This window comes from Corvus cornix, chromosome 2, assembly GCF_000738735.6.
Source record: "Corvus cornix cornix isolate S_Up_H32 chromosome 2, ASM73873v5, whole genome shotgun sequence".
Classification (NCBI taxonomy): domain Eukaryota; kingdom Metazoa; phylum Chordata; class Aves; order Passeriformes; family Corvidae; genus Corvus; species Corvus cornix.
Window position 1 is genome coordinate 37,261,252 of NC_046333.1, and position 115,051 is coordinate 37,376,302.

A 115,051-nucleotide genomic window follows, 5' to 3' on the forward strand; every position below is an offset into this window, starting at 1 on the left:
TCAGATAACTGCATTTTTTCTAAAGAGGGTGCTTCATTTTTGCTCAGACTGTGTGGTTTCAGAGTCAAACAGACATTATGGAACTTTTTTCACTAGGGAAAAAAGCACGTTTCAATCAAACCCTACAGAAACAGGTGCCTTTGGAGTAGCTAACTTAAATCTGAGGCTTCAACTCAAGATCCCCAAATTTCAGTCCTAAAGGAGCAGATGTGTAAATATACCCTACTACCTCATTGTGGAGCATCAGCAGTGGCTCTCAGCAGCCCAGGATGGGCCTGGTCACCTGAAGAAATGCTGCTGCTTGTGGCAAAGCTCTTGTGGGAGGCCCAGGGAGCCAGGAGCATGGCTGGCATCCTGGCCAGGAGATGCCCTGCATGGTACCTGTGTTACTGGGCATCACTGGCAGCAGGGCTGAGCACATCGGTAGCTGTCACACCAATGCTTGTCTCCTGAGACATCCTCCCGGAAACATCACTGATGCCCCACAGCACCCTGTCATCTCTCATTTGGCATCTACATGATGCAAAACCCTGTCCAGTAGCAGAGGCATGACGTGTGTCCACATGCTATCCAGGTATCACAGGAGGCATTTCTCCAGGCAGTGGATGCCTCCTTCTTGGGTGTGCTGTTTCCCACCAGCTCCCGGCATTCCCTTTCCTTGTCTGAGCTCAGGCAGGTGCAGTGCTATTGCAGCACAGTTCTGGGGCACCTCATTGCTTGTTTTGAAGGCCTGAAACTAAATTTTTCAGATAAACACAACATTATTGTCATTAGCAACAAATACAACAGACAATATTTCATTCTTTGAAATGGAAAAGACATCGTCTTTTACCAGGGTGATTTTCTTCCCCTCTCAATCTCTTACATGTCTAAATACAAACCTCTCAAAATCAGCTCTACCTGTTATGTAAATCACTTTAATAGAAGGGTTAAAAATGCTTCACACCATCATGATCTGTGGGCTAGGGTGCATTTCTCTCACACACCAATGTTCAGCTTTTGCCTGCTCTCTGAGGTTCAGAGGTTGATAGCAGATGTAGACAACATTTTAAAGAAAAATATAAGTTAATAGAAAGAGTGGGGGTTTTACCAGTTTCCGCCCTACTTGCTCTGCTGTAATTACTGTTATTAAAGATTTTTTAATTGTATGTTGTACGATTCTTCTTTCTTGTCCAGTGCAGATCTGGCACCCTGAAGGAGCCTGAGCCACCCATGGCTGTTCCTCCTGCAGCAGTGGGATTGTTATTCCCTGCAGGTCTGAACCGGTTGCCTGAACTGACACCATGCTCTTGCTGGTAACTTGAGGCACACTTTCTGTTTAAAAATTTGGATTAAAACTATCAGGTGTTATTATCCAGCCCCTTTGCTGGCATCAGGGTGTGTGCATGGGGAAGAGAGGACAGGGCACACTGCAGGAGCATGGGGAGCTGCTCAGACCACCCACTAGAGCAGTCTCCAGCCTCCAAGTCCCCCTTGTCCTAGACCTCCTTCCAAAATCATAGGTAATGGAAAACCCACAGCTCAAGTCTGCTTTATGGCTGATGTGTTGCTGCTCTCTTTTTGTACAAAAAAAATTAGTGGAGTAATAACTTATGAGAAAATAGGATGATGAAATCTGGAGTGAAATCCCAGTTTAACTGAAGCCAGTGGGGTTTTTCTTCCTGCATAGCAGGAGTCCACATGTCAGCAGGGAAACAAAATAGAAGATGAGGAAGCAGTTAATTATTCTTGTGTTTTTCACTGTGATCAGTGGGCCAGGGACTCCCCTCCCAGCTTTCCCTTTGCAGCCACATTCCTCCCTTGCTGCTGGAGGCCTGTCATGCTTACAGACATGCAGACAAACCCCTAAGACGGGACCCTGCTGCCAGATGCTGCAGCCCAGCAAGGAATTTGTTTGTGAAGCAGATTGCTCAAACACCAGAGGAATTTTTACCTTCAGAGGCTGCTTTTCCATTTCTGGTCACCTGACGTAAGATAACAGGAGAACAAGGGAAGGAAGAACTGCAAGGTAGATGTGCCTGGCACTAGGCACCGCTTGGTGCTCCGAGTGTTGGTGTAGCAGGAGATACCCACAGAGAATTCGTTCCCCCATCTGTTCGTCTGAAGATCACTTTAAAAATTAACTTACTCTATTAAAAAGAAAATGTGATTGTTACAGTTAAGTGGCTGCAGTGCTAGAGATAGTTTGTCCTACCCCCCTCAAATTATATCCAAAAATGCACAATTAATAACACATTAACTTAGACAGAAATGAGTGAGAATAAGTTAAGATTTTGTTAAAAATACATTATATTTTGTGTAATAAACTGATTTTTTTCCTGGCCTATAATGTTGCAGAAGAGATAATTCCTCCCTACAGCCCATTTCACACTTACCCAGTTTCAGACAGATTAGCAGAAATGACATGTCTTGCTCAACTCATCTGATTTTAGAAAGCACTCCTCCATCAAGTTACACTACATTCAGATAATTATTCTATAAATATATTCTTAAACTAATCGTATGAATGGAGCAAAAATACAGCTACATCAGCTAGACACTCTCTGAGCTCAGCAGAGGATGCAGAGCACATGGAGCTGCCAGGATCCTTCCACTGGTGGAGGGAGCGGACATCTGACAAGGTCAGTATTTATGCACAGTTCACATATAAGAGAATAATCATTAAAATCAAGGTATTACAAATAAAAATAGGTATTAATGTTTCAAAAAGCTCAAGGGAGACTTATAAACCCATTAATTTTTCATCAAGACTGAATCCATTGGAGCCCAGATCCTTCTTTCTAATAAATTCAGTTGTCAGACTCTGAGTCCTTTACTGCAAATGCTGACAGTGCTCTATCAGTACCCAGGTTAGGGTCTGCAACAGCAGGATTTTCTTTCCTTGTATTTAAATTGATCATGTAATAAAACCTGCTGCTTGAGCAGTGGGTCTTGCATCAATTAAACTATTTAGTTTATCTTTTTTTTTATTCCACAGAGAAAAAAAAAATGGTACCAGTAGCATTTTTATTGTCTTCAGAGCTAATCTGGGATCAGTTCTCTTATGAGAAAAACACTGCCTGAAATGAGATGTGAGTTCTGCCTTGTTACACTCCAGAGCACAGAGCAGCATAGTAGCACTCCAGAGAGCCATTTTCCAAAACAGTTTCCTTGCAAGTATTACACTGATATCTTGGGCAAAGCAAAATGTAGAAACATCTTTGTGAAGTTATCAGTAAATTTGACCTTGGAACACTGAGTTCTGTCTCTGTTTCACAGGATGTTTTCACCACCTTTGGGTAAATCCTATATGAAGGTTGCCAGTAATGCTTGTCCTGGCTGATGTGTTTAATCCTTCTCTAAAAGCTTCTTTGCAAGACATCACTGCAGTTCTGAGTTTTTAACTTCTCTGATAGCATTGCTGAGATATTGGTGGAAAAGCCACAAAGATACTAGGCCTGTTGGCATCGATCCTCGTCCTTCATTAGGTTTCCAACCTAACTTTCCACAAGTTAAAAGAGGTCATAAAATCATAGAATGATTTGGGTTGGAAGGGACCTTAAATACCATGTAGCTCCAGCTCCCTTGCCGTGGTCAGGGGCATCTCCCAATAGACCAGGTTGCTCAGAGCCCCATCCAACCTGGCCTTGAACACTTCCAGGGATGGGGTATCCACAGCTTCTCTGGGCCACCTATGCCAGTGCTTCACCAACCTTGTAGAGGAGAACTTCTTCCTAATAATCTAACCCTACCCTCTCTTCGTTGAAGCTATTCCCTCTTGTCCTGTTGCTACATGCCCTCATAAGAAATTCCTTTACAGCTCTCCTGAAGCCCCTTTAGGTATGGAAAGGTGCTCTAAGGTCTCCCTGGAGCCTTCTCTTCTCCAGGCTGAACAACAGCAGCTCTCTCAGCCTGTCTTTGTAGAAGAGGTGCTTCAGCTCTGCTCAGCAGCCATTAGCAATCAGAACAACACTTCATTCTCCAAGCTGTAAACAGTCAGGAGTTTGTGACCATTCCTTTTCTGTTTCATGATTGTACCTCTGTGCCTGTGCATGGATTGCTATGCTTCACTGGCTGGTTCATCTTAAATCCAGTTAGCTGGTTAAGATGGTGCAGGACTTGGTGGTAATGCCCTTTGCTTCAAGCAGTGTCTGTACTACAGAAAGGTGCAGTGGCTCACTGGTGGCTTCTGGGTGGCTTCTGTGGTGAGAAACTTAACTTCAGGATCGCCTCACCAGTGATTCAGCTTGGGTAGCACCTGGAAGTTCAGCCAGGGAAGACATTTGGGAGCGAGTCTTCAACCCACCCAGTGCAAAAGCAAAGCTCAGTTAACTGCCCCAAAGGCACACAGGAGATCTGTGGTGAGACAGGCTTGGAGCCCACCTTCTTATACATTATAATACATTTGAAAAACATAGTACAGGTATTCTAAAGTGTATGTGAAAATTATTAGTACTCAGCTGATTCAGAAAATGTGCAGAGAATAACTCTAATAAAATCTATGACAAATAAAGATGCAAGGGATGAAAAATCCCTGTGAATTTTTAATCCAAGAAATAAAGAACATAGTGTTAATACAGCATAATTGTTTCATTAAATATTTAAAATATACCTTCCATATTTTCATATTTTAAATCCACTAAATTCGTATTTTAACAAATATCTATTCAGTTTATAAACTTTTAGCACATTTTATAAATACTGCATACAGGCAGGAGAAACTTCCTCAATAAAAAGAATTTAATCCTTACGTATTCAGCCTCTTGATCAAACATTTCCCTTTTATGTCAGGATACATTTGTATAATTCATTATAATTTATAAATTTTCTACTTAGAGATAATGCACTTACAAATGTTTCTTGCAAATCTTTCTTACTGGCCTTACATACCATTTCATTTAAATATCATTCTATTATTTACAATTGCTTCATTTTAATAAGAAAAGATGCTCACAACCAATTATTTAATTGCATGGTGCTTTGCAACACACTATTCATCTCTTTCAAAACAATTTGCATTTTGTGTATTTGGAGCAGATATCAGAAAACATTATTGTAATTTTCTCAAATAACATTTTTGCAATGTGCCACTACTTGGGGCAAGAGCTGATACAACAATGGAAATCAGCAGTCTCAGCAGCCTTACCAGGCTTGTATCCTTCTTTACTAGATGGAATAAACATCCCACTGTAAGCAGAATGTTATCCAGCAACCACTTTATGCCCCTGAAAACTGAGCTGAAAATGTTAATTTCGATGGGGCTTGTAAATGTGCCTTATTTTTTCTTGTTCCCAAAAGAGCAGGCAAATCCACCAGAAACTCTTGCTGTGAAGAAAAGCTTCTCAGCCCCACCCTATCTCAGTAAAGACATCCATACACTGCTCCTTTATATTATTTTTCTCTTTATTTTTTCCATTTTCTTCCTTTTTCTCATTTACACTTAATGAAAGTCCAGATTGTTCGAGGAGAAGAAAAGGAGCTGAACAATGAAATCATCCATAGGTAAACAGCATCTCTATGGTACAGCAACACCCTTCCAGAGAATTTTGGTGAGGGTTTTTTAATGCTGTGGTTTTGGGTTTTCCCCATTTCCACATCATTAAACTTCATATGAAATAGCAGTTGTAGGAGGCCATCTAACATTGGCAACAGAGGTGGTATTTCTGCCTTGGTGCTCTTTGAAACATGAGTGTCAGGTTTTCATCTGATATAAAAATATCAGTATGGATGCAAGCATACTTTCTTAGACCAAGGGGATGTGCTCACTCCTGCAAATACCAAAGCAACTGGTCAACAGTATTACACAAGATCTCCTAACTGAGTGTTTAATTTTGCATGGTTGTCTGAGCAATTGTTACCACTTCCTATGGGCACGTGGACTATGAAACATCTTTAATTATTTCACTATACGACTGAGGTTTTTTTCTACTTGACCCCTCCCTCACTAATTGCTCCTCAAAATCCTTCTTGTCCTCATCATCAATGCATGACTGTCTTATTTATTGCACACTTTTCACACCCTGCTCTGAAAGCAGAATTATTCATGCCATCCTGGGCTTTGCTGCAGCACGTGGCATCAGCATTTCACAAACATTTAACTGACTCTCATGGTGCTTCTGGTGAGATGAATTATCAGTGGAGATGGTTATGCACAGAGAACCAAGACACACTGAGCAAACACTCCAAACTACCCACTAAGTCAGGGTGGAGGGTTTGAAATGCCTAAGGCATTTCATAGTACATCATATTTTCTACAGCACTTTACGGGCTCAGAAAATAGCTTCTATTGATTTCAGATGCAACTGTGCATGCCAAGTACTCCTCCAACACCAATCCTGAGATTTCAAGCTGGGTACCACAACATGCAAATTGCTGTCTCTGAATAGCTTGGTTCATGTGCCTTTCCACCAGCACGAAGGGATTCTGTGGCAGAAAACAAGGCTAGGGTGAGATTCTGGGTGGGGATTTGGCTGTGCCATAGAACAGGCCTTTGTCTGCCCACAGCACATTGCCATGTGCAACCCATGTTCTGCTGATGTAAGAAATGAGATGCAGAGAACCACTCGTTTCACAGCTCTGGTCAATTCCAGAAGCAAACTCCCGGTGTGCACAGTGACGATCTGTTGCTTTCCACAACCCAGCTGTCCTTTAGAAAACACAGGTTGGCCCCAAGATACTGTAGATGTACCACAGTAAAATGAGAGTTGTCCAGGCTGTCTTGGTTTTGGCAGCTTTCAATGTTTGAGACATTTACTTTATTAGCTTTAAGACAGTTACTTTTTCATGCAGTCTTCTGCATCTTTTTTCTGAGAAAGATATTAAAAAAATTAATGCCATCATTTAGCATCAGATAACATCCATGTGGTCAGTAGGACAAGTAGTTAATAAGATGCATCCCACAATGGAGGGTTTTTTTCATATTCTTGTACTTGAAACAAGTTTGGGTTGGGGATGGTAAAAAGCATGTCCTTGACACAAGTTCCTGGCTGCAAAAAAATTGTCAGCCCTCATCCTGAAGCTTTCAAATTTCAGCTGAGAGATATATGTTTTTCCCCAGCTTCATTCTGAGAAAAAAATAGTGAGCAGTCAATATCCAGCACAGAAAACAATCATGCACATAGGTAACACTTTTCTATGTACAGAAAGAAATGTTTTATCACATAAAATACCGGCAAAAGGTAATGGCCCCAATGTGGTCTGTAATTAGAATAGCTTCTACAGTCCTAAATAATAATTTTAAATAATAATATTTTCCAAGTTATTTTGACTGATTAAATTAAGAGCAACAAGCGGGACTCTAGAAGGATCATTGAAATAGTTGTAAGCTATTTGATATGCAATCCTGAGCCTGTAAGCAGGTGAGTGTGGCTCTGTTTGGTAGGGGAAGGCCAATGCCTTCCAGGAGCATCACCTCCAAGTGATCATTGAAATCCTTTTAATCTAATATTTCATGTTGCACCTTTCTTTATGCCTGTGGCTCTCTGGCCAACAGCATTAAGATAGATTTCCTGTAGATGCATGGCACAGACAGATACCAGCTTCATTGATGTGATCTGTCTTGCCTTCCTGGTCCCCTACTTCCATGCAGATTTGTGGAATCTACCTGCAAAACCTCTGGCAGATTTTGCTGGGAAAGGTTCAAAAGTTAAGCAGAGAGGACAAGTTGACATGATAAGGTCACATACACTTTTATTAAGGAGCTGGAGCTAGGAAGGTGTGTGCATATATGATCCCAATGTACAGAAGGGCACTGTATACAGAGCACAGCTGGAACAGCTGGAGCCACGCCAGTTGACATGAGCAGAAGATTTGGCATGTAATTTGTGTGGTGTGCACAGAGCCTGACTGGTTTCCTTTTCTTAAAGCAGTGCAACACTTGAAGTAGATTTCTAGGGCATAATTGCTGTAGCTACTGCATGTATTTATTATCTTTGCACAATAACTGAATCCAAAGCTTAATAGAATGGGATATCATTTCTTGCACAATAGTGATGTCTTGTTAAATTATTCACATTATTTATTTGACAGATACTAATAACCATTATTTGGTATTCAAGAGGGAGGCAAAAATGGCTATTTGTTACATCCCTCCATTATCTAATATTCATAAAACCTATGTGATGCAAAATGCCTTTCTGATGGATGGCCATCTAGAATGTGTTTACATGTTTTGTTTTATTAACAAAGAAAACAGCTACTGAAACTTATTTATAACTGTCCCCTGGTGCTCAGGACAGAAAACTTGATTTCTGATCACCGATCCTCCTTCTTCTACATTCAGAAAATATCCTGATTTGGACCATATCCCACTCTTGCAGCATTCCTCGGCCTTTCCCTGTGTGACTGCCAGCCTGATCTCATGTCTGCTAAAACGTGGGCGTGGGATTCATGCTCTGACCCCTCCACACAGGGCTGAGATCCCTCAGGAGGTCTCACTGATCCCAGAGGTAAATTGATGTTGACATTTGCCTTCAGAGATGAAAACCTATTATATGAACATTGGCTGTGCTTTCCACCCCAGCCAATTGCCCACCAAGAAACCAAGCCACTCATAGGCTCGATTCATATGACAGAATGGGCTGCAGGCAGGATTTATATTCCCATTGTCAGTTCCCATTGAGGCAAAGGGTATTTAAGTGTTTTAATAGACATTAGTCATGTAAATCCCCAGTTCATCAGTGGGAAAAAAGGATTCTGAAAATTGTTAAATCTGATTTTCCACGCTTAATCTGCTGCTTCTATTACTATTCTTTTTTTTTTTTTTTTTTTTTTTTTTGCTTTTAAGAATGTTATTTTGTTTATTCAGATATAATGACCCAAATATATTCAGTTATGCAGAACAATGAAGGGAAATCAAGAGTCCTTGATTCCCTGACATGCTCCTATGGAAATAACTGATTAAATTGTTCAAAGCAACATATTTCCTCATCCTCCATTTTAATCATCACATTATATACCACTACTGTTCAAAGGCAAAACCAGAAATTTGTTTTTAAATGCACATCCAGCAGCTTCCTTGTTTGATTTAGTCTTTTAAACCCCAAAAACAAGTTTATCAGCTGATTCTATAACCTTGAGCAATGGTCTTTAATTAGAAAAGAGGACCAAACAAATCCCAAAAAAGAAGAATCGTTCCAGGTTTCCTTTCCAGCACACCCCAGTCAAGGCACAGGAGTCAGGCTGTCAGCTCACAAATGAGAATTCCTCATATTTCCTTGAATATCTTAGATATTTATTTTACTTGAAGATAAGCCCAAACTAAATGGGTTTGCAAGTAGGCTGCAGGTTGAGATTAGAGTTCAAAACCAATTTGGAAGACCCGGGATCTCTCCTCCAGCAGCAGACACAATCCAGTAAATACAAGAACAGCATAGGAATACTGCACTGTACAAGTAAAAGGTTGGTCAGGCAGCAGTGCTGCAGGGAAGGACGTGGGCCTGAAAGGGTTTTTTGACCCAGACATTAGCCCTGGCGATGTGCTCTGGAACAGCCAAGACATGAAACCATCCCTCACAGAAGAGTCAAATCCAGTCTTGGATACTGCTTCTAAGCATCTACGGTATGTATTGTAGCTAAATATTTATTGGCAAGAACACACTTTTTTCTTTATTATTGCTTCTGTATAGTACATAGCACTACGGGGTTTGTGTTAAGCCAAGGCAGTCTGTCAGTGATGATATTTATTGACTCCACATCCCCAGTAGGAGCTCCAAGAGATAGTGAGGTTTGCCCAGGTGGGGCATGAGCCACAGGGCAGGTGACTCTCCTCAGCCCCTGCAGAGCTCAATCCAGCTCACACACAAGGGTGAGAGCAAAACTTGGCTCATGTCATCAAAACTATGGCTACAGAGACACATATGTGTGCTTTCCTAAACGATAAGCAGACACTTGGGTGAAAGACCTGTCATCACCTTTGGGGAAGCCAAATAAACGGTGTCCAGAGGGTCATCCTCATCCACAGACCTACCAGCTCCTCTGAAGGGCTCTAACAGACCTCTGGTATCAATTCAACTTGTCTGTCTGGTCTTTTTTCATCACACTGCCTGACACTTTGCTTGGAATGGAAGGCAGACAGACAAGACTGTGGTTTCCCAAAGCTCTTTTTTTATTTAGAGTATCCTATTTACCACCTCCATTTCCTGGCACATGACTGATGGAAGGCAGGGTTACACATGGTAGTCAGTAGTTTGGCAGTCCTGTAATTGAGTCTCCTTGGGAGCCCAGCCTGAACCACTGCTGGACCCAGTGATTTGTTGCTATTTGTTTCATCAACTTGTTCTAAAGCCTCCTCTTCTGACAGTTCAGTCTGAGGCTGTTTCGTGCTCATCTCCAGCTGGAAAAAGCTGTGGCATGGGAGGTCTCCTGAGGCTCCTCTCCAGCAAACACCAGCACAGAGATCTTGTCTGCCTCTGCTCTTATGGTCCTGTTAGCTCTAAGTGCTCCCATTACCCCACAGTCATCTCTTGGCCCTATGTGTCTGCTGGCAAGTGGCCTCTGCCTCATGTAGTTGAAAATGGTTTTATCGTTGGGTTTTATGCCCAACAATGAAATTATTCCACAAAAATCCATTTAGGCTGCTTTTACTATGGGTTTCCACCTGTTTGCTCTTCTGCTTTCCCTGGTGTGGACACTACCTACGCTTAAAGGCATCTTTCATAGTCTATCCAGCTGCTTACTTTCTGCCTGGTTTTATTTCTTTTTAAAACATCTTTTGATAACTGGAAAAACCTTTACTGTGACCAGGTAGTAAGCTGCCTTTTGAGATAACCTCCTCACCACCTGCAAGCACTTTACCCTCTTGGCTGTTGCTTCTGATTCCCTCCTAACAAGCTGCACATCACCAGTTTCTTTTGAGCACCCAGGTGCTCTACAGGCTGCATTGTCGCTGCACCTGGTGGACACCTCGACCAGACATGATACCCCACCTATCTGCTAAACAGTCTGAGGATGGGCACCACCACTTCCCACTGGCCTTCCTCCTTCGCTCTGCTGTAGTCCTTGGCAGGGGGTTTGGGGAAGAAGGGAGAATACTCTGTTTCTTGTTTACCTCCCCTACTTTAATCCATCTGGTACAGACTCTGGGGAGTGAAGGACTCTTTTTTTTCTGAAGGTGGGGGTGAAGACTCCTCTGGCCCTCTTCTCCATCACCTTGTCTCACTCAGCCAAAGCAAGGGAAGTGACCAAGGCTGCCCTACAGCGCTGTCCTGCTCCTCCACAGCTCCACAACACCATGGCCCAACAATGAATGAGACAACAAACTGCACTGCCTGTGGAATCAACTCCACTGTGAAGTCTGTGGTCACAGCAAGCAATTACATCTTCACAGCCTCTAATTTTGACTCCCATAATGTCTTCTTTTATGATGCCTGCTCACTAAATATTAATCTTCAAAATGCAATGGCTCATCTCTTAATATGCATGTGACTGGACTCATGCCTGTGTGCAGGAGGGTTCAGCGGCTTCCTGTGCATTTCACAATGCAATAAAAAATCTGCTCCCTGCTCTTAATGACTTTGTGATTTATTGACCTGCCCATCTTTCCTCACTTCAGCTCACCAGGCTTTATTTATTCCTTTTGTACATCAATTGCGGGAAATAAACAGCACACATACAACCTTTGCAAGCAAACAAATGCATGATGGTGATAAAACAAAATCATCATTAAGAAAAGTCCTTCCTTGGAGGTATTCACATTCACTACTTTTTTGGCAGCTTGCATAACCAGGCCTACTAAACACTGCGTAATTATCCCTGCTTGGAATTTCTCCCTAATGCCATTATCTCTAACAACACTGGCAAAGATTTTGCTTCATGTACAGCCTTCACTGATCATGTAATCACAAATATATTCACAAAAGTTGTCTCCTGGATGCTGGAAGAAATGTCTTGGTGTAAATTACTGAAATTCAAAAAAATTTCAGCACAAAATTTCTCAAAACTTGTTCCCTCATTATCTCTTGTGGTCATCCACAAAGGAAACTATCCCTCTTTCCTTGACAAGAGCTGTGCTTCCCAGGTCTGATCCCAAACCACACTACCAATTTTTTTCCCCGAGACCCAGATGTCTCTGATTTCACAAGTCCTGCAAAATCCCTCTCGATTTCTGGGAAACCATGTTTGTTCAAAGAGATCCTTCCCTGGGTGATGTGGACGTGGTGCAATGCTCTCTGTGCTCAGTTTCTCTCTGGCTATTCCTGCTCTTCATATATGCTTTTTAGTCTTGTGTGTAGGAGAAAGGGAATCAATAAAAGCTGTTCATCTATGCCCCTAGAATCCCTTTGCTTTCATAATGTAACAGACACTAAAAAAAAAAGACGAAGATTAAGCAAGTGGCAGGACAACTGACTGAATGGGACCCTCAGCAAAGAATGGTCAAGCCAACTCCAAAATTGGAGGAGGAGGGATCTGCATCCTGAAAAAGACGTGGTGGCTTTGGGGACAAGCAGTGCAGGGTGAGGTGCAGTGAGATCGCGTGGGTGACAGGGCTGACACCGCCTCTGGTAAGTATGGGACAGCTGAGCAGAGGCTCCCAGTGAGGCCTACACACCCTTATCCTGGTTTCAGAGAGCCATCACCTGAGCAGAAGGGTTATTCCTATTAAGTGTTCTTTTATCCAAACTGTTCAGCCTCCTAGCTGATCAGGGCAGAGTATGGATGCAGGCAGATCAAAACCAGACAGCAAGCCAAAAGTAACCTGCAATCCCATCTTTCTTTCACAAAGTGCCTCAGGCTATTTGACAGATTTTGGCTGCAGAGGCACTGACCACAACTAAACTGAACACAAGCCTCTTGGGATACTTGGGATCTCTTGATTGTGGGATCAGCCAGAGGCGCTCTTAATCCTTGTGACTCTCTTTTGTTGAAGTCCTGCGCTGAGTGTACCACCCCAGCCACCTTCCCCCATCTGCCCTTGTGTACACCACACTTCACCAATGATTCTAAAATGGTCAGAGGGACAAATAACATGTGGGTACACATGGGACAGTTCAGATGGCTTGCACTGGAGGGTCCTTTTTTGTAACGTACAATGCACCAGAAGCAGCAAATGCTTGTTGCATCTAGAAAAAATATCTGCAGCCTGGGATGGGTCCTTCAGAGAAACCCAGGGACCCCAATGGCCAAGGATGAAACAGCTATTTATTAAGAAAAACGAACAACAAAACAACTAAGCACATCTGTATGCAGCACTGATGAGACTAGATTGGGAATAGCAAGTGTAATTCTGACATCCGTGTTCCCAGAAGTATTTGGAAAAAGTCAGCAAACATATAAAGAAGAGAGCTCCAAACCAACTGGACAACCTGAGAGCGATTCTCTGGTGGAAGGCTGGGAGCTCAATCTGTCTACCTCACCAGAAAGATGACTGAGGAATGATTTGACAGGCAGTAGCTTCTTCCTCTTTCAGGGAGGAAAACTATTGGGCATAAAAGAGCTCTTTTAACCTCATGGAGGAAAAGGACAGCAAATATGAAAGACTGGATGGTGAGATCAGACCCGTTTAATTGGAAATATGGCACACATTTTTAGCACTAGGGTTGATGGGCAGTGGGAGCAAACTGCCACAGAAAGTTATGGATTTCCTCACCCTTAATTATTTCAATGAATTATTAAAGTCTTTCTGAAACATGTGCTTCAGGCAAACATGAACATCCTGTGCTTCATACAGAGATTAAATGTGCTACACCGAGGGGCAGAGGAAGCAAGAAGAAATGAAAGTAGCCTTCTGGCTTTGGACACAACCACCAAGACTAACCTATTTCATGCTCTTAGGGGCCCTGATTGCCCCCTCAGAGGAGGAAGACAGATTTTTCTGGATGGCAGGTCAGATCTGGGGGCCTGCTTATTTCTTTTACAGGGGAGCTCTGATGACTCTACTCCGGGACTTACTTCTGTGCCTGAAGACCTTTGGCAGTACTGCAGAAGGTGGGAGATTCTTGCTTTTGTTTAAATTTCGGGTATTTGCAGAAATGTCTCTTCAATTAGCCTCCCCTTTTGACATGCATCCAGTCAGCTGTCACTGTTTGAATTATTGCCTTCTGGATTTTATTTCCTTTCTTTTTCTACTAAATAATCCACCCTGCATATCTGCTTCTGTAAAACTAGCATTATTTCATAGGATTTTGCTGGCATTTGCTTTGTCTCCTAACCACCAACATGTGTTAAAACTGGTGTCCACAGGCTGCTGGCTGCTGTTGGATACACTCAACCAACACTAGCTGGCAGCACCACATTTCCTGTGTGCATTGGCATGTTAGCCTATAAAGTTATTCATACCAAAGTGCATTTCTGCTGCTTAGTTGAAATCCTATCATCTTTACCCTTGCAGGGCTTTTCTTGGCTGAAGATGCAGTTGTTTTTGTCGTTTCCTTGCCAGGCACAACACAAAGGCCTTATTGATTATTCTAGCTGGAGCAAGAGAAGACACCAAGCAGAGTTTTGACTACCTGGTAGGTTTCAGCTCATAAAAGACTTAGACTGATACCATTTTCAGCACAGTGGGAGCCGGGCTGCTGAGAGCCTGGTTTAGTCATACTAGGTTTTAATTTTTTATTATTGCACCTACTACAACTCATCCATTGATAAAAATAGTTCTTTGTACACACACTTCCTATCCTGTTATTTCCAGCTTTGGGAAATCAGTGTCCACAACTCTGTGAACTGGCAATTGCCCCTGGGAACACAACTTCCTTCTTTTGAAAGGCTGAGAAAGATGAAGCTGTTCTTCACCATGCAGATGAGGAACCTGGCAAAAGGTGTGCCACAGTGGGGGGCACAAGGCAGCAGACAACACATGGATGCTCTCTGGGCTGAAACCCCAGAAAAAGCATCTCTCTTGCGCAGGAAAAGATGCTTTGCTCATCCTGCAAGCTCGCTTGGGGATCCTTGCACTGCCTGGGCAGCTGGCACGTGCTGGGGACGACCTCAGCTGCAGAGCTCTGCTGCCTCTCGGGTGTTGTCCTGTACAACCTCCTGATCTATACACAAAATCCCCTGGCTGAAGCTGGGTGGCATTTCTGAGCCAGGCAAACTGCTCTGGGCAGGACATCCACTTCCAGCTGAGCTGGTGAGGATGCAGGTCATAAGCATTTGCATTGTGCTGGTCCCTCAACACCTGCACAAGGATGGGTACAAGTCCTCTCCCACTGGAGGCAGGAGGGAAGAGGGAAGCTTCATGTAGGGCAGTTGGGGCAATATATGCCATGACCTGACCATTCCTCGCCATTTGCTTTCTGGGATGTAGCCAAGTGAAAACACTGTAACGTGGAGCTGGGAATCACTGATGTTAGCTCCAAACACAAGGACAGACACAACAGGTCAGGAGGAGATCCCCATGGCTAATGGCAGAAGAGCAATGTCAGGAAGTGCCTCCCCTTTAGACACACATCCTCCAGACACTGACAGCTCAGAGGGTACCTGAGGCTCAGCTGCTGCCTTCATATTTAACAGCCTTTGTGGGGACTTCTTCCCATCAATCTACTTTGCAATCTATGTCATTTTGGAGGCACCATTAAAAATTTCTCCTGCTGGAAAAGCGTCCACAGACATAATTCTTGCTTTGGAGACAAACCATGCCACCAAGACTTTAAGCCATGGTATAAATTACAGCAACCTTTGGTCCTTCCAACGCAGCAGGTGGCAGAGGAAGAGGAAATTGAGACTCGTCTTTGACAACCACCTTTATCCCCTTTGCTGAGCCGCCTCCAGCTTTGGCTGACAGTCAAGCTCTGCAGCACAAAAATTCTGAGACCTTGTACGTGTAGCTCACGCGAGCAGCTCTTCCTCCAGAAAAAGCCCCTTGTAAGCCAGGGAGCTGGCCCACAAGCAGGTTTTCTTTTCATCAGAAAAGGTTGCAGGTTCAGGCTCTAATTTGTTTGATAATTTTTTTATTGTGCTGGCCAACATACTAAAAAGAGATTTATTCATTAAAAGGACAACATCAGCATCTATTCCCTGTGCAGATGAGGAAAAAAAAAATCTGTAAACAGCAGAAGTAAGACAGAAAGCATAAAGAGCAGCATACTAAATTACCCCTGTCATGTGGGTCACTTTGGAGCATGTTTTTATTTTATTAAACAGCTCCTGCACAAAGTGTGTTTTGCCCAACTAAGGCATCATACATTGAATATTAAAATGATGCTGAGGCTTGTAAGTGCTGGGGGCAGGGGGAGAGTGGATACGCCCCTTTTATTCCTGGAGTTATTGTTTTATAAATGAAAGGTGCTGATGACACTGTGTGTACAACACAGATAGGGCATAAAAAAAATCACTGCAGTGGCTTGATAGGGATGATCTGTAGCTGAAAACCCAGTAATGCAGACAGTAGGTGAGGCAAATGTGCTGAAATGTCAGGATGTGGAATGCCAGGAGAACAACCCTTAAAATAGTTGCACCAAAAATAGCCTCTGTGGACAATAGGAGGGGGGTTTGCCTTCATTTATTTCTATTACCAGCTTCTTGACATGTTGTCCCTTGAGCACTCCTGGTCCCAGACAGAGCAGGAGGCACCCTTTTGTCCCATGCATATGTGCCACTGCTGCAGTTCCCGGAGGGATGGGAGCACCCACCAAAAAGCAAAGCGTGCTGGGGCTGCCACAGTCGCCTCGAGTGGCTGGCAAATACACCAGCGAAGACTACACCTCCCCAGAAGCTTCAGAGCAGCTCTCTGCAAATAGCAGCAAATCCTCTGACAGGGCCCAGAGGAAATAAATTGAATGGTGCCTTGTGAGCTGGCAGGGTCTGCACAAGAGCAGGGGACAAGCAGTGATGGTGCAGCTCTGGTGGGGAAGCAGACTCCTACCCTCCACCATGCAGAGCACACCCCTATTCAATAACCTGAAAAAATCACCTCTTCTCAATACATCTTCTCTGCGAAGCTGGGCCAGTCATCAGGAACTGCAGGCGGTGCCCACACAGTCTTCATTTCTCTGGGCAAGAACTTAGATGGCTCTGGAGGAAAAGCCATCACTCAAGGCTAAATCAGCACACAGCTTCTGGGTGACTTCAGACACGCTGAACAGTACCAGCGTGACCCAGCAAGGCTTAAAGGGAAGGACCTTTGGTTTCTTCAGGTAAAAAAGTTGAAAAACCAGGTGTGTAGGCAAGAACCAAGTCACCACGTGTCTGAGCGCGATGGTCTGAGGACTAGTTATGCCGGTCTTAGCTCTTGGTAAGAGGCACAACCCAAGGCAGGGAGGGGAAACCTCCAAAGGAAACAAAAACATAGGAGAAACTCATATTTTGGCATGCAGTGAAGTACAGCTATGTCGGCAAAATTTCTTTTCCATACATGCAGTGAACATAGGTGGGAATTCAGTGCTGGATTTGCAGCTGGCAGCTTACAATTCAGTGTGATGACTCAGGACTTTCAGCTGCTCTGCAGGCAAAGGCTGCTCAGACCTTACTCAGACAGAATTTCCATTTTCCATGACAAGAGGCCATGTCTTGCTCTCCTAGTTCTTTTCCTGATAAAGCTAATATTGCTAACTCACAGCATTTCAGAGATTTTGTGTGCAGTCATCATGGCCCTGAAGAGTTGCAACCAGTGTTTGGTGGCATTATAGTCACCATTTCTGTTCTTAGAAGTGATGTTATCACACTTTTTCTGAAACCTATTATCTGATGCTGTATCTGCCAGATCTCCCTGGAATCAGAAGGTGAAACAGTCATTTACTCCTTCGTTCCTCTCCCTCAGGATGAGATGTTAAAGGCGGCTCTTACTCCTGATTTTGGTTTTGTAACAGGGTCGTGGTGTATTTCTATGTACCCCCTGTGCAGCATCACGCTGTGCAACTCCCAAGGGCCCAACCTCTCCTTGAAGCAGAGGGCTCCCAACACCTCCAGTGCTTTGCCTGCCTCCAGGTGACAGCAAAGATGGGAGTAAGATTTACATCTAGGTCAGGGGTAATTAGGTAACATGGGGTTTGGAATAAATGAAGCATAAAAAAATCAGGTGTTGGAAAGTATGACACGGAAGTAAATCTGAGTGAAGCTTTGACTCTTTCTAGAGCTGAGTGAACACAGACTTTGAAGCACTTGGGAAGGTATAGGAAGGAGGCAGACTGTAGCCTTCAGAAGCATAAATCATAGACTGTATCTATCTTCTCCAGTCATTAGGAAAAAAGAATGAATGACAGAAAAAGAGAAAGGAGAGGAGGTCAACAGAGAAGGGTTAAAGGTTAATTTCCTGATTGCTGGGATATGAAAGGTAATGGCCCCAGATGCCTGTGAATTTCCTTTCAAAAGAGGCATCATCATTTAATGCACTCTTTTATTGCCCCTTTCACATCAGCTTCCTCGTGTTCCTAAACAGTCTTTTCTTCTGCTATTAAACATAACATTTCACATACTGTGGACCTTGACAGTTTTGACATGCTAGGTGAGGGCACTAAATCTCCTGGAAACATAACCCACTCCTGCTGAAGGCAGCAGGAACTCTGCCACTGGTGGCAATGCGGAAGGTCCACTTCTGATGACTAATGGCATTAGTCACATTTTTACTGGAACCCCTTGTTTATGAACAATTCCAAAGCATTTGTTCAGACAGCTCAATTTAAATGCAAACATTGCAGCTTGTGTTCCATTTTATGACATCATGAGCTCTTGAGCTCCGGTTTATGTCACCTGTAGTCTGCAGGCTGCCCACTGCTCTCATTTTAAGTGGGGGATTTGCATTTTGGAGGGCAGGTGGCATACAAAGGACTCTTTCCTACAAACATTGTAATGTATGGGAAAGCAACAGAAGCAGTCTATGTGTTAAACCAAAGTTTTACAAGGTTGAAAGGTTACAAGGTGATGGTGGCTGTTGTGGTCCCTCCCTGGTCATTTTCTACTGTTAAATGAACGGGCAGACCCCTTGGAAATGATGAGCATCAACTCCTTAGATTCAGTCAATTCAACTCAGACACCCTACAGTAATAATAAATTAATTTTTTGCAGGCCCTTTGCTATGGACAATGGCCCAGCTCCATCATTCCCTGATGGAGGACTAACGACATGACAAGGGATGTCCCCTGGGCCACTCTGCAGCTTTGTAGCCATATGTAGAAATCTCTCCCAGGGTTTCCTAGGTCCTGTTCCATCAAGGGTTGCCAGACCCACATCTGCTGCAAGAGGGTCCAAAAAAACTCCTTTCTGGAGTAGAGGGAGGGAAGGAGAGGGCTATCTCTTCCCCAAGCCCCATGGGAAACTGGCAAGCCTCTGAAGGTCTGAGCTGCAGTCTGCTGCTTTTAGCACTGCTATTACTCCAAGAACTACCCAATGTAGGTACTAGATGGGCAAATCATTTTTGCTATGCCTTGATCTCTCAGCTAAGTTCAGGGCCCCATTTTGTGTATGATTATTTTGTGGTCACCAGTGTCTAAGTCCTAAATAGACGTGGCAGAGCAAGTAAATATATCCCTATTGTGGGGAAAAGGGCTGGTGGCTGACAGGAGAGCAAGGCAATGGTACCTGCAGCTCAGGGGAAGAATGTCGCGGCGGTTTTGGATGGTACAGTGCTTCGACCTTCCCAAAAGGCATCTCCAGGAGGAAGCCTCTCGGTGCAGCCACCACACTTGCACACACACACTGGATAGCTGGCAAAAACAGTCCGACGATGAATGAGCAGGAAGGGTCTTCCCATGGGGTTCTACGGGAGAGATTTAATGCATCCACACTCATGCATGGTTCCAGAGAAGCAGGGGCAGAACAATGGGGGGTCTAGGGTTACGTAGGGGAGTGGACAGAGCACCAGAACAATGATCTGAGGGCAAGGGGCGGTATAAAGGCGGGGCCAAGGTAAGGGAACCAATAGAGGAACTCTGAGGGTGTACGAGGTAACAAGGGGTGGAGCGGCCAACGGAGCCTACCAGGGGAGCAGAGCTGGGGTACATTAACAGGCCAGAACAGTCACCATAAGCTGGAAGGGAACCTAGGATTTGTCCCACCATAGGACTCCTTTTGTTCCTTGTCCAGCAGGCCCACCAGCCTCCACACAAGAACAAAACTGAATCTACAAAGTGTGCCTCCAACACAGCGACAAGCTCACCGCTCATCTTTGTAAGGCTTTTCGAGTCAAGCTCTGCTACGCAGACACAAGAGTCCACAGGACTATAATGGGTAAATGGGGTTTGCCAGCTTCTGACTGGGGTAATACAGCACTTATCCTGTTCTCGTGTACTGCAAATAAATCAGAGTTCACCTGCTGCTTTTAGGAGAGGAGCTTGAAGTGTCTGGGTAATCAGAAGGCAGCTCTGAACATGTTGTGAGGGTTGCCTGATGGCTGAGCTGCCACATCTGCCTGCCCCCAAAAGGATGTTAAATGCTGATGTACCGATCCAGTGCATGCAACTTACTTTTGTATACTCCAGCTATGCCGAAACAGTATTTTCACTTCAGCAGAGAGCTAGGCTCTACGTAAATGGGCCACTAAATGGAATTATGTGGTACTGGCATTTCTCAGAACATCAGACACGGATATTGCCATTTTTTGAGATGTGGGACGTAAGATGAATAGATTTCATACCATGACTTCCAAGCCTCCATACTAGGACTTCTGATCAACTGCCCTATTCAGCATAGTTATGGAAGTTATTTATGTTAAATAGATTAAAGGCTGAGCAACTTAGATTTTCTCTGGGTGATTTGTTGTTTCAGCTTCTTTTCTGTTAACATCTGTTTGCATTAGTGCGGAAATACCATACTTGCCTTCCCTTGAGATAAAAATTTGCTTGTGGACTCAAGTTTATCTATTTCTTGTTAGAGTAGCAATGTCTTCTGGGGAGGGGCCAAAAAGGTTGGTTCTTTGTGGCCATTACTTAACAAAGCACTTAATTCTTTACACACCTGTTGAGGAAAAGTCTTTGGCAGAAGCAGTGAGAAAGACTCCAACTTCTCCCACAAAAATAATTTTAACACTTTTTAAGCCCAACTCTTTTCCCACTTAAGTCACCAGCCTAATTCCTAGAAATGTACCTTAAAAGCAATTTTATGTACTGTAAGTTGCAAGACTCAAAAGTAATCAACTCCTTCTGCTATTTGCAGCTTTGCTATTCATTGGCAATAGAGTTGGACTCATTGGAAACACTTCATAGCACTGTTTAAAGACTCAATTTTCTGTCTTATGTAATGTAACCTAACGTATTCAAAAGTAACTCTGAAAGTATTTTTCTATCATAAGTATAATGGAAAGATTACCACAGAAATTTGGGAAATCTATACAAATGTGATGACAAATTCTCTGTTTGACTCAAGCTACTTAAGCATGCCTTCCCCCTCTCTCTCTGCCCACCCCGCCTCTTTATCTGTGCTAGTGATGTATTAGTAGATTGGATCTTATTTTGAAACAATTACCAAAACTTCTGTAGTCCCTCTTGTAATCTCTTGTAATCTTGTAATCTTACCTAAGAATCTCTTAGGTAAGGAAGGAGAAGCTACAGGTGTATTGCACTCAAGCAGGGATGCAGCCCTTGCTCTTCAGTGCGTTTGCCAGGCTCTGAAGTCCCATGTCCCCACCACGGGCAAATGTTTAATTCTACTGGCTGTGCAACCTGGCTGGGAACACCTGGGCATGGGAAGGGGCAAAGAGCTGTCAAAGGGGTGTCTCAGTTGACGGTGAGCCAGAGGCTTTACCTGAGTACTGCCAGGAGCAGAAGAGAGCAGAGGTTTATATTATACTTCTTTTGTAACCTGCTCCTCCTGAGCTTTGCTGCTTCTTAGTAGTGCTAAGGGTTTAGAGCATCTGTGCACCAGAAAGCTTTCCTAAATCAATAGTCTCCTGCAGCTACATAAATAGCTAACTGGAGCAAAGATGTTTATTTTTGAAGTGGGAGATGTTGCTCCTGCGACAATGTTTTATTATAATGATTTTGATCCTCAACCTGCAATCTTTACACCAAGACAAGACTCCCCTTGATTTCAGTGCAAGCTTTGTCTGACTAAGGATTTCAGAATTAGCTCTTAGCTTTTATTTTTATTGAAAAACAAGCCTGCACTTGACAAGGAAAAAACAGTAAGTAGATCATGTCAGAGAGACAAATTCCTATGAGAAATTTCTAGCAGGAAAAACACAGCTTTATGATTACATGGCAGTAAGCTGCAAGGTTAAAGCTTTAAGAGTTTTCTGGGAGAAAAAGATGCTAATGCACTAATGTGAGGGTACCTATTCCATGAGGGAAAAAAGGTGCAACCCAGCACACACCTCTGCTTCCTCTCTGTCAGAGACTACACAAATGAGTAGAGACTGCAACAAAGGTTGCAGTAATGAAATGAATAATAATAAAATACAAATACTAAGAAAATATTTCTGTGAAAACTTAAAACATCCATGGAAATAAACACATTTTGATTTAAGGATTTGACCTGAAAAATACACATCAGTCTAGACATATGCCACCAAAAGGGCCCTGATCCCAAGGAGTATATATGCCTACAGAGGAGCGGCAGCTCTGCACCAGTGCACTTCCCTCCACGAGAACTACCTAAAAAGGTGCCATTTGCAGGGAGGAGCCACATGACAACCAAACCCTGCAAAGATGGGGAGCACATAAATCTCTACAGCTAATAGTAATTGCAGAGACGTGGAAATGGCAGCAGAGGGGCTGGGGTGTGCCTGCCCAGGGTGGGGGGTTGCCCACCAGCCCTGCTGTGCGGTGCAGACAGGCAAGAGGAACCAGCACAGCAGGTTGGGTACAGGTCAGGGGCACTGGGAATGGAACAGGCAAATGCAGCCCTGGGGTTTCACTCGGGATTTGTCCCCTGCCCCCAGCATCGGTGGACCCAAAAAAAACTAGGACAAAATGTTAGCAGGGTAGGGGCATCTGCTGGATGGTCTGGCAAACAGGATCAAATGGGGCGTTTGGATGAGTTTGGTGTTTGGGGGGGGTTTTGGAGGGGGGAGTGAAGTTAGGAAGTCATGGGTTTTTTTATGTTTTAAACACAAAATTTCCTCTGGAAGCAGAGGGTTGTGAACGTATCGCTCAGCCCACAGCTGCTGACTGAGCCCTGTATGTGCCTCAGTGCCCTGCTGATGCAGGTGGGTGCTCCCAGAAGTTCGTCACAGCTCTCGTTTGTCCAAAAGTCTCATCTGACAGAAAACCAGGATGCAGGCACAGACACAGCAAGGTGGAATGTGGAGGTGTATTCTCCAGTGGGGTGGGTGGTGAGATGCTACATTAAAGAGCAGCAGCCCCGTTGCCCAGAAGAGGGGTCAGGAGCCTGAATTAAGCAGCTCAGTGTTCTCAGGCACCAGATTTCAGAGGTGGGGAGCAGTAGGGGTCACGTGTCAGCCAAGCCTGCTGCTTCTCCAGCACTCCGCGTGGGCAGCAGGCAGGAGACAAGGACCCTGGCAGGGCGGGTGTTCCCCCGCAGGAAGCTGCACCAAATACTAATCTTCAGAAGCGGAGGTTCACCAGCATCACGCTGTAAAAGCGAGCTGTCAGCTCACCCTTACTGCAGGCTGACAGTCCCTTTCAATGAGAACGTGCAGCCCTCTTGATCCTTTTTCAATAGAGAAAACCCCGGGGTCAGTGTGTTTAATGAAACTCATCCCACCATAGGCGTGGACCGCAGCCACTGTCCTCACGCCAGCAGAGCGCGCGGTGCGGGGGCACAGGCGGCTCCTCCCGCCGTGCCCCCCCGCACAACCCCTCTGCCCACTTCAGAACGGCCTGGGCACGCTGGTTTCTATTCTCACCGCTCGCCCGAGCTGCGGGTACCTCCGGCCACCGGAGAACTCACTGCGGAGGCGCTACCCAGCGATCGGTACCGACCCCGGGGGGAGGCGGGGCAGGGTAGGGCCCCCGCGGGAGCGGCACCTCCGACGGTGCGGGCCGGCGGATGCTGCACGGAGTCCCCCGCCGGCCGGGCGTGCGTCGGGATGGACGGGGATGGGGAAGGGGGTGTCAGGGACCCGGCGCTCCAGGACGGAGCCGCTCCCGATCCGCCCCGGGCCCCTTCCCGCGGCATTCCAGAGCTCCGCACGTCCCGCTCGCGGTGTGGCGTGGCGTGGCGCGGTGCTCCCCCCGCCGCCCCCCGCGGCCGCCGCCCGGCGGGTCCCGCCCGGCTCCGCAGTGTCGGGGGCTGCCCCGTCACCTGATCGTCGCCGCGCGCGCGCGCTCACCGCACCGCCCCCCGCACCGTCCGTCCCCCCTCCCCGCGAACGGGGGCGGGGGTGCCCGGTATATACGGCCCCGCCGCCCCCGCCCCTGCCTGCCTCCTGCAGTACGGGAGGCTGCGAGCCGCCGCCGCCGCCGCGCCGGGCCGGGCCCCGGCAGGTGGGCGAGCCGTGCCGAGCCGGGGCTGCTGCGGGGTGAGTGCGCGGGCGGTGGGAGCGGGGCTCCGGCCCCCCCATCCCATCCCCTCCCCTCCCCGTGGGGGGCGGGGAACCGGCGCCGCCGCCGCCGTGGGAAGATGCCGGGGGGCGGCGGCCGCGGGGGACTCGCCCGGGTCGTACCTGTTGCGGGGCTCGGGGGGCCGGGGGCGTGGGTGGCAGCGGGGGTGCGGGCTTCGGGAGGCCGGCGGTAGCTGCTCGCGGCTCCGCCGCACCCGGGGGTGCAGCCCCGCGGACCTCCGGCGGTCCGGTCGGCCGGGATGAGGAGGGGAGCGTCTCGTCTCGTCCTGCCCGCCCGGGGGTCGCGGTGCCGGTGCGGGCGGATGCTCGGCCGGGGCCGGGCACCTGCACTACGGCAGCCCTGGGGCAGAGCCCCTGCACGCCCCGGGCGCTTCCCGGAAAGTTTCTAGAACTCCTTAGGATGGGAAGTGGTATGGACAAAGCCCCGATCCCGGGGGCCGGGCTGCCGCGCCGCCGCCGCCCGGTGAGGATGTTCGCGTGGGGGGCTCGCCTTGGCCACCTGCCCTTCCCGCACCGCTGCGCGGGCTGGCGCGGAGGAGCCGCGCGTGGCCCTGCCTCGGGCAGCTGCCGTGCGGTGCGGGGCGATGCGGAGGCTGCTCCGGGCACGGCGCAGTCGGGGCTGTACGGAGAGGGGTGGCAGGACCTGCGTCCCTGAGAGCAGCTGCAGGGAAAAGGGCACTGCTGCACCTCCGTTGTTGGGGTGTGTGTTTCTGGTCTCACTTGGGTTTTGGGTTTTGTGGGTTTTTTTAGTTAAAATCCCTCCAAACTTAGCGGCCATCACATTCTAGCCACTACGTAGCTCACGAGGAGCAAGCAAAAGCACAATTAATTACTTTAAGGTTTCGTTGGGAAATACAGTATGTGAAAAAGCCCTCTTCTGATTGCTGGTGTGTCGGGAGGAGCAGCCGCTCTCCAGGAGCGCGCTTTTGCCAGGCAGATTTTGGGATGCAGGCACTGGGCTAGCATGCGCAGGAAGGTTCCAGAACAGCGGTGCCGCCTGTTCCCCGGGCAAGGGAGCGCCCCAGAGCACCCACCTCTTCTAGGGACTGCGCGAGGGGAATGAGCAATCAGGCTTCCGCACCGTCACAGCACATCTTGCTGTCACCAGGGAGGGGGGATGCCAAGGTAAAGCTTGAGCGCTGCGTGTTTGGGATGAGGAGAGCTCGGCTGCCCTCGTGCAGTCGTGGTTTGGTGACCAGGCTGTAGCTCGGTGCAGTTATTAGCAGGGAGCCACCAGGAAACGCCTTTGCTGTGCTGCTTCTACTGAAGAGGTTTTGAGAAATCCAGGTTGCTACATCCTGAAAGAAGTCTAAAACGGCCACAGCTGGTGATGCTCCCTTTTAGCAAGCCCTCTCCCTCTGCAGCAGGGCACTATCTCTCCTGGTAGCATATGCTGCAGGACGGGTTCTTTTCTCTTTTTAACAAACTAGACCAATTACACAAAATCAGCTGAGAGGGGTGACCTACTTGGACGGAGAAAAGGGAAAAAAGTGTTTGAGAAGGAGACCTTGATTTCAAACATCACCTTGCATGTCCTACCATTTGTCCTAACCAAGCAGGGTCGCTACCTCTGAAGGTGTGAACTACATGGCTTAAGGACTTGCCTTTTTTCCCCCCCCTTTCTTCTTCAGCGGGAGAGAAATAGTTACCCATGAAGGAGCATTCCAGGTGTTTCTTAAACATTCTTGCATTACAGCTGCAGCATTAAGAGGTTAAAATACCTAGAACATTTCTCCTTACCCTGTCTCTCACACACAACGTTTAAAATTAGAACATCATTAGCAAAATTGTAGGTGGCTCTGGGGAAGCGGGGGTTGTTTTTCAGTTGAAAGTCACAAAGCCAACAAATAACATCTTCACAAATACCTGGGTCTTGCAGGTCTTCAACATGGCTGGCACTGACACAGCTACCTTCCTGCATGCGGCTCAGTGCAACACGTAAGTACAAGAGGTCTTTCCATGAATTTTGTGTCTCTGTGTGTGTGTATTTTGGTAGATTAGTGGTTTCTTCCCCCTGCTTTAAATAGGTGGGTTGATTGCGACAAACAGTGAATGTAGCATATTGCAGATGTTTTTGGTTCTGGGGCATCATGGGTAATATCTGAAAGGCTCTGCTTTTGATACCAAAAAAAAAAAAAAAAAAGTAACTAGGAAAGAATTCACCTGTGTTTCCAGTGCTTGCATTATCAGCACCTATCCCCTGTTAAAGAATGACATATATTTCAAATAATTTGTGAAAATATTATGGCCTTGCTTGAGCCATTAAAATGTTGGAAGGTAGGTACCTCAAGGATTCCATTAATACCACTCAACAGTAAAGGAACAGATGAAAACTACAAAGGAAAATTAAGGTATGGTAACGAATTCAACTTATTTAATGTGGAAATGATGTTTTTAATGTAATAAGAGCAAAAACTGTCTTAGATACGTGTTCAGAAGGGAAGAGTTTGCCACATTTCACCACAGGTTAAGTAATTGTGTGTTAATAGGATTTTGTTGAATATGTTCTGGGAAATACTAGGGCAAGTAAGGTTGCTTCTCAATATGCCTGCATTTTACCTTGAAAAGAAGTCCACATTTCTGAAAACTCTTGTCACTGCATATAGGCATGATGGCTGTCTGGAGATGTAAGAGGAGTTTTAAAAAGATGCTGTGGAGAGGAGAAATAGTGGGTGCTCGTAAGATCAGTTTTAGAAACAGAAGGAAGGGAAGAATTGGGCCTTCTCACGAAAACTGTGTCCTACCTATTTTCCCTTTAATCCATCAAGCTAAGAGATGCCCCATTTTGACTTTTATTAGCATAATATTGCTGTTGGCCAGCCTTAGTCAGGCTTGCATTTTAAAAGATAGGTGAGGGGTTTAGTTGAACCGAGTGTATATAGAGAGACCTGGGAGAATGTTGTATTACTTTAAATTGTTTTGAAAACAGAAAATGTTTTCTGTACTCTAGCAGTGTCGTCAATATTCTCTCACAGTGTGCACTTGGTATTTCATGATAAGTATGGCTGCCTCAAATCACGTAAATAGGGGTTAAGTAAATATGACATTCTTTCATGATAAACTTGTCATTTACTGTTCTTATGAATGGTCAAATTCATGTGTTTATTGAAAACCTTGTAACTTGGATTTCATAAGTATAAAGTTTTAGCATTCTTTTCACATCCTTGCATTTGCATGTTGTCAATACATATGTGTGGTGAAAGGAGAGAAAAGAGTACTACTTACTTCATCGTATTTTACCCATTACATTTTATATGTCCTATGCAGATAGAGTGAGGTTGATGCAGGATGTGTGCGTGGAAAAATCCTCGTTCTGGAAATATATTTAGAATAAAAATTGACCAATATAGGCTTGCCTGGTTTTGGGGAGGAGTGGGTGCTCTGAAGAAGGGTTGGGTTTTTTCCTTCTGGTAATTAATTTTTAAAGAACTGGTTTCCTAGTTTAAGAAACCAGTAAGGGAGGGAGAGATGCAAGACATTATTACAAGAAAAGGTCAGTACTATCCTGTTCCTTCATTGTTTCATTCCTGGGTTTGTTTTTTTTTTCTCCTCGTGTCTGACCTGCCAAAAGATTATTTAGGAGGGGAGGGAAAGAACAGTGTGTTTATAAGGTAGACACATGTATCGGAGGGAATGCTTAATTAGGAAATTGTGATACAGCCCTACAGCCTAATGGAGTGAGAAGATGACAATTCTCAGCCAGCTGGGTGGGGCACAATGCAGTGCTAACTGTAAGCCTTTTGTCTAATAAAAATGCCCGAAACAAAGTGGTTGACTGGCAATCAGCATCCCACTTGACCTTTTCAAAGCCAGGAAAACAAAGTTAATGAATGTATCTCTCAGTTGCCACTCTGTATATCGGGATTTTTGTGCATTACTGGAGAGCCATGACTCTTGCAGCTTTGGTTCTTATCGCAGCATGGCTATTCAGAGTTTGAAAGATGATTTGTGAAATTGTGCCTGTTGAAATTATTAAAGCCTTGAGCGAAAGAAAAGCCCTGTATACAGCTGCTGAACTACTTTGCCTGACTGTTTTTGAGGTTTCTTTTCTTGTCAGTGCAATGAATTAACTTCACCAGAGTTTCACAAGGTTGCTGGAAAACGCAAATCTTCCTGTTCCTAAGCTGTGCTTTAAGTCTCCTGTATTACTGAATAGTTGGAATTACTAGATAATTACAGCAAACCCAGTGCATTATGTAAGTTAAATGTAGACATTGTTTAAAACTTTATTTTAATGAGGTAAGGCATTCCTAAATGCTCTTGCTAGAAAAATGATTTTGAGCTTTTTTCTTAAATGCTGAAAATACTGCATGACTATTAAAGAATTTGTAGCATTTCATAAGCAGGATACTGGCAATACGCTGTTGTTTTTTAATGCTCTAGAATGTAAAATCAAGTCTAATAGTCCCAGATATGTGTAAGCAGCTATTTATGTGTTGCTAAATTTGAAACAGTATGAATTGTATAGCTTGTGCAAGACTCTGGTAAGCATCTATTGAAAATGGTGTACAAGAGTCTGTTCTGATGCAGATCATTAGCGTGAGGGGAATTTTATATGGTTGTGAGATACCTTGGAAACAGATCTAATATTTGTGCTGGTTTGTTAGTATATTAAATGCTTAATTACTTCCTTTGAACACGATTGAGGAGATTCATTTACAAATTAATACTTGTTTTTAATGCTAGGTGACAGTATCGCCACTGAAATGCAGAATTCTCTGTGGTTTACACTTTCTGTAGAGACAAACCATTTAATTTGCATGTATCAAAAAGAAAATGGTGGCTTCTCATCTCTCGGTGAAGACTGAATAGAAAACTGATGTGGCGATGTCTTAACACTGGGGCACTGTTTCGCAGAGAATAATGTATGCGCTGAACTGTCATCATAAAATTAGACAAACTTTTTAATGAGCAGTGAACGTTTTAAGATGCAGTTCCTTTCTGCTGCACTTAATGTCTGAATGTTATAACGGGTGTCTGCGTTAATAGAAAACGCTCAGGCTTATGTATCGTGTCATAGATAAAACAGGGAATAGGCTAAAGCGGGGAAATATAAGTGCTATCCAGGAACTGATGTTTCTTAGGCTTGCTGTAGGACATTCAGTAAGATGAAAAAGTATAAATGGTAAATGGTACATATTTATCATCTGAGCATTATTGATCTAGATGAATAGAAAACAAGTAAAAATCAGCATTTTAAATAGAACTTAAAAATGAATCTCTAAGACTTTGAAACCTGTAATCAATGTAAATTGGAGGGGAGGAGAAGGAAGGGATTGGGGGAACAGTTGCAGGCATAGAGCACATGTTCTACTTCTTCATCTTTGTCTAAGGAAATAGGTATCATGATGAAGAAAATAAAGCAACCACCTAAATTTACTGGATTTCAAATCAACTAGTAGCACTTCTGAATTTTACGGGGTATTTCTGCAAATCAGTGTGTTGTGTCTGTGCTTTGTTGGAGCAGCAGACCTATTTTCAAAGCTGTTTGTCACACTGTCGTTTTTATTATAATAAGGCTTATATGGAAATACTCCTGCAATGCATCTAAAGAAAAGACAAATGGCAGCATTTATAGGAGGTGGCAGATCATACCACAGCGTGCGCGTAGGGAGGAGGGGGTTGGTGTCGTTTGTCCCAGCCCCCTTACTAAAGAGGGACTCACATTACTTTGTTTAATTATGAGGCAGGTTGCACTGGACTAATGTAAAGATTAACACAATAGGGCCCTTAACCTGGTTAAAGAGTCGGGGTCCTGCCCCAAGGTAAACAATGAATACGAGTTTGTTTGCCCAGCGGTTCTTACTGGGTGGAAAAATAGCTAGGAGACTGTTCTTTTTTTCTTCTTAAACGTTTGTCTTGCGTATGAACAAATTAAAATTAGGAGTGTTTTGAAAGAAGTTTGGCCTTTCTAACAAATCAAGAGACTTGAATTTTGTTGTTTTATTTCCACTGAAGGGCCTGATCCCATTTTAATATTTTTAAACTTTAAAAGCAAACTCATCAATTTCAAGATTAAAAAAATAAATGGTGACTGCTTTAGCTGATATAAAGCCACAGTTGCTCTTGTAGACTCATGCTGTTCATCCTCTGTAGTAATTGTGGCCCTCTGTAGTGCAGCTATTAATTCTTGCAAATTTGAAATTTAATTTTTCTTTATGCATAAAAGGGATAAACCTGAACAAGGAAGGTAGAGATGAGGAAAAACCGTGGTTTTTCTCTTTGTGAAAGCCTGCTTTCCCTGCTGAATAGATTTAATTTCTGTCTTCCTTACATGAAGGATTTAAGTCCTGAAGGAAGATGCAGGCTTTATGTGCCAGAAGTTGCAAAGCTGGGCTCCAGTTCCTTGGCATGCTGACGGGTCACACTTCCCCCTGTGGACCTCACCTGGGGATGAATAGGTTTGGCTGAGTTTTTGCCTGCTCTTAGTTCTTCTGAAAATCTGTGTTTGTCTTGGAGGCTGACAGATAAGAAATTGTTAATTTTAAGGATTTACTAAAGTGTGAGCTCAAATTAGAATGCTTCTGAAAACAGATCTAGTTTAGATTTAGACTACAACTGGAAAAAAAAAAAAGGTTGTAAATTATCATTTTGGTTAACTATCAAGGCAACAACACCATGGACAGTTTTGAAGCCCACTGCAGGAAAATGGCTGCCTTCATTTTTCTTGGCTGGGCTTACAGCAGAGAGCTCTGCCCCAAGTCATCGCTGCTGGCTCGTGGTCCCATTAGCTCAGCTGAGGTGCACCTTGCACTCCCGGCATCCTCTGTTAGTACAGGCTCCGTGCTCTCACTCACACTGCCAGCAGGCTGTGGACTTTCATCCTGAGCAGCTTGACTCATCAAGACCTCTTAAAGCAAATATTAGCAAGGCAGAGACCAAAAGCACTGCCGGGGGAATGGTGCTATTGACCGCAGTTGAGCCGAGGCGTTCCCCGCTGGCAGCCACGTTGTGGCTGTGCATCCCCTTCCCCTGGCACTGTGTCTTCCCGAGAGAGGAGGATCTGCACCAGAAAAGACTCTCTTACCACCTGCTTTCCAATTCAGAGTTAGCCAGCTTACCAGAACACAGTTAGTCTAGCCTAAAGAAAGAAAAATCTAGTACTCAGTGACTGATGCCACACATGTCATGCAGCCGCTCAAAGGCGATCATCAGCCTCATTTGCCAGAGCAGGTACCAGTGCTTCGGCACTAGCTCTGCTTCCAGTCACCATTGAGGGCTTGCAGGTTCACTGGAAGCCAGCGGAACACTTTTGGCATGCTGTGATAGCTATGGTATTGGTGAAGATGCTGGTGGCTGTACCTTTAAATCTCTGCTCTTGGCTGATGCACAGGTCCAAGGGAGCCAAGGAAGGACCAGACAGAAGACTGGACAAACCCCTGGCACTCCTAGTGCGAGTTATGCCCTGCTTTGCCCCCACCCCAGTCTGGTATGTTACTGGTTCTGAGAGCCATTGAGGATGGGCACAGCCTGAGGAACTTGGAACTGGTACTGGCAGGGCAAAGCTTGCTCCCAAAGGGGAGGATGGTGTTGCAGCTGATTTCAGAAGTAGACACTCATCAGGTCTTCCAGTGGGTTTTCAGCTAGGCTGTAAAAGTTTTTTCTTTTCTTTCAATGCTTCCTCTTTAAAAGTTAGAGGCACTGTGTGGTGTCTGATTCTAGGATTGAAGGCTGGATGTACAGGGACTTAAAACAGCTCAATCTGTCACAGATGCCAAGCCTGACCTTGGACACATAGATAAGCTTCCCTCTAGCATTGCTTTTTCAGCAAAACTTGGGTAAGGTGGTAGAAATGATGTTTATTGACTTCTTCCAAGCGAGCTGTGAGGTCTAATATTTGTAAAGTTGTTTGTGATTCTTTGGGAAGAAGTGCAATCTGCTTCTGGCTGGCACTCCTGCTTCCTAACCCACTTTGGTTAGGAGTGAGGTGGGAAGCATGGTTTGAATCTCCACTCCTCAAAACCTGTTCACCAGGGGCTCCTTCAGCAAACAGAGACAGATTTCCTGGATAAAGGGTTTGATCCCCAGTGTGCTTGAATGCATTATCCAGCTGGCTGTCAATATCAGAGCTACTGAAATGGGGAGTGTACAGGGCTGCATGCAGCCTTCTTTTGGAGAATGGAAGATGCCTTTTTCCTCATTTAGTGTTTTAAGTGAAAATGAAGTCTGCTGGCAAGAGAAGACTCAAAAGCACTGTGTGCTCTGTAGCCTGCAAAGGGGGCTTTGATACTGCTTGGAGCTGAGCAGCTGGAGCATGGATGGGATTTACTGCTGTGAGTGATGTGCCCTCTTCCCTCTGCAGTGTTCTCAGTGGGCAGGCTCCACATCTGCCTGTGACTTTTGCCCCTGGACAGCAGCACTTGCTGGATTATGGAGGCTGTCATTTATCATCACTGTCTCTGACTGTAAAAGACAGTCCAGCGCTCCTGACAAAGTGATGGGAGGATTGGGTATGGTCGAGAAACAGCTTGCAGGCTTTTTTAAGTAGGAAAGTGATTTCAGAGGAAGTAAAGGAGGTTGGGAGAGAGGTAGACTCCCAAAGACCTACAGCAACAACTTTACACTCACACAGAGGGTTGAAATTTGCGGGAAGAATGGAAAGTGGAAAAAATAAGTGTGCCTGACCACAACCAGAGATAGGGATTATTTAAGAAAATAAAGAACGGAAGGAGTTGTATTCAGAAAGGTCAGAAGGATTAAGATTCCTTCCAGGGAAAGCCTGTGGGAGGTGAGTTTTCTGGGAGGGAAGATGCAGCATATGTCAGAAAAGGGAACTGGTGGATCACCCAGGCGCTGCAGGGGACTCACCAGGACTTCTAGGTGCACCAGGTACAGGGAACCTGGGAGCATCTTCTTGCTGTCCATGTGCCAGGAGGCTGGTGTCCAGCTGGGCAACAAATAGCGTGTTTGAGGGGTGCAAAGGTTGAATGGTAATGGGATTATCAGCACACTTGTACTCTAAAAACTAACAAGTCCTGGTGCTTGCTAGTTCAGTTCTATTCCCACTAAAATCTGCTGGTTTTCTTCTTTTGGTTTCAGCAGGTACAGCTACTTTGCTGAAAAGTGGATAAACTGCCCAGGTTCAACATCAGCATCTCTAAGAAAGGTGCTGAGTATTCACATACCTGTTTATACTGAGAGCTGTGCTGCTCTGTACTGCTTTTTATTTTAGGGCTTTTTATCTATTCATGCAGTGTCAGTACTCTGGAGACCTCCTGCCTTTCCTTCAGATATGTTTTCAGCGACATAAAAGTGACTGTGTAAAGCCCATTTGCCTAAGTCTTGAGCAGGGTTGATGAGTTTAAAAGACAATCCAACAGTGTCAGGAAAACAAGTTGAAGGCTCCACAAAAATTCAGCAAACACTTCCATCTGAGTGCAAATGGGCATCTAGCAGGGTGCAGTGTGCTGCACAGACAAGTGCATCGGGAAAGGTCTGCTGCTGTCTGGTAGCTGTACTGCCCCAGAGATACAGGCAGGACCTCTGGTCACTGCCACCAGTTGGGGGAGAGAAGCTGCTGAGTTTGTGCCACGTGTGTCCAGTGCGTATAAATCCTTGTGAGGCTCAACTGAAAAGTGTGGCAACTCACAGCGGAGTAAGCCTGTGGAGTTGGGGGTGTGAGTCCCTCCTCCCATACTCCCATACTGTGATGCCTTCACCAGCAAGGTGCTTTAAAAGCCACTAATCTGCTATCTCGTGGAAAGTGTGGGGTTTTTCATGGCAACTGTCAGATCCTGCCCAGTCATATCAGTGTCACATACTCTGCTGCCTGCCTGTTTCTCAGTGGCCATCCCAGTCTTGGTGACTTCCCTTCATGGCTCACCTTGTTCTTCCCTGGCTGCTGCTGTGCCTGCAGCAGGTCTGGGTGCTGTCACAGGCTGGCATCCCCATGCAGCGGTGATGCAAATAACAGATGGTGCAAGAAAATCCTGTCTTCAATGTGCCCCAGCAGAGGCGCAGATGCAAGTTCAGGCTTCTCCTTAGGAGCAGGGATTTCTGGAAACACCTACCCCATTAGCAGCAATGGTGGCAGCAGCAGTAGAAAGCTTTAGTAGGTACCTCCACCCACACCCTATTTCAAAATAGTAACAAGAACCTTCAGCAGTTGGCAGTCTAAAGTGTCCAGGGATATACAGATTTTTTTTTTTAATTTTTTTTTTTTAAAGCTGGCTTTGCTGGTTATTCAAGAATCATGTGATCAGAAGTTAAAAGGGTTTTATTTTTCTGCATCTCGAATGTTAAAGTGGCAACAGTTTCTTTGATTCTGCGTCAAACGGTTTTCTGTTTGACGCAGAATTCAGCCACAGCCCAAGAGCACCGCAGCTTCCCTTCAGTGGTGCATGCCTGGTGGATGATAACATATCAAATACCAAGGAACAGCTGAACAAAAGCTCTTTTTAAAACAAACAAAAAAAAGTCCTAGACCAAACCTCACAGAGGCCATAGCATTGCTCGTTCTTAAGCTGTCTTGGCCAGCTGGGCTAGGATTGGGAAGCACATTGGATGCATGTGCTCTGTCAGGGAAACAGAAAAAAAAAGTAATCCCTCTACTCCTGCTTGCAAAGATAATCCAGGCTAAATAGTACCATTCCTTAACTCCACCTGCCCTGAAACTTGGTGAAAGCTACCATTCCTGCTACTTTTATTAGGTCAGAAAGTGTAACTTCGATGCATCAGGAAATTCAGAGGGACAAGGCTGCCTTGTTGACTCTAAAGATGCTTAGGACTTACCCACTGGTATGGAGCCACCAAAACCACAGCCAAGTTATTGCTACACCTCATGAAATGGTTGGTGGGGGCAATGTTAGAAGCTGTGGTGTTTGACTGCCTCCAGACTTTTTGGAATAGATAATTTAGCTGATGGAGGAGATTTTTTCTGACAGGCAGGAAAAGGGATGTTAGTTGCTTTGCAGGTACCAGTTTATGCATTGTCTGCATCTAGCTTTACATTTCTTGGGCATTTTATAAATAGATCCAGTCAGGAACGTGCCTGTTTATACAAATCTGCAAAAAACATGGCAGGTTTCTATGTATTGTGTAGCCAGCCTGCAAGGGGTTTTGTTCTTGTATCTGGTTCTGGAGAGACCAGTGTGTGTGTGATTTGTAGTGCTGATGGGAATATAGGCAAAAAAAAGGAAAGGCAGAAGGGTCTTTGTGCAGAGCAGGAGGAGTTCAACCTTGCAAACTGCCAGCTGTTGGAGGATTTGAGGGGGTGTGATAGGGAGCACATGGTTTGGCAAATAGCTATTAGGGGTTAGTGCCACCCAGAGCGTTTTGACCCCACAGGCAGGTGCCTGGGGCTGGTGGGTAGGGGGGCCAGGCAAGGGGTTTCCCTCTTGTTTTAGCATTGGGTTTTGGGGTTTTTTGTTGGGTTGTTTGGGGTTTTTTTAATTATTCTGCCCTCAAATGCTCTGGAGGCTGTGCCCTCCTGCTCCTGTGACTGGGTGAGCAGGGTGAGGCCCCTCATCCACCAGCGTCATCCCAAGCAGGGCTAGGGGAGCCAGGTTGTGGGATGCTGAGGCATCCAGCTGAGGCATCCCAGCTCAGGGACTCCCTACACTGTGGAAAAGGCAGCAGCACCCACAGTCCCCCTCGGTCCCTTAAAAGTCAACCCGCAGGGGATTCAAAAAATGGTGAAACCCAATGTAGTAATTCTAGAGAATGGCTATTATTTTATTATTGGGAAGAAATCGTCTCTCTGCGTGGGTAGGAAAAAGGAAAATGTGAGAAAGAGCGTGTTCTGTAAGGACACAGGGTGTGGCTCAAGCATCAGTAACAAATGCTGGAAGAAAAAATGCTCTTTGTTCTGCAGTCAGGTGGGTTGACAACTATTCTCACCCTTCCCTGGCATGCATAACACCCAATGCAATTAAAAGATCGAGGAAGGCTTGACATGCTGAAACTGCTGCAAGTGCAGCAAGCAGAGGGATTCAGCCTGGAATCTGCTTCTTTTTTTGCTTTTCAAACAATTAACTTCCGAAGGTTGTAGGTATCAAAATCAGCATATTTGTTTCATACTGCTGCATTGTTTTAATGTCAATGTTCTGTGTGTTTAATGCTTCAAGTGGTAAGTTAAATCTGTCTAGCACTAAAATTTATACTGGCCTACATGTGACTAGAATTGGACCAAAGAGTGCATTAAAGTGTATTAAAAATATGTACATCCATATACATGTGCAGTACAGCAAATTGACTTGTAATGACAGTCTCGCTAATTGGAAAATAATTTCAAAGCTATTCCTTTTAAACCACCCTTGTTTGTCTCACAGGTTTAACACTTTTTATTTTCCATTTATTTAACTAAAAAAAAATTACCTTCACGGTTGCTTTTAGATTGCTACAGGCTAAAACAGTATCTTGAGCTTAAAAAAATTCTATTATCCTGGTTTTTTATGCTTTATTCATTCTGCTGTGCATTGGTTTGATCCAGTGACTAAAATGCTGCTGTCTTTTCTTCCCCTAAGCATCAGAACTAAAACTTGGTCTCATTGCAGTTGCTGGCAAGAAGTGAAAATCTTGTGCAAGTGAAATACTATGAACTTGTTCATAGACAGGCAAGCAGGACTGACTGTGCGAAGCGATGAAAAGAAGATGTGACCAATATACATCTCTCTTTCCATTTTAAATAAATTCTTCTAAGGAATTCAGGGTCAGGAATTTGGGCAGTTACTTATTTTGTGTGCCTGTAGAAATTTTATATATATATATATATATCTATATATCTTCTAAAAATGTCTTATTTCTTTTTCTGGGAGGATGAGAAATCTACTTGCAAATTTACATCTTGTGACATTTCCTTACAACTGCACACTGGCATATGTACTGCTAGAGGCCAGCCCATCATTTCTTGGTAAAAAGAACCTTTCAGCTCGGTTACCTCCTGTAGAGAGCTAATTTTCCAGCAGTCAGGCTTGATCTGGATAAATAATTAGAGAGCGCGAGAGAGAGATGAAGATGATCACATCAGCGCTGTCTGTAATTCAGTTAATACAGCCAGACCCTGTGATTTTGCGTCTGCAGCGTACTTGCGTGGTCTCAAAAGCCACAGAGGCAAGCAGTCAACAAAGCCAATCGGTTACATTTGTCTTGGAAGAATTAGCGGCACTTTTCATTCATTTGTGGAAAGCCAGCAAACAGCTGCAGCATGCATCTGCAGCACAAGAAGGTGATTCTTGACACGTTCGCTCTCCCCAGCCTACCCCCACACATGCAAAAATTTCATCGTGCAATTAATGCTGGGGTATTTCCATCCTTAAGGATGGCTTTTTCTTTTCCTCTGCAGTTTGAGGCGTTGAGGTGTTTTTATATTTGAGTTTAAATTGGTATTTTGTGTAGCAGAGTAAAAGCTGACTTGGGTAAGTCAGCTACCGTTTTGGCATTTCTGGATTTTTATTTTCTTTTTTTTTTTTTTAAAGCTGGTCAAAATTATTGGATAGCGATGCTAAAGTGCAGAGATGTGCCTGGCTGTCTGCAAAGCGGTAGCATTTCACATGACTCTTAACATCAGTGGAAGAGATCCAGTTAAAGCAAACTGCATTCTCCTACAGTCTTTGAGGGTATGTTTGTTACTGACGTGCATTTGCTCCTCTTGCGAACTATGCTATAAAGGGGTTAAAAATACATCTTTGGTTCACTTTATTCCCAGTGGTAGCTCCATTGCATTTATACATGGATCAGATTAAAATAGGTCAATATCTTTTGTGGAAGGTCTTTTGACACTTTGGTGCATGACTGCAGTACACCTACCTTGAGGATGAATGGACCCGAAGGAAATCCAGGCATTAACAAAAACACAGCCTAGGGATACTTTAGGATCACATTCCTTTATTCATCAACTAAATCAAAGGCTTGACAGAAGATGCTTTATCATCGAGTCAGTCTAAATAACACTTTTTCAGGTGACAGATAACTCCTGCTGAAGAAATAAACTATGTATTTGGGTAAGAAAAATAGGAACTTTGTGGGATTATGCTGCTCTTCATACTGCATCATTTTCATTGGAATACATGTATGTGCTTTAGCTGAAAAATTTCAGAACCTTATTAAAAAGAAAATTGTGTATTCCGGAGTTGCCTTATGGCAGGAAGTCTTTGTCTGCCTGTTCGCTTTATTGCAGTTGTTTGCTGCTTTGTATCGATTTTGTCTACCAAATCAGTATATTGAGGATGACTGGGGAAGGCAGGGTGAAGGGAGAGGGTGCAGCTCTGCAGTTTGCAGGACCAAGAAGCTGTTTGCTGCCTCATGGTATGCAGGGTTTTTTGCTTCCTTTTTTTTTTAATTACAAAACCACAAACAAACCTAACTTGGAATTTTGGAATTTCCATATTATGAAGAGGAAGAGGCTTCTTTTCGATATAATGGCACCATTAACATCTATTAATAATGCAGACAGGGTAAGTAGCTGGAGTAGGAGCTCCCTGGGGGCCTCGTAAAACAGATGTGCACTATATCTTCCCGGATTTGATAGCTGCTGGGGTCGAGGGGGTCGCTGTGGTTCCCGTTTATTTCCTCTGGCAGCGGTTTTCTAATTTAAGCACCTCTGTCTCCTGGCTACAGTTGCCTGCTGTGCCGTGGAGGGGGTGTTCGCGCATTGTCATGCCTGCTGCCGGGAAAGGGGGCACGGCCACAGTTGCCCCTGCCTCGGTGCTGCCTCACGGCTCCGCTCGCTGTCGCCGGCATCTCCTCAGATGCATTTGCTGTTCGAGGTGCTGGAGACGGGCTCTTTTGTTGATTTCCCCCCCCCCCCCCCCAAAAGAAATTAAGGTAAGTGTTTCCTCCTCTGCAAGATTTTTTTCTTTTATTTTCTGTCATGGGAAGGAAGAAATATTCCACCTTGCAAGAGCATGTAGTGTATCACTTGAGGTGCGGTCTGGCTCCTGGTGGGAAATGTAGTTGCTGTATCCCCTTTTTCAAGATTATGCTTCGCAGTTTTAATTGAATGTATTCACGGTGCTGCCTCTGAATAGATAGCGCTGCATGTTCTTTCTGTAGCTGTCAGCATTTAACTCAGGGGGTGGGTTATACCAGAAGGACTTAAAAATATTTCTTTCTTTATGCTACCTCTTTAATTGCAGATTACTCTGCAAAAGCAGTGATAAAATATTAGTGGTCACAGTGTATGGCAAAAGGTCTTTATGAATGGTTCTGTATCAGATGTATTCCTATCATGCAGGATTAGGGTTGCCTCCAGTCCAGTACAAGATGTGAACATCTGTCCTTGTGTGCACCTCCTTTGCAATGTAGTCTTCCTATTTGTATTTAAATGTAGAGGTATGCGCTCTGCTAGCTTGTCAAAGACATGCAGGGGAAAAAATCCTGGTATGAGGTCCAGATCCTTTTCAGCTGCTTCCACCCTCTGCATTATTCCAGTTAAAAGTTTAGAAATGTGCAGAAAGGTAGTGTAACTCCTTGGAAAGAAAGAGACAGAGCAGTTACTTCTCTGCTGTTTTTATTCTGCCATTACTATATATGCAAATGACCAACAGTATCTGACGGCCAGGAACACCACATTATATAGGGAAGCATGATGTCTGCTGTATACACTACCGTAAACCCTTCAGCTGAGAATCAGGTTGCATCTGTTTTTGCAGCAAGATGAGGGTACATCAGGTAGAAGGAAACAACAGAGGTGTGAGCAGGTTGGTTTTGGAAGTGCTGCATAAGCCAGTTTATGGGATTTCAGCAGACAGCCTTCTGAGTAGGATGGATGGACCTTACTCTTCCCCCACATTCATTGAAAACTTGAAGTACAGCTTGCCTCTGACTTATCCCTTGCTGTACTGCATTCTTCTCTTTTCTATACCGAGACACTGTCCTTGTGTATGTGCACTGACAGAGCAGGTGCCTCACTTAAAATGGTACCGTGTGGTTTCGACTAGACCTGTGTTAAACTGGTATGTTAATAACTTGACTATCTGGCATAATTTAAAAGCATAAATATTTATAACATTTATTCCTCAAATGTTTTCTTTCTCTAATAGCATCCAAAGCTAAGAGGTAGAAATTAAACTTTTTAAAAAATGTATGTGAAACTTGAAGGGGGGGGAAAAAAGATTTATAAGCGAAACTGCACTTTTTGTAACACTTCAGGTTTTTTCCCTTTTATTAGTCCAGGCTATACTTGCAGACAGTTGTCTTTTTTTAATATATTGTTTGTTCTTCTTATCTTTCTCATAGAATTGCAGTGTAATGCTAATATCATTTAGTCTTCAAATAGAAATGTGCAGATTTTACTAGTTAAATGTGTTTAATTTTAAAATGTGGACACTTTTGCAAATAACTTTTAAAAACAGAGCCATTTTTCTTGGGGAAATTTGCTGTCTGTTACTTCTGGTAATTTTGTTTGCGGAATAACACAGAACATTTGCCCCCTCATTACAGAAAAGGTCAATAAGGCTCATAACTGACAGGTTCAAAAGAACAATAAAATGCTCTGTGTTTTTAATCAGATACTTGAGTCAATGGTTTTTATTGATATTTTGCTAACTTATAGTCTGTTCAGTAAATTCTGTTATGAATGTATACATTATTTATATCATTGAGACCTTTCTTTGTGAAATTGGTGTGTGAAGCTATGACTGCTGTTAGTGCTCAATGAATCCTTTTCTCCAGGCTCTGTAAAACAACCCCTTCAGAATTAACTGAAGACCCAAACATTAACTAGCATAAGGAGAGATGGTAGGGCCAAGCTTTGTGTTTTATAGTTTATACAGAAAACCAACAAACCTGAAACCATTTTTTTTTTTCTGTTTGTGGCATGAGCGGTTTATTTGGGCCCCTTTTGGACAATCAGTGGAAAATTTAACATCTGAAATGCTGTTCGTATGTGTGTTTGGTGGCTTAATATTTAATGACTGATTATGATTGAGATTATATATAACTCTCCTTCATGAAATGAAGTCAGACTATATGGATTTTGAGGTGTTGGTGTATTTTTTAGTGTACATTTTCCCCTTATTTTTCTACAAGGGGAAAATACACATACAGATACAATCAGTGATAGGAAATAAAAATTTTAATTACTTTTATAGTATGATTACTGTCTGGATAATCAAAGCATAATGTTTTCAAGGTAGAATAATAAACAAAGCTAGAAGCAAAATTGCCCGCTTAGGGAACTTTGCTGAATATAAAAATACATTGCCAGAATTCAGGCTTCCGCATTCTTTGGGAAACAAAGGAAAGATCCTCTTTCCTTTGTTAATGGTATTTATCATCTTTAACTCATTAGTTGCTGACGGCAGAGACGCAATGTTGGAGGGACTGGAAATGATCCACTGATAAAATTCACACAAGTTCCTTGAGGAATGCCTGTGTGCTGGTATTTTGCAGTTAAAATACACGCAAAAGTACGTAAGCTGCAGGCGTTGCTCCTCTTTAATTCTCCTTAAAGAACATCGAATTTTTTATCTTGTGTTGATGTGTTTCATGCCTTCTAAATAAAGAAGAACAATTGCAGGATTCCTCTTTATCTGAACTTTGGGTGCGCCCTTGTGTAAAATGGAAATGCTTTTTGAGGCATCCACAAGAAGGGAACAAAGTAGAAGGTAATATGGGGCTGCTTTATATGACAAGCTGTGATTTGGCCTCTGATGAAAAAAAATCACTGTATTTTTGTCTGAGCCCTCTTAATTTCTTGAGAAGTTAACCTTTTGTAAGTGATTGTCTACAAAGCAAGGTCAATTATGGGTTGATATAGACCAGTCTATAAAAATATATATAAATATATAGATCTCGTTCTTTTTAAATTATCTTGGTTTTCCTTTTTGTCTACATGTTGAGGGAAAGGATGTATCCAAAATGTGAGGAATATTTTTTTCCTTTACTTTAGGTGGGTATAGCACTTCTGCATAACACACATTCATTGCTTTTACCAAGTCCATTGAGTTCTCCTCTAAATTAATTTTTAAGAATTGTGTTTCAGTGGATGCTTCACTACATTGTCTTGCTTACATAAGGCTTATAAACCCACAAAGAATTTGCACCTTTTCTTTGTTCTGTTTATTTATTCACATTAAATCATATGTACATGTTCCTTAAACTTTCTGTTTAAGTGAAAAATAATTCTCCCTTCTAGTGACTCTTACGTTTTTGTGTGAGATCTTGCAAATCTCTAACCAGGATCTGTACTCTAGCTGCTTATGATAACTGCCAGCATATTGATGTGAGGGGAGGAGCAGAAATCTTAACAGCTCACACTCCAGACACCCACACTGATTGCAATAGAGGAAACTCTGCAGCAGCAAAACAGAATAGTAAATACAGAGTAAGAAATCGTGACAATGTGGCAAGTTATAATTACAAAAGGGCACTTACAACACGCTGAATGCTTTTTTTCTGTATATGATACATGTGAGATTTTTTGCATGGGGAAAATCCCCAAATCTGTCTGTTTTACTTTTTGTAATTGTATGTTTTGTGTCTCCTGACTTCTGATTGAGTGACCTCAAAAGCAGGGCTGTTGGTTCTCTGGACTGTGACTGGCTTCATACTCCTAAGAGTCAGGATCAGGTACAAAAAGAGGCAGCATTGGTGGTGAGAGCTGAAGAGCAGCAGTGATTCTCTGAGGATGCAATTTCCCCCTTCTTCTTTCTCTTTTGCTCAACTCAGATATACACAGTCTTACATCTATTTCTGTATGTACATGTGGCAGAGTGGCTGTGGTACCAAGGATGCGCAAGGACGGCGCTTCCAACGCCACTTTTGAGTTTTCACGCGTGGGAATTTGAATTACGTCACCCAGATTGTTCCATAGGGATAAGATTATTTGGATTGCAGAAGGAGATAAATTAGTTATCAAATGTGCCTGGGAAGATGGGAGGCTGCATTGGTGTACAGAATAGGAGACAACTACCGATTAATTATGCTATAGAGCACGCATAGCTTATAAATGTACGCATGATAAATGTTCGTATCATACACCCTTGTCCACTTTATCCATGGACAACCCATTTGTCTCCCTGAGGACTGCTGCAAATATTCAAAACACCCATCCCTTTTGAAATAAAACCAGCCAATGTAGTGGGTTTTTTCTTTCTCCGCAGTGAAATAGTGAATTCATCCCTGTTTGTTGGTCATAAAAAGTTTGAAAGTGATTGGCATGTTGTAAGCAGCCTGTCCTGAAGGAGAGGGAGGAGGGACATCCAGGCTGGCTGTGGGGCACAGCCTTTGCCTCTGCAGGAGAAATGAGCGCTGGGCTGTGTGTGAGAAAGGGTTGGGGAGAGTTCTTTTGGTAGAGCCTCTGGTGTCCATTCCTTCCAAGGCCTCTGTTCCTCATGCTCTAATGGGAAGGGGAGCACTGCCTTTTGGGGTTGAAGGAATTAAGAAAGTGTGACTTTGTACCAACTTGCCTTTCATGTCTGCACTTACTAAATTGCATTTGATTAAAAGGCAAAGTCACTTTCCTGACACTAGCTGTGTTTGCTCTGACCTTCCCCCACGGACACCTGTTATCCCAAAGGTATGGTTTTCTTCCTTGAGGAAATAACGTTGCTGTCCCCCCTCCTGCTTGTTTTATGCCCCAACAATTAATTTTCGTGAGAATCAAGGGATCTTCTTTTTGTGTTTAGACCACGAACACCGCGTGGGGAGATTAAACTGCTGTGCATGACAATTATGTGTACATGAAACTCTTCATTAGCCTCCATACTAAAGAAAGGAGAAAATAGATGTCAAAGAAAAATTTCTGCCCAGTTCTGCTTCCTCAGCAGGTGAGTGGGAGTGTTGAAGTACCTCTTCTGACTCCAGAGCGGCAGCATGCAGGTATTCAGGCAAACCTCATCCCCAGGGGCAGATGAACGGCAGCATGGGAATATAGACAGGGACTGCAGCGTGCAACCAGGTGGTCCTGTGGCTGAACAAGTAGCTGGGGTACCTATTGAGTGAAGGAGGTGTCTCTGTGCCTGAGCATTTCCATGCATCTGCATCGCTTTGTCCGTGAGCCTTTGCTACCTCTGAAATGAAGTAGCAGAGCCTGATCCTTCATGAGACCATGGCCCCCAGCAGAGGGGCTGGAAGGGCTCAGTGCGTGGTGAGAGAGCTGTTCATGTTGAGTCACTGCTAAGAGTCCACTGTGGCTGGCAAAGTGACGCATCATTTTCTGCTTGAACAGTAGAGGTTTTTCTCAACACCTTGTGTGCTCCTTGCTCTGTCAGAGTTGAGCTTTGAACTGGTTTAAATTCATAAAACATCAAGGAATATGCAGATTTTTGTATCAAAAGTTGAATCCAAGAGGCTATTAAATACTATAAGTACTCTATAATAGGCTTGATTAGTCTAATATTAACTCCAAGTGACACTTAAGTGACATCAACTGTGACAACAGAAGTGACATTTTTGAATTGCCTTATTTTTAGGGAGAGTGTTGATCATGGCTTTTTCAATTGTCACTGTGGCATAATGCTCATAGACCAATATATTTCTGGCAAGCGTGACGTGTCCCTTCTCTCCGGTGTTAGGGATGTGGACAGTGAGCCTTGCTGCTGCTCAGTAGGGTTCCTGCACTGACAATATGCATTTGTGTCAACAGAAAACCATGGATTTCTGCTAACCTATTCAGAATTAAAGGATTTCTCGAGAAATATTTTTTGATTAGTTACCAGTAATGTTTACTGAGGCAAGGAAGAAGAAAAAGACCACCTTTGTTACTGGCAAGGCCTATGAGGCAAATGGGTACAGCAATCTGAGTGTGTGGTAAAAGAGCATCAAGACTGTGGTATCCTTTCTTTTTCCTCCTGGTCAGCAGACTCCATGTTGTTGATTCTGTTGTAGCTTTCTGAGGATAACAATTCCAAGTACTTGGCATCTAGAGAGAGGCAGTTTTCACCACTGTCTGTATATCCTTGGTTCCGGTGCTCTGGCTCCCAGGCTGATACCAGATATAGAGAATGACCTTCTCTGCCTTTGCTAAGCCCTGCTTTAGATCTTGAAGGTTGTGTTGGCCTCAATCATACAGGCCAACAATATTCTTCGAGCTTACGTCCTGGCAGGCTTAAATCCCAACAGTCTAAGAAAGCAATCTCTAAAAGTGCGTGTCGCCTAATCAAGACCCAGTGACTGTAGGCAATTTTTTATTGAGGGAAAAATCACAACAGTTCCAGAAATTTGGCTTTTTTGTAACGATTGTTTCATCTACATTTATAATCATGTGGAAGATGATAGACGCAGAATAATTCTAATAATGAAAGAAATGGTTTAACTAACTTCCAGTCTTGGTAGATTTCTGTGATTTTGGTGACCACTTCCCAAAAGATTCAATGCAGAATTTCTGGCTACTTTGTCCTGTAGCAAGTGCAACATGGATTGTAGATAAGCAGACTGAGGACTGTCATTGTCTCTGCTGATTGACTAGAAATAACCACATCCACTGTTTTATTACTCTGTTCTTTTCACCTAATAACTCTTAACTTTAAAGGCCTTTGAGATACAGGATTGCACTTTTTCAGTCCATTTCCTGGACAATGGAGCCTTGGTCAGTTTGGCCGATAAATTCTACTGTAATATATGTCATAAGCCTGGGTAGGAACCTAATTAAATTTGCCTGTGCTTCCCTTTTGCTTCTTCCCTCCTTACAGTCATTGACTGGACTTTTATCCAATATCTCCCATACAGCTTGAAGGAGTGCAGCTGTCTGTGCAGAACCTGCGCTGCAATACAGCACATATCCAGCTTTTCCCCGTGTACCCAGACATGCATGCAATAACTTAGGTTCATATCCCGATCTTAAATACACTTTCTTGCTTGATGTATTTTCCACAAAGACCATTTTCAAACTAATAGTTTTTTTCTATACGTTCCTCCTCTATTTATTTTCCAGTGGGCTCATTGAAATTGGGCCTGTGATAAGTCTGTCACTTCAAAAAATCAGAGATTCTTGTCTGTCGTTCTCATGATTACATGAGATAAAATCTATTAAAGACATATTTACTACATATTTGGTTTAATCCAATTATTTGGTTTATGAAAATGAGGCTTTTTTTCACTTCTTGGGTTTTGCGGTCTTAAATTCTGACATATAACATTGCCTCCTTCACTGCCGTTGCTGATGGCAAAGTGTTTTATTCATAATTTAGTATTTTCCATATAAGCATTCCAAAGGCTCCTTATCCTCAGTGCTTTGGATACAACAGGGTGGAATCTCCTGTGATTAACAAGGGCAGCATGTGCTGTTGCATGTTTCTCCAGTGACATTCCCTATGTTCATCTCACATGTTAGAGCTCTGAGGCTGATTATCCAAGAGTCACGGTCACAGTCAGTCTGCTTGAGTGTGACATAAAGCCTGTTTGTTTCTGCTGTGGGATATTCCAGAGGACCACTTACTGTGATAACTTTGTCATTTAGAAGTTGTTCCATGGCTACATACAGGTGAAAAATCACCTGTGCTGTGTGTCCTACTTTATTTGTAATGTTTTTCTTGCCTAATCAGTGAATTTATTCCATATGCTGATGTAAGACTCTTCTCTCCAGTTTCCACCACAGAACTCTGAAGCTTGGAACATCATTACAACTGGAAGAATTGTTGTTATCTGCTGATTCCTGAAAATCTGTCTGCTATCCTGAAGTCAAGGGAATGTAGTTCATGCAAGATGAATCAAGAACAGGGAGTTTTTCATGTGGTATAACAGTGCAGTCAGTCTGGAGTCTTTGGTTTAGCTGGGTGTTGTTAGGTGGACACGGTGTGCTCATCATTTGAGATCTTAAAGGATTTTTCATGCCGCTCTGCTTGTGTTCCCAGCAAAGATCACTAGGTAATAGCAAAGTTCACGTGTTGGCTTGTTGGAGAGATAAGAGCACCTAGAGGTGACTACCAACCCAGAAGAAGACTCTTGTGAATTCTGAATAATATTGAAGTTCCTATTTTCAGGACTGATCTGTGTTAGGATAACGAAAGGCTGCTGTTGGCTGGGTGACCAACAGGTGTAAGCTCTGTACTGTGTGTCCCTTTTACCCAATTTAAAAACCTCTTTTAAGCATTACCACCAAGGATCCTGCTTAATTGTTTTTGGGGGTTTTTTTAACTACATATAAAAGGAAGAAAGATAGGTCTGTCTATCTTTGAAATGGCACAAAGAAAGAGAGAGAGAAGCACATGGATTAATGGTTACCTGGACTGGAACATATGCTAGGTGTTCAAATGAAGTGCTTGTCTGGTTATTTCTATTGATCAGGGCTCACAAAGGGTTTTCTGTTGCAGAAGTAGGTCTGAAAGACCTCTGATTGTGCAGATAATCTTCTTAATGTATCTGGTCAGTTTTCCTGGTTTTGCTTATACCTGAGAAAAGCCTGGAGGAGATGGCAGCAGACCTAGGATCCATGGTCACGCCCTAATACCTCACTTGCCAAACAAAGCAAACCCTTAATTACAAACTCAACCACATTAAAAAATTTGTTGAGGGCTGACATTTGTGCATGAATTAAATGTGTGATGGGTTTGTTGTGGAGGCATGAGGTTGTAATTAGGGTTTTATATGATACTGTAAAAGGAGATTAATGTATAGTGTGTTTCCTTATCAGCGGGAAGCAGGAACCAGTTCCCTGTGACAGCACGGAGCCGGTCCCTGTCCCCAGATGTGTGCCATGCAGGCACAGGCTGTAGGAGCCTGTCTAAAGGGTTTCCATTAAGTAGAGTTTAAAAACACTGGGGAGGCAGAGGTTGGTAAGATGGGAGTTGGGAGTGCTTTTTGAGGTTAGTTCTAGGATTTCCTAATTAGCCAAAGTGGCAAAATGCCTTCTGTCTGACCATCATATGGTGCCTGGCAATGGCAAGGAGCTCCAGCTGGCTCTTGGGCCAGGTGGGAGCTCCATGAGGAAGCTGCACAGGGACATAACTGGGCAACTTCTGGTAAAGTCCACCTGTCTTTTTTTTCTTCAGGGATCTGCTGTGGTTTCCAGATTTTGCTGCACTGCAGAGCTCACAGAAATTCCTGCTTCAACCCTAACCCATCACCAGCCGATTTTTCAAAGCAATTTGCTTGTACAGCCGTCTCCCCCTTCCCACACCTACGCAAAAGTTTTTAAAATTGTTTTCTTCTTGCTGCCTTCTCCCAGCTTCTCCCTGTATGAACTGAGCCGCACAGCAAAGGTGGTTATGAAATCCTCTGCATATGGGCAGGATTGATGTTTTCGACATCTGTCCTCCACTGAGTTAAAATGCTGTTTTTAACTGCATCTGCAAGTCTTGCTTTTTAGGTCCAGCGCAATGGATAGGACAGGCCCAGCCCTCTGCATGCACTCTCTGCTATTCTTTCTCCCCTTCTTTGGGAAGCCCCCCGTTTCCCCATGGCGCTGACATAATTTCAGGATTCTTTAAAGCCACCCACATGCGTACGCAAGCAGTTTGCTGAGCCGTGCATAATGTGGTCACTTGAATGCTTCTGGAATGCCTAGGTATCATGTGAAGATAATGATCCATATAAATGCATTTCATAGCAAGGGCCTCATCTATAGATGGTGTGCGTGTAGGTTGCCTTAAGCGTTGGAGCTGCTTTTGCGTTTTGTTCCTCTCTCCACTCACTCAGCCTTAGATCCCTTTTTTCAGCTCTATATCTTTAAAAAGCTTTGCTTTTGTTAGCTGCATTAGAGATATTAATTGTGCTCACAGAAAGCCACAGTTAGGTGCATATGTATCAAAAGCCACTGTGCTCTTCATCTGGAGGAAAATTGTAGATTGTTTTTTTTAGAGGTTTGAGTGGTTGGTTGCTGCTCAGTGGGAGAAGAAAGTACATTCTTTCTTTTTTATGTGTTTGAGGAAAAATGTCATGTTTTCCACACAAGGTTCATCCTGGGTCTGCAGCCCTCCAGAAAAGTTCTGTTCTTAAGGACTGAAGAAAAAAAACCTGTGGATTTACAAAACTACTATTAAAATCAGCTCCAAAATACATTTTTCTCTTTTTTTCTCAGTGAGGCAGCTAAGATACTTGACAGTTTTAGGTGTTGGCTAGTGAGGGGTGGAACTTCCTGTTCCTGTCTGTATGTATAAAAGCATGGCTTGTCTTTGATGTGCCAGAGCTTCATGGTCGAGTCATCCCCATGGCTCTCAGTCTTCTCACTCCAAGACTTTGCATCATCTTTCCTCCTGCTGCACAGCCCCGTCATTTCCTGCTGACACAGTGAATCATGCCCTTCAGATGCCTGAAGCTGGAGAGCAAATTTCTGCAATTAGTGAGCATAGAAAGTAATCCTGCCCTTGCCATGGCCTTACGAAGACTGCAGTCTGATGTCACGATTCAGTTCTTGGGCTGGAAAGAAATCAGATCTTTGCTTAACAGGGGCTGTGGATACTACCAGTGTGGTCTTGTTAGGACTTCTTTGATGCTTAATGTGAGATAGGACCAGCTCAAACACATTTTCAGTGTTTTCTTATTTTAGTCTCCATATTGAACTCCTGTCTTGACTTGTGCCTTTAACCCTGTTTGTTCCTGAAGGCTGAGAGTTACTGTCTTCAAATCCCACATCTTTGGCATTCAATGAGAGCATGTTGCCTACAAGGCATGCAGATGGGTCATTAGGTGTCATTAGTCTGGAAGTGCTTCATTTGAAGCATATTGCAAAAAAACCACCGGATTCCGGTTGGGGAATCCATGTGTCCTCTGACCTCATGTCAACAGGAGAGTTCAGTGACTACTTACTTGTATGTTCTAAGAAAAATCTCACTACGGACTTGTGAACTGGAGAATAGGATAAGATTTAAAATAATCTCCAAAAGATATTTTCTCAGTGAAAGAGGAAAGAAAGTAATTCTTGATCCAAATAATCTTGCCTTCATTTTGAAAGAAAATAGCCTCTGAAAGTAAACCTACTGGTCACAAACTAATGCTTTCATAAAAGTTTAATTTAAAAAGAAAAAAAACCCCCGCTATTAGCATAAATATGATCAGAAATGTGAACAGTAACTCAATTTAGAACACCATGTTAACATTATTAATCAAAATTCTGAAGACAGACTGCTGACAACACTGTGTGCAGCATATTAGGGAAACAAGGAATAAGGCTTGTATTCTGAGATCATCTCTATACTGCAAAGCCAGGATGTATCCATCATGCCACTAAATGTCATTTATTATCCATTGTAGAATAAACTCCTGAGTCTATCCTACAATACTTTTGCACTGCAGGCTGCCAGGAAAAGCAAGAAAGCTTCTTAATGCTGTTCTTATTTGAAAACATTCATAATTTGGGATGGAAAGTACTGAGAGAGCACCCCTATCAGAGTCTGTGAATGAAGAGGATGCACCTGAGAGAGTCCCTGCTACACAGCCGATTATTGGGTTTTCAGCAGAGTAAATGGATAAGCTTTTCTCATAGCCAAATAACCACCAAGGCATTCTTCCTGGGCCTGTAGTTGCAGTGGCATGAAATCAGTTTGTAAATCACATCACATACCACAACGCTACCTCTAATGGTTATATGTATTCTAACTTCCAAATAATCTCTTCTCCAGAGTCGTCAAATATTGCCTTACCTAATCAAGCAAGACCTTTTTTAAGTGTTTCACTCTGTGAAGGAAAAGCTGTGACAGAGTTTTGTGGCTCCTAAGCCGGTGGTTTTCCCTCTACCAGCTGACCCAGGAACACCAAGTTGCTGAAACACCCAACCTTTCCTGCCTGGCAAACCCATCCAGAACAAACTGTTTGTTCTAGTACTGCAATATCAAATTTATAGCTTCTCCTTGGAAATAAATGTAGCACTGGAAAAAGGTACCTGCCAGAGAGCAGTAACAGGACTTTGGTATCTTTCCCTGCCGAGGAGACAGGGAAATCATGCCAGCTTCTGCTAGCTTGTCATGCTCTAAAGAGACTGACGGGACAAGGATTTCATCTTCAAACAAGCAGGTTTTGGCTTCTCTGCCAAGGTTGCCACTGGTTTTAGGGGCAGGGCACCCATCCCCTGCAAGTGCAGTAATCATCCTGCCGCATATGATGAGCCACCGAAGAGCTGGTCTGTACTAGTGACTTCTGGGTTCAAGAATTGTGCAAGAATTGTGCCTTGCTAGGTAAAAGATGCTAAGTTGTCATCATGGGTTTTTTCCTTTACCAGTTCTGTATGACACATTTTAACATAATCTGTGTGAAAAACAATAGCTTTTGTCCTTCTTCTGTCTTGTGCCAGTATATTTATTATATCATTATTGATGTCACCAAACATGCTCCTCGTTTTCATTTTGGTCTGTGGATTCAGAACAGGTTTCTGTGTCTTTTTGGATTTACTGCTAATTCCTTTAATGTGCGAGTAAGACCACAAAATTCAGAGTAAATGTTGTTATCAAAGAGCACTTGAAGGAAAGCTTAAGAGACTTCCTTTCAGACCACCTTCAGGATCCCCGTAAGAGACATAGTATTTTGTACAGATATACAAAGATGTTATTCAAATTGCTGATAAAGTAAATTAGTGAAGGATTCCTACCTGTTTTGTCACATCCCCTGCAGTTTCCACATGTCACCTGCAAAAGGACAGGGCTTGAAGTTCAGCAAAGCGTACTCAAGTAGGTGTGTTCGCAGGTTCTGTCACCAGTGTAGATGGTGGCACTCGATACCTTTGTTTGACTGTCTGGTTTAGCACTTGCAGTGGCAACGGACTTCCAAAAACCAGAGATGGGAAACAAATGGCACAAAAAGCCTTGTGCACTGGTCAGTGTTTGATTGCAGCGAGAATATCTTTACAAGTTCAATTTTTATACACTTAATTAAGCAAATGGATCTTTCCCGTGAAGCAGATTCCGAGTCTGTATTCGCTCCTGTTGAAGTCGGTTGGCCTTGGGGGCTGTGTCAGAAGAGATGAATGTGATGCAAAAGAGAGTGCTTGGGTTTACAGGGCAAAAACCTTGACATTAGCATTATCCCTACAGTTAAACCATAAGCAGTAATTTCTGTCAATTTTTGTCACTGCTGAAGAAATCCCCAACAATGAAAAGGTTGCCTAAAAGTATGATATCTGGCTTCTTTGTAGTACGTGTTGAGGTCCAAAATTCTTTAGATGGTTTTAAATTTGGGCTGAAATACTACTTGGCACTAGGACAAATATTTGAAATCTTGTTTTCACTTTACTTACATGTCACTGAGCAAGGATTCAATGTCCCTTTTTACAGCCGACCTCATCAATGTCACTTAGGTCAGAGCCCAGACATGTGGCCCCAATATTACCTAGCTGGGACATCATTTTCAGTTGCTAAAGAAATGCAGAATCTGAAATGAAGGAGGAGGTGGAAGGGACTGCAGGCTCTAGTCTATAATTGGGAATCTTTACTTTTATTAAAAAATATCTTAGCAGAAGCTTTGTTGTTCATCTTTCCATATAAGTGGATATATTCTCATTGTCTGCTGTTAAGAGGAATATTTTTAACAGCTATTGAAAGGTCCTTGGGGTACATGTGTGTAATAATAATTTTTTACTTTTAAAGGAAATCATCTGTAAATCCCATTAGTTATCATTTTTCAATTTTCATCTTTCTAAGCGTGATTTAACTTCAAGTGTTGCCGTTCTTAAATCTAATTAAAGAATCGCCTTTAGTTCCCATCAGAAAGTCGACCTACTGTAGATTGTTCGATTGAACGGCGGAGATGAACAAATTAAAGCCTGTACCCAGTTCTGGTATGAAAGAACCATGGGGACATTCCTTGGGTGTGGAACGGGACTGAATGGGGCTGTTCTACCACAGGAAGTGTAGATCTGATCTCACGCCAATGGGGCTACAGGAGGACCCAGTGGGACTAGCAGTGAGTAGACGGAGGAGGCACCATTCTCCTGATGCCTTCCTGGGAGGTGATCCCTGCCAAGGGGAGAGGGCCACAGAACCAGTCTCTACTCTGCCCCTTCAGCCAGGGTCCTGCTGGGCAGCCGTGATCCCTTTCCCCATCAGCACAGTGTGTGGCCTCCCCCTGCTGCTGCAGCCCCACTTTGTGCTCTGCAATATCCGATAGCAGCAACCATGGAAACCACTGCTGATGGTGGCTTACAAAAGAATTTGTTAATTAAAACATGTTTAAAATTATAATAAACTCACTATCTTAAATCCACCAGGGATATTGCAAACGGTATCCCACTCTGCCATCACTCTCCAAAGCTGGAATGCAGCTGGAGATGAAATGCCCTTTTGCATCCAGTTCTCATCTCCTGTTATCTTAGCACACAGTCAGAAGGCATATATTAGTATTAATATATTAGTATTCTATAGCTGCAGCAGTGAGGGCTTGACCCAACCCTGTGGCCACCCATAAACTCTGTGCCCCAGTTGAGCAGTGCAGGGTTTGTCCCAGCCCTTGTTGGAGGAGGCTCTGCAGTGGAGAATTTCTCAAGAGAACAGGGAAGATAAAGAGGAGCAAGCAAGGAGACAATGAAGCTCAATAACGTGGAAAACAGGGCAGAACCACTGCAAAGAGAATGGGAGACTGAAGGTCAGACTAACTTCACACTGACTGAAGGGAAATAAAAAGCTAAAATCTCATTGAAATTTGTGGGCAATTGAGCTGAGGAAATGCTACATGTTCTGAGTCTAGTGGGGTCTCACAGGGAGTAACCAAGCTGTCTTTGTGGACGGGATTCGTGCTATGTGTCAATCCAAACATGGTTTGTTGCCTTGGCTTGCAGGAATCACATGGTGCAGGAGGGCTGTGAACCTGAGAATTCAGCAGTCTTTGCCAAAAACAGCTCTAAGCATCACTGAACCGGCACCTAGATGTTGTTCTTTAAGAAAAGATTATGTTTTTTTGCCATGTGGAACAAAAGCAGGGAAAAGTAGAAGCCAATAAGGAACAGTCTTGGAGGCAGAAGAGTTAATGGAGTTGAAGTGTGAGTCTCTTGACTGACCTCTTCCCTAGGGCAATTAAAGGTGAGGCTGTGAGTAGAGGGGCAAAAGCACCAGCACTTCTGCAGGAGATCTCTTCCAGCAGGGTTTGTGGCATGCAAGACTCTATGTAAACTGAGGAAAGGGTATTTGGCATTCTTATGTACACATGGGCAAATGAGTTCAATCCCTCCTTTGTTTTAAGGCATCCAGAATAGAGAGTATTAATTTATTAGTGGGTTTTTTTCAGCAAGACAATGAAAATCACTTTTTTAAAAATTATTATTAGTTTCCCTTATAAAAGACTATAAAAAAAAGGCTGTATTTAAACTTTTCCAAGGAAAATATTAACTTAGTCTAAGGTCAAGATTTCTCAAATTCTTATCCCTGTTACTTCATTATAATTCTTATCACAAATTGATTTTTTCTCCCAGCAGAAATAATTGGTTCCGGCCAATAACAAACCCTCATCATCATTTCATTGGCTTGTATCTCAGGCAACACAAGAGACATTCTGTAATGGCTCAAAATATCCCTACTGGATAATGTAAGTAGACCACCAAATTAATCCAATTAAACTTTTTAACCTTTCAAAGTTAAAACCCAGGAATTTGAACACTGCCCACAAACAGAACTAAACATGTTCAAATCTTTTTGCTGTATGTCATTTTCCCATGTTATCATACACTTAAACAGAAATGCAGTGATCTCTATGGGTGATTTCTGTTTACTACTGTCACCAATAATTAATTTTACGGTTAAAATAAATGTATTAAAATAGTCATCTGCATCCCAGCAACATACCTACAGTTAAACAGTGTTACACCTCTGTGTGTTGAGGATTCAAACCAGTCAATTTGTAATTCACTTCCTAACCTCCAGGAGGAACAAAAATGAACTGTACAGAGAAAGAAAAAGGACAGAAATTTTATTGGCCTGTCTTGCTGAGTAAAGTGATGGATAAAAAGTAATTCTGTGAACAGCATAACTTGTTCTATTGGGGAATGAAACAACATGCTTGGAAAATGATTGCTCCCTCTCTGACATGGTTTTTCCACATCTGACACCTACCAGTGCCCCTCACAAAAGTGCTAACAGCAGCTAAAAGTTGCATTTCAAGCAACTCATTTCAGTTTCAAGCTGACTCATTTCAATAGGTGAACAAAATCCCTGGATCATCTGACAATGGCATGTAAAAAGTATGTGGTTTTGTTTTTCCTTTGCTAGCAATGGGAAGTAGAGGTACAAGGGGGTTTTTTCAGACCTTTCCCCTCCTCTTATATATGGGGTTGGTGAGTGATAGAAGAGAGCAGGGAGTTCCGTAGCAATGCCCCGTGTCATTCAGACTGCTGAAGTCTGGTCCTGTCTTCTTCCCTGTAGAAATGAGGCTCTCCATCACTAGTATAACGTTCCCCAAAAGTGGAAAAAGTGTGTTTGTATCAGGTACAGGTGTGTGTTGGTCTCACCTGATTTTATGAAACTTAACAGAGTTTTTGATTACTTTTTCTAGCTTTTTGTGTTACTCAAGTCCTGTTCAGCAGTGCTGCTTCAGATAGGAGATACAGCAGAGAACTGTGTTGCTGCAGGCTCCAGGTAGAGGAGACTCCCTCAGCTCTGTGGCCTGAAGAAGAGTTTGCATTTTAAATTCACTGTAAAAGTCAAAAGGGGGGAGGGAAGAAAAAACCAACAACCCAGAAAAATGAAAAACTCTTTTTGCTAGCCATCAAGATGGTGTTTTGGGAAGAGCCATCCCTAAGCCCCCCACAGAGCTTCTGCCTCAAGCAGAGGTCTCATTTTCAGGTTCCTGGGGAGCTGCTGAGCAGTTTGGTGGGAAAAAGTAGCTTTGTTGTGGACGTTTGCTGGGTTGTTTCATATCAGTGGTTGGGGTCAGGTGCTGTGGTTTGCCTTCCAGCTGTGCTTGGCAATGGGCATCAAGGATGGTGTGAGGGGCTGATGGGGAAAGATGGAGTTCAGTACTTTCAGAGCAGTCCCTGTGGGTGAGGTGGCCCTACCAGTCTTTCCATGGCCATCAGTACTTGGCTCTCACTGGGAGACCATTCTTTTGCGGAGGGTGAAGTTCCATGAGGCAAGCGAAGAGGGTAGTTCTTAGGCTGCCCGACTCACTGCCCAAGCAGGGGATGACTCCTGAGGGGTGTCTTTCTGTAGTCTGAAAACTAGGTGGTAGCTGACAGTGACATACTTTTGCAAGATGACAACTTGCTGGATGTGAACAGTGTTGCATGTATGATGCATGGATCAATCTTTTAAGGTAGCTGGTCCTGATAAGGGCATTTGTGTGTCTGCTTTGGGGTACAGCCCTTCAAGGAAAATATAAAGAAGCACAAAGGTTAAACAAGAATGACAAGGTATTTAGGAAATAGGATGTGGGACAGCAAGCTGAAATAATGGAAGCTGTCATCAGGTGACCCTGTGTCATGTGTGACCCTGGAAGGTGTAAATACCTGCTGGAGAGAAGGAATAGCCTGTGAGTCGGATAAAGAGCAGTAAGTTGCAGCAAGAAAAATGTAGGTTAGATTTTAGTAAAAAACTTTGCACCAGAGAAGGGAGAGAAGCACCAGAGAGTCTGCTTGCAGCAGTCCTGCACCAGGGGAGTTTGAGGAGAGCTGGATAAATGCTGGTCAGGAAGGGTTTAGATCACTGGTGTTGCTGACACGGGATGGGAGGAGGATCCCTATGGTTTCTTTGAGCCGCATGTTACCCTCATTCTCATTTTATGATAGTTAACATCGGAAAATTATCACTGCAGATGTGAAAAGTGGGAACACGCCTTGTGTCTGGCAACTGATCGGCACTACGTGCACATGTGAGGACGGAGGTGGGCGATGCGGGAAGGCAGCTCTCCCAACCTGCTCATCCCATTGCAGCAATTACAGAGTGCTGCATTAGTGGGTAGCTCTGCTCCTCTCACAGATATCCCCTTCTTTGCATATAAATAATTTCTTAAACCTTTCCAACATTTTGATTATGGGATTTTTACTGATGGCTAAGTAGTGGCTTTGTATCTGATGTATGCTGCATAGAAATAATATCAGTGCATCTTCCAGCCTGGATTCTGTGTTGCCTCAACGGGGTTTTTTGTCATGTGTCAGGTCACTAACATCACTTCAGTAGGGTTTTATAATTGCATTTAATATGTCACTTACTATGCACGCCTCATCTGATTTCTATGGCACTAATGAGATAATTTATCTTTGCTGGATAGCAGTCAGTTGTGTGTTGATAATGCATTTAATTTTACCAAGTTATAAAATCTTGGCTGATTTTAGAGAAGGGTCAGAGCCAAGATAATTTTGTATTTTAAAATACTTATCAACTTCAAGCCCTTAATGTTAGCTTTCTTTTTCAGCTAGGGTGGCTTCATCCTGAATTTTATTCAGAGAATGCATACTTTTGTCATTTGAGCGATAAAGGAAACCATGAGAAATTCTGTGCTAATATTTATTAGCTGTTTAGGGCTCATTTGGGGAGGGGGAAGGTGGCAGGGAGACAGAGCCAGTTTTCCAACTACCAAAACAGCAAGACTTCCAATCTTGCAGCAAAGAAATCCCAGCAAACAAATTACTGTATGAGAGGAATATCTTCCACTATTTTCTTTTTTTTTTTAATTTTGTTTTAATTTGTCAGGAATATCTGAAGCTGTGTTCTGTGAATTTAGCCTGATTAAGGGATACCATTTGTAGGAAGAGTTTTAGGTTTTAGCCACTTTTTCAAATACTGTATTTCACTCCTGTACAGCAGTTTTCTTGCAAAGTTAATTGCTCTTTTATTTTACAGCGACCCTGACTGTGTTTCATATGTGAAGAAAAGCGACATTTGGTTTTTCTAATTTAGAAGCACAAAAGGGGTTGAAAGAGACAGCATTAGTACCTGATCTGCATGCTGAAAAAAGGTGCTTGTGTTAAATCACAGGCTGCTGAAGCTGGGGCCAAAGATAACGTTACGAGACTTTTAGAATAAATACGATTAATGGGACAACAGGGCTATCATTTGGGCCACCTCTTAAGTAGATACCATATTAATTTTCATGAGTAGGATTTCAGCATTTAAATCAAGTATGGTGCATGTGTGTGGTTTTTTTAAGCTTTCTTGTTTTTCCCTCATTTGGAGATGTTAAATGTCTAAAAATGTTCATGGTTTCCAAAGTCCACCCTGGCAGAGTTTTTGGAAAAGGAGGAGCCTCCGCTTGTGTGTTGTCTCTTTCCTTAGGTAAGATCTGTGAGATTTAGAATACAAGTTACATTTTGTAATGGAAAAAACCCTCTCCTGAGATGTGAAAAGAGTAGTCAATTAGAGAATGCTACCGTGTTTTTTAAGGCTATGAAAAGGTAGGATAAAATGAGCACTCTGGCTCGTGCCGAGCTCCTTGGGAACAGCTGCCATGCAGGATTCTTCCTGAAAACCTTGTCCAAACAAATCATCATTTAAATACAGAGTTGTCACTTTACCAAAGCCTCACTCTTGCAAGATCTTTCACGTCTGTGTTTGAGATGGATGTATTGTACTATGGGAGCCTACAATACTTATTTCTGTAGTCTCTTTAGCTCTGTTTGGTACAAGGTGAATCAAAGCGTAGGGCAGCACTCCCGATCAGCTCCTGATCACTCCTGTTTCACAATGGCTCAGGGTTTGCCAAACCTGTGAAGAAATCTGGGGTACAGCAATGATGCTTCCCCTTGCATTGCCTTTCCAAGAATGGATACAGATTGTATAATTTTCCCACTATTTTTAAGATGGAGATAAAGGAAAAAATATCACAAAACCTAGAGGGTTCTTTTTAACGTTTTAAAAGCACAGACATGGTAGATACTGGGTGGACTGTGGTACCAGTGTGATGGATTGGCACAGTTCCTGTGTCTCCCATGGGGCCAGCAGAAGCATGTATTATTCTGATATGCTATTTTGAGAGGGAAAAAAAATCATTCAGATCCTTAAATCATCTTTTGTGAGCAAAGATCAGAAAAAAATTACTCCAGCGGCAGACACGGACATATCAGGTTTTTGTACCCCTTAAAACGTTGCAGTGTGCTTTGTTCCCCACTTCATTGCCTCGACTGCAGTCTGCAGGACAGAGCACTGTGGATTCCTTGGGTATGTCTGATTTTGCACCAGCCTCCATCACATTTGTGTTTTGAAAATCAGTGTGTCTGTCATGTCTCTCCTGGGAAACAGCTGATTTCTTTGTTTTGGCAAACCAAAATAAAAGCTGAGAACAGTATAAGCACTTTCTTCAAACAGTGGTATGACCTGATATGCTGAGAGCTTTTGTTTATTCTGATGTCTCTGACCGAGATGTTAATCGCCATCTCTGAAGTGTAAATCAGTTAAAATGGCAAAAAAAAGAGACATTTGGCCTATCTAAAGAATGAAATACTGATTTTTATTTCTTTTCATAAGGGTCTGGAAAACCCTTAACTGTTAGCAAGATAAAATAGTTTGAAAAGCTTCCTAATATTTAACAAATGACCAAAGGCATAGAGAGTGTACTTTTTCACTTTCAATGGGAAACAATGCCTTTTAAGCCTGTGGATTTGAAATAGTTTCTGCTTGTACCTACCTGCCGGTGGTAATCAATTGTGGGCTCAGTTCTAGCAACAGTTTGAGATGAAAGGAGATGAACATCTGTCCTGCTTGGGGTCCCTTTCCAGACTGCTATCACGGGTGAGTTTGGGAGTCAGGTTTCACAGGGAGCAGGGACAAAGGCTGTTGTTCTTGGGTAATGTGCAAAGCGTTCTTTGTGTTTTCAAAACTCACTGGGGTTTTACTAAAATTTCTTTATTCTGGTATTGAGATTGCTGCCCAGTGCCATTTCACCAACCAGTCAGCAGAGCTGTGTTTGTTCACCAGACAGGTTTTTGCTGAGGTAGTACATCAGTTCTAAACCCCTAAATGTTGGTCCCTTTCTCAGCCCTCCTTGTGCAGAGAATAAAATAGGAAGTGCAGCTCCCCAATGCAACATCTTATCTCTGTCATCCAAGGGTGGATAAAGTGTGTTTGAAAGCATGGGCTCCCTCCTAGTCCGCCTATTTCAAGCTGGTTTCCCTGCTGCAAAGCTGGCTGCCTTCCCCTCGGCTAAAATACGGTGCCTATTCAGGAACTGAGTTTGTAAAACCAGTCTTAATCTCTGCATGGGGTGTTAAACTGCTGTTAGCTTCACAAAGGGTCTGTCCCAAGAAGCACAGCAGATTGTAGTCCATTCTGTAGCACATGCTGTCTTCTAGGCTCTCTTTTTAAGGCAACGAAACTGAACTTAAACACAAAGCAGGAACAGCTTGGCTTTTTGATTCCTATGCTGAAAGACTTCCTCATTTCAGGATCAAGGCAACTCTGGAAATTCCTACATCTTGAGCCGTTAAATGATGTAAAACCTCCAAAATGAATATACATGTGTGCAAAAGAATTACCGAAGTGCTGAAAGCAGCATAATTGTGTCAGTCAATGCCAGAGCCCAAGTGAATAAATCCAGCCCCTGGATTCTTCCTGGCGGTTCTGAGCTGGCTGATGAGCGGATCTCGCTGTGACCATGCCGCTCACCCTCACGGGTCTGGCAGGGCTGGGGCTTGGGCATTTGCACTACAGGCCTTGCTCAGTTGAGATGGGGGCTCTAATTTACATCTGATGTTTGAAGGGACTGTCTGCAGGGAAGCCCTTTGGAGAAACACCAGGGTTGGGTCACATCTATTTCCACTCTCTGCTATCTAGGGTAAAGTGGCTTTCGACTGATGGATGTGATGCTTAATGGCAGTGGCAAATGCATACATATTTCCCAGGATCTCACTAGAGCGGGGGAAAAAAGCTAAAATGTAGTACTATGTCTCCAAAAGAATGTGGCCTCTGTCCTTTTTACTGACACAGATGTGGGCTTAGAAGGGAAACCTGCCGGGTATTTCTCATCCCAGATACTGAGGTAGTCCTGTACAAGTAACAGAAAAAGGCTCAGATAACTGTTCACAGAGAGTCTCTCTGTACTTGGGATTAGACTCTTTTCTTCCTTCCTTCTTTTTTTTTTTTTTAAACAAAACAGGCAAATGAATATTTTTATTAAACATCTTGATATTCCCTTATATTAGCTGAGTGAGTAGGTATTTTCATCTGGCTGGTCTGTGGCCAGTTTAAGAAGTGTCATCACATAAAGAATTTATCTGGGAACCACATTTAGCTCTTGAGTTGATAAATATAGAAGAATGTATGAATTTCCTGAAAACTGGTGCATGAAAAACTTAAGGGAGAATAGGAGGAAGTTCAGTTTTAATTTCTGGCAGGACAAGGCATAGAATTACTACTTACTTGTATGTGTCTTGTTTTGTAGCATCAAAGACACATGAATATTTTTCCTTATCTAGCATGCCAGTCAAATTATCAGTTTGGGAATGAGATGTGCATTGAATTTTGACACCAGGGGCAGTCCAAGGAAAGGATTGGTATCATTTTGGTACCAGGTGATATGGCTGTACCATAGTTTAGCAGCTGGCTTAGTGATCTCCAGGGTATGAATTTCTTCCACTCCATTGGCAGCATCCTCTTCCGAGGAAATCAGTGCGGACTCTTGCAAATAGCTTTGTCCTTTCTCCGATTGACTGTGCTCTTAATAATCAAAACGAGTTGCAGGCGTTCCATTAATTGTCCAGATAATTAGCTTTAGGCAATCTGGCATTTCATCTTTGTCTCTGACTTAATCTCAGCTAGTTTTTGTTCAGTTGCTGGCATGTGTAATTCCTCATCTATTTTGACATTTCTCTGTCACATTACCATTTGTCGTATTTCAGTTCCTCCGGACTTGAGCAAGCTTTGATCAGTCGTACTGGTCTGCAGCTTACTTATGCTACATAAAACGCCAATAGCTGTAACTTTTTGTGCCCGCTGGTTTGATAAATGCACATTTTCTGCTCCTGACGTGCACTCGCAGCCTTAGCTGGCGTGCCTTGTCCGTCCCGTGGCGCCTCCACACAGGTTGTTAAAGCCTTCTGTAAGAGTTCTCATTCCCTGGGTGCGTATGTGGTGTTTTAAACCTAATTTTTTTTTTATTAATCCCTAGAAGGATGCCAGATGGTGAAATGCGAGGATACGCGATAGGGCTGCGTATGCAGACACACACGTTTTATTCCTCTGTGTGTGAATGCGCAGGGTGATTCAGCATGATGGAAGGTTTTAATAGAAAATAAAGCTGTTTTTTTAAGTTATGCAGGTCACTTTATGTGAGGACTAAAAAAACTCAATTTATTTGGCTCTATGCAGTGTATGACTTTATAGAGAAGCTGTAGAAATATCTGCTGTTGCTGATTGGGAGCAGTTACATTACTGTTCCCCAGAAGTTGGATGCCTTCTGCTGCTGGGTCCAGATGAGAAAGGAGAAGCTGTTATTCTGTGTTCATTTGGAAAACTGTGAACCTCCCAGTTAGTCACATTGGTCCCAAAGTGCTAGTCTGAAACGCTGTATGGGCATCGGGGGCTAGCTCTTAAATCTGTCACTGGTTCCCTGGGCATTGCACACTTTACATCTGGAACCAGTAACGAGGTGGAAAGATTTGGCAGCAAAAAAGAGGAAAACTTCTTTCTGCTAAGTAGATTTTTTTAATTTTTTTTTTTTTTAATTAGGTTTCAAACTGCTAAGAAATTCAAAATATTAGATCAATGTCGGGTGGAGAGGTGTTGCATGTGCAGAAGAAAACCAGAAGTGTGTTTCATGTTTGAAAACTGAGGAGGAAATTTGTTCTATGTTTTACTGGATTTCCTATCCTCAGTTTCCTTTTAAAGGGGATACACTGCAGCTTCTTCCCTGAGGACAGAAGAAATTTCCCCTCGTCTTTGTTTTGTTGTTTTTTTCCTTTATAAGAACAACAGCTGTCAGGCAGAGAAAACTTTTCCAAGATACATGTGCTCTGAAGAGCTGTATATGCTCAAAGTGCTGTGCTTGGGACCTAACCAGGACCAACCAATCATTGCACATCCCAACCATTGCACAGCTCCTTAAAGATCAGAAGGTGTTTTTCTCAATGATATCTCCAAGTCTTGTATCCATTTCTGTGTGGGAAACCTGCCTCGTGGTGCTTGTCTTTGAGGGAAAAGTCCAAAAGGCTTCAGAGCTGCAGTTTTGGCTGTGAAGTGTGAGGCTGTGGCTCAGCACTTCATCTTCAAAGACACTGGCTTCTCAGGAGAGGGGTCATGTGCAAACACCAGTTTGGGGGAGAATAACGTATCGGGCATTGATTCTACATGCAAAGGACAGATAGCTAAATTTCTATCTTTGTGCACACGAGTCATCCTGCTTAAGTACATTGTCAAGTTGGAAACCAGGAAATCCATTACTTCATTTAAAACTAATTGCTGTATAAGTCCTCTAAGTGGAGTTTAAGTGCAGCTAGGCTTTTTAAAATATTTTAGAATATTCTAGTTCCCTTTGGACTGAGCATGCAGTTTTTCTTTCTTTGGTTTTTTTCCTGCTGAACCTGATATGGTCTCTGCAGGGCAGGATGCTTTGTAATGGATGGATTTTTCATGTTTAGGGTTCAGTTTCTGAAACACTGTGCTAAATTAGGTATTTTTAGCTTTTCGTAGAGTTGAGTTCATACTTTGTTCCTCTTTATAAACAATTTCCTCTCCAAATAGAACAGTGCTTTATGGCGAGAGGCATTATTTTACATAGTCTTTTAGAGCTTAATACAAACTGATCAAAAGTTGAGGCTCTGAGATTTCACCAAAACTCATCCCTTTCACAATGAAAAATGTCTCACACTTACATGGGGCTTTGTTTGACTAGTTTTAAAAAGCCCTGTTTTTCAAGGCCAACCTTACTGTTCTCTTGGTAAAAAGATTTACCGCCCGTGATGCAATAGGTAGGTTTCCCTAACTCATAGATTTTAAAGCCAGAAGGGGCTGTTAAATTATTTAGTCTGTGTGACACAAGCTATAAAATGTGATTTAAACTAGGTAGTTTCTGCAGCGAAGCCCCCAAGTGGAAGCAGAAGCTGTTTCAACCCCCTTGGCTGAAAAGGTATATCCTTCTTGGCCTGCTCTGGAGGAGCTGGAGCTCTCTTTGTGCTGACTGAAGGAAGGGAGACAGCCGAGGTTGCTTCTGTACTGTTTTGGTAAATACAATTTGCTTTTAATAAGGATGGCTTTAAGAGGTGTGAATCCTTGTAGTTATGGGTGACTCTTTCTCAGCCTCTTCACACATTTTGCAGCCGTGGGAGGAAGTATTTGAACACAAACATGATTTGGGATTTATGGAGACTGCTTGTGTGAGTAGAGTTATTCATTTGCAATGCTATTTGCCTGAATAAGCTCATGCATTACGCTTTGCCTTTTATTTTCCCTCCATGGATCCACTACCACCCTTCACCATGATGAGCTTGTGGAGAAGAGTACAAGCACACAGTGGGATTTGGGTTCAAGTTCCAGCTTCAGGCAGGCTGTTACATCCTTGCCTTTCAACATCTGGGCTAAGAGCTTTTCTCTTGATTTATTGCAGGTGTTTCTGAAATAAGAGGTGAGCCACTGCATCTCTGCCACATGTGCTGGCTGGAGATAGGCGTTTGTGCGAGATTACCTGAGAAATGGGCTAGGGAAACTTTAAAGCCGACAGCGCTAATCAGCATCCTGCATGCCCGGTCTATCGGGCACATCAGATCCAAGGGAAGGACAGAAACACCTGCATGCAGGAAATAAGGGTCAGGAGTGACAGGTGGGGAGGAGGGAGAGAGACGGTTAAGAACCAGCCAGCAAGAAAATGGAAAGAGTCAGAAATGCATTTGCTGTGGCTGCCTGTCGAAAATCAGAAGCTGATGCATGCTTATAAAAGAAGCCATTTTTTGCTTTAAGACTTCAAATTCTAGATTGTTGCTGTTCGTTCTGCAGTGGTTGGGCAGAACGCAGCGCAGTGAGGTCCCAGGCTGTGATTCTTTGGTTGTTGGCTCTGTGGTACTCTCCTAAATTACACCAGCAAATGTAATAGATTAGAGTAATAAGATACAATGCTGCATTTTTTTTTCTGGGTGTGACAACAACAATTTACCTTTAATCAAGAAGTTATGTCCTCCTGAAGTTTAATTTATAGGCTGTTTCCTCAAATTAGGAGCTTAAACCATTTCCTGTCAGTCTTACTCTGCACTATTTCTCCTAAATTATTTAAAGGTATTAAAAATGCATAGCACATATACTGTACCAAGTCTAATGAAAGAAAGGATTTATCCCGACTTTACATTGAATTACACATTAGCCATTATTTATTGTTGCACTTTATTTCATTTTGGAAACAGAATTAACTCAGATGAATACTTTTGGGTGGACACTACTCAGTAATCCCCCCATGTTATTTAATGGGTTTTGTAAATCTACACATAAATGTTTGCAAAGAAAGCTCATTTCCTATTTAAATTGAAATGGGCAGAGTCATCCCTTCACATTACAAGAATTTACCATGATAAAATGTAGTGTGTGTGTGTTGGGTTGTTGCTTTTTTTTAAATCATGTGTCTACTTCTGTCTCCAGTCAGGGAAGAGGGAGTCAAATAAAAAATTAAGAAAAATCTCTTCTTCCTTGCCTCTCTCTGCCAGTCTCTTCTGCAATATATTTACCTTTTAAGGATATGAGAGTTTGCCTTGAAATTGTAGAAGAATGTCATGAGGAAGCTGCAACCTTGTTAAAATACCATGAAATTAAATGAGTCTCGTATAAATGGATAGCTATTGTATGAGATTTGTCTGATAGTTGGAACTTTCCTTTGACTGGAGAGCTTAATAGGCTGGTAAATAGTAAAGCAATTCCACTGCTAATTGCACATGTATTAGCCTGGCTTGATACTGAAATACAATCTTGGAAAAGCATATATATCAGTTACAGAGAGACATAATACTTCTCTCCTGATATCATCCATGCAGATGGAGGCAAAAGCTGGCAATGCTGGGGACTGTGGCTGAAGGCCTCTGAGTTGTGGCTGACCTCTGGGGTTGTGCATCACACTGGTGGGAAGAGTGTTTCCATCCAGCACTTGTTCAAGAGGAAAAGAGTTTAAACAACTGTTCACAACAAGGCAGTAGTTTTGTTCCTTAGGAGAAGGATACTGTATGAGTCTACAGTTGTCCAGATCTCTCTTCTGGGCTTCTGAGATGCCGTTTGTCAAAGGGCATCTTACGTCAAGGTTTTTTTCCACCTGTGACCAGGAGTGGGGTGATCCCTTTCCCAGCCTGCAGACCATCCGAAGCCCAGTCAGTTCCCACATCTCTCATTCAGCATCTTCTGATGGTTGCTTGATTTGAGGGCTCAGATCCCCATTTGCTGTGGGATTAATCTCCTGTCCCCCTGATGTCATATTGTGTTCTCAGGCAGCTGAAGAAATGGTCTGTCTTGTGGCAACACATCCCCAGCCAGCACTGATGGTCTCCACCAAGAAAATCTCGGCCAAAACAAGGAGTGACCTTGTCAGTTTTGCCGGGTGCAGTAATTGCGCACATTTGCATAAATGCCGCTAACATGTGCTATTGCTTCTAGATGAGCGGGTCCTCACTTAACAGTAGCACAGTACCAAGCCATTAATTATAGGAGTCAGAGGAGAGGTACAGCTGCAGATCTGCCCCGTCAGGATTTATCAGGCTCCATTTTATAATCAATGGTTTATTTTTTAAACCATCACAAATGGGGCATGCGCTCTAGCCACGGCCGGCTGCAGCTCTGCTTGGATATTTCATCTGAATCAATGGAAGCAATCATCGGCTTTACATCAGGTATTGAACCTGTGCGGGTCCTTGAGTGATAAATGACTTTATTGTCTGGGTGGAATTGACTGGAGCTGATGCTTAAAGCTGGGGATGAGGGGAAAGGTGGTGAAAACATTGAGTTCCTCCATAACTGGTGCTTTTGTGCTTTTTGTTTTCCTGGTTTTTTCTTTTTTTCTCCTCTCTCTCCCTAGCTCCTGAAAAACAAATCAGTCTTTATCTCTGCATTGCTGAGACTGATGCAATGAAGGGAGAGACTAGTGATCTTGGGGTAAGAGGAAATGTACTGGAAAGCAAAAGGGAAGGGGATTTGTCCTGGTTTGGATATGTTAAAATTCAAGGTAACAACCAGAAGCAGTGGCCACTGCACTCGTCTTGGCTCTGACCTCTTTGGAGCACACATCGCACACAAATGGTCCCAATGGGCTTTGGGGATGCCATGGGGCCCTTTGACTTTTAAGGGCTGCTGCCAAAAAAAAAAAGACAAAGCAAACAAAATTGCATTTGAAGCAAAGCAGTCTCCGAACCCCTGGAAATCCCCCCTCAGCCCTTCTCATTAACACTGACCAGGCAGGGAGTTGACACTAAAGCTGTGTGATTTGCATGTTGCATGGGGTCTGTTACTGACATAATGAGGTTTTATTGGATTAAAGGCCTTGCTGCCAGAACTAATTGCTCAATAGAATATACAGGTTTTTATAAACCTCCAAAACTAGCCTTTGTAAGATCTGCATTAATATATTTCACACCCATGTAAGTAATGGGTAATTCAGGCATGTTCCTATGTACTGCAAGGTAGAGGATTGCAGGGAGACATGTCTCCCTGTAAGACCGTGGCATCCCACAATGTTATACAAAAGAAAGGCTTGGGCCAGTGTGCCATAAAATTCTGTATTAAATAAGTATGTACAACCTGTATTTGCTAAATTATATCCATGATAGTTTTGTAGTCAGTCTGTTGTCCTGAACATAGAAAGGGGTGGGGGAGTAATTTTGGTTTCACCTGGGAATAACGTGATCCTTTGCCTTTTCAAAACAGTTAAGTATGAGTGGGCTCCTGTATGGGCCGTGGTGGTGGTGGTAGAAAAAAACAAGAGGCATTGAATACAATGAGCACATTGAAAATGTATTCCTCACCATGCACTCATTTTCAGAAGTGTACGCCAAACCTTAAACTAGCAAACGTAGCTACAGTCTGCACCATGTGGAACCCAGGCTTATACTTCCAGTTCTGCTGCTGGCTGCCATTTGACATTGAGCAAGTCATTTAACATCAGCCTGGCTGTCTTCCCCTTTCTTGGGGCTCGTTTGGTGATGCATAGCTGTAAACTTAAAACATGGAGCGGAAACTTCCCTGAGTAGAAGCAGGGGAGAGAATTCATTTCCCACTGGAGCTCACAGTTGATGCTGCCTGATGGGGTGGCACCAGGGTATGGGAGGGAGATAGATAGAAAGATAGTTAGATAGACAGACAGATAGATACATGGCCATCTGGCAGCCCCAGCCCACTCCCTACATTTCTCTACAGCTTCCTCAGAAGTGCTGCCTGGACCATAAGAACTTGACCTGCAGGGTGGGAGACAAGGGTAGTTACATACTAAACCACACATAGAGATAAATATTCACCTGTCATCTTGGGCAGCTGTTCCAAAAACCTGCTCCCAAAGGGCAGGGTTTTCAAGGATTTGCACAGATAAAGGAAAAAATAAACAAACACCTGAACACATGTTTATCCAAGCAGCGAGTGTCAGCATAGAAACAGAAAAGTCTAAATATTCCTTTTCCTAAAGATCTGCTCCTGCCCATCAGTGAGTGGTCTGTTCTGAGGGGAACACCAGTGTAATGTGTGGGTGAGCAGGTCTGTTCCTGATGGCACAAGGCTTTTGGGGTGTATCCCTGAGAACTGCAGCCTGAACACATATTTGCTCTTGACTGGACAGTCCCCTGGGAGCAGATGAGGACCCCATCAACGTCGTTGAATGCCAGTGGCACCCCAGCAGCTGACATCCAGTTGAGGAAGCTTTCCCAGAGCAGCCTCAGTCATCACGGTGCTTCCTGCTCTTACACTCTCCGAAGTGTTCATAGCTGAAATTCAGCTCAGAGTAAGTCACGCTATCTGATTTATAAAAGGCAGAGCTGCTATTTTTCACTGTAAATGTACATCCCAGTCATTTCTGGTGGTGTGTTATAGTGAGAAGTTATGTACAAGGTGGAGTTCCTAACTGGTGGCTAACGCAGTGATACCTTTCGCGTGTATGTTTACTCTTGATGTTTTCCCCTCCAGTCCTACTAGCAATAAAAACTTGGTGAATGTGGGAAATATATAGAGCTGAAGATGTTATATCTTCTTTTCACTGACCTATTTTCTGTATAAAAGAGGTCAAATCACATTAGGTTTTCACTACTGAGATCCTAGGGCTTCAAACATGAAAATTAAACTAATGTATGCTTATTTAAATGCACTAAAACCTGCACTGATACATTTTCTTTTTTCTTTTTTTTTTCATTAGAGAAGTTAATTATCTGAGCATAAAAGTGTTTGGTAAAAGATCATAAATGGAAAATTAATCCTCTTTTAAACATTTTGTTTGACAGTAAGTTTCGCAAAAAGGACGGATTGTTGCTTCAGAATTACTGTCTTGCTCCTCACTTTGGTATTAAATACATTCAAATTTATACTAGCCAGTTCTTTGGTGTGCAATTTGTGTGCATGTTGATAGGGTTTCAAAAAGTGGTGGGTTGTTGTTTTTTTAACCCTCCGGGGACTTTTTATGTGCAAGCCAAGTGCTTCTGCACGCATGATAGAGCAATTTCTTCGCTCCGGAAAGTGCTACTAGATAGAAATACGATAGCAGAGCAAACATTGACTTCCTCAGAATTGTTACTTGTTCAAATAGGGAGACCATAACAAAATCTTACACGGGGTCAAAAGTGCTTGTCTCTGTACTGATGAAATCTCTCTCAACAATTTTTGGTAGGTTTCCAAACAGAGAGCATAGTTTACTGCAAGTTGGCACACAGTGTAGAAAAAAAGCTTATATAACCTCCTGATGTGGAAAATGACTTAATTTAAACCTCAAATAAATTACTAAGTATTTTTATAATTATTTAGGGCTTGTTCCCTAGCTAAAATAGATTGGTAGTGTTTGATTTTGGTCAGAGAACTCATACTGATTTACCCACTTAGGAAATCTGAAGCTTGATGGAGATGTTTTGGGTTTTTTGGGTTTTTTTTTTGAAACAACTTCATCTCACTGGAACTGTTTAATGCAGTGCCAGCAGAGCCTGGAGAGTAAAGGTGCATATGTATAGTTATATGCAAACACACAAGCATCCTTCTAAGAAGAGTGGATTAACAGTCATACAGACTACTGTTGTACAGAAGCCTGTCATGAAAACTTGAACCCAAGCTAAGCATATGTGCATATATGTAAAGCCCATTTCAAGAGCAGATTCACAGCACAGACCTATTTTAAGGGGATTAATAATCTATGAATAATACATATCCAAGACACACTGCAGCAGTGTGGGTTTGGAAACTGAGAAAACTTCCCGAGAGTTTTGGTGGAGGCTGTGTCCACACTGAAAATGGACTTATTGGGGCAGACCTTCTAACAGCAAAAACCAGCTCCAGGTCCTCTGGCTTTGGAAAAGGAACACTGGTATAAAACAATGGAGCATCTAGTTCAATCTGTCTAGCATAGAGATCTATTACCATTGCATATAAGTAACAATTTCATACTAGCATTTTAAACTATTGCTCCCTTCTTAAACCGTATGCTAATTTTCTTAAAGAGAGGTCTAATTGCTCTCTTTATATGCAACTCCAAGTCAAAAGCTTAATTTATCCCTCCAGTTGGATAATTAAATCATACAATGTTCATCTCTTGTGACTCTTCCTGTCTCAGAAATCTTAAATTCTTCTTCTCTAGCTGTCTTCCACAGAGCACAGCTCCTGACAAAGCTTTCACCTTTAATTTACTTGTGCCAGTAAGACAGCCGTTTGTCTCGATTCAGAAGTGAGGCTTCATTTTCCTTTACTTGAGTTTCCCTGTGTCTTTCTTTTCCTAGAAAAGAAGCCCCATCTCTCCCACATGTGCCTTCTCCAGGCATTACAAAACAGGATTTTTTTTCCCTCCCTGTGACCTGGTTTTGCAAACCTGCAAGTATTTCCATTTAAATCAGCAGCCTGGCTTGTACGGTTGTGTTTTGGGAAATGGAAAGAGTATGGTTTGAGTTCTTGTGTAGTGTAGTTTGAGTATTACTGCTGGTGGGCAGTCAGAACTCAAGCCGCAAGGGTGAAGAAGATGATGATAATGCCCTGCTGCAGGGAAGTCCTGGGAGTCACTGGTGCATTGCATCCCACAGGAGCAGGCTGCAGGAGTATAGGCTTGTATTGGAAAAATAAATTGAAGGTCTAAGAGTTCATGCTTGGTGAGGCATTTCTATTAGGATTCTTTCCTTTGTAAGGTTCAACATCCTGCTTCATTTCTTTACTTCAAAACAAAGAGTTTTTTGAAATCTCAGCTGTAGATCAATTAGACCTGGAAGTGAGCAGTCCTGCTGCAGTCAGGAGGACCATGCACATGTCCAAAATTAAGACCTCCTAGCAGCTTTGCTCCAAGATTTTGCAGGATTGCATCTGATAAGAGGGATCTCTGAATAATTTTCTTGTGGTGCACTTGTGGCTTTATAAGAAATGGTATGACAGGTAGTTTCAGAACGACAATTCTGGTGTTGAAACATTGGTTCTGATATTATTTTTTGGGTGTAACAGTGCCTATACCTGAAATCGTGTTAGCTTTGCTTAGCCATTATGCTCTGGGTGGAACAGCTGTGTCACTGCACGTTAAAGCAAAGGGTTGGTGAAGCAAGAGAAGCTGACCCTAAAAAAGCTAACTAAAGGACTGGCTTTGTGTTCGCTTTGTATTAGGGTCCTGGTGTGCTCTCACAGCGTAGCGTGCCTACCAGCACTGCTGACTGTCCTTTACTGGAACTGCAGATCAGCATCTCATACCTCCCCACTGATTTTAAAATGTTTTGTGTTTTCCAGTACATTTCGTTCATGTCACTATTCAACACTGGTATTTAAACATCCTTTCAAATGACTACACTGGTTTGGTAGGTGCTGAAGCACTGCTCGCCCTCCTTCTCCATCTTCCCCAGCATCAACCCTGTAGGATCCTCTGCATCTTCTGTCCTCCCCATGGCTGACTCAGGATGATACCCCAGGAATTCCTGAGGGAAAAACTGAGACATTCCTAAAATTTAAATTAAATGTGCTTTGCACCCAAATGTACGCAAAGTACATTTATTTTGAGTCACGCAGCAACCTATCTTGTGGTGCAGTGTCTGGTTGAAAAAAAGTATCACTGCTCCGGATGGAATTTGTACTGTTGGCTCTCTCTGACAAAGCTCTGCCTGCTTGGGCTTACATGGGACCAGAGAAGTGATGGAAATTTCCCTCTCCCTGCAGCTGGCCAGAGAACAGAGGTGGGAGTCATCACAGCTATGGATTTTTCTTCCCTTCCTTTTGATTTTGAAATAGCTCATTTGTCAGATTTCAAGTAAGGATCTTTGCTTGTGTGAGGGTTGTGAGTCCTTAAGCAAGCAGGTATGAGTGCAGATGTGTTGCAGAGTAGGTGCATTTTTTGTCTTGCAGTCCAGTGGTACCTACACAGGCATCACTAATGGTTCTTTTAAAGTGTTGTTTTAAAACTTGTAGAAGAGTGATGCTTAAAGAATAGAGTGCAGTTGAAAGAAGGTGCTGAATCGCCTGAACTACTTTCCAGAATAGTGCAGTACACCCTGCGGGTCAGCTTTAGTACCTACAAGTAGATTTTTGTGTGTGTGTGCATATTAACCTTGAGACAGTAAGGAGCCACGCAGGAGAAAGCACTGTGACATGAGGGCAGTGATTTTGTCAGAGGTCTTGTGTGCATCTTGAAGGATCTGGTCCTGAGATTACCCAGATTGCTGAAGTTGCACAGAGATATGGACAAGGAATCCCTTTGAACACTGACCTTTTGCTTTTCCCTTTTTAGTGATAAAATATTCAAGGGAGCAGAAAGTGACCCATTTTGTGCTCTGCCTGCCAAGCCAAGCAGAGGAAGAATACAGTGAGGGCCCAGGTGGAACCCAGTGAATGCAAATGATTTATGGAGTAGCTGTTTTAAGCACTTTGAATTACTTCTATCGTCATCCAGTAGAGTCTATTTATGGGGCTGAGCTTAAACACATTGCCCAGAACAAACGGATGGCATAGGCAGCTGTGGGACTGATACACACTCCAGCATCTCTCTTTGTCCCTCTGCTCACCGGGTATTTCCTAGGGATTTGCACAGGGAAGAGATGCCTTGCTTGGCAACCCCTTCACATGAGCTTGGCTTTTCCTCACTGCACCACAACTAAGCAGCCCAAGTTAGGTGCTTGGTGCACCCTGAGCTCAGAAATGTTTTGCCAGCTTTAACAGGTTTTTTTTCTTGGAGGCTGCAAAGGAAGGCAGTTCACCCGACCAAGCTGCAGAAGAGCAGAGAAGATCTTTCATGTGTCAGCTAGGCACACAAGTGTGTGCTCTTCTGTCTGACCCAGAAGCATCTGTGGGCTCTGTCTATCTGAGGAGTGTCTGAGCACCTTTGGGCACCACAGCCACACCACACTATCGGTGTGGAAACATGGCAATCAGCTGGCTCAGAGAGAGGGAGGAAGCTGACTTGTCTAGCACAGTCTTTAATTTCAGAAAAGGTTCCAGGGTATGTCTGGTCATACACTTTATCCCAAGGATTGTTTTAGACTAACTTTATGTAAAAGCTAATATTTCACTCCTCCTAGGTGCCAGAGGTTTCATCTGGGGTTAAACAAACAAGCAAGAACACCAGGATTAACCATCAAACCACCATCAGCTCCACATTTTATTCTCTTTAAGGGGCACTAGGAAGATAGTTTGTGAAGTTGAACATCTTGGTGTACAGTGGAGCTTTTACAGGGCTTCAGCAACAGTAAGCAGCATGCTTCACAGTCCTGAGAGGCCTGAAGTACTTTTTCCACCCTAGTATGACTGTGCGAAGAACACATGTACTTACAAGTGATAGCAACAAGTCAGCTAAAGATAGGACACTTGGATGTGCTTTAAAGGACCTTGCCAGTATTCTGCCTCTATGCCAGAGTTCTTGTCCATTCTCACTCCGAAGGAGAGCTATTTCAGGGCATGTTCTTTATATTCCCTGCTGGTTTTTACCTTTTTTTTTTCTTTTTATTAAGCTGTGTCCTATTTCTGTTTAATGCACTGAAGAGCATTACACTGATGATATACCTCCAGTTCCTTAGCGGCATTTTTAGGAAATGAAAAGTGATCAAATTCCCTTGTCAAGTAGGACGCTGACTTAGAGATTCCTCTTTTCTTAAAAATATAACCTAGAGATAAAACTTTTTTAAAACTTGCAACCCAGATAGTAATTATGTACATTTAAAATGTAAGCCGGGACAGACCATCACACAAAATCATTCACAAGCAAATAGTCCCCAAAACCCACGATTCTATCTTTTCTTCACAGGAGTTTAGGTCCTATACAGTAACCAATTTTATGAAATACAGTATGTCTGTTAACCAAGAGAACTGAACACTTCAGTTGCTTAGTAACTAATCCAATCCAAGGAGGAAATAAAAATAGCATACATAATTTTAGAACCTTTAGGACCTTTGCCAAGCAAAATATTCTCACCAGCAGCAGTCAGGTTTGTCATTTGAATGGGTTAGCTTAATAGGATAGATTCTATTTGTTTTATGTAGATAAATGGTCCTTGCTTTTCAAATCTGATTAATTACATATCCGGGCCATTAGGTCTTGTAGCTTCTGTACTCTTCCACAACTTTATTTAACTAAAAATACGACATAACTAAATATAATACAAATAAAAAAGGAAAACTGTTTTAGTTGCTGGCTTCTTTTTCAGCCTTAATCTGGTTAAAAAGCCGAAGACTGCAGTATAACTCAATAAATCATATTATATGGCCAGGAGGAATGTCATAAGCATCTGCTTAATTCAAGTGTGGTTTTTTTCCTATGCTCATCTGTAAAGCTTGTTAAGAGGAAAAAGGATATTATTTTTATAAAAAGATATTATTGCCACCATTGGTGGAAATTGCCATATGGTACCATAGCTTATTCAAGCAAGGTAGGAAGAGTTTCTGTAAAATTATGTTTTAGCTGACAAAATATGACACCTGCTTTAAAATACATCTTCAAAAATTCAACATTTGTCTACGTTTTTAGAGGCTTGCTCTGTTCATGCACATTGCCCGTGCGTTTGACAAGTTTCATACGCCAGACTTTTGCAAATTACAGCGATGATCTGCATTTTTTTCCCCCACATTTTTATCAGTGTCGCCACTGGATGAAGGATTTGCAGGACTAAATTCTAACGTGTGTGAGTGGCATCGCCGAGGTTGGCTCTGTGGCCCTTATTCCTGAACAAGGCAGGCAGTTCGGGATCTGATGTTCGTGTAATGCCTGTGTCCTGCAGTGGTCATGGCACTTTGGGCTATCAAAACACAGAGCACTCCTTGCACAGAACAATTGGAATACTGACTTCCGAGTACAGGAATGCTGATTTAATTCCCCACTCCTCTGAAGCATGCATTTGGGAAGATGTCAGGTTTTCCTTAATCTCTCTCAGTTCAGTAAGTATTTTAATGTAGGGCGAAAAGCACTCAGATTCAGTGTTACATGGCTGGTACATTTTGCTCGATGAAGAACACATTTTTTTTAAATGTAGTGATTCAGCACATTTTTCCTTCCACTTTAGGATTATCATCCTTTAGGGTAAAAAAGCTAAATATAGCAAATACGTGCCTTGCATGGTAGTTTTAACACTTTTTGCTTAATGCTTTTTTCTTTTTTTTTTTTTTTGGCCAGTGGAGTTTCAGACACTGCTATTCTTATTTTTGGCTTTTTAATTTATTAATACAGCTGATGGGATCGTCTGAAGGAAATTAAGATTGTTCATCATTTTGCGCTGAAAGGATTGTGTACCAAATCCAAGAGGAAGTTTCCTCTGGAACATCATTCTAATTAGTTTATGTGCCAGAAACCAGGAGAGATGTAGTAGGTACGTCCATGACAGAAGCAGAACCACAGGAGTTACCCTGCAAGGCCATTGCTTGGTCCATGGGGCTGCCCAGGGGGAAATTTCTGAGCACAGCAGGAGACCTGGTGTGCTCCTCCGTGTTGGCGTTTTGGGGTAGGATCCACAGGAAAGGAGCTCCTGCCTAGAGCCAGTGTCCATTTTCTGTCCAGAGTTCCTGTTCATTGCTGCCCCGGCTGCTTGCATAACCTTAGAGAGCTGCTTTAACGTTTGTATTTTACTGAGGATAAAAAAAATATGAGTGCCGTGGTGAAATGCAACTTGATACACAACTGATGTTTTTCCCTAAAGAAGTTCAGAAATCATTGCGTTAATACCAGGATTTCTGGCCAAAATGTATTATGCAGTTAATTCAAGTAAATTGCAGTTACTCTGTAGCAAATAATTACCACCTGTTTCACATCTGTCTGAAATCCACTCAAAATACAGCAATCTAGTCATCATTCTTGTATTTATGTCATTTTATTATTTGCTGTTAGACTTCTATTTACTTACCCGACTCACAACAATTTTTTCATGCCTTCTGCACACAGAATGATGAATTTAATAACCTCCTTTGGATTTGTTTATAAAACCTTTCAAAATATGTTTGCAATGCATGACAGGGCTTCTGAAAAGCCGCAGACACCCAGTGGCCTGTTTCATCATGAACTGCAGTTGGGAGCGTGCCACTTGCTGCCCTTGGACCTCAACGCCTCCGTTTCACCTTCAAAAACAGTTCACATTAACCTGTCACATGCGTGATCTCATGAGCATTTTCAGTCACATTTTGCTCTGTTAAGATGGGAGCTTCTGGGCTGCTTCCTCAAAGCATTGGTGTGCTTTGATATTGGATGGACAGCAAGGCACATGAGGGGATTTTAGTAAGAATGATCACCTCCTGCAAGGGTGCCCAGGTACAATAGAAATCCAAAGGAAGGACAGGGACAAAAGCCAAATGTAGGCTGCTTTAAAGTACTCAAAACAGTCTGCAAGTGGGGCTCTGGCTTTTTGTGCTTTGTGCTGATCATTCTCACTCACAGCAAGACATGTTGTCGTAGTGGTTTCTTTCAATATTACACTTCACACAAAATGGCATGTGCAGGAAGGAGGGTGAGGGGTTAATTCCTTGCAGCACATCTAGGCCATCCCCTGAGATCACAGGAGCAAACCCAGCTGATCGGTGAATCAGGCCACCCTGCCTCTCCAGGACAGGAATAGCAAGAATCAGAAATCTTGCCCTCAGCTGTGCTGGCATGCAGGGATGCAGAGGCAGGGCACAGGGAAATACAGCCAGTCACTTGCCTCTGAGTTTCAGGTCTTTTCCATGACACCCAACTGGTACATATGGTTTTGCAGCTCCAATACTAAGAGCAAAACATGGTTCCCCATATACTTTCAGCGTGAGTTAGGGCGACTGGCCTCCCAAGAAGAGTTGCTGTGTTAACACCCCATCTCAGCCTAACTCCTAACCTTAACTCCTTTTCATTTCTGCAGTACCTTCTTTACATTAACCTCTCTCATAACAGGAGCAGCGTTCCCCTCCACTAGAACCAATCCTGCTCAGTTGTGATGCAGTGCCTGTGCCCAGCATGATGTGGAAATGTGCAGATGAGGGAAACATGGAAGCACGTTTCTGTTCTAACATGCTTCCTTGAGAGGGAAGGGCAGCAATGGGCTGGATTCTCCAAATAATTGTTGAAGGTAGAAAAAAAATAAATTATATCTAATAAAAGTTAAGCCTGGAGGATTCCAGGGGAATGAGTTACAAACTCAGCAGCACTATTGCACATCTTTATGATACCTCTCAAAACTGCCTGTCAAAATCTCCCATTAAGGAGCATTGCAGATTAGTAATTATGCGCATCTATTAACTAAGCATCCATTTTTTCTCTCAAATTCTTTGTAGCAGTATCTCTCCAAAGAAGCACATATCTCATCTAGGTGTCTGCTAGATGGCCATAACACCTCCCCAAGGGAGATGCCTCTGATAACACTATATTAAACACAGGGCTTGGTTTTGTCTCTTAAACCGCTATCACACAAGCCAGTGCACAAGGAAAGACACCTATTATAATTTTGTAGACAAACGCTAACAAAAGCTGCCTGCACACAGGCACACAGAGAAAAATTTAATGTTAACATTGCAGGAGGCTGTGGTGATGATTTATTGCTAGCTCTTCTGTGGAAGGAAAAAAAACCTTCTTATTTGTGCAAATAACCCCAGATTAGCTTTATTCCCAAGCATCCCATTTGCACACATGAGTATGTTTTGTCAGCCATGTCTTTAGGTACTGGTTTTCATCTTCAGCTACTTATGCTTGTTTGTGTTAAACAAATTAGTGTCATAATAACACACACCCCCATAGAGACATTAATATTGTATAGTAAGAATCTGAAATACATGGTGGTCTTGCTTTTTTTGTTGCAGGTTTGCTGTTCTGGTTTGTTTGGGTTTTCCCACCCCCCCCCCCAAATGCTTAATTAAACTCTTTTATGCTTAGTTTTCTTGATTATACTTTTTTCATTAATAGAGAGCAAATATGAAAAGAACTAAGAGCAAAACTGGAGGCAGAGGATAATAAAATCTATTGCTATTAATTAAACTGAAATCCTCAAACATGCCTCCTTCCAACTTGCTATCTTCCAGATCGTAGATTGCTTCATTCTTTCAGTGACTACTGCTAGACAGACACATCCCGTTCTGATGAAGGAGACCAGCTGGATTTAGGACTGTGACTTTGCATTTGTGGTACAACTGACCATATGTGATTCTCTGTCAAGTCTGCAGCTTTAATGGGAAATCTCTGAAGTATTTCCACTTTGATTCATGTTTTCTCACTGGTTTGATAACAAAAGAGGAGATGGCTTTGTGCAGCTGGCTTGCACTAACATAGGTTGTAGTGTGACTCTGCAAAGGAAAGGGAAGCTTTTGCATACTTATCCTTAGGAGTTGCTTTGAGCTGTTTCATTTGTTTGTTTGTTTGGGGGATTTTTTGAGGGGTTTTGGGGGGTTGGTGTTTGGTTGGTTGGTTTTGGTTGGTTGGTTGGTTGGGGTTTTTTTTTTAGGAAAAAATAGCTGGGACCAGAAACTACATTTCATTAGGGATATAATTTTGAATTCTTATGCAGATCATGGTTTTTATCTGGCTTCAACAGAACTGAATAATTCTGTTAATTGTTATTGTCTTCCTGCCGGCTTTGAGAAATGTGTGTCTCCAACCTCTCTAGGTCTGGCAACAGAAGGGTAGCTAGTTGTGAAAAAAGCATAACAAACAGCAGATAAAATTTAAAGGAGTTTGGGATCTTCTTTTCCTGAAGAATGATTTGCATTTACTGGTCTTCCAGACCTGAGAGCAGTACATGTAGGGGCAAAGGACAGTGATGGTCACATGGATATGAAGGAAAGGGGAATAAGAAAATTCCTTTCCTTTTGCACTCTATGCAAGTTTTACTTTGAACATGCAGTGAATTATCATTTGTAGTGGGCTACTTTCACCTGTGTTTTATCTGCTCCTCAGCTCTCTGGGCTTCAGGCAGAAAAGTCAAACACCACAGAAAAATCTCTTCTTCTAAGATTTGCAGCCTCAAGGCAACTGGCGAGGCATCAAAACTTCCAAGTCAGCCAAGTGTCTGAAATCTCCTGTTAAACAGGCACACAGAGAAGGCATAGGTTAACACTCAGTACCCAGCCCTGGGCTTACCATTTGTCCTTTACTTGAGTATGGACCACATTTGTATTTTACATGGCCAGTGAGTTATGATGGGATTGTATCTTCTTTGCACCTTATCAAACACTGAATGTTTGAACAGTGCCTTAATTATAGTGATCAGTGTTTGCAAACAACATCTTTACACTTTTCATCCGGACTTTCTTGATAAAGGAGGGGCAGAGAGGAGGCATCCTAAGAGTGACACATGTGTCCAAGCCACTCCCCACCTCATAGCTGTGGAAATCTCTCTCCTTCCACAGCTGTGGAAATCTTGCTGGTGGTGAGGCAAGATGCCCTTTGCTGCGGCTGGGAGGGAGGAAGAGTCGAGGCGCTGGCCACCTCAAACGCTCTTCTTGAAGTGTCCATCGTGTCAGGTTAGAAGCCAGCACCACTGGTCCAGGTGCTATCCCTCTGTCGTGCTGGGAGCAGATAAATAGAGGTGAGAGGATTCAAAGCAATGATTTGTAACTTGGTTTTGCTGGCAATTCCTATGAACAGTGAACGGGCAATCTGGTAATGGGCTATAGATTTCCCAGATGAAAGCCTGCTTGTTACCACACAGATGTATTTTCCGATAAAGAAATTCTAAAATGGATGTGTTGGCATCCAATTCTTTATGAAAATCATATATATATCCAAGTGAAGACTGCATTATTTGAGTCCACTTAAAGAAAATGGTACACTTAGATACTTTGTGGATATTTGACATCCTTTTTCATTTGAGGCAAAACTTTCATTTTTCTGGAGATAAAAGATGTTTAAATTTAAAAGGAGCAGTACAAAATAAAAATGATCAGCCTCTGTCCTGAAAGAGGCTCTACTGCAGCAGAGTATTTAGCAAGGACTGCATTTTTACCTGATGCAATGGTGGGATGCTGATGGGAAGAAGGATGCTTCCAGGTCTTCACAGGCCTTGCAGATGGGGCTGCAGTGTTGGCAATCAGGGAGATAATTACCGCACCTGCATTTTATTTTAAAGTGCTATTATACTGACACTGTTCTCTACTGCTGTAAATCAGTTTCCTAAAATATATGGATGTTTTTTTCTCCTCTCAGACAAGTAATATTCAATATTTCTGAATATTTGATCATGTAAGCATTAGACCCTCTAAAGCAGCTTGTGTGAGGTACCATGGAGTGAGCTCTGTCATGAACGGTAGCAGTCCTGTCCTGCTGCTGTTTGCTTAATGGGGAAGAGGACGCTGACTTGTCTCAATATTGCATTGAGCAAGCAAATCTTCATATTACTCCCTTAAATCAAAATGGGCAGCTGCATCCTAGACTAGTATGGTGCCTATCAGAAGTGTACATTTCATCTGAACATGTCCCAGAGACTGTTTATTTTCTCATTATAAAGAATATTCTGGCCCAGTGTAAATGTCAGTGAGCTCCGTGCACTTTGTGCAATGAAACAGATGCATCTAAAACAGTAGAAAGAGGCAGGTGTGGGTCCTTGGAACTGCTGAAAAGCACTTTCCCTTTTTTGTTTTTTAAACACTGTGCACTTGATTCCCTCTGCCCACTAACTTGAGGCTTAGTCGGCCTCAGAAGGGCAGTAACTTTGCACACACCTCTTTCTCTGAGAGGGCAGGAAATTGCTCTTCATGAAGTGGATGATCTAGCAGGTTGTGCTGGGGTGGTGTTTGCTGTTTTTTAAATAAATATTTCCTTAGTCTGGATTTTGAACATCCCCATACACAGTAAGGAAAACGTGAACGAGACATCCTTCGTGACCAGATGTGTTGGTGGGAAGGAGTCTCCTATGAGCAAACCAGGCAGTGAACACAGACACTCTGTGCTGTTCCATTAGGTTGTCTGCAATCAATGACACTTAGCAAGAGACAATGAAGCATCTGGAAGATTATTTTGAAGTACACGTGTATTGTTTTGGTGAAAACATCGAAAAAAAAGCCAGAAAATCCTTTTGAATTTTGTCATGATCAAAGAGTCCTGCTATCAGGACATCCAAAGGCAATCCTGCAGTCCCCAATGTTAATGATTGACATTGATTACAAGGTGATTTTTCCAACAGAGAATAAGCTCACCTAAAAAAGCATCTTTCTGTGCATATAAAGCATGTACCAGCCTTTATGAAGAAATCAGCTGATTATTATTCTGCTACTGGCTTTTATTTTCTTTTACTCCCTCCTTTGCAGGAAGGCTGCATACAAATATAGCAATCGATTGAGAGGAGATGTTCTTCCTTTACGAGATTAATTACAAACACAGGGATGCTGTGTCTGGCCCATGTGTGTATGATTGATCTTGTAGGAGGAAATGCAATAGGAAACTAATGCTTCCTTTTATCCAGTAAGCAAAGTTCAGAGATGTTTACATTCTGCTAGGTAAGCACAGCTGTCCAAAGATGCGAAGACGGATGGACTGTCCTGTCAGCACAAATTCGTGCCGAGGTAACAGGCTACACTGTCTCTGCGGACCTCTCTCTCTGGCCAGGAGGCTGTAGGGCCAGAATCATTCATTTAGCAAACAGCTTAATTGTTTCACATTTTAATTAGTGGGGAGATCCAGACACAGTCAATGTACTTCAAGGGGCAGCAAGGGGAAGGTGTTGGTGGACCTCGCTGCTGGGGCTGGGGGTGAAGAGGAAGGCTCCTGGTGATGCCGAGCATGGGGCAGCCGTCACAGGGCAGCTGCTCAGAAATTGCAAGGGTTTGTTCTTTAAAACCTGGCTGGTGTAAGGAGAGATGTGTGTATTCACTCACTGCGTGGAGCTGTGGAAGCATCTGCAGAAAGTGTAGCACTTTGCTGCCCTTGTTTCTATTTGTATATAAATATAATCTAAAACCTCTGGATTTGGCTCAGGGTCCTTCTGCAAAGGTTTGTTTTGTTCTTGGGCACAGGCTAGCACTTGTATTTAGGCTGAGAAGAAGTGTCAGAGGTGACAGATCCAGCTTAGTGTGACTCAGCTTTCTTCCTCACAGTATTTTAAATAATGGATGTGCTACTGCTGGTATTTAACTCCTGCCAGAGATGCTGAAATATATGGTGTCTTTAAAATACTGCTACAACATCGAATCTCTGCTCTGGCAGGGGAGGAGATCTCCACATGGGATTGGTTTTCTCAAAAGGAAAAAGAAATCAGAGGAAGAGGGAAAGGGAAGAGGGAAAAGCCTGAGCCATAATATCTTGTAAGAATGCCCTTCACCTGAGGCAGTGAAGCAGTCAGCTCTAGCAGTGTGTTGATGGAGAATCCTGAAATCGATGCTGCAGTCTGCGTTATATTTATACAAGCATATGCACTGCGCTGATGACGAGGGAGAGAAAGGGCTGTTCCCTGCGTTAAAATAATTAGTGTAATAAATACAGCCTGGCAAGCGCCAGAGGAAGTAGGGATCCCTTTGTTCACATCTCGCCACTTAGAGCTGGGTAAGCAAGTCTTGTGGAGTTAACCTCAGAATTTACTCACCCTTTTATTCTCTGTCTAGAGCTCTTGAGCAGGACGTGCCGCTGATGCCAGACTTAACAAGCGACACTGGATCTCTTCTGCTTTAGAGTGCTGTTGAGGATTTTATGGGGATCTTTTCTTTTTCTTCTTTCTGTCCATGCAAATCCTGCCTGGTAAACGAGGATCCGTTTGCTGTTTAGCAGTCAGTTTGCTTGGCTTAACAAAGGTTATTGCAATAATTGATGTTCCTCTTCTAATAATTAATGTTAATGAGTCCACTAAACAGTAAACAAGACAACAAAGAACTGCTAATGAGACAGTCTTTACTCATTTGTTTAATCTTTCAGTAAGATAATGGGCGATAAATATGTCGCTATTCAGCCATCTTCAAGTCCTTAATGCATGGGGAGTGTTTTAAAAGGAGATTTGAGCTGATTTTTTACACTTGCATTTAGTAAATTCAGCTGACTGGGTAGGTGGGGCGCCTGAAAGAATTGGGAGACCTATATAATTAAGTGCCTTGACATTCTGCTTCTGAAGGACATTGGCAGATATCCAAATGCTATGTTCTGCTCTCAAACTATTTAATTGAAACCATACAAAAGGGAGGGGGTGGAGGGGCAAAAGAGAGGGAGATCTTGGCAAAAACCTTATGTGCGGTTTTTCGCTATTGGATTGACCAGACAAGGCAACAAAGCTGATAAAACAGGATTAGCAAAATTGCATTGTTGGATATTATATGCTGTGTGACATGTACTACAGCAAGGGAATTTGGCAGGATTAACCTGCAGAGGATAAAGATGTACCAGACAAGAGGGCTGAATTAATAGACTGCTGTGACCAAAGCAAGAAATTCTATTTGCATGGGATATTAAGGGCGATAATAACCTTTCAGGGTGGGGTTGTACTTAATGCCCCGAGTCTAGTGCTGACCCCACGCCCAAGTCCTGCTCACCCCCTGCAACTCAGTGTACAAAAACCAGCTCATTGGCATGGCTTCTTATTACTCTTTCCTGTTTCTAAGTATATATACAGAGATGTATATATGTATATATGTATACACACACACAGAGAAATGCTAATTCCTAGGCAGGATTATCTGTGTTATTGGGTGGGTTTGTGTTGGCGGATTTTTTTCCCCCCAAACTGAGAAGTTCATTTTCCTATTTATAGGAGATGACTTTCTTCTCCTAATGCACTAGTGTTATCCTAAAGTAAATATTTGGGTTTGGTGCTTTTCCTCAGGGCTTCTTGACCCAGCTGGCCATGGGGGAATGCCATTCCTTCACTGTGTGTTCCTCAGCTGTTCAGGAGATTCTACACTTCCCTACGTGCAATTGAGCTGAAATTGTAAAACAGCTTTCAGACCATGTAGTGCCAAAGAACATGAATGCTATTGCCAGTAGATGACTAAATAAAATAATATTAAGTAAAAGTGGGAGAATATTAATATTAAAAAACTTAGATGTACACTAAGACTACATTGGACTATTTAACCAAGGGGGTAAAGAAGCAGAAAACCAACCTCTATCTCTGGTGTGTTAAGGGGAGAGAAAGTTGATTAAGCGTTCATTTCTCATTTGTACAACATATAATTCTGTTTTTTAACTTGAAAAGGCCTTTAAATTTGCTTCTTCCAGATTACAAGCAATGCATATATGGTAGTGTGCTTTTTTAAAGTAATCTGATTTGCTTCAGCACAGATTGTATTAAAGGATTCAGAAGGATTTCAACAACCTTGAAAAAGGCTCATACCATTTGCTTTTCCTTTTCCCACGCACAGTACTAGCAGCAGACTTTAGTGTTCCCAGGGAACAGAGAATGTACTAAAAATATTTGGCATTGATCTGTGTGTGACACAATGTGGTTCATCAAGTGTGCTCAGTGCCACCACAGACAGTGAAAGATCTGCTCTGGTGAGATGATTCCCCTTCATCCAGCATTAGCGTGTCACCATTGATCAGCACCAGCCACAACACAAGTTCAGCTTTCTGGTTCTTCCTTTCAGAGTTGAAGGCTGATGGGAATAATAGATACACATAAATACTCTTTTTTTTGTTTGTTTCAACATGTTAACATTTTGGAAACTGCTCTTTAAATAAAAGCTCTGTTAGTACAACATGACTGGGACTTCACAAGTGTGTACACATGCACAGGTGTTAAGAAATTTAGTTCCATTTCCTACAGCAACTAGATTGCATAACCTGGCTCTCTGGAATATTTTCTGCTAGTGCCTATGTTACTCACTTCTCTGCCCAGGGACTATACACATCTCCTCCCTTCTCTGCAGGGGAAAGACAAGGCATGAAGTTTCCCTTGAATTAAATTGAGCAGTGGGCATGGAGGGGAGGGATGCTTCCTATGCCTCCAAATCCAACCCATTTCAGGAGATCTATTAAAAACCAGCAGTTCTCCCTGGAGTTGTGCTAGGCTGCATACCACTTTCTTTCTATCCAATGTGCTTAAGGACTCCCTCAATGAATCCTCATCCCAGGGATAGTCCTGAATTAACTCACAGAAACTCTGCCTTCTGGATCTTGGTTGATGAGGAAGGTCTCTAATACACAAGATCAAGTTTTCACAAGTGCCTAGATTAGTTAACCCAATAAGGAGTTGTTGGCAACCCCTTAAGAATGACCCAACCATGACAAGTGAGTCGTTGTACCACTGGTGCAGCATTCTAAGGGGAATCTGGAAGAACCATATGTCTGTTTCCACCTCTTTTTGTCTGCTTGAAAAGCTGCAGGACCACCTGGAGCTGTGGCCTCCCCAAGACCGTTCCTGTAGTGCTGCAGCATTGCAACCCTGAGCCCTCGTGCTGCTCGAGAGACACTGTGTGCATGCTGTGATGGTTGGCATGCTCACCAGTGTCAGTCCTGCACAGGCAAGGGCGATTTCTTTTTCCCTTGAGTCCCCGAATCCGTAACTCCCCTTGTGATTTTACAAGAAACTTGTTTTTCCTGGTCAGCAGCGGGTTGTGTTCCTCAGCTTCTGAGAGCTCCTGAGGGATGGGTGCCTCGGAGGGGAATGAAGAGCCTGCAGGCTCGGACATTTGTGGGGTGGGGAGCACATTCCTGAATGCCAACGCGCTGGGCAGCTTCTGGGAATGGACCACACGTGCTGCTGTCTCAGCCACCTCAGAGGAGTAGACAGGGTGTGGGTGTGAAGGTTCATGGCCGTGGTGCACTCAGGAAGCCAAGTGGTCCCTTGGGCACTGCTCTCCTTTTGACAATATCCTGGGATCCATGAAAAAGCAGCCTGCTTCTCCCATGTCTCTGAGGGCTTGGATGAGTTTCTAGGTTGCTTCCCCCACCTTCCAGCCTCCAGCTCTCATGAGATGAGTGCAGGGAATGAGTTGCAGGAGTGCAACTGTACACGTTTGCAGCATTGCGCTGCAATGGCCATCTCTGCGAAGCCTTAGATCTTGAGTGCCACTTCTGTTTCTTTGTTTTTTTCTCTTGGAGGCATACACCCTTCACACGTTTGTATTTCAAACAGACAGGGGTATAAAACGCGTGGGATCAATGGATCTAACCCTGTCACTTTGCTTTCCAGCACTCGATGGTGTGGAAGATGGACTGCAGAGGAGAAGGACAGAGTGCAGAGGAGCCCAGGAGCAGGGAGCCTGGCCAGGTGCCCCCTCAAGGTGCCGTGCAGCAGCTGGTGTTGTGAATCAGGCCGTCACCAGTTGGAGAACGGCTACTTCACAACACCAGGGTCGCACCGCACCACGGTTCGACCGCCGGTTGGAGAGGAGCAGCGTTTCCTGTGGGCAGGCAGGGGACGTGGAGCACCTCCTGGCTGCTTCCACGCAAGCCCAGACCTGCAAAGGTAATCAGGTGCTCAACTCCTATTTAGGCACCAGCCTCCCACTGAAGTCTGAAATAGAAGTTAGGCCCCTAAATATCTCTGTGGGTCTGGCCCCGAAACCCTGCGTCGCTGTGCAGTGCAAAGCTTCAGTAGGCACAGGGCAGCACTGTCAGCAGTATGGTCACTGCCCGTTCACATGCCATATGAATGTTAAAGAACAGGTAGCTTTCATTAAGCTGTGGCAAACAATAAAAAAAACCCCTCTGCATGCTCCATGTGTGGTTCTCCCTGACAGTTGCATTTGTGGTCCTTGCCTGTGACTTGTTCTGATCCCTTCCCTATTTCAACACCAAACCACCTATTCTCTGTAAAAAGTCCTATACATACCAGGAAGAAGTTGGACTCCTTGGTATTGATACTAAACCAGCCCTAGGTGTGCTGTGATGAATGACAAAATAAATGGTGGGGTCATCCAGAAGTGGTACCAACAACTGCAGTCCTTAAAACAGAGAAAACATTGCTAAAGCAGAGTGCCTCATAAATTCCTAAGTGTAGAGGGACAGCGAGGCACACTCAAACCAAGTGACCCTGTAACATGTGCCATGCAGTTCAGATCTGAAACACAGGCTCTTGTCTGCTTCCTCTTTTGTACCACAACACCAGTGTGATGTTAGTTTGAGAGGAGTGGGTTACAGAAGAGTGCTTTCCATCCAAAACTGGGTCATGTACATGGAAGTCGGCACACAGCTGATGGCTGCTGTATACAATCCCTTAAGTCAAACTGAAACGCTGCTCAGTTTTGATCTCAGAAAGCAGGCATATGCTCTTGGTCTCAGGATGGGGTTTTCTCTGTTGGGTTTTCATTTCCTCCCACCCCTCAAGATGGCTCTATGCTCTCAGGTGTGTCTGGCTGTTCCCTTGTATGATATAAACCACTAGATAGGTCTAAAGCGAAGAGTGAAGTGCAGAGAGAAACGATTCAGGTAACATAGAACCAATGAAGGTTTTCTTGAAAATTTCCTTCATTATCCTAACCCATCTGACTGAAGATAGCAGTAAAAATTATTTAAATTCCATCCTGGATGTATTCTTGCTGGCAGGGAGATAGGCGTAGGGGAAAGTCAGGATATACACAAGATCTGAAACAGTACGGGACAGCCTGGAAATGCAAATGAGAGGTGACAATAGTGGTCACATTGGACCCATCCTAATCTTTCTGTTCAGGTGGACTTCCTTCACAAGTAGCCCTGAATTCCTCTTCTAGCAAAAAGTTAAATACCACGAACAATGTAAGAGGTGTATGGGAGGCTCATTCGTACCTTAGGAGGGCAACCTGTGGAAACAGGCTAGCATTGGCTGTCATTGATGAGCGGACAAGCTAGATCGTGTTTCTTGTTCATGCACTGTGAATTTGTGAATCCAACATGCAAGAACACTGTTTTCAATTAAACTTGTTCTCTGCTAACACAAACTGTGTGCTCTGTGTGGTAATCTCATTGGTTTTTATAACCTTGTTTCAAAGCTTGAAACTTTCCTCTGCAGAGTTTGTTTCATGGGGCAATGCACAAAATTCTTTAGAAACAGAAGTCATCAAGGAAATAGTCCCAACAACCCTTACATGCACGCACACCAATTTACATGAGCAGCTATTCATATATGGAATTAAACCCCATTTCATCTTTTATTGTGAGCCAGAAACCTGTTTGACCTATTCAGTTTCTGTCAGTAAATACACATAAACATTTGAAATACGTTAATGCTTAATATCCACTGCCAGGTGACCTGATAGACTATCTCCATACTTCTCCAAGTATGGTATGTGGAGACAGCTCATTTTCAGCTCGCTCTGTTAAAGAATTTCATGGGAACATCCCACTTCAGAGGTACTTTTGGTATTTTGGTATTGTACTACAGCTCTACATCACCCTCTATGCTCTTCTAAAGCGATTTCCTAGCAAATTAATGCAGGCCATAATGTAGCACTGCTACTGAAAATAAAACACTCCTCCTTGTCACTGAGAAGTCTGATCATGTCATTTCCTGAGGTGGATTGCAGGTTGAATAGCTGACTGTCAGCTTCAGGTGATGGAACCAATTTCTGTTTGCTCCCTTCAGCAGCTGGCACGTGCTGAGATGCACAAAGGTGAATGCACAAAATAAATAGTTCAATATAGGTTTTAAATTGTATGTTATTCTTAATAAGCGCCTACAGTTCATCTTCATGTCAACCCCAGTCCTGGCTGCTAAGATGGAAAAACAGGTGCTCACCAGGTTTCTGGACAGCCCCCCAAAAGAGAGGCCTGTGCATTCTGTGGGTGAGTTTTCTGGTGCTTTACAGATCCTTTCTCCTACTTGTGTATTATCGTAAAGAAGTGGAAGTTTACCCTGCAAATATACCCCATTAGAATTGTTGAAAGGCCTAGTTTTATAACGTTAATAAAACACTGTGCTCAGCAATGGGAGGGGGAAAAAAGAGCAAAGTCTATCGAACCTGAAATGCTGGGCTGTAGTCTCTTGTGAAATTTTTTTATGGGGTTGTTATTCCAAAAGTGGTTCTTATATCTAAGCAAATAGTATTTAATTTCACCCTTGAACCCTTTGGAATTTAAATGTGATGGGTTTATTTTCTCAGCACATCCATGCTGTTCTTCAATTGTTTTGAATGGGTTTTTTGTTTCCTTCCTGGGCTCACCAGCAGCTCACGTACCACTTCAGAGACTAGCAGCCTTGTAAATTTTGTTCTCTTTTTCCCTGCATACAACAGCCAAGCTGACAGGCACAGTAGGGCTCAGCATCTCTCACTTTCTGTGTTCGCACGCATGCTGCTTTGTTACTGTGGTGTTCCTCATGAAAAGTGCCATTAACAGATTTCCTCTTTGTCTCTTTAATTGGGCTTTCTCTTTGGCAAGCAACTAATGTGAAATTAAAATGATATTTCAGGCAGCATTGCAAAGCAAACAGTAGGTGGGGCTGAATTTTGGTACCCACAAACCTGAGTCAGGTTTTCTTTCAGTGCTATAAAAGCTTCACAGCAGGAGGGAGAAAATACAGAAAGAGTCTTCAGGCATCTTAACACAGTGAGAAAGAGGTGACACTAAGGAGGAGGAAGAGAGGCTGGTTCACAGCTACTGTTTTAAACAAGTGACCTGAAAAGCATATTAGGTATATTAGAAAGGTATTTTTAGAAAAATCAAGAGTTCTCACAGTATATAGTCAGGCCTCAAATGTGCACATAAAAGGGGCCAAAACATCCCCATTGTGCAGTGAAGTAGCACCACAAAGCATAAAATCACTAGGCTAAACAACCAAGGCTAAATGACTTTCACTCAAAGGTTGATGTAAACAACAGAACGGAGCAAGCAGTCTCTGAAGATCACATAAACTACTCAAAGAAATTTTATAACCTATCCTCTAAGGAGATTCTCTCTACTTAAAAGCCAAAGCAGCAGAGACTTTGCTGTGTCATACTCCTTGTCTTTATGTATATGGGAAATTCCAAAAAATATGATGCTTCTTTGACAAACAGTTGCCTCCTTCCTTAACAAGACTAACTACCTGTGCCTCAGTAAATGAGTTTTTATGTTGCATTTGATTAGACCTAGTTCACCAACCATGCATTAGCAGGAAAGCACTGCCCACGCATGCAAGCTTAATGCACGCAGCTCTTGCCGTCAGAGATCATTTCGAAAAAGATGATGTGCAAAGCAATCCAGCCAGCTGCACTCTGATACCCACTTCATGCCAGGAAAACTCCTCTACTCACAGGGACATGGTCTGGGTTTCAGGAGGGAGGCTGGCACCAGGTGCCCACCCCGTGCCACTGTGGCTTTGTCCCTGCTGCTGCTCTGTCTGCAGAGTCTGGGGCAGGGGCTTGGGATGGTCTGGTTCATTCCTGGTCTGGAATAGCACAAAAAAAGCAGAGCTGGGAAGATGTCTGAGGTCTATATTAGTACTTTGAATGTACGGTATCTCCACAATTCAGCTAAAAATTTTGGCAGTTTGGGAAGAAAAGCTCAATTTTAGAGAACTCTGGCATACGCCAAAAACTCAACATCCCAATGCATTGCCCACCATATGCCTTCAGTGAAGTGGTTATTAAGACGACTAAACCTTAAATTCCTTCCTTTGCATAGGGGTCTCATTCCCTGAACTCTATTTACCCTGGTCTCTCTGCCACTGGGGATGTGTGGCTGTGGTAGCATGTGTCCCTGGGCTCTCCAGGAAAGCCAGCAGCTTCTCCACGTGAATAGCAGCCATGGACTGAAGCAGTTGCTAACTCTGCAAATTGTGTTTCATTTCCAAAGCTCCAGCTGAATCTCAACACTGCAGATGTAAGATCTGGTGGAGGTCTGAGGAGGCAGAGCTTTGTGCTGGTTTTTGTAGGTGCCCACCAGCCTCAACTGAGACGGAGCGTGACAGTCTTCTGGAAAAGGTGCTGCTATCCCCATACACCTGACAGTCCTATTCCTTGATAAACGGCAAATGGCTTAAGCCTTTTTAGGGGGTTTACATGACTATTTTTCACTATGTCAGAATAATGGTTTCCATAGTAACAGCCATGTGGGCCAGCACATACCGTAACTCTGGAGATATGTTGCGGAAGACTCTTGGAGATTAAAAATCCCCAAATGCCCTGGGAACTGCTGCACATCCACAGGGTGTCACATGGGAAAGTACTCCTGCACTCCATAACCTCTCCCTTTGCTATATTTCAACACATCTAGTTTACTCCTTTATTGTTCCAAATAAACTTGTTGTTGTTCAACTGTGGGGACCTCCAGAGAGACCCGTCACACAATGACAGCATCTCCCATGTCAGCTGCAGTGTGTGATAAGTCTCTGGTGAGAAGCAGCAGCTCTTTTCCTCCAGGAATGGGGTTTGATCTCTTCCCACTTTCTGCTAGTCTAAACCCAAAAGTATTGAATCACATTCTGGAAGCTGTGTTGCTGTAAGAGCCCTCTAGTTTTATCACTCAAAATCACACTGTCTTCGAGCCTTGAATTCAAAATGGCAATGTCTCTGCTGCTTAATGACAAGGTAAGGGAAGCGGAGCTGGTGACTGCTCCCAACAGCACATGCAGAGGGAACAGCATCACTCATCCTGTCATGGGGAAGAAGTGTCTGCTGTTAGGAAAAAGAAACACAGAAACCCTCTCTGCCCACAGCAATGCAGCAGTGAGCATGCAGGCAGCTGCCTGCGTGGGAGGTGGTGCATGCCCCAGGGCCAGGGCAGCCACAGTAAGGCTTCCACGCTCTGGACTGCATGGGTGGTTCGGTCCTGGGCAGCTTTGGGTGAAGTGGACTTCTTTTAACCCATGTGAAAGACAACCCACATGGCTGGGGTTGGTTTTTTCCTTTATAAACAAAGGAGCTCTATTTGTGCTGGGGAAAAGGGGGACATTCACCAAAAAGCCCCCCGCCCCTGCCAGGATGAGCAAGCAGATTCCCAAAGGCCAAATACCATTAACACTGATGCCTCCATCATCATGAAGCTCCCTCAGCCCTAGTTCTTCCCTGCCTCTGTCCCAGGCACATCACAAATTCAGGCACCTTCACCAGGGCTGCAGCTTCATTCACAAGGAGCTGAAGATTTATTCTCTCCAAGACAAGACCCCGAAAAATACCAGATTGCAAAATACAGATGTTTATAGTGATTGAAATACTCAGTGACCAAGAAAACCCTCACACGAGCTTTCTTTTTTAATAAAGCAAACTGCTCTGCCTTGTCATGTGAATTAATATCCCCGCAGCATGGCTCTGTCTATTTATTCCTTGCTGATGTTGTTTTTGATCACTGCTAGATGAAAATGAAATCTTGGACGCTTTAGGGCTGCTGTTAGGACAGATTCAATGAGATGAAAACGCATTTCAGGAAATACCAGGAAGCCAGTTTTTGTTTTAATTTCCAGGGACACAGAGGGCTCCAATTCCCTGGAGTCAGGAGGAATTGCAATTGAAGAAAGGCACACTGAAAACACATTGAAAGTGTGTCCTTCCAATCCGCCAAAGCAAATGTCACTTAGAGGCATTGCTGTTATGCCTCTCAATCACAAACTCTTCCTTTTGAAGGCAACATTTTGTCAGTCCAAGTCCCTTTCTTCACAGGCTTTTTGAATATTAAATGGTCCCTGGGCACAGACAGAAGCCAGGGCTGTAGCACTCTGGCACACTTTCTACTTGCTGAACCTACAGCCTCTCCTTCTGTCTGTCAGTCCATCAGTCTGTCCCATCAGTTTTGTCTCCAGGTTCCTCAAAACCCCATTTCAGCGGCTGTTTCTCTGTCTTACCTCTGCCTCACAGGCACGTCCCCAGCTGAAGGGGAGCACAGGGACTTCACCCTGCACTGAGGTCCTCTGCTGACTCTATTAGGGGGTAACCTCTTTTCTCTTTTTGAGTTCATGTCCCCAGATCTCCAGCTGGGAAGTGTACCTGTTTGGGGAGGTGGTATGAACACCAGGTAACATTCTGTTACTCAACACTTGTAATTACACAACCAGCCTAAGGCAAATAGTGCCAGAACGGATGCTTTGCACTGTGTAAATCACTGCTTTTCACAATCTGTTTGGTTCAAACCCAAGACAAATTTGACTCTGCATCTGAAGAATCACGTCTCTTTGAATTTAGGCACATGACTGGTGTCCACCAAGTCTCATAGCTACATTTGATGAAGAAAAAAATAAAATACTTTCCCCCATATGTTTATAGAAAGAAAAATCTGTATTTGGAAACAGTTTGATAGAAAAAGTCAGACACTCTGTTATTGAATATAACCCAGATTAACAGTGACAGACTCTGGGATTTTCTTAGAGGAAAATAAAAATCCAAACCATTTCTAAATGACTTTTTTTCTGACAAAAATAAGCATTAAGGCAGAGAGAAAAACTTTTGCCCACACTGACCTTGCCCTGCAGTGCAGTGGCAAGGGTCTGGGTGCCCCAAGTCCCCTCCACGAGTGAGCAGGGTGGGCAGGCATGGCTCTCTCCTTCTGTCACTCCTGCTGTGCCAAGGGAGCTTAAAAGGCCAAGAAATTTGTCCCCTTTCAGATTTCCTTTCAGCATTTCCCCAGCTTTCTCTGTATAGGCATCGCACACAACACAGCAGGGTTATGACCCACAGCAGGGTTTTATAAACACTCACACAAGTAATAATAAAAAGCCCACACCATCCCCTTCTGGGTGTCTCACAGAAATGGATTTAAGACCCCATGGTCTTTAAATAATGTGCTACGGACAGGACAGAGCCTACAGAGAGGCTGACCAAATCCCACCACTGCAAGATGGGGAGGAGACCTATGATGCTCTACAGCCCAAAACTGCCTCTCGGCCACCTGCTTCAGCATTTTGGCCCAATTTCACTCTTGATGCCTGCACCTCCCCAAAGACTTCCAGATCAGAGAAATAAACAAATTAAGTTTGCTGCCACATCAGCCCAAAAAACTCACAGCAAGGAAATGGTGCTTGGACCTGACATTACTAACGAAGCTGTCCACCATGTGTGAGGCTTGCTGGGTTGTCTTTTTGTGTGCAGGTCAGCATCAGTCATCTGCAGTATAAATACAGTGATGCAAACATACCTGTGAAGTGATTCAGGAACTATGGAGCGAAAAAACTTACACCTTCCTCCCATCCAAAACTGTAGGTTGGGAGGGGAGGAGATAGCTGAGAAGAGTCCCAGTACCTTTGGAAAGCAAAAAATATTTGTATGGTCTTCATTTTAATTACCCTGTGAGGAAGCACAGCAGCCTGAGTGAGGCTCCTGGTATCCCACGGCAGGGTGTTGTTCCAGCACAGTAAAATACAGCAGAACAAATACCAACCCACATGGGAGTTTCTGAAACTCTCCATCAAGTCTTTCCTCTTTCCCCAGATAACCCAAATTCTCTTACACAGCCACAGCAATTTCACCTTCATTTAGAACAGAAGATACTGAAATGGAAACTTGGGTGGGGGGGAAAAACCCTTCCAGACTGAAATCAAAACAAATCACTTTTTTTTTGCATATTAATAAGTCTCCTGATTGAAAGTGTTCTAGCTGTTCAAGGAGGAATATAAACAGTAGATGCTGCTAATTTAAGACTGGCTAATTAAAAGCAAAATGAAAAAAAATTACTCCCATAGAAACAGCCGCATACAAAACGCACTCACCCAGCACATTTCATCAAGCTCTGCTTATTATATCTGGGTTTAGAGAAACAATCCCATTGCTTTTTTACTCTCTTTCTGGGTTGGGTTTTCCCACTGCACATTGCCTCCAGCACACTGCCCCTCTGCAGAGCCAGCAGCAGCAACCAGCAGGACCTGCAGGACATCCACAGCCGTGACCTATTTGGGGCTTTGACCAGGCTGTCACCAATGGCGTAGGGCATCGAGTCAGGAGCACCCCTGCCTGTAAGAACTGACACCTGCCGAAGTGCCATCAGGAACTCGTCATGGGTGTGCTCTGTCCCCTTACCCAGCTCACTGGTAGAAACAGTCCCAGAAATGACCCCCTAACCACATCTCAGCAGTTTGGCTACAAGGATAGTGTGGGCTATTGTGGCAAAACCCCTGCCTGCTACAGCAGGGAAAAATGGCATTCACCTCCATTCCCCTCCCCCTGGAGACCAAGGTAGTCACCTCAATGCAGCAATGCCTGGTCAGGCACAATCCTGCTTCCCCCCATAACTGATTACAAACCAGTCATAGAATCATAGAGTCATTAAGGTTGGAAAATAGCTCCAAGACTGAGTCCAACCTTTGGTGGAACACCACCATGTCAACTAAACCCTAGCACTAAGTGCTACATCCAGCCGTTTATTGAACACTTCCAGGGATGGTGACTCCACCACTTTCCCAGGCAGCCCATTCCGATGCTTAATCACTTCTTCAGTGAAGAATTTTTTTTCTGATGTCCAACTTAAACCTCCCCTGGCACAGCTTGAGGACGTTTTTCCTTGTACTGTTACTTGTAACCTGGGAGTAAGAGGCCAATCCCATCTGGCTACAATCTCCTTTCAGGCACTTCTAGGGAGCAGTAAGGTCTCCCCTGAGCCTCCTCTTGTCCAGGCTAAACAGTCCCAGCTCCCTCAGCTGCTCCTCATAGGACTCATGCTCCAGACCCTTCACCAGCTTCGTTGCCCTTCTCTGGACACGCTCTAGCCCCTCAATGTCTTTCTTCCAGTGAGGGGCTCAGAACCGAACACAGGATTTGAGGTGTGCCCTCATCAGTGCTGAGTACAGAAGGATAATCACTGCCCTGGTCCTGCTGGCCACACTATTTTTAATATAAGCCAGGATGCCATTGGCTTTCTTGGCCACCTGAGCACACACTGGCTCGTGTTCAGCTGGCTGTCAACCAGCACCCCCAGGTACTTTTCCACTGGGCCACTTTCCAGCCACTCTTCCCCCAGCCTGCAGCAATTTCATTTGACAACAGAACATACAAACGATGCAAAAACTTGGTGAAAAAAATGAATGCAGACACAGTGTAGGAGGAAGGCAGTCTGTATCCCTCACTGCAGAGCACTGACAGTGTCCAGCAGGAGTCAGGAGAGTGGGTGGCAGTGAGATGCCACTTTCCCCAAGCAGCAGTTTTGAAACAGAACTGTTGTAGGAAAAGCTGCTGCTGGGCTCTCAAAAACCCACCAAGAGCTTTACTTTAACAGCTCAGAAGCATAAGGCTTGGGCAGCACTGCTGCTTATGTTCACCGGTTTGAAATAGATGAGGGGAAAAGAGGCCCATAACAACAGGTTCTACCCAGAGAGGGGGTACCTGCAGTCAGGCAGTGCCCATCCACAGCTGCTCTGTGAGGCAGCGGCCAGCCAGACCCATTTTCTTGTTACCCTCTTCTCCCTGAAAAGGGCGTGGGCTCTGCAGCCCAAGCAGGGAGGAGAAATATCTCCATAAGTCTGCTGTGAATCAGCACATTCCCACTGAAATGAGAAATGGAGTTCTGTTCTCCTTCTCTCCCTATTTTTTTCTTTTACGGTTATTTATTGTATCTCTTTGAATTTGCATCCCAAGGGCTCTTGTATGACAGAATGTAATAGTATTAGTCACCGTTTTACACATTAGAGAACATAATATTTAGCGTTCATAACAATTTCTAGCTTAAAAGTGCCACACAAACATTAAAATATACTGTATTTTCCCGTGTTTTTAAGGGATAACTTGTTCTTGCCTGAAGCTATCCAACTTCCCTTTTTATTATCCCTCACAAGAACTGAGGCGTTTCTGTCAGCACCTCTGTCACACAAGGGAATGCCAGTTTTACGGCCCCTCCCTCAGAGCAGCTCTGAACAAAAGGAACTTCCCTGGCTCCTTCTTCTCCCCATCCATTCACAGTTCCCCCACACCTGCCATATTCCTGGCTCCTGAAATCCAGCAGACAGCACCAGCAGCGGTCAGTCATTCTTTACTTTGGCAGCTTGTCCTGCTGCCTGTATGACAAAAACTACAAGACATTCAATTTCTTTTTCCTTTTCTGCTGACACTTTGCTCATGCTGCCAATAAGCTCATTCTCTGTCGGGCACTAGAGATGGGTGCTGTAACCCACCTCACTGCCCCGTGGTTTGAGGCATGGCAGGGACCAGGGGCTTGCAGCAGGTACAGTGGAGGTCTGCAGAGCTCCTGGAGGTAATGATGAGGCTGTCCTGCATCATTCTGGGGATGAAAAGGACCTTATCCAATAAATCTGTTCCCTGAGAGGAATGCTGAATAGATCTAATGAAAAGGCAGTCTCTATCATATTTATGTGGCAATATCCAACTTGTCATACAGTCTGATAAATTTCACTTGTGTATTTCTGAGACCAGAAGAAATAAAATTTATATAATTAGTGACATAATGTTTTACATGCTATGGCATTATATGACTACTTCGTCCCATAGAGCAGCATATGAAAAGTGGTTAAGAATTTAAAATCTGTTCTCTTCACATCAGTGATTTTTCTACCTGCAAAAGTCTGAAGTTTTTCAGGATCTATAAAGCTCCTCCAAGTGTTCTGCAAAAGAGTAGTAAGATAAATGAGCTTGTCTGTTACTCAGTACATGTCTGCAGATATCACCTTTCCAAAGCACCTCTGCTTTTGGGATTCCCAAATCAAAAAACACCTCTTAATGTTATGCCTCAAAAAACATTTTTTGATCCTGTGCATAGCAGGTCTTAATCTTGCCTTCAATTTTACTGCCTTTAGACAGCTGAGAAAGGAAGATTAAAAATACCGTCTCAGTTGGAGACATCACACAAGATTTGTATTCATTGCCCAACTGTGATTTGTAGTATGATGAATTCTCAAGAAATATCATAGCTTGGCAACTATATTCCTGAAAAAGAATAATTTGAGCTGGATAGGATCTCTCCTGGGTCATCTAGCCTGCTGCCCCGTAGTGATGGCTATGTTATGGCCTTGGTTGCACTGAAAGGTCTTCCATGAAAGAAAAACAACAAAAAGTCTGTCATGGTATGTATGTCACACACACACACACTAGATTTGACAAACCGAAAATCCCAAATCTAAGAACAATGAAGCATATAAATATGCCAATTCAGGAGTCATAACAATCCACAGTTTCCACAAATTGCACACATTTTTCTTCCACCAGCCCCAGCCTTACACGCCTCATGCATTTTAATGCACACTTGCAATGCAAATGAGTTTCCAATAATTCCTGTTTGTCAGCTGAACAAAAACCAAAAGTCTCAACCAGAAAAAGTTTCTTCAGCCTCAACAGATGATGAGCTGTGTCTTCAGCCTCAGCCTCTGCAGGTGAGTCAGTGCATGAGCTTTGGGAAGGAAAGGGCTGGGATGCTGGCCCTCAAGGATGCTGCTTTGGGAGGGGTGGAAAACTTGCAACGGGGAGTTTTTTCTCTCAAATTAAATTTCTTGTCTATGTGCAATTGCCAGGTAAAATGAGTTCTGTAGGCCTCTTTAAAGGGGACTAAAACATTCTGCCTCTTGAACCACCAGAGAAGCACCCATAGTTTCTACAGTGTTCAGTGAGCTTGTAGACATCTCAGCTGAACAGGAACCAGAGACCAGGGCTCATATAAGCCCACGGGATTCTGGGTCCTCATCTCCTTCCTTAGTGCAGGCAGCCAGCAGACTGGCCCTTCCCACACTATTTTATCTGATGTCTTCTGCTACTCCCTTAATCTTATTTCATGATGAGGGGGCAAAAAAAACTGTCAAGGCTTGTATTTCACCAAGGGCTTTGTAAAATCACTCATTTTGCAACAGATGTAAGCACGGATGGATTTAGTACAGCTTCTCAGCCACACATGAAAATCTCCCCAGTCTGATTATGGAGGCACCAAGTTTCATATATACATGTGCACACCCCTCCTCTTTTCCTGGTTGTCTGCAGGGACAGAGCCCTATGACATGTTGCCATTACCCTCCTGCATCTCCAGAGCTGAGCTACTGGCCAGAAGCTGCCCCAGTAAGGCTGGTATCCACTCGCAAACTCTCTCTTCTCCTGTCAGATTTAAAGAGTGTCTTGTCAAATTATTATTTGTGTATTTGATCACCTCAAGGGGAAAATATGGGTATAGGAAGGAAAAGACACTTCTAAGTTAGTTTTGATTGACTACCATGAAGTACTTGTCAGTGTGCACTGGTGTAAGTCACAGCAGCACCAGTCCAGGGTGCAAACCAGTTGTGTTTGGGGTCTTCATGCGGCTCTGCCTCTAAACCTGCAAAGTTGGAAGCTCTGTTTTGCAAGGTAATTCAGCCTGGACAAGTTGAGCTCGATGAGCCTGACATGCTTGAGCAAGGAAGCTGGGCTTGGTGACCTCCAGTGGTTCCTTCAAACCTTACCCATTCTGTGACATTGTGATATAAAAATGGTCTGGTGCAAATTTTGCACTGTATTCTCCCTGTTTAAACTGGATTTTATCACAACCCCTACTACACAGCTGTCTCCAGACTAACCAGCGGTCTTTGCTCCCTGGCTGGAGGAGATGTGGGGAAGCAAACTTTCTGGGCAAGCATCATTTCTAAACTCCTCCCAAGCCTTTCTCGTTGCTCCAGTCACCCAGGAAGCTCCCAGGAGGCAATGTGATCACCTCGGCTCCCATTAATTTCTTCAGTAAAATAAAGAAAATAATTATGCCGAATACAGCCACATCCCATTGCTGTGAGAGTACGGAGGATCTCTGTGGAGAGGACCACTGGAGCTTGGATGTATGGAATCAGGTCCACTAATATGTGGGCCATGAAAAGATCACCTACATGAACTGTTCTCATCTTTGATTACACCTACCAAGTCTGTGGGATATGGACTTGACCCAGGGAACCAGAAGCCTATCACAAGGCCACTGTTTTGAACACTCTTACCAGCTGTGCTTGCACAGTCCTCCCCCAAAGTAGTCATGGGGTCCCTAACTTGCTGATACTTAGTTGTGTCATAGTTTAACCCCAGATGGCAACCAAGCACCACACAGCCCCTCACTCATCCTCAGTCCCAGTGGGATGGGGAGTAGAACTGGACAAAAGTAAAAACTCATGGGTTGAGATAGTAATAATTGAAATTAATAAGAATTGAAACAAAGTAAAATATAATAATAATAATAATAATAATAATAATAATAATGGTGATTATGTTGTTTGTTATTATTATTGTTACTATTTAATGAAAGCAGAAAAAAAACACCAAGAAAAATAAACCCCAAGTAAAGGAAGTGATGTTTGATACACTGAAGTTGTTCACCACCCACTGACTGGTGTCCAGCCCATCTCTGAGCAGAGATTGGTACCTCCGGGCCAACTTCCCCCAGTTTATATACTGGGCATGATGTTTTGTGATATGGAATATCCCTTTGGCCACTTCTGATCAACAGTGCAGGCTATGTTCCTTCCCAGCTTCTTGTGCACCTCCTCATTGGCAGAGCATGGACAACTGAAAAGCCCTTCACTTAGTGTAAGCACTGCTCAGCAACAACCAAAACATCAGCGTGTTATCAACTTTATTCTCACACTGAATTCAAAACACAGCACTGTACCAGCTACTAAGAAGAAAATGAACTCTATCTCTGCTGAAACCAGGACAAGTTGGAGATCTTTAAAGTACTTATTTTTTTGCAACAGGTCCTAAGTTCAATAGGGAACACAAATCTAAGACTTCTCCAGCTTTGGGACGGACATTTTCTAAAGGCTTACCTGGATGCCCGTACCCACTGGGTACCCAGTGCTTTCCATATTAACATTTGCAAATGATGCTTTGAGGTATTGCAGCTCTTTTAGGGCAGAGAGAGATTTCTCTGAAAGGCAAACCAAGTAGGCTGTGACACACTGCTCTGCCTCCTCCCTCAGCAGCTCTCTGTAGAACCTGGATATTGCATTGACAGGCAGCTGGTGAACTGCAGGCAAAAAGAACAGCCAGTTTTTAAGTTGCTGATTCTTATGCAAAAAGTGGGTGCATGGAGGCTCCTAAGATCTAACATGAGGTTAAAACCAGGTCCTGACCCTGCCCTGGCACACAGCAGAAGCAGGTAATTCGTGGGTTATTGTCAAGAGGCTTTGTTCCAGTGACACACTTAGAGAGCAGCTGTGAGCGGGTGAATCCTCCCCAGTGCGACACAGCATCAGGGCTGTTCAGGTTTACACTGTACCTCTTAAAGAGATGGTAGAAACTGCTCAATTTCTGTTACTCTGCCCAACCCACAAACCTAAAATAGACTGGAAAAAACCACAGCCTCGTGACCCCCTCTCGTGCAGACTGAATTAAAGATATAATTGAAGGTGCCCTATTGTCAAAGCTAAATGTCTATACATACTGTGTTTGGACAATGCAAAGAACCCATAAAAGGCATTGAATGGCTTTAAAACTATATATACATGCCACCTGAAGAAGGAGGCATTCAACCAGAGCCTATTTATTCCCTGTGACCCAAAATCCAGATGCAGGGCTACTAACTGAGCAAACCAAACAGGAGAAGTAGGGAACAAAGAGAATTTGGAGTGACTGAAGATCAGAATGGGTAGAGAGGTCACAAAATAAATAAGGAGATAAGGACCAGACGTGAAGCAGAGACATCACACAGAGCATCAAATGAGCAATTGCCAGTGTGCAGCACATCCATCACAAAGACATGGTACGTCACAGGGATCTCACAGGTGACATGGGGAAGCAGAAGAAAGCCTTGTACTGCTACAGGACCTGCTCCAGACAAGGGGTTGTCACTCCTCGGGCAGAAAATAGGACTATAGGTGAGGAAAGCAGGGCTACAGGTGAGTTCAAGTGGTCTCAGCCTGTTTCTGGGAGACAGTTAATTTAATGCTGCTCACAGCATAACTGCAGCAAGAATGCAGAATTTTAAGTGTCAAGTAAGTAAATTTGTATTAAAGTAACTGCAATTATACACAGCCTGCACTCACTCCCACGGGAGGCTGTGGCAGGTTTATGATGGACTTCACTGGGAGCAGAATTAGGATGATAATCGATACAAGCACAGCCATCATTTTGCATTTTCTTGTAGCTGCCAAACCTACCATAGTAAAAAGCAAAGGGCTTTTTAGATTACAGAGCAAAGGCCTGCAGAGATTTCAGCTAGTCTCTGAATAATGGCATGTGATCAAGTCCTTTTGTGAATAAAAAAGAAGAGAATTTCCCAATACGTGCATGTAATTCCAAAGCTGTGATAAGTTATTTGTTTCACCGCTAGTAAGATCACTGCACAGTGTTCAGTGGCACAGAAGGTTTTGGCCAATCAATGGATTTTTGATTTCTCACCTCTCATCTAAATACTGGTTTGTGCCTCAACTGTGTCAACAGCAAATGTATCTCTGGTCTAACAAAAGAAAAACTAATTTTAGTGCTGTGAATAACTCACTGTGCTCAAAAATTAACCACTTCCTTCAATTACACGAACAACCAGGTAACTGAAAAAGTAATTCAAATTATTACAAATTTGATTGCTTTTTGAGGAAAAATAAAAAGGTAATAACAGAAAGAACAGAAAGATTTGCTCATCCAAATGGCAGCAGGCCAAAGGGGATTAATGGAACATAAGCAGGGCTGCAGGTGGATACCAAAGGTTGCTCCATCAGTGCATCTGAAGTTGCGTCAGAAGAGAATGACTTGCTTAGCACCACTACCACAGAAAAGCCGAGGCTGAGACTGAAGGTGTGATTACACCGGTGAGCGGCCAGTGCAAAATATAACCGTACCTTCCCAGATAACTGCAGTGTTTCCCATACTTCTGATCTGAAGATTATGAGGAAAATCCCCATTTGACTTCTCTGCCTGACTAACCTGAAGAATAACAAGTTCTCTAAACAGAATTTATTTTCCAAGTAATTAGCTTGACCTGCTTCAGGATGAGCCGGTGTTTGCCAGCAGGAGCAATACACAGGGCATGCTTTGGCTTTAAGGTGCTCCAGGAGGAGCTGAAAGACTTGAAGGAACTTGAAATGGAGAAGAAGCTTTATCCAGCAGCAGGGCATGCAGAGACCTGGCCCCAGGCGGGGCTGAACTCCCTTTTGCACAGTACTGGAATTAGAAAAATATTCCCATGCAAAAAGCGTCTCTTGGAGTGTCTATTGTAGAGATTGGCCAGGAGCACGTGAAGACAGGGAGAGGACAGGGAAAAGACAGTAGGACAGTGGCAAAGAAAATCTTTACCTTAAGCTGCCATCTGCAAACTGTTCAAAAAGAAGAGAAGGAAGGTAATGATGATGAAATGAGACTTTAGGCTGGGGAGTTAGCAGATTTTTTACCTCTGCTCAAAGGAGCTGCCAACCTGCTCCCTGCTGCCCACTGGGTGAACATGGGTGAGAAATCAGGGAGTGGACCTTCATGGCGGCCGTTCATGATGACAGGGAATGGAAGACATAAAAGGGTATCCAGGTCCCTAATTTCTTACCAGTCACAAGGGAATCATCCTGCACTGTAACAAGCAAAATCCTTTCACCAAGGGCTCTCAGGATTTTGGCAGTTTTCACAATCTTTTGGTTCCCTCTGTAGTCTTGGAGAGATATAGTCTCTTCACTGCAAAGTCTCCTTCTCCATTGAATCTAGAGCAAACCATTCCTCTTTCCACTGCATCCCTAGTTAGAGGGGCTCACTGCCCCCTTGGTTCCAGGGGGCAGAATGGGATATGTCCTCCCTTGCTCCTGCACCTTCAAGAATTTCTCCTCTGAAGACAGAGATGAGCAGAAAGAGTTCATGCTCACTTATTCTCTGACCCTGTGAGGATGCGGCACTGAGACAAAGAGCTGAGACGCTTCCAAATTGTCCTGAACTTTCCTCCTCTACCAAAACAAATGCCAGCGCCTGGAAAGGTGCACTTTTCTCCCCTCCCCACCTGCTTTCACCTGCATGCAGTCAGGAGGAAGGATATGGCTGCAAAATGGTTGCACAGTTCTCTTGGTAGGAAGTCCTGCTAATATTCAAATTGATCGCTGGGATTAAAAGGGTTTCAGTTCTCAGCACTTTGCTCTGTGTACACTCTCTTGACAACATGATGTCCTACTGAAGCTATTCTGCAAATCTTTTTGCTCTCTGTGTGGGAGGTGTGATGGGTAGATTTGGCTCTTGCCTTGTGCCCTCAGACAGGGCACAGGGATAAGGGGGGTCATAGCTGATCTCTGCCTCCCACTGGTTGCCCTGGGGTCAGCCAGATTAATGTTTGCATTTTGTTTGATTCATTCACCACACTATCAGTGTAACCCAAGACAACACGGGTGACATTTATTGTGAGCTGGCCCCTTTTTCATTAAGAATTGGCCTAAATCCACACACATTGAGTGGTAATTGCTAGGCAGGCAGCACAGAGCAAATACCTTTTATTTCAAATCCAAGACAAGTCAGTGCTGGCTGATAGTTTGTTGGCGCTTTCCTACATTAATTAAGTACCTCTCATCTAATATTACATGCGGTCTTTCTGAAAACCTCTAGTGAAAAGTCTATTTGTTAAAAGTGCCAGTTGAAGTCAAAACAACATCCAATATTGCAAATTAGGATTCCAGATTCCAGGATGAGATCTATTAGTCTTTCCCTGTTTAACTAATTAAAAACATGGAGGGACAAAATTTGTTTTGTCATTCTTCTGTCCGTAGGAGTCCTTACAGTAGCTAAGAAAAGAAAACAAAATTCCCTTCATTTATCTTACGATATCGGCTGGCTTGCCCATCTGTGAGCAAAGAATGTTTTTGCTTAGCTTGCTTAACTAAATGAATCTTGGTTCACTTGCTTGCAGCTGAAGACAAATTAGGCTGATTATACACGAAAGGGCATACAGCACATCTAGGAATTAAACTGCGACTGGGTATTTAGGATGAATGAAATGAATAGGCAGCAACAGCTTTGCGTGGCTCTGAACAATCAGCAGTCCCCTTCTCTTGCAATCTTTTTAAAGCACTTTCAAAATAATCCTCGGTGTTATTCTTGTGTGTAAGTCGCTGGTTTGCAAGTACGGATTTTTAAAGAAACAAAAAAATCCCCATGCAAACTTTTCCCCCCTTTGGAACGGGCAGCATTGCCGAGCTCAGCAGCTTGCTGCGAGGCTGCCTTTCCCACTCAGCGGAGGAATTCCTGACATGCCACGCTGCCGGGCTGCTCCGTGCACAGAACGTAGAGGCAAGCAACGGCATCGCCCCCTCCAGCAGTTTTATTTCCCACATCTCTTACTCCGTAGGACACTGCAGAATTTGGACTGTATCTGCTACGAGTGCCTGACAGGTGGTATTTCACATTCACCGCTCTCGCTGGTATCGGTAGTAGGCTGAAATACTGAGTTCTTCACGTGTCGGTGGTTTTCAGTAATTAGCATATTTCAGCCCAAATCACAAACATCCTCCCTTGAAAAGAATGATAATCGGTGACAAAATCCATGGCATGCAGTTAAATCAAATGCAAATTTGGGCTAATAAGATAGATGCTGGGCTGCACTAGGAGAATTATTTGCACCACTGTTAGCAAAAGTAATTTTTGCTAACATTTCGGGCATAATGATTTTTGAGAGGACATTTCTAATTTTAGTGCTTATGTGATAGAAGTGGGGATTTGAAATACACCGATAAAAATGTCTTATTGGACTGTTCTTGTGGCATACCACTGATCATCCCCTGTACAACTGCTTCTCAGTACGACCATGAAAGATCAATAAATCTGAAACAAACTGGAGATTTAGATGTCCAGCTCCTATTTGAAACACACATCCTCATTTGTTCTATTCCAGATACTTGCTGACATGCAGTAATTCCAGTTTTGCTCTCTCCCCTCACTGTGCATGTAAAGGGAGGTTGGAGAGTGTCTCTGGTTTTTTTTGAGCCAGCACAGGATTAGGTTGATGCTAGCTGCTTTGCAGTGCTGGTTTTACAGCTCCATGACCCGAGCAAGGGTTCAGGACCACGTTTGATCCCGTGATTGGTGTCAACAGGGGAAAGAAAAGCAATCCCTCTAGCAAGAGAAAACATACATTTCTTGAATAGTGGGTGTTGCCCATATACTGAAATCAGATGAAAACTGAAAGGCAAATATTTGTACCCAGATAGCACAAACCTGTCTTTTGAAAGCAATAGACAGTTCCCGGGAAAAGTGATAGAGGCTTGAACTGTACAGAACCCCAGTGAGGCAATTCCCTCAAACAAAGAACACTGCTAAGGTGTTTGGAGGTTGCTGACCAGAAGTTTTTCTACATTATGACCATCTTCAGCTTTGAGGGACACCTTGGGTGCATATGGGCAACTGAAAGACAGAAATACTGCACTTGTGTTACCCACTATGACACAGGGAGCCCAAGCCAAGGCAAATAGTGAACCCAGGTCCCAACAGTCTTGCTCACAATTTCAGCCAAAGCCAGCATTTCTTCCCATCTCTTGTTTCCAAGTGGGATTGTTCTTTCCACCTGTACTTGCTTTCCTGTGGCTTGGCCATCCTCTGTCCCTGACCATCCCTGCCTGTACTGCCATGGCCATCTTCCCTCCCCAGCATGCAATGACTCAGTCGCAATGGGTATGATACCTAAAGCCTCCAACACCTGCTATGCTTCCTACACTCCGTTTTAGCAGCATGGATAGTCATGGTAGACTGACTCTGCCTTCTCATCTCAGCTGCCCTAGCACATATTCAGGCTCTGGAGATGCAAGAGAGCACTTTCCAGACCACAGGCACAAAATAATACCCAAAACTACTGCAGCACCTGCAGACCCAGCCACTCCCCGTTGACGGAAATGTGATTCTCATCTCAGTAAGAAATCAGAACAAAAGTTTTCTTTCAAAGACTTTCTGACTACAAAAACATGGGAAGCAAATACAGCAAGTCAAATCCCCAGGCTGAGATAGCATTGTCAACACAAGGCAGGATATGGCATTTGGTGTAAACTGGAAGCCATCTTATTAAAAGCTGATAGGTGCTCATGAATATAAGTTAGCAGTTTACTTTTATCTAACGGGGTTTTTTTCCTCTGAAATGACAGGTTCCTGTTTTAGTATATAAACTTGGTTTTGAGGTATTGGTGTAACATAAGACGTATCAAACATGGGGAAAACAAGACAAACCATCATAATATTGGGGGGTTTGCAACACAATTATTGAGCTTTCATGATATAAGCATCATAGTAAAATGATTAACTACATACAGGAGTGCACATCCAGCTTGCTTTGGAAAAATCACATTCCAAACACACACACACACACACATATATTTCTATAATAGCCATATAAATAGACAGTCATATCCTAACTTACAAAACATACACTACTGGCAATAAGGGCGATAAACCCTTGTCTAACACTGAACAGCTTTGTCTCTTCCCTCGCTACAATTCTCTATCATGTTGAAAACAATTTTGAATGTACTGCTGAATCCAGGCTCTGAAGTCTGCAGACTGTTAGATCACCGTGCTGTACAATCACCGAATGCCAGATTAAAGTGTACAGAGGCACCATATTACTCCATGATCAGAAAAGCACAAATACATCTTCTTTCAGTTATTATTTATACAGTTTTAAGAAGCTGAATTTCTTTCCAGAAAACACTGTTTGAGAATTTCCATCCTTAGCACACAGTAATGTCACTGGTATCTAAAGAAAGAAAGACATAAATGTGGCAATTCATCTTATAAATATTTTGTATATAATTATTAGCTTTTTAAAATTTAGGACAAAGTCACACCCATCAGATAATGTGAGCAATTTTTAAAACAACGGTGCTTTCTTGGTGTCATGAAAGGCAAAATTTAATTTAAATCTTACATTACTGCTGAAATGCATTTAATGTAACAACAAAAAAGAAAATACCCTTAGCAATGTTAATAGCTGGTTTGCTTCAACAGCCATCAGTAACTGATCGTCACAATGACTTCATGTGGCACTGAAAGCTGCAGTATCCCCAGAAGTCTCCATGCAGGGAAATCTCAAAAAGCAGTCATACAGGGAGAAACTAGGATCAGAACAGAAGCAGCTGCAGAAGCTCCATTTCTTTTCCAGCCCTAGAGACATGCCAGTCCTCTTATCTGCAGCATCAATGCCATGTCAGTGAGAGCCCAGCAGCCCGGAGAGCTCGGGCTCCTGGGGCTCAGCATGTGTCAGGAAATTCCTCCTCTTCTCTGCTGGCTGGGCTGCAGTGGCTTCGTTGGCAGTAGGAGCAGCTCAGGGAAGGCAGGAGGGAGATGTGCTGCAGGGGTCTGGGGAGGTGGGAAGCACCTGGGAATAATCCAAGTCACACTGGCCTTCTGCCTCATAGATGTTTGCAGGAGTTTCTGTGGAGAAATCCAATATACAGACAAACCAGGGAGTGGCTGTTTTCTATGACATGCAAAAGCCTCCAACATCCCAGCTGCATGGGATACATGTGAAATGAAACCTGCCTACTCATGATGGAATTGCAGTCTCAGTTCAGCTGCATAATTTTCCATTGCTGTCATATAAAGAACAGCATTTAAAACCTGACATCTGCCCTTTCAGTCATACAGGGCTTCCCCAGACAGATGACTAAACAATCACCCAGGTAAGGGGTTTCATGAGCACTTGGAAAGCTATCTTCATCTAGAAAAGACCTCTGTGCATATATATAAGCTGTGGCCAGAATTTTAAGTGATTCTTGAAAGGCTAGTTGTCAATAAGCTAAGATTTCTGATACAGAGTCTTCTCCACTGGAAAACATGGAGGCATTTATAAATTAAATGGTTTTTTTAAAGTTGAAAATTGTGGAGCTGGCATCACTGAGATATGCAATCAGCAGGGCAGATCGGTGTTATTAGCCAGAAGCACTGGCTGCACCCACTGTTTTCACCATCCCAACCAGTGGGGGACTGGAAAGCCTCCCTGGAGAACTAGCTCACAGAAACACCAGCATGTTCCTCATGCAATGAACAGAAGAAGAACAAAGACAGAATTTGGCCTTATTTTGACTAACATTTACCTGCATGTTGTGCATTCAGACATGAAGGGATGCCAAACCCCTCCCAAGCCCAGTGTTTGCATGTCCCTAACACTGAGCAGACACAACCTTGCTGATGTATGAGCCACAACTGACAGCTTGTAAAAGCCCACTGCAAGGAGCAGCAAGCCCTCCTGAAAACTCTTCCCAGGATAAAACTGAGTTTCCTACTTTTCTGCAGTGATTTTTGGGTTTGTGCATGGTGGTTGGTATTTCCCAGCTCTGTGTGAAACAGGATTGTAAATCCTGGGTTTCTTCTGCAGAAGCTGGAAAGCACAGACTGCTCACAACACTCATGACCAAATTTGCAGACTCATTCTTTTCCCAAACCGTTAAAAATATCGGGTTGTTAATTCCAATCTAACCAGCAAACCCTTCATCCAGGATTTCCTGGGAATGGCCAAGTGGTTTAGGATGCCCAGAAATCCTCTTTTTTAGGAGGTTCAAAAGCTAGGAAAAATAAATGTGTTAAACAAGGATTTTAAAGGAATAACTAAGGTGGTAGAAAACATGAGCCCAAAATGTTGGCTGTACCCACTATCCTCTAATATTTTCCCTTTCATATTATCAAAAGATCAAGTTCTTAAGCCTGCTGAACTCTGATGGCTAGGAAAACCTGAGCTCAAACAGAAGCTGCTAATGAGAGGCATTTCCTAAAGCTGCTTTAGCAGGTGTTTCCTGCTGAAATGAGGAGGGTCACGAATGGAAATCTCATTTGGAAAGTTTCTAACCCCGAGGATAATATTCAGTGGTGCTGCCACTCTCACTGCCATCTGCACTAGAAAGCGGTTCAGACTGAACTAGATAGCACTTGATCCCACTGAGTGAGCCCAATTGTTTGCATTCTTGCACAAATGTGTGAATGGCAGCCTTCCGGCGAAGCGAATGCTGGGTCTGCTCCCTTCAAAGGCTTTGCCAGTGATCCTTGCCCTGCTGGCTTCATCCTTAATTGGCCTACACGGTGGGGAGCAATTAAAAATAAATGGTAGCTTGCTGTGCTGCTGTAAGGGGAAGTTTTGCAACTCCAGGCATGAGTGCAGCTACCTTAGTCCATGGCGTATGCCATGCACGGGGAATGGCACAAGGGAAAGGGGAGAGACCTGGCTATTCTGAGTAAGTGCCAAGGGAAAAAAAAATCACACTGTTGTCTGCAATAAATCAGCATTAGTTTTACAGTTAAAGGTTTGATTGTCTGGGGCTGGAGCATGTTTTCCCTTGTGTGTCTGTGGAGTGTAGGAATGGCATTTCCTATTATGCCTGTCATCCAGAAATGGGATTTTTCATACCATCTTCACAAGACAGTATGCTGCCCTTCAATACAGTCTCACCAGAGAGAGAAGAATGGCTCTTATCTGCTTGGAAAAAAAAAATGAGGTTTCTTCAAATGAAACATCCAATACCAGAAGTTGTAAAACTAGTCATTAACGAAAGACAACTAATCTCAAAGAAAAGCAGTGTCCCATAACTGTGTCACAAGGCTCTCTGAAACTTTAGTCATTGGGGGGGAGTTTTGAACCAGCAATTAACTTGCCACAATCATGTGTATCAAGCAATGAAGTTTCTCAGATAATTTCCTACTACTTATTAATGAAAGTCTGTTATAAGGATGAACTGAAGAACACAATCATTTATGGAATTAAAACTTGAATTACAAATACGGATTTTTGCTACACAGCAACCCATATTTCCATGACATTCAGAAGTAGATTAAAGCACAAAAAAAAAGGAGGAACTGAGAGTCACTTTACTTTCCTTTATTTCCTGAAGATATTTTCCACTGAGGGTGGTCAGCTTTACCCAGGAACTCATGTCAGCAACAGCCATTTTATAAACATGACATGTGCCACTTTGTAATGATGGGGTTGCACATCATCTTTGCATCTTGCTGCTTTACTACAAAGCATCTCTGTGCTTCTTGTATCATAAATGTGTGGCACCTTCAGGGATGTCTCTTTGTTTCATGGCAGAATAAAAAGGGATGAAGTCTGCCCTAGGAAAATCTCCAGGACATCCTTTTCTTTTATCTCTCTCTGTCGATACTAAATAGAGGCTAATAAAAGGCTTTACTCAGCTGATAGCCTGAAAAATTTGTGATGCGGTTTATAAGAGCTTAGCATCTCTGGAAAAAGCTACCACTCTTTTTAAGCAGATTCAGTGAGCATGGAATAGAACTAGTGTAAGACACACACTCCTTGTTACACTCGTTTTTATGCCCAGTGTTTAGGAAGAAAATCTAGACATACATTTAAAAATTATTTGTCCCATAGCTAACATGTGATACCCCACTGTCTCCAATACACATGTCGGAGTGTGACAGAAAGGTTTATTGGTTATGGCAGGGGAGCTGGGACTAGATGGCCTTTAAGGTCCATTCCAACCCTTAACATTTGAAGATTCTATGATTCTATGTACCAGGGCAGTTCAAACTCTGTGATTATAGAGAGCTCCCCTCTCCCAGGAAATGACCTAAAAGAAGCAGTACAGAAAGATTTTTTTTTTCAGTAGATTTCATCCTCAGGAGGAAACAGGTTCTATAAATTGGATTTCTGCATAAGAAGTATCTTGTGTCTTGTGCTGCAGTGTAGCAAACCATCTGAACTGCACTGACAGCATATGATTTACTCAACTGCTGAACTAGGACATTTATGTGCAAGCACATACATTTGCTGTATTGTTTGTAGGCACCTCCAAAATTCACCTTCTCCAAACCTGCAAAATCTCAACAGCAGTAGGATGCTGTGGGGGTGGCAGAGACACTTTTCATGTTCTCTCCATAGAGGGCTGGAGAAGATAATGTAATTTCTAATTCTTCAACAAAGAAATGTCACTCATCCAAGGCACTCTCCTTTCAGTCCATTAATTCCTGATGCAGTTTCTAAAAGAGAAAAAGTTCAAAATGAGGCAAATCTCTCTAAACCAGACCTGAGCACAGAAACAGTGAAGGGCCAGTTGCTTAGTGATAATCACAAAGGCAAAGAAGAAAATACTGCTCTATCTACATGGTCAATGTGATGAAAAGGCCATGGCCTTGCAAGGGTTAAAACGTTGAGCTGGTTTATTCTCTTGCTTGTGAAGATTTCTTATATGCTCATTCTACCTGATTACATTCAACATTGACAATCAGGTTTTCTGACCCCAGGATTAAAAAAAATTACTATTAATAATGCTAAGGGTTCTAATATATTGTTACCATGAGCTTTGTAGTAAGGTCTTTAAAAATCAAGTGGTATTCCAAAGTACAGGGCAATTTACAGCATTTTGCACATACTTTTTCTTCCTCCCACATACTTAAAATACAGCATTTAAGCACTATGAAACATGTTTAGATGAGGCACAAAAGATTTCAATGATATGAAGTCTGCCCTAAAAAGTTTGTCTGCTCAGACTATTAGACAAAATCTGTGAGAAGACTTTACTATGAAAAAAATTACTTTTGCAAGGGCTGGTCTTATCAGCCATGAGGTCACTTATTGAAGTCCTTTCCCCACTGCTCAGAACCTTTGATCCCCTAATAGTCACTACATGGGTCACAGGTCCTCCATATGGCAGGAGTATATCACCAAAATAATTTCTGACTGTTGCCAGTGTCTTCCTGTTCAAGAAGCACAAGACAGAGCTTAGGGAAAACTCAAATTTTTTAGTGTTAATTCCTGACAACAGTGCTTGTGGTTACAGTAGCAAAAATGTGATTTTTAAAAAGCAAACCATAAAAATTGCAGTTTTGCTTACCTACCTGCTAAGGGCTTTTCACATTTACAAATCACTCCAAAATAGCAGAGTAGGAAGTGAGACAAAGATATTTTTTTTTCTTTCTTTACCAAAAGGTTCTATAATTCTTTAATCAAGAATGAAAGAGGAGCACTGCCCTGACCCATCTAAGAGGACTGACAAAATGAAGGTGCACATAATTTCTAGCCCCAGAAGTAAGCTGTATATTTATACAAATTATGCAAACCTTGAGGGAATACAATACAAAGCCAATAGTGCAAATGAAGTAAAGAGTAACACAAACATAACAAAACTCCACAAGGGGAAATCCAGATTGTGTAGCACCTATGCACTTGTGTAAACAGGCCACTTCCATACTGCGTGGTGGCAATTTTCAGTGTCCCCGAATCCCTTTCCCTCAATAAACTTTGCATCTTAAGTTGCATGTCACAACGTGCTGGAGAAGGGCAGGTACCGGAACGAGGAGCTGTCAGTCCTGGACACATCCCTCGCTCATGGCCACCAGTGCAGCACCATCTGCTGGGAACACAGACACTTTGGACAAATCCTTCCAGCATCAGTGTTTGTCACCACCTGTCCTAAACACGACACACAGAGAAAATTTCCACCTCCCCACTTTTTTGCCCTTCTTACAAAGATGAAGTGATTAACCACCAAAGATGAAATGATTAACTAACCAGACTATTACTTGAGCAACTGGAAGCTCAGAGGACTTTGCAGAAAGCCATAGGGTACACAGCTGGCATTTTAGGGTCCTGTTCAATAAGTCACTTTAATACAGTTACAGGTTAGTGATGCTAAAATGAAGCCAGGAACAGGAGGCAGGGCCCCTTGGACTGAACAATGTTTTTGGGTGTTCAACCCTTGTAAGGAGACTGGTTTCAGACATTCAAAAGTGAGACAGAAAAGATAAGGGTTAATTCAGCAGAAGGTGCTGCTAGGTGAGAGAGCTAAGCTCGTGAGTATAGCACTAGCCAAGTTATTATGTCAGAGTTAAATCTGTGGAAGAATCAGTCACATTTTCACAGTCAAAACTAAGTTTCATTATAAAGTAGGATACCAACATCTTTATTAGTTATGAAAAACACCATGCGTCCTCCCTACATTAACAACAAGAGCCAGCTGGAAAATTTTGGCAGGCTTTTATTTTTTCTCTCAGAAAAACATACATTTGAGGAGTCTGAACCTTTGACAGAAATTAGAAAACTTTTACCCTGAAAAAATACTGCAGGACAGAATTTCTGCAACCTCAGAAGGGCTGGTTAAGGGTACAGGCAATACACTGAGGCAACTATACTGTTGCTGCTGTGGGAAAAACTTTGATTAGTCCTTCCTCAGGGATCTCCTCATCCCATCCTGTTGAGTGACATAGGCAGGGCCAGAAAGACATTAATGAAAAATGTCCAAATGTTTTGCTTACAGAAGGAAATACAGAGTGATACTCCTGGAGGTTTCAGTTTTGGGGGGGGACATTTTTGGCAAAACCTTTATTCCTGGATCTCCTTCAAAAGCAACGCAAAACCTCTGAAAGCTAATGATCCCTTAGTATGATGCAGCTTAGAGTGAGTTGAACTAAATTATACTATCTTAGGGTAGAAACTTTACATTGAGTAAAAGAGAGGAAAGATGTCCAGGAACTCTTGGTGGGGTGGTAGGCATTATTCAGTATCAGCTAACCAGTTATGCATGCTGTAAAGTGGTTCAAGATTAGAAAATATATCAGAGATTTAAAGACCAGAGGCACTTAGGAGAGCCAATCCATCCAGTTTGCTTCAAAAACTCTTCCACTTCTTTTGGTAACCCTGTGGACTCAGCTAGCACAGACAAGTCTGCTTATGTGTTCAGACTTTCAGTGAGAATTAACTTTTTATTCACTGAGAATGTCATCATGGATTAACAATCAAGAAAGGGTCATCCATCATGTTTTTCAAATAAATTCTTCCTGTTTATCAATGTATCAAAATATTACTAGGTTTTCATCACCACCTGGCTACAGCTTTGCAAATTCACTATACCACCATGGCTCCACAATTGAATTTGCAAGCAGGGCAGCCATTCATTCCTGAAAAATCCAATCTACTACCCACAGCCTA

At 43.2% G+C, this 115,051-nt stretch overlaps 1 protein-coding gene across 1 annotated transcript; it reads left to right on the forward strand.

Annotated features, from left to right (window-relative positions):
- Nucleotides 1-26,191: 26,191 nt before the first annotated feature.
- On the forward strand, nucleotides 26,192-88,335 carry LOC104689033. Its single transcript, XM_010398895.2, has 2 exons — nucleotides 26,192-26,245; nucleotides 86,610-88,335. The coding sequence occupies exons 1-2, from the start codon at nucleotides 26,227-26,229 to the stop codon at nucleotides 87,182-87,184; spliced, it is 594 nt and encodes a 197-aa protein (XP_010397197.1). The 5' UTR covers nucleotides 26,192-26,226; the 3' UTR covers nucleotides 87,185-88,335.
- The last annotated feature ends 26,716 nt before the right edge of the window (nucleotides 88,336-115,051 follow it).